The following is a 144,179-nucleotide window of genomic DNA, read 5'->3' on the forward strand; positions in this document are numbered from 1 at the left end:
TGGTATGCAAATGTGCCATGTTGTTTTTTTCCCCCATTAGGATTAATTTCATTAGGATAGATTGAACCTAAAAACCAAACGTGTATTTAGTGGAACCGTGCCCCTGAAACAGATTGTATTCAACATGTGACAGCAACAACAACAACCAGCAGCGACACCGTACGACGGCAGGTGCATTGTGTGTGTGTGTGCGTGTGTGTGTGTACCTGAGGTTTTCTGGGGTGAAGGCTCGGTTCAGATCCGTGTCCACATATCTGGTGCATTTCTCCACAGCTCTCGGGTTGGTGATGAAAGGTTTGGTCTCGACCCCCTTCCTCTGTATCTCGGCGCCGTTCTTCACCCACAGGTTTACGAGCGTCACGCCGGACATCTCGTTCCCGTGAGTCCCTCCGAAAATCGCTACTCTCCTGGCCTCGTTCAAACACACGCTGTTGTTATAAGAGGACATTTCTGGACAGTGACACTGTACAGAGCCTGGATGAAGACACGCTGGTCTCAGCAGCAGAGGAAAAAAAAGTTTACAGCTGGAGCCTCGCAGCCTCACTGTTTAAATGCCCTCTGTGGCTGCGCGCTTACGTAACGTGCCCGCTGCCTTGTCACGATCAGTCATCGTGCGTAAAAAAGGCGCTGAGCCGTGCGCGACATCTCGAGTAGCGGGGGAAACTCCGGTCAACGAGGCTCTTCTTCCCATTGGTTCAATCCAAATGTCCAGACTTCACCGCACTTGCAGACCCGTTTGCGGGCGCGTTCCCGGGAAATCCGTGAGGGGTGAGGGCTGTCTAAACCCCGCACTTCATCAAGTCCACAAGGGCCCTTAAATGGACTTGATGCAGACTTGGAGAGAGTCTGCTCAGGGGTGCACATTTCACCAGATGTTTGTAAAATGACCTATAATCCTGCAGCAGTACAGATTATAAACTGATGATGTAGGATACTAATAACTAGGTGATGATCAATAATTAAAAACAGATAAGCAGCAGCAACAACACTAATAATAGACTGTAAAATGTTTACCTTTGACCTTTTTTCAGTTCTGCCAAGATGTAGTGACATATATTGTACACACAAAATAATAGGCCTATAGACGCCTATAGATTTAATAACTAACTTGTTCATTATAACCAGCTAATCTAGAGAGCAAAGGTTGTTTTTTATCCGTCTACAGTGTGATGGCCCTGAGTTCACACAATGCTGATTGAGCGTATCACCACCTGATAAATCTCCCTGTAATTCACGGTATAGTTTTTAAATCTGATGTTTGAGGCAACTTTCCCGCGCTGGCGCACTGGACGTGCTGGATGTACACATTTCTGTGCATGGGATAACAGAGCACTGCTTGGGATAGGGGCTGTGGAATAGGGGTGAGATGGGGGGTGAGAGTATTTTTGTAATTACTCAAAATTCCAGAAGGGGGAGTCAAAAGTCCCGCACCATAGCATTAATGTGATTATAGTATTTAGAAGTTTTTAGTAGTTCATTTAAAGGAACAATCTCACTGAGCTTTGAGACCAGCAGACCTGAATACATCAGCACTGTTAAGAATGGAGTGTTAACTTTGAAGTCTGTCTCAGAACACACTCCTCTAGCAGGTCAGCCCTTGTACTTGAGGTGATGGTGAACACATGGTAAGTAGGATTGAATTTCGGGAGGGGTCAGTCTGCAAGTCCAGAGGGTGCACATTTGGATTCAGCCTAAATGAATTGTTATGCTATGTTATGTTATCTTCACGTCTTGTTTTGTTGGACCCAAATATGAATAAATCATCACATCACATATTTTTTCAAGCATTAGCTGACATGAGAAGTGATTATTTGATTATCAAAATACTTGTTGATTATTTGGCTGATCATTTAATAGACTCATTATTGCATCTCTAATAGCATTATTGATCCTCCTTATTAAATTGATAGTGTTCATGGTGTTGAAATAGGAGCAGACAAATAAGATGATTTTAAAACTTTGACCCATCTGAATTGTGCAAAACGGAAAACGTCCATAATTGGTTCATCAGCCTGTCGGAAGTGAAGTGTGCCATGAACACACAGACGCATAATGACAAATAAAAATGCTCCTTTCTTGAGAAAATGTTTTACCTACAGCAACAGCACAGCATTACCCATTAACCCTGTGACTGGTTAGAACTTGAGATGCTACAACTCCAAAAATCACTGAGTCACTCAGACAGAGCAGATCATTTGCAGTAGAGGAGCAGAGGGGGCTGACATGGTGGAGCAGTCTCCTCTAAAGTGGAGAGCAGCATGACATTTCCAGCACAGAAACAGACGATTAAACCCTCATCATCATAAACCATTTGAATTTTAAACACCATTAACAGAACAAGCACAAGAGCAGAGTGTATAAAAGCACTATGTCTCATGATAAATGAGGCTCTTACCTTGCACCTTTGCAAACCTTTGAATATATTAAGCATCAAATGGAAGAGCTGCAGTGGAACATGCTCAAAACAATGCCAGGTTCAGGTTTAAACCAGTCAAGTTAAGTTAAATAATATATAAGATCCAAAATAGATTGGAGCATTTTCTAAGAATTTGTTCCACACTTAAAGAGAGCTCACAAACCAATTCAGTCCAACTAGTTGAGGAAGTTTTAATCTTCAAGCCTATGACAAGTTTTCCTTCAAATATTATAAACAAACACAAAGCATCATGGTTTGTTATGGTGTGTTATTTCTCAAAATATAATATCAATACCAAAAATGGTGAGCCATGTTAGAAAAAAACAATGCTTTGATACAAAACAAATTGATTAAAAAGATCATTGTTAATATTTCTCTCTAAAGATAGAGGTCATATTATTTACAGTTGCAGAAGTCTTTGATTCATTCAGGAGCTCCAACTGATCTAAAACTCATCACCATCAGTGACTTTGGATTAATACTATGTGAGGAAGTCCTCGCTTGGATAATAAAGTGTCTTTCTCTTCTTTTTCACCACAACAGCCTCATCGATTTCCAAACACCCGGCATCAGCTGCACTTTCCGCAGGGGTCGCCGACTCGCTTTCTTCTCGCCTCCGTTTCTTTTTCTTCTTCACCGCGACATCAGTAGTTTCGTGCAAATCGCTTTGACGTGTTTCGTTCGGTTCCTCAAAATACCGCTTGCTATCTTTATCCGACGGCGCCTTCTTCTTCTTTTTCTTTTTCCGGACCTCGCCATTAGACTCCGTGACAGACACATTTCCAGCCGTTTCTGCTGATTCTGCCTCGAAATCGCCGGCGCTGACGGCAACAGACTGTGAAGGAGAGCTTTTATCTTGGTGTGTTTGAGCACAGTTTCCCTCTGCATCAGCAGCGAGGAAGGAAGAGGCCTTCTTCTTTTCCTTTTCCCGCACAGACACTGAATCATGACTTTGTGCCTCGGTGTCTTCTGACATATTTCTGCTCAATATTTCACCCGTTCTTTCCTTCTTCTTCTTCTTCTTTTTCTTGCTCACTAGTTCAGCCTCTTTGTCTCCAGTTGTTTCCTCAGGAGACACATCTGTCTCATCACAGATGCTGATTTTTTTCTTTTTCTTCTTTCCTGCTGGAGTTGCAGCATCATTAGACATGTTCACATCTCCACCAACTTCTTCTTCTCCAGCTTCAGTAGCATCAAGACAAGACTGTTTCTTCTTTTTGTGCTTTTTCTTCTTCACAAAACTGGACTCTAATGTTTCTTGAGAAGCTGCGTTACTTTCTAAACAACTCTCAGGTTCTTCTACTTGATCTACAGTGGAATTTAACACTTCTTCTGTATTCACCAAACTCTTTTCTTTTTTCCTTTTCTTCTTTTTCTTCGGTATCTCAGCATCATTTAGAGGTTCGGCAACTGCGCTGGAAGATAGCTGCTCAGCATCCTCCTCACGCTCATCGCTTCCTTTCCTCTTTTTCTTCTTCTTCTTTCCTGCTGGAGTTGCAGGATCATTAGACGTGCTCACATCTCCACCATCATCTTCTTCTCCAGCTTCAGTAGCATCAAGATAAGACTGTTTCTTCTTTTTGGGCTTTTTCTTCTTCACATAACTGGATTCTAATGTTTCTTGAGAAGCTGCGTTACTTTCTAAACAACTCTCATGTTCTTCTACCTGATCTAAAGTGGAATTTGACACTTCTGTATTCACCAAACTCTTTTCTTTTTTCCTTTTCTTCTTTTTCTTCGGTATCTCAGCATCATTTAGAGATTCGGCAACTGCGCTGGAAGATAACTGCACAACATCCTCTTCACGCTCACCGTTTCTCTCCCTCTTTTTCTTCTTCTTTTTCTCCTCCACCCTCACATCGCATTCTAAATGACCAACCTCGTCTTCTTGTTCATTATTTTCTACTGCAAGCTTGTTCTTTTTTCTCTTCTTTTTCTTTTGTTTTAAATGGGGTAATTCTCTCTCAACGTTGCCATCTTCCTCTCTCAGCGTGTCACCGTTGTCATCCTCAGATGTTACGGCCTGCTGAGCTTCAGTCGCTTCATCTTCATCTCTGTGCTTCGCTTTCTTTTTTTTCCTCTTCTTGATGCTGCTTTCATCGCCGTTGGAGTCCCTTATGAGGTGTGGGGGGGATTGCAGGAGATCTTGGCTCTCTCCGGTTCCAGGTTCATCCTCTGGTTGTTCTGTTTCCGACAGATTGAGCGTGTGACAAACATCAGCTGGCACCGTGGTGGATGATACATCTCTGCCCTGCTGTGTATGCTTCACTGAGTTCGTGGCATCGCTGTCGTCATGCAGCTCGTCCTCCATTACTTTTTGGCTATTCGAAGAAGAAGAAGGAGTTTGGTACGCAATGTTTCTGCGACTTTTTAGATGTTTGTTGCTCCTCCTCTTTTCCGCCCGAACTCTACGAGAAGACTCTCCGTCATCCGTGCTCTCCAAATCCGAAGAGGACGATTCCATCCGTTGCCTTCCTTGTGATGTTTCTTGGGTGGCGTTACCAGCTGTCCTCCTCTTCTTCTGTTGCTCCACCTGTTCGTCTCCCTTTTGCGGAGCGTTCCAAATTTGTCGGCGCCTTGCTTTACACGACACCACAAAACAGTTCCTTTCCTGCGAGATAACACACACACATTACACCCAAGTTCACACACACACGCACACACAGAAGCTGCTTCAAGATGCAAGATTCCCCGATTGACTTGCTTACCACCACTTTGATGTCCTCATCATCTGACCTTTCTTCTTCTCTGTAACAGTAAAAACATGATTTATTACACGAGTCGCTTCAAATGAGCACGATTACTCCTTCGAAATAAACTCACTCTGACAATGGAGTTATCTCCTCTCCGTCCACGTCTACTGTTGGTAAAGATGACTCCAGATTGTTTCCTTCTTGATAGCTCTGCCACAGCTCTTTGACGCTATGGAAGAAGCCTCCCATCCCTGCGTACTGGAAACAAAACAGACTTTAGCACATATACAAAACAGCGAAAACATGCACGCTGAAGTAGTGGTTATCCTTACATGGATCTTTATATTATCCTGGACACTCAACTCAGCACTCCTGTCCTTCCCCTTCCTCTCCGTGAGGAAAGGGAAACTGTATATTGGCAGCTTCTGTTTCTTTCTTCTCCTCTTTTTGCCATCCTCTCTGCAGGAAGCGGAGCTGGAATCCTCACTGTCCTCTAACTCTGTGTGAGATGTGGGGTCTTCTGACCTCTGGGTGGAGTGACGCCGCCTTTGTGACCTCACAGCCTCAGGTACGTCCTTTTGAGTTATAAACAGGCTGTTCCCTGAATCACTGCAGAGACACAATGACACATGTACAGAGTTAGACTGGAGCATCCTCAGGCTGCTACAACACAAATCAGGCTGTTAGAGGTGTAGCTGCATCATCAATGTGACATTAGAGCTATTTTGGCTTGTGACACGTTAAAATAAAGCCTACCCAGGATCCCTTGTCACATGTTGCTCTGTCAATTACGTTTGAGATTGTCAGAAAATGGTGAAAAATATCCCAAAGTTCCCCACAGTCCATGCTTGCATCTTCAAATGTCTAGTTTTGTCTGACCATCAATCCACAATCCAAAGATATTCAGTTTATCATCATATTAGACAAAAAACAACAATAAATCAACACATTTTAACATGAAACCAGATTATTTTTTCATTTCTGCTTAAACAATTACTGAAGTAATTATTCAATTATCAGAATATTAGCTGATAGATTGATACACTGACTAACCTTGCAGCTCTAGAGGGACTTTAGTTTGATTTGAATAACTTTAAGAGGCTTGAGGAGGTCAAATACAGAAATCATTGTTAATTTATATAAAAGCATGAACAGGTAGGGATTATTTGCTGCAGGGAAATCTGCTTTGCATCGCTAAAATGGACAATGGAGAGTTTTTAATGATTATGTGGTCTAGTGCTTTTTTTCATATACACTAGTAGAAGACAAGACTACTGTAATGCCTTTTTTTTTTTAAATCTTTGTTTAGTTTTTAAAAAAATAAATCAACCACTGAAAATATATGTTGTGCACTGAATATCTGATCTAAGATTGTTCATTTCAATTTTTAAAATGGCCTTGTCTTCTACTACTACAATTTAGTTTAGTATTTAAGGGTGTGTTTTGTTTCTAGGTAGCCAAACCATACATTTATTCATATCACCTATCTCTGCAGAAGTTGAATATAACTTTCTTGAGATTAGTTCAATTCAGCAAATGTTCCAGCCACAGCACATGACAATTACTTTACTTGCTTTTCCTCAATCTGTTGTACCTTTTTACACGTGTAGCAGTGTTACTGTTGTACTCAATGGCTTCACAATAACTCTCCATTCAAGTGCTTTAATCCAGCGACCTCTTGTGGGAGCCACGACCTTCTTCGTCTTCTATTTAATGGCGGTTGGCAAACAACTAATTGGTGCATTACCGCCACCTACTGGAATGAATAACCATAACATGCTCTACTGTTTCAGGTTGACCACATTTTATCACATTCCCCCGTGTTATGTTTCCCTATTTTAGCTAGTGTACCATTAAGTGCAGTATGCCCAAACCTAAGTCTTGATATTATGGTTTCCTCTCTTCTGTCCCGTCCTACACTTCTCATGTCTCCCACTTTCCTTTGTATTGTGTAGAACCACCGTCCTGTCCTCTCTTCCTCCCATTGCTCCTGAATCTTTGTTTGATTATGTTCTTGATTTCCAACTTACTGAGGCTAACTGCCAAGTCAACAACACTATTCTTTGTTGCCTCCTTCGCAGCCTTATCTGCCGCATCATTCCCTTTCACCCCAATGTGTGCCGGTACCCGTAGAAACACCACTGTAACCCCCATCATTTGAATCCTGTATAGTGTTTGTTGCACCTCAATCAAAATATCTTGTCTGCTGTGTGAGTGACTGTACTGAAGACTCTTTAGTGATGAACTTGAATCAGAACAAATAACTGCTCTGAGGGGCCTTACCTCTTCAACCCACTGCACTGCTATTAGTATTGCCAACATTTCCCCTGTGTACATGTAATGGTATATAATATGTAATATATGGCTTTTAGCGCACTCCTGTCTGCCCCCCAGGCATACCCCACCAAACACCTCATCACATTTAAGACTTTTTTACATTTATCCACCACATTTTGCATATGCACCGCCCATGTGAGTCTCTCATCAAACAATATTTCTAAAAACTTAAACTGTTTCACTCTCTCCAGTTCTTGATTGTACAATCTTAATTTAACTGTGTCACCAATTATTTTCCTTGTAAAAAAACATTATCTTTGTCTTATCAACTGAAAATGTGGATCCCCATTCCTCTATTTTTGTGATTGCACTCTGTACATTTTGTTCATGATAAACTCAAGATTCCTTCCCCTCTTCCAAATTGCCCCATCATCTGCAAAGAGAGACACCCCCATTTCATAAACACATCATTTATCATTATAGAAAAAAATAATGGACTCACTATTCTCCCTTGAGGTGTTCCATTTTCAATACCCATTTTCCCTGAATATTTAGTCCCTATCCTGACTTGTATACATCTTCCAAATAAAAAATCCTTAATCCATCTGAACATACGACCTTTAACACCTAATTTCCAAAGTTTTATCAATAATCCCTCTCCCCACATCATATCATACGCCTTCTCTACATCTAAAAATACTGCCACTATATTTCTCGATTTATCTGTGCCTTTCTCACCTCATGTTCTAGACATACAGCTGGATCCATAGTATTCCTCCCTCTTCTAAATCCACTTTGATATTTAGACACATATCCTTTACGTTCTACATAATAGGTTAACCTGTCATTTACCATTTTCTATTGGAACTACCACTGCCTCCTTCCAACTCTGTGGCAACTTCCCACCCTCCCACACTTTATTATATAACTCCAATAAAATGTCCTTGGCCGATTCATTAAGATGCTTCAACATTATAAACCAAATCTGATCCTTGCCTGGAGCTGACATCTTAGTTTTGTTGAGAGCGCGGTTTAGTTCGGCCTTTGTAAATGCCTTGTTTAATAAATCATTAGCATCTTCCTCAGACTGCACCACTCCCACATTCTCCGCTATTGTAGCTTCCCTTCCTCTTGCCCCTTCCTCAGTGATATTCCCTGAACTGTGCACTTTAACAAAAGCCTTCACCAACATCTCCGCTTTCAACTTTTACAGCTGTCACTTCACCATCCTTTAATACTGGATACCCATAGTCTCTTTTAATACCATTCATTCTCTTTATCATACCCCAAATTTTCCCAATTGCTGTTTCCCTCCCTGTTTGCCTGCATTCTCTTATATTCAATCAGATTCTGAAAACTGTGATTTCTTTTCAACATTTTAAAAGCTTTATTTCGAGATTTAACTGCCTTATCACACTCCTCCGTCCACCATGGAACAATCTTCTTCACGTGTTTACCTCCCTTCTTCTCAATGGCCTTCCTTGCTGCATCTAAAATACCTTCACACACAGACAGATTTAATGTGTCAACATCTGTATTAGTGTCAATTGATTTCATTCCTTTATCACATATACATATATATTTCATCAAACATCTCTATTGTCATCCTATTACCTGGGTTGTAAAAATTAACTATCTTTATATTCCCGACTTTTGTCCAGATTTCAATTATTAAACACTCCAACCCTGTCCCTTTCCCCAAAACTCTATATTGTAACCCTTTCTTCACAAATGTTACACATCCCCCTCCACTCCCCTCTCCTCTATCACTACGGATACTATCATAGCCCGTAATTACAAAATCCAATGACGGCTTGAGCCAGGTTTCTTGAACACACATTACTTCTGGTTTCTTTTCTAAGTCTTTAATGAATCCTTTGAATTCTTGGCCATTTGCTTTGAGACTTCTTGCATTCCATTGTAGAACAATCAGCTTGCTTTATCACTTGAAGTACCTGGTTTCCCATCTATTTCAAGTCTTTTGTTCATTTGTTCCCAACACACACCTGTCATGCCCAAAAACTTCTCAGCTCCCCTCGCAATTATTTTAATCATTTGTAACACCGAAGCGGTGGAGGTACATAAGCTCTAACAGGAAAGCTCATACACCCTATTTTCACTCTTCATGGAAGCAACGAACCCCGAAACTCCAGAAGAACAGACATACTGTCCACTCTCTCCCCATTTGTTGTTTTTTGCAGTCTCTTTGCTCTACTCACTTCACCCCCCACAAAACTCTGTGTGACCCTTTCCCAATCTTCATCTACAGGAATCCCTGTTATTACTCCTCTTGCAATTTCATTCTCTCCTTAACCCTTCTTTCACTTATTGTCTTCTTGCAAATACTTTCCATCAACAAAGCTTTTTTCTTCTGAACCTCCGTTACACATACTATCAACAAGTTGCCATCTCTCTGAGTCTTAGCCGTCTCCACCTCTCCTAGCTTCTTTCTCAGTTCCCTAAACAGCACCACCAGGCTCACACTAATATGCCTATCCTCCTCTCTCAATCTAAGGATTATTTTCAACTCCTCCCCAGAATCTTTTAAGCACTCTTTAAAGCACAAGTGACTGATAAGGTAACTGTGTCTATGATGGAAAAAGCACACTCTAAATATATTAAATGGCCTATCTCCCCTAAGATTAAAGAAACTCATTTTAAGATACTCTATAAAGTTTCCCCGGTTGCTGAATTTTTAAGAAAAATATTTAAATTTGAAGTTGACCTGTGAACCTTTTGTAATGCAGCAGATGAAACATTGGAACATATGTTTTTCTCATGCCCTGTGTCCGAAAAATGTTGGTTAGAAATAAGAAATTGGTTATTACTTAGAATAAATGGCATCCCGGCTTTTGATATTTCTCACATATTCTTTTACATTGATAATTTAAAGTCTAATATCTCTGATATGATAAATATGATTGTTCTAATGGGTAAATATCATATTCATTGTAGTAAGTGGAGAAATAGCAAACCCTCCTTTGACTGGTTTGATTATTTCAAATTGTTTTTCCTGTCCCTTAAAAAAATTGTACTCCAGCAGCAAAATTGCTGGAAAGATCTGTGGAGATATATCTCGTTTCTTGCTTATTTGATTTATGCCTAAGAGTTTGCTCCTCTCTAGGTTCTTTGTTATTTTAATTGTATGCCTGGTGATATACAAAATGACGTTCTACTTGCACCTTATAAAAAACCCCAGTCTTTGTTTTGTATTTTCTTTTATATATCTTTGCAATTTGGCAACATTTCATTGTACGTAATTGTATAGTCCTTACGAGAAGATGTATGTTGTGTTATTGTGAAAAAATTAAACAAATCAAAAAAAACATCTAATAACCCCCACGTTGGGAACCAGAAAGTGTTAAGATTCATACCTGTCTGTGGACTCTGGATCGCATTTGCTGTGTCCAACAGAAGACTCAAGATACCGCGATATTTTCTCCACATAATCAGGAGGTGCTGTTTCCAGCACTAAGTGGCAGGAGTCTGCTGATAGCGCCGCAGAGATCTGAGCCGCTGAGCCGCTCCAGTGTTTCCGATGATGGACCTGGTTCATCATGCAACGTTACTTCAGGAAATGATCCCAGCAGTGGAGATAAGTGATAAATGAGTTGATCAGTTCACTGGATGCCTCCAATGTTAACATGCTCCAGTCCATTATCTCTTGTTAATGATCATCTACAGATACATTATAACTTTACACATTAGAAATACGAACACACAACACACCCCACACAACACATGTGTGGCGCCCTGTAAACGTCATCAACGCGACGAATGATCACCTGACCAATCACCACAGAGGAAGCAGAAGAGGAACGAGACAGTTCACTCTGTGTACTTCCGTGTTCGACTCTTTAAAATGCGACAGAAAGCTTCACAAAAAGCTAGTAAGTGGACCATTGAGTTAAGAGTTAAAAAAACACATGTTGGAACAATTTTTTAACTTTTTTTTTAACCGAAAGTAAAATAATAATAATAATAATAGTAATAATAATAATGATTAGCTTTATTTTTAGAGCACCTTTCATACAATTGATTTGGCTCAAAGTGCTACAGAGAAAAATAAAAATACAATACGATAAAACAGCAGCAAATAAGCAAAAAATAATAATAAAATGATACAATTTGTGAAAATTAGATATTTAGTAAAAATAAGTTAAAATGACACAAATTAAAAGCCAGATTAAATAAGAATGTTTCAGCTGTAATTAACAAATGTTCATAGAGCTCACATCTTTTATAGGTTTAGGTAAACTATTCCATCATTTTGGAGCATAATACATATAGGCTAGTTTAAAGAATAGATGGTTATTGTGGACATGGAAATAATTAGATTGTTTAAATAGGCTGAAAAATATTTGTATTGACTATATAAATCGATATTAATATATAATATTAGGAATGCACAAATCCAACTTTTTCAGTCCCAATACCAATACCTGGGCTTTGGGTATCAGTCAGATACCAGTGTTTAATGAATAAGCTGTATGCCTCACTGTGTGGAAGAGACTGGGGTCATTATTTTATGTGTAAGGCAAAATCAGGTTTGATAAAACATTGCTTTCCTGACTTTGCAAAACAAAATGTAAAAACACATACATATGAATTTACTGAATTATACTTGATCAAAATAATGGTATGTAAATACCAGATCAGCCCACTGTCACCGATACCCAATCCAGCTATTTGAGCCAGTAGATGGACATCGATATATTACTGCTGCATCTCTATATAATATATTGTTTATATTGGTTGTTTAATATGACTATAATTCCTTACAGTCCCAGACTGCTCTACATATTACATACTACATATTTGCATACGTCACGTTTCATTTTTGCTCTTCATATATTTCGTACACTTCAATTCTTTGTCTCTATAAAATATTTCATTTCAAGGTTCATATTACATCCCAAAACTATTACTATTCTGTAAATAGATTTTAAAATTAATTATGTTATTAGTGTCATTACCTTACTCTTGTCTATTTTTATCCTTCTTTTTAAAAAAAAAAAAATCTTTTATCGATTCTTTATTACAATATTATCCGAGAACGAAGAGTTTATTAAATAAATGTAGTTATACGTAAACGTCGTATTAAACTGGCTGATCAGGCGAGGAAACAGTACGTGGGACAGGAACAATCTTGTTACAATTGACTCTTTGGTTGTACTTTACCCATTCAGATGCACTCGCTTTAACAATCGCCTTCCTCTGCACAGCTAGCAGTCTGCTGCTGTACGTTCAGACTCAAACACAATAATGGCTGATGTCAGCAAAACTGAGAAAGTTCAGCTGCACACTCCAGGTCTGGAGGAACTGCGCGGAGGTAAGGACTCCAGCTTTGATATACACACTAAGTGACAATGCTTTTAATGCCAATAATATGTTCATAAAGAGAGAGTAAACACATGATTGCTGGTTGCAGTATTACAAACAGGACTCGAGAAGAACTTTGCAGAAGTTCAGGTTGGTGTTGTTGAGTGTCCAGATCTCACCAAAGATCCCTTCCAGTTTCCTGTCAAAGGTAAGAGCCATCTATACTTCCATGTGTGGATAATCTTCAAATGTTCTAAAACTATGACACAGTATCTAGATGCAAAATCACATGACAGGTGTGAAAATCACATCCCTCTAGTACGCCACCTACTGTATAAATACATTTTAGCCATGGGTCTTGGATCAAAACAATCATTTAGATCTCAAATGCTAGTATTGCATGTGTGCAAGAGTGTAGTTTTGCTTGTAATGTTTTGTCTTAAAGGTCAAGTTCACAATTTTTTCAAGTCTGTCCTAAAACAGCAGTCAGATGTGCATATGAAAAGTAAAGAGGTTTTCCTTTGCTGTAATCATTCATTCTGTTCATACTGACTATTAAATGTGCTTTCAATGGACGTGATGGGGGACAAAATCCATTTAAAAGTTGATGTGAAACCTATATGACTGTCCTCATGCTGCAGGCTTGTGTGGAAATCCTCGCATCACAGATGTCGGTGGTGTACCGTACCTGGTGCCCTTGGTTCACAAGCACAAGGTAGTTCTCTCCACCACTAACAGTGCAGCGTACAGAGACGATGCATGGAGATGATTTGCAATAACTGGTGGCTATTGTCATACTGTCCTCCCCTGTTTATCTTCTTAGGAGTACAACATGAACACTGTATCAAAGGAGGTGGAGTTGCCGGGAGCGTTCATCCTAGGTGCAGCAGGTGCTCCCTCCAGAATCGTTGGGATGAATGCAGAAGTTAGTCATTTTACCACCTATACTTTGTGTGTCAGGCAGCTAAAATACACATGTTGGCATCACACCATCGCATTCTGACTAAAATGTTAGTTAGAGTGAAATAAACTATAACAGTTGGCCAATACGGGAGCCAGATACTGAATTGTGTGCAGTTAGTTTTCACCTTGCTCACTGTTCATTTTATTCTATTTACACTGTATTACACAACAGCTCATGTAAACGGGTAGTCGCCCAAACCGCATGTCCTCTCAATGAGTGAGCCTCTGAATCACTGACCTTCCCTGCAGAGAGTGACAAATAAATCTTTAAATATAATAAAACTTGTAGCACAGAAAGAGGCTGACTGAATAAATGTCTTGGGTCCCAGCTGATGCCTCTGGTTCTGACCGAAGCGGAGGGAAGGCCCGCAGTGAACAGCAGCTACTTCTCCTCCATCAATCCAGCTGACGGCCAGTGTTTACAAGAGAAATACAGCGACAGATTCTCCGACTGCAACTTCGGACTGCTGGGCAATCTGTATGCTTGTGAAGGGAAGCCTGGAAAGGTAATTACACTTGACAGCAAACGGATGGTGATCGGGTTCCTGCAAAAATGCATTGTCATTGTTTGCTTTGGGGTTTGGCAAATAATGAACTTCTCCGGTTATACATGAACCCAAATGCATATTATCTGCCTGTTAGTAACTAAGTTGTTGTGCATGAACTTCAACCTTATGACATGTGTGCTCTCAACGTATTAAAGAATAAACATTAACAAAAGTGACTACACATGCTGAGTTGGCATGTTTTCTGCATTTGTGCCCCCTCAGGTCATAGAGGTGCGAGCCAAGAAGAGAACAGGAGATCACAGTCTCGTGACGGCCTTGAGGAAGACTCTCGAAGATCATTACCCTGATAAAAGCCTGGCTCTGGGAGGCACCTTCATCATCCAGAAAGGCAAAGCTAAAATCCATATCATGGTGAGTATTACCAGCAGCATGGTGCCGAATGAGTGACTCCTGTTGCCTGGGGTTACAGACAATTACTTTTCAGTTGGGATAATTTTTAGATGCCCACTTTCTTGCCTCAGTGTCAAGTTTTCAAACTTTGATTTTTTTTCCCTTGTGTCGGCTTATACGTAGCCAAGAGAGTTCTCAGCCTGCCCCCTCAACTCCAACGATGAGGTCAACAACTGGCTCAAGCACTTTGAGGTCAGCGCCCCACTCATCTGCCAGTCAGTGCTCGTATCCAGAGACCCTGTAAGTAAAGCAAACACACTCATCTCAATGAGACACACACACTTAAAACATGCCTCATATGTGGTTACAACTACATTATAGTGTGTTACAAACAGTTTAAGTGTTAATATACTGTTTAGAAATGTTAAATAAAGAGGGTTGAAAATGTTACTCTGTTGTGTGCTGTGTATCCAGGGTTTAGACCTGCGTGTAGAGCACACTCACTGCTTCAGTCACCATGGAGAAGGTGGCCACTACTACATAGACACCACACCCGACGCTGTGGAGTACCTGGGCTACTTCATGCCTGCAGAGTTTGTCTTCCGCATCGACAGGCCTAAAGAGACCCACACAGTTGGACGAGACTGAAACACAATATGAACAACAGCACAGCAGCAGCTCTTGATAATCTACATTAATCAGGCAGTATTTGATTGATGTCCTATGCCTTATCAAATTTCACAAAAAATTGATTTTTTTTTCATCATTTCATTAATTGTAATAAAGACATTGAATTTCTGTGTTTTGGCTCTTTTTTGTTTGTTCACAGTGAAGTAGTACTATTTATTATTTGGATCCTTGACCTACATATGTGCCTGCCAACTGCACTATGATAAAGTATTGTGCAACACAGCTGTAGTAATGTGAATGTACTGTGTGCAGAGACAGAGAAAACGATCACTTTACACTCCATTGGTCAACATACACAGGGGATTTCTCTTGCTAACCTCATGAAGCCTCTTGAGGACGGGGGGTAGGACAAATACACTTGTCTTACATCTTCCTAACTCCTGCACCTGTTGAGGTGGGACAGCAGAGGTCTAATCAGCCAGAAGTGAAAACACCTGTGCTGCTATTTCAGTAGGCTGGCTATCAAAGGGTATATTTAAATGTAACCCTCATTCTGGTTTTAAATTGATGTATTTGTCCAAATAAAGTTATCCCCAGAGAAAGATTGTCATATCTACACTCATGGAACAATTTGCGAACATCACATTTAAGGATTTAAAAACCCTCTCCTTATTTTTTTTTTTTTTTTTTTTTTTTACCTCTTTGACTTCCCAGTTCACTTTTGTAATGAAGGCAGTATGAACCTTGTCACATTCCCTTTAATCTCAATTCCAATCAGAATGAGTTTGAGGTTTTATTTTTTACTCCCCAAGTCTGTTTCTTCTGCCAACGAAATGCATTTTTAAAACATACCACATTTTTAACAGGTGTCAAGCAATTATAATAGGTAGTAAATAAATGTTGTATTGTCATTATATTAAGTGCAATTGGGAAAGCAGTATCATAATCTGTTATGATGGAAATCTTTGGATTTTACAGTTATGGTTATTGGAAAATGTCCCAAAATGTTAATGTAGGCTTCTCTCCATTGGTTACTCGTGAGTTTTAGAATTGATTTTAAGATTTTTATTAATAACGTTCAAGGCCTTACGAGGTCAGGCTCCTAACTGTATTATAGACTTACTGGTGCCCTGTGAGCCTCAATGCTGCCTGAGGCAGGAGTCTTCTGGTTGTTCCTTCCTACCAAGGGGGACAGGCCTTATCTGTCCAGGCCCCTCAACTATGGAACTCACTCTGTTAGTATCTCAGGCAAGCAGAATCAGTATCATCTTTTAAATCTCTTCTTAAAACTCACTTTTGCAGAAAGGCCTTCTTAAAGTTTTTACTGCTGTATTCCTTTTCCTAATTTTTTATGATTTAATTCTATATTTTAAATATATATTTTATAATATATATATTTTTATTCTCTATTTCATGGTTTTGACTATTGTTGGTTTTACTGTTTTATCATTTGATGTTTTATAATCTTGACCGCCTGTTCTTTTATCAGAACTATCAATTTGGCTCATTCTGTTTTATTTGATTTTATGGAAAGCACTTTGTAACTTTGTTTTGAAAAGTACTATATAAATAAAGTTAGTATTATTGTTATTATTATTATTATTATTATTATTATTATTATTATTATTATTATTATTATTAGTAGTAGTAGTAGTAGTAGTAGTAGTAGTAGTATATGTTAAAAGATCATGATGATCATGATAGAATAATGTTTTTTTTCAACTTGACAAAGAAAATCCCCAATGGCATCATACACATAATAAAGTCCATTTTAATTAACTAAATTATTAAATCATTTTAAATCAAGAAACTGTGTCCATGTATTATTTGGTTTCATTGAAAACTAGACTTTTCTCCTATAAATTTGTGCAGGTGCTATTTTGATACAATAATGACGAACAAGTTGAGCACCTGTTTCCATGGTTATAATAGACTGTGTGTAAACAGCGCCATCTCCTGACCTCAGCAGGTAACACATCATTCCCACAATGCTGCTGCCGCACCAGCCCGGAAGTAAGACGTTTATTGACAACATGGCCGCTGAACTGGGTCTGGATTTGGGGAAAATAGGAATTTGACAGCACTCTACGGGGCTGCAGCATTAACTCGTCTCCCAGCTCGTGCAGTGCGCGGAACAGATGCGTTTGAATGAAGGGAGCCGGGAACCCACGGGATGGTGTCAGTGAGCTGAGGAAACGCTTCAGAGAGTGAAACCCGTCATGTCGTTTTTCAAGAGGAAAGGTGAGGACGTCAAACGACAGCTAGCTGCACAGACACGGAGGAGGAAGAGGAGGAGAGGTTGAGGTTGAGGGTGCTACTCGAAAAAAGATGTGACTAATGAGTTTGAAACTGCGGCTGCTTATTAATTAGCGTAAGCCGAGGACGCAACGGGGTGTGTGGAAATATGCTGCCCCGTTCACCGCAGCAACAGGGCTAGCTTAGCGGTGGCCTCACTGTCCTTATGCCCGCTCCGACGTTAACCAATGCGGCTTAAAAACACACAGCACAGCCTACACATTAATACCTAGAAATGACAACAGTGCTTCTTAATGGTAAAACGTCTCTTGTATTTGATAGCTAACGCTTGACACAAATGTGAAGCAGTGCTACGGCGGCTAGCTTCATCTTAATTAAGGCGTCGTTCATACATTCAGCCTCAATGATATATGAAAAAGATAGTAACAGTGTGAGTCAGAGTGGTTGAATAAAATGTGCGTTGTTAGTCCTCATTAAGAGCAGTTAGCAGAAATGTACAGCATCGTCCTTTAAGAAACATGAGCGGATATGAATTGAACCTGTCTCTTAGCTGGTAGATAGATAGAAACAACATGACCAGGCATTATTTCAGGCTGCCAGGCAATAGACTTAAAAACAGAGTCTTTGAAACTGGAGTATTTGTTTGCCAGTTTACTATCTTTCATGTCCTTAGATGGTCTTTCCTCACCTGCATAAAGCTGCTCAGACTACCTGTATCCTGAGCTGCCCCAGTTACACACATTTACTACATTATCAGGGACAATGATGAATTATTCTACTCTTCATTAAGGTTGTAATGTTTCGTTTTTGTTTAAAGTGTTTTTAAAGAGACTTTATGGTCATTCTGAAGGCTGTAGTTGAATTATACTGTGAGGTTTATCTAATAGTTTTTGCACATGAGTGTAGACTATTAGAAACACCTCTGTTTATTATAAGATAGTTTTAACAAAAACATTACACACTAAATGAAGGAAGTATGTGTTGCAGGCCTGTTGAATTAGGCTGCATTATTTTGAGCTATGGTAGCCTAGGTGTATTAAATAAACTGAAACCTAAGTGTATTTAAAGAGTAAGCAATGCATTTACTTTGTAAACCATCCCAGTTAGATTACAAGAGACATTTTCACTGAGCTGAAGTTTAAAAACATCGCCATGTGAGAGAACAGAAGCAGAGCCAGTGATTGTGAAATAGATTTCAACTGAAGTCTGCTTGTGTTTATTCATTCATTCTTTCAGCACAGTAACTTCACTGTCTTATCTGGCCCGCAGTGGTTCATCTTCAAAAGCGAGATTTTCCCTCGTAGACTAGAGCGATCAAAGCAGCTGACACAGCAGATCTTAAAAAAATTAGGAAATGTTGCAAGAGTGCGTTTACAAAGTGAGTTGACATTGAGGGCTGAAAGGAAGTGAGTGTGTTTTCAGGGATAGGCATCGTTGAAGTGTAGTCAGTTAAATCTGATTGCCACAAGTGGGCATGCTTTCAATATTGCAATGCTTTCAATTTAAATATCTTCAGGTTGTTCATTCAGAGGTCATTGTTGGCGCCTTTTAATGATCTTGATTAGGAAGTGATCCTGGCAGTTGTTCCTTTATCAGTTTTATTCACCTGTCGTTCAGTTAAGCATTTATTTGTTTACAATGGGCCCTCACAACATTGCTTCCCATCTGTTCTTGTACTAATGCGCTGAGATTAAGCCATGAGATTTAAAAAAATTAATTCTCATATCCAAAAGTGAAAGTGTAGTCTAGGCTTCCTCTTATCTTTTTAAGTGCATCTAAAATGCTAATTGCAGGAAGCTATCATGGTTCTATGAGTTCCTATTTAGAGCAAAGAGACCGGTGTTGGAGCTCAGACTTTTTAGAAGTTGCAGCTCTTTTCTGTGACTGCCTGTCAATGCCAACCCAGTCTGGCTTTTGGCTGACACACACATTCACAACCAGCTATGTCCAAAATGTCTCTGAAACAGCATCTTCGGTATCATTTACCCAAGACTTCCAGTCCATTATGTAATGTCCTCACTTGAAACTGATACTTGGCCCGACTGGTCTTTGCCTAATCTGAAGATATGAAAGTTGACTGGTTGCCACCATGTCTGCCATTATGCTCTCATTCTACCGTAGTCTGCGTATTTCCTTTTTTAAATGTGATACAGAGCTTAGGAGTGGCGTCAAATGATTTTTACATGAAGTCACAAAATTCGAGCTCACCCACTTGGTTGGCCAGTTTTCCATTTGAAGTTATGATACCGTGTACTTTCTTTATGGAAAATGATCAACTCTCGTAGGGCTTCAGGTGTGAGCTGTCTCACAGTCTACTCCACTCAGCTGGAGGAAAATCTTTCTTTAAAACTGCTGATGAACCAAGGTCACACATCTTATGAAGGGCTCTTAAAGCTGTCGTCCAGTATGAAAGCACTCTCAGTCCCGCTGGCTATATGGTGAACGGGACTGAGAGTGCTTTCACATATCAGAACACAGCTTCCCTATTTATCTTCTCATTTGTCAGCAATAGCAGCATGGAAGCAGGTCTACAGTAACTGACGTGTTTACACAGCATAGTTATTCAGGGTTGCTTGCACAGTATATCAGTTTCCTGACTGTGACATTATCTAAAAAGATAGTATTTTTCCAGGCTTTCCAGTGACTCCTCAACAACCCTTCCTCCCACCCCCCTCAATGACTCCTGCGTATGATTTTCTTTCATTTTTAAGAACTCGCCAGTCTCACCCTGTATTGTCAATGAAAATGCTGTACGCTTCTCCAGTTTCATCGCTGCTCTCGTCTTTCTCCCCCACAGCCAAAAGCAAAGAACCTGAGAGAGTGACAGATGCTAAAGTCAACAGAGGTGAGTTCATTTTTACCTCCTATGAAGTTATGATAGTGTCAAACAATGTTGTTGAGTTGTGTTTGTTTATTGAATCGTTCAAAATGACATGAAAATACTGTTGAATGTTATCTGTGTGTGTGCTCTTAGAGACTGAGATTAGTAATATTAAGGTGGTGATTCTGGCTTGAATTGGCTTTTGTTGGCTCTGTTTAATCATCGCTGGTTATATTGTCACAAGGACCTTCATTTTGCCCTTTAGCTATTAAATGAAACACACAGAGCACACAGTCAAACACATACCAAGCAGTCTGTCTTCTCAAACATCTCTCGCACCCCTGAGGCATCTGTACACAGACTGTGAGCTCTTTCAAAAACAATTACTTCACATAAAAAAAGACCTTTTCATACAAGTCACACTGATGTCATACATACAAGCCGCTCAGGACTCATGTCATTTCACTCTTTTTTTCTGTCTTCCGTCCTTCGCTCACAGGTCCGGTCAGCCCTCACTCTCCGTCACTAGGACTGAGGAACCACCATGCCATCCAGGAAGCCGCGGGGCCCAGCCATGTGGCCATCAACGCCATTTCGGCCAACATGGACTCCTTCGCTCGCGGCCGCACCGCCATCCTCAAGAAGCAGCCGAGCCACATGGAGGCTGCACACTTCGGCGATCTGGGTACAGAGGCTGCATTCATGTGTCGCATACTGTTTTTAGTGATAACATAAAGAGGCCACACCAAACATGTCACCATGTAAATTTGGGGCGTATTCATAAATGTGACTGAAGAGGTTTTGTTGTAGATGAAAAATCAGCATTTTGGTTTTCTTACACGATTGTAATTAAAAATGCAGGTTGGTGCAAGTATTTAAGAAAACTTAACTAGTTTATACTTATTTGTTGTCTGGTGATGATCAGCTTCAATTTACACATACATTTGTACATTTGCTTAAATTAGTTTAAACTCAAAATAGTTTGTTGCAGCAGCAAATGTAAAGATATATCGCAGAGGGAAAAGAAAAGAGCCAAAGGAGAGTAATATAATTGGAAAGTATAGAAATATTAAAATTACAGCATGTATGAAGGGTCTGCCAAATAATAAAAGCTTAACATTCTGAGTAAAGCTAAATAACAAAAAACATAAAAATCATCAAACATGAACAAAAATCCGCATCCTAACCATGTGGTGATATGTGTGGTTTCTCATCGTAGTACACTGTAGCTACACCATGCTTGAGTTTGGCAGTTACATCACTGAGATGGCTTAAACAGCCTCACTGTATTATGCAAGTGGTACACACTCCCACGTTAACCCTGTAAGTCACTCACATGACTTCATGCATTGCTTTTTACGAGCACTCAGACTTTCACCTCACATCCCTTCTTTTCACATGGTCCCATGGTGAAGACACAGCTCCTCCCTTTTATATTTAAAATTAAAGTGTGTGTTTGAGAGTGCATGATGCGGTGACGGCTATAGAACGGCTGACACGTTGAGTGACGGCAGTGCCAGGAACTGTACGAGCAAGTTGTCCAGAAAATAGCTGAGAGTGAGTCAGACTGAGGTGGAGGAACCTGCACCACAGGCCGGACAACAAACTCATAATGAGACGCATTGGGTGCCAATTCTCCGTGGTCTGCGGATTCAACAGAAGGAAGAGAAAGAAAGAACAACAGTTCAGGATCAGCTTTTAGGCAGTTAATCCTACAGCAGATAGTGAAAGCTGTACAGTCCTCACAGCTAGTGGGACTTAAACATTCGCAGGTTAGTAGTCTGTAGGGATTGAGTGACAGAGTGAACCATAATGTTGAACATGATTCTATAATTTCTCTAGTGTCTTTATATTGCTGTTGATTCAGAAAGAGTATAGAGGAGATCAATTGGGATCAGATTTATTGCCAATTAAATTCACACATACAATCAAAAAATAGAAGGCAAGAGAAAAAATAAAGGATTCATACAAAGTGAGAAAAATACATCTACCACAAACAACAGGTGGTATAAATATATAAATAAAATTGAGCACAGTTGTTGATTAAAAAAAAAAAAATGTGTACAGGATGTTGACTGTGAAAGTATGTTCACAATATAAATAGCACGTGTTATGTGCAAGTGTAAGCATATAAAGATTGTATGTGAAATATAACCTGGAGTCTGTATCAGTGGGGGTCCTGGGCCCTGTTGATGAGGCCAGCTGTAGTCAGGAAGAAGCTGTTCTTGTGGCATGAGGTCTTGGTCAAGATGGACTGCAGTTTTAAAAGGGTGAATGATACACTGCAGTCTGCCCTCGTTCCTTGGCAGTGACAGCAGCGTACCAGATGGCGATGGAGGAAGTGAGGCTGGACACAGTAATGGTGGACTCAGTAATGGTGGTGTAGAAGTGCACGATCATTGTCATTGGCTTTTGCAGGTTGAACTTCTACATCCTCTGCTGTGTTTTTCTTGGTGAAGGAGCAGATGTTTGGCTCCAGGAAGCAGAAGTTATGAAGGGGGCAGAAGGACCTTGGTTCATACTGAAGTCCACAACCATCTCCAACCATCTAGAGTGTTGAGCTCCAAGTTGTTTTGGCCTCGCCAGGACACCAGATGATCAATCTCCCACCTCTAGGCAAACTCATCCCATCCTGAGATGAACCCAGTGACACTGGTGTTGTCTGCAAACTTCAGGAGCTTGACTGATGGACTATGGAGGTGCAGCTGTTTGTATGCAGGGAGAAGAGTAGAGGGGAAAGGACGCAGCCTCGAGGGGAACTGAGAGTCAGCCACGTGTTTCCCAGCTCGTGCTGCTTTCTATCATACAGGAAGTCGGTTATCCACCTGCGGGTGGACTCAGGCAAGTGCAGCTGGAAGAACTTGTCCTGCAGCAGAGCCGGGGAATGATGGTGTGAAAGAAGGATTGACATCCACAAACAGGATACTGTGCTAGGTTTCCTGCAAAATCCAGGTGCTGGAGGATGATAGTGGAGGGTCAAGTCCACACACCTGTTGCCTCTGTAGACAAACTGCAGGGGGTCCAGGAGTGAATGCATGATGGTTTTTAATGTGGGGACAGTACCAGCTGCAGATTCTGAGTGGCTTTGAACAGAAATGCAAATGAGGACTCTGTTTTTGATGATGTGATGCAGACACAGATGTAGTGCTGGTTATGATTTTAACAGCTTTCAATGTTAAGGTGGTCTTGACTGTTATCTTCAGGAATGTGAAGAGGCTCATTGATAAGCACTTCACTGGGAGACACCTCTTGAATCATGTATTCAAAAAGCAAACATAACTTCATAAAGTCTTCACTCATGTTTCACTCTAACTACAGATGATGTGCTCAGATTTCATAATCCAATGTCGGGTTTGTAGTCAATGAGCATGTCTTGTTTAATTTGTTTTCTCTTTGTGTGTGTGTGTGTGTGTGTGTGTGTGTGTGTGTTTGTGTGTTTGGGTTTGTAGTTGCAGCCCCCCAGGATGGCAGATGTTATTCAAACAGACAGTCCCTATTTGAGACACTGCAAAGTCAAATAGGTCTCTACAGGAATCTGATTACAATACATTGCATGTCACCGTCTGAGAGCTCAGACGTAGCTGGAAATTGAGTCTGGTGTGATTTGACTGCCAAAGGTTGTAGGAGTGTCACAGCCATGGCTGACCACTGCATACACGCACGAATGACAGGGGTGGACAAGAGACACAAAGCATGATTCTGAAAAGTTTCTCTGGGTTAACTCATCCGTGAAATTGCATATTCTAAGTCCACCTTTAGACAGAAAATTCACATCTCCAAAACAAATATCCAGGAGTTTAAATTCAGCTCACAGCAGCCTTCAGCCCTGGACCACATTCTCAGTTGAAATGGGAAAGCCGAACACAGAAAATCCACCATTTACCTTTATCAGTGTGTTTCAGCTTCCATCAATAAGTACACATTTATCTTTATTTGTCTTTCTTCGAGCTTGAAAGTTGAAAGCTTTACATTAAAGACAATTCAAAGACAATTCTCTTTCTAATCTGTATCTAAAGGCAGTGTACGTCTTATTCTCTATGAATGGAGGGGGTTTTGGCTTAAGTTTATATACTGTCTGTATGTTTGAGCTGAAGTTGAATTAATAAATAATCTTAGATAACAGTGTTCCTGTTTCTACTTAATGTTACGACAGGCTTCTTTTTCAATCAGAATAAGTGTTTGATAATTAATGGACTCTTTTAAATTGAGATAAATTACATTAAATTGCGCAGCAGCAGGTTTAAAGCATCACATATCAGAATTGTCTTTGAATCCATTATCAACACTGTTGTATTTTGGTTTAGAAAACTGTACTTGAATGAAATAGCTAACAAAGTAAAATTTACTATTAAAGTTCTGCTAAGCTTGTTACTTAATGTGTTTGTGTTGTTCCAGGTCACTCCAGTGTAAACTATCAGCCCCAGGAGACCCGCTCTCGGCTGTCCAAGACAGTTGACCAAGTCCTTCGGGACAACGTGGCGATGCCCCACTACATGCATTACATGGAACTACAGGGAGCCGACCACCTGGTTCGGTTCTGGTCGGAGGCCGAGAGTTTCCGTGCCACTAGCTGGTCGCGCGTCCGAGCGCACAGCCTCAATTCCGTCAAACACAGCTCCTTGGCCGAGCCTGTCCCCGCCTCTGAAGGGGGCTCGGAGCTCCCGGGGCTCGCTCAGCACATGCCCAACGCTCTCAGCCGGGACAGTAGCATTGAAGGCCGCACAGTGCAGTCAGAGCAGCGGGACTCCTGCAGCACAGAGGCAAGCCTGAGACCCGGCACTCCTCGAGCAGGAACCCCCAACAGGCAGCCTCCCTCCAGGACAGGGACTCCCTACAAGGCGCAGTCAAATAGCACCCTGCGAGACCTCTCGGACAAACTCATGAAAAGTGAGTCAGCTTTAGTCTATCTCTATACATTGTTTATAATTTTCACATACTGTACTCAGTGGGCTTCTGCTGCCCAGTTGATTTAGGATGTTTTAAATTCAGAAAGTTGAATTTTAATTACAGTGATCGAATGATTATGGAAAGCAGCTTGTTTGACTTTTGAAGCTGAACTAAGTACTTGAAAGTACAGCTGTCTTTTGCAGCTTTAAAACATGCTTTTATCAACATACACTGGGGGGAGAAAACTGTAGCATGTAGCATCACTGGATCATTTTGTGTTTTTTCAGGTATAGAGAGAGACGCAGTTACCATCTTCACCAAGTACATCTCTCCAGACGCTGTGAGGCCGATCCCCATCACAGAACAGATCAGAAACGATATAGTTGGTAAGACGCATTTCAGGTTGTACACACACACACACACACACACACACACACACACACACACACACACACACACACACACACACACACACACAGACACAGACACAGACACAGACAAACACTAAATCCCAAACTCTTTTTGCATTTTTACCTAAGCTCAACTGATTTAATGCATTTTTTCGTCTGTGCAGCTAAGATATGTGGAGAGGACGGCATGGTGGATCCAAACTGCTTTGTCATTGCACAGGCTGTCGTCCTCACTATCATGGAGCAACAGTGAGTTTCTGTCTATTCATTCTCTAGAGGAGTTAATAGTCACACAGGAAGGTCCCCCCCCCCCGTTGCCATGTTTTGACATTTAAGATTAAAGTGTCTCTGGCGTCCTTTGTCTTTTTTACCACCTTGACATTCACCTCCCACTTGCTCTGTCATTCGCAGGCACTTCACTGAATTCCTGCGGAGCCATCATTTCTGTAAATACCAGATTGAAGTGTTGACTAGTGGCTCCGTGTTCCTGGCTGATATCTTGTTCTGCGACTCAGCTCTCTTCTACTTCTCTGAGGTGAGTGGTTCTGGCGGTTCCCAAAACATTGTTTTACACTGTTGCTGTTAAACTTTTTTTTTTTTTGTTCCTTTCACATACAATCTCTGCCTCCTCTTGACTCCTTAATATACACTTGTCCCCTCTTGCCGCTTCCACAAAAGGTTCTGTAGGAGGTAGCAGTGGCAGTTTGTTTGCTTATTTATCCTAGAGGGAGCTTCCACTGTCACAGCAGCAAATAAACTCAGGACACATAACACAACATTTAAATACTTTATTAACAATCTCCCAGCCTGTTGATGTATTTATATGATACAGAAGTGATAATTAACACCATGTTGATTTGACAGAGTTTGCACACATGCAATCAATCATTAAATAAACTTTGAGTTGAATTATACAGTCTCCTGTATCTCTGTCCCTGCAGTACATGGAAAAGGAGGAGGCGATGAATGTATTGCAATTTTGGCTGGCGGCAGACAACTTCCAGAACCAGCTCGCTGCTAAAAAGGGCCAGTATGATGGTCAGGAGGCCCAAAATGATGCCATGATCCTATATGACAAGTAAGTCTTCACAGTGCTGCTTGGCTGTGCTATTGTGCTCAAAGATACCAGTTTGTTTTTTTGTCAAAGGGATGAGGAGTGACTGGAAACTTTCAGTGATGCTGTTTTCCCTTTTATGCTCTTTTGTACATCATTTCAAGTTAGACATTTTTCAGTAAAACTTTTGAGGCTTCTTCTGAAACCAGAAATTGTATTGTAGGTACTGATTAGAATCTTAATACAGGTGCCCTCATCTGAACTCATTCATTTTTTTCCTTCTTTTCCAGGTATTTCTCACTCCAGGCCACCAACCCTCTGGGCTTTGGCGACTCTGTTCGGATGGAGATAGAGTCGAATATCTGCCGAGAGGGAGGCCCTCTCCCCGACTGTTTCACCACTCCACTCAGACAGGCCTGGACAACCATGGAGAAGGTCAGATTCTCTGATAGCCACCCACTACTCCATCATTTTTAAAATGAGTTTTCTCCTCTGTTCTTTTACTATGTGAGGAAATATTGAACATGCAGCTACATAAATGAAAGCAGCCTAAAAAACTTGCAGAAAATGTTGATATATTAAGATTGTGGTTCAGTGGCATATGGTACACTTTTGTCTGTACTACTTGAACTTCTTTCTTGAATTTAATTGAAATGTTATGTATTGTAAGGCACTGACAAATGTTCCTGTTACACCACTGACAAATGCACCTGCTTTAAGTTAAAAAAAAAGAAGCTGAACACTGTCGTTAGCACATAAAGGTCAGGCACAAACCTTTTTAACTTGTGCCTAGAAATATATATGGGAGCTCATTATTTTCTAAGAGTTCACCCTGTCTTGCATTTGTTCAGGTCTACATGCCGGGCTTCCTGTCTAGTAACCTTTACTACAAATACCTGAGTGACCTCATCAACTCAGTGCGTGCGGATGAGTTTGTAAATGTCAGCACTCCAGGTCAGGGCGGGCCAGCGGACAACGACCGTCCAAGTTCAAATGCCAGCGAGGTCTCTCAAACTCAGGTGATCCAAACCTTAACCTACATCTTCAGCCCCAGAGGGGATATTCCTCTTTCTGCTGACATTTACACCAGTTCAGCCTCATTAAATGAATAATGAGGATATTTTTGTTAATGCCAAAGGGTCGTGATCATCCCTGTCATTTAGTTGTTACTCATAGAAAGAAAGAAAAAGATACGGTTACTTGTAATGCTGCCAAACATTCACTTCATGGTGTCTTCATTACAGCATGGTGTTAAAAAGGCGGCGATAAAGATCCTGAAAAACTTTGACGAGGCGATAACGGTGGACGTCGCCAGTCTGGACCCTGAGTCCTTGTATCAGAGGCCATATGCTGGGTGAGTTTTGTGTATCTATTTTGGCTTTAGTTAAATCTGTATTTTAAATCATTTTTTCACAGACGTTGTCACTTGGACTTGGCAATATATCTATATATCCATATTGTGATATGAGGCTAGTTATCGACTTAGATTTTGGATACGGTAATGACATGATGTGGCATAAGTGTTGCCTTGTCTTGGTTTTAAAGGCTCCCACTTGCCATTATATCCACATTACTGATTATTATTTGTCAAAAATCTCATTGTGCAAATATTTTGTGGAAGCCCAAACAGTCATCCCTACAATATTGTTGCAATATTGATAACAAAGTTTTTGGTCAAAAATATTGTGATGTTTGATTTTGTCCATATTGCCCAGCCCTATTCTGTATTATTTACAGAAGAAGCCATCAAGGAGGCTGAAGGAGCTGAGGGTCGCTTTGGAAATAGGGCTGTGTGATATAATAATATATCGTGTGATAATAGAAAAGTGTCCATGGTTTCATATTAAGCTCTACCGTTTATTTCACAGTGTGTTGCAAATCGCACCCTTGACTGCAGTATTTTTCATCAATTGGAATCTGTCCATCTTTTGCACAGATTAATAAATGATTGTTCTTGGCTTTTTACTCTCATAGCTTTTATTGCACTTACAGTAAGATATCAAATGTAGTTGTGGCCAACAGTAGCGCAACAATTACTGACAACAAAACACAGTAGAGACATGTTAATTTACACTATTCACCCAATTTATGTGCACTCATTTAATTTCAGCACTGTGCGACACTTTCTACTAATACTCTCTACACTCTGTATATATTCATTGAATTTACAATTTACTGTCATCAGGATATGATATTTTGGTAATGTCACACAGCCCTACTGTCACCTAATTTATCTGTTTTTAATTTACCTCTGGTCTTTTTATTTTATGTCGTTCTCCTTTCAAGGTTCTTTAACTGTCATCACTGCCGTTTGTCTGATTTTATGAGCGTACTTTAAGAAACCAAATTCAAGAGAAGAATCATATTGCAAGACAAAGACGGTCAGATTTGTCCTTACATAGAAAATGTGTGTATATCTTTGTGTGTGTGTGCCTGAGGCTCACTTTTGTCCCAATTGCTATGTGTGCTGTGTTCATTGGTCTCCTCTCCTCTGGCTCTTCAGAAGGATGACGTTTGGGAAGGTGAATGAGCTGGGCCAGTTTATCAGGGAGGCAGAGCCAGAGCCGGATGTGAAGAAATCCAAAGGCACGATACACTCCCACTTATTTCTCTCCTCTCTCTGTCTCAATATTCTCATTTAGTCTTTGCCCTCACTCCGTCATATTTTATCTCATTCCTCCTTGCAGTGAAAAACATTTACTCTGCGACAGTGAATATAAACTCAGCTGATTCCATTCTCCCAACAGCTCATAGTCTTCTTAAATATTTAAAAACATTGCCTTTAAAAAAAAAAACAGCATCCACCACTCTTAGATTGTAGGAATGGAAAATGACATAAAATATCTTCATTATAACGTCTGTCTGAGTGTTTTCTCAAGGACGACATCAGAGTCCCAGACATGTCTACTGCAGAATAACTAGTCTGAATGTCGACTATAATAGAAAGAGTCTAACAAATGACTAAATGCTTAAATATGTCTGCATGGTTTCACCTAGAGTTAATTATGAGAGCACTTTTCCAGAGAAAGCCGGATTAGTCTGTAGTTTGTAGCAGTGTGTTCAGTTGAGTTTATAATGTCTGCTTACTGATGTTGCCTCTTTTTGAATCACTCAGTCTTCTCTCTCTTCTCATTTAGGTTCCATGTTTTCTCAAGCCATGAAGAAGTGGGTCCAAGGCAACTCGGACGAGGTGAGACTACAAATTGTTGGAATGCTCATAAATGATTAAGTGGTCAGAGGCTCAGAAAGGCGTGTGCTCAAACTCACTTTGTGGTGTCCATCCATGACATTATTAAAGAATCTTATGAAATCCAGTGACGAATTAAAGTTCTTGTTTGTGCTGTGACTCTTTGTTTTCAAGGCTCAGGAGGAGATGGCGTGGCAGATTGCCAAGATGATCGTCAACGATGTCGTTCACCAGTCAAACCACGACAGCCCTGGCAAGGCCACCAAGGTATAAAACCTCACTCGGCCGTCTGTTTCCTGTGCAGCGATGTGTGAAATGACTACAGTTCTTCTTTAAGTGTTTTCTTTTGTCTGTTTGCAGTTATGACCCCACTGAGGAACCAAAGGAGCGTCACTCCCTGCAGACGCTGGCCAAGCCTGTGACAAACTGTACACAGGGTTCACCCCACAATGAACTGCATTACTCTAAGAACGAACAAGGCATTTTATCACCCCTCCCTCCTCCCAACCATCATGTGTCTCTGTGTGTGTGTGTGTGTGTGTGTGACTGTGAGCCTGGGCGTGTGATTGGTAACGCATGGGCTTATGGAAAACTTGAAGTACATCATTGTTCCAATCTTCCAACTCCATAACACTATAAAGGTACATGTGTTGTCGCCTAAAGTAAAGCAAAATCAAAGCGCTTGAATCATTTTGAAGAAGTCACTCCTGAGAAAGGAAACATCGGACATGACGTTGGCACGAAGAAACAGCATGTCAGTAAAGACCATCGCTGCGCTGCTGTAGCCATACTGTTGAAAAATGTCTTATCCCGGACCTATGGAGGCTGTCACAAAGACTGAATTACCCTCCCCACACATTTTATAACCATTCCTTGTTTTTAGATGAAATTCTCTCTAAAGGGTCAGCCACTTAAGGCATAAGCAGATGAAGATCATTGGTTTGGATTGTCGTACAGTTTTTGCATATGCTTCCCTCATGCCTGGATTTGTTTTGCCTGCTATTCACTGATGTAAGCTGTCCTACTTTGGGCATTTACGTACTGTAAAGCATCTGCAAATGTGACAATGAACCAGAGAAGGATCTGACTCAGTTGTTGGACTGGCTGACCTATAGGAACCTCCTGGCACCTTTTACTGAGCTTAGAAGAAGAAATACTCCCTTATGAACCGAACTGCTCCAATTGTGATGGAAAACTCCAAACTCCATGTTCTATATATATATATATATAGTATATATATGTAGATTTCTGGTTTATCCCCATATATTAATGTTAGTCCTTTTTTAATGGTGTTTTTTTTGTATGCATCACTGAAAAAAAAGTTAGTGATGACTGGACTGTTCAACTGGAAAGTGTGCTCAGTGAATTAAACTTCTTTTTTAATTTCGTTTGAGCCTTACCATGATGTGGAAAAGAACCAGAAAAGAGTCTTGGTACTATGTACCACTAATGTTTTCTGACATGTATGTGTACTTAATCTATAATATATTTAAATTGTGTTTGATTTAAATACATATATTATGAAATGTTTTTGTCTGTGCTCTTTTTTTAAAAAACATTTTAGCAGAAATGTTGGTATGTTACTGCAGGCTGTGGTTATTGAAACAGTTTAATGTATTATGTTTACAGGCAGATTGACTCGAGGTGACCCTGGTACTGACAGTTTTAGGGTGAACAATTATCACCTTTCACCAGGTGGGGGCAGTGTTGGTTGCATTGCTTAGAGCAACAACAAAACAACTCATTGAGAGAGTATATATGTCTTTAAGAATGCTACTTAAATTATATCTAAACATAAGGTGACTCTTGTAGTTGGTCAAGAGGTCCAGAAAATCCACAAATTGTAAAATATAATTCAAGTCAAATGGTTAAAAGTTCACCATATGAATATTTTTAATTGAGTCACTGCAACTACTCACTGTGTTGACAATTAACAGTAAAGCAGCTTTATATCTACTCTATAAATACTCCAGCATAGTTCATAGCAAAATTTGCAGTTAATTGTTTACAGTTGTTTGTTTTTTCACCTGGATAACACTAACCTACTAAAGCTAATCAGAGTATGACGCATAGCTGTGTTGAATTCATTTCACAGTATATTTGCTTCTTGCTGCTTCACCAGCTTGCTGTCATTTCCAGACTGAGGCCACCTGCACATGCACAGGCTGCCCACCTAAATATAAACTGACAGTCCTGGTCCTGAGCTCTGAGTGGCTGAGATGCTGGTGTAGTGACTGACCCACACAGACCTGTAAGTATAACTATTATTGTAGATTTCGATACTATGAAGTGTTTTGTTCTGGCAATTTAATTGAGATTAAAAAGTGTTAAATGAATATTTTAATTCAGTGTTTTTATTACAGTGGTGTCTTTATGAAAGCATTAACAAAAGTGTAGCGTAAATTTGGACAGACACCTGCTCTGTCAAGTGAAAAGTAGTCAATGTTGGAAATGAACAGGAAATTAGTTTTTTTTTACCTTCAGAATACAAGTAATGTTAAACAAGGGGGTCCCAGAGTATTTCCTACCACAGTTAAGACCTCTAACAGAAACATGTACAGTTTCATCGCCTTAATTCTCAAACAAGTCACATTATGAGTTGAAACCACTAAGGCTGATGTGGTTGTGTTTCAAAACCTGTCAGTCTACTTGGACACATTCACTTTTACAAAAGATCAACTTGTTGTAACTTGTTGATACATTTGAATGTAACAGATTAAGACACCACACTAGATCATTTCAGGTGATCCATCAATGCATGATTCATTTTTAACATGTGGGGATTTTCTGCTCTCAAATAAAGCAACATTTTTTCATTAAAAATGTCTTGAATAAACGATCTTATCAGACTCTAAGTTCTGCCAATTCACATTAAAAAACTGAGATGATCCAGTTTGGCATTTAACATACAGTTTGGTCAATTTTATTTCCCCTTAAGTCTCATAAAACAATCTTATTCCACACCAGCTGATTATTTTACACAGTGTATCAGCTTGTTGCAGCTCCTCATTGAAGCTATATTATGATTTCACTGACTTAAATATTAACGCTGAACACTCCACGCTCTTTTATTGCTGTGCAATTACATCAAATGGAAATACATGATGTATTGGTGTCTTTGGAAATGTTGGGATCTATTTATATAGGCTATTATAATAGAATTCATGCATGAGTTCGTAATGACTGCTGCTTATCATGTAGTGACACTGGGGGAAGTTTCCAGATAACCTGCCTGACAGTCCCTGTTGTGACCGACATTTCCCACTTTCTCCTGTCCCAAATACTGCACTGAATGACAGCGATAACTGACTCGACCAATATTTCAGGTAACTGATTCTCAGCCTCCACAGGACCAGATGAGGTCCACGCCAGAAGGCTGGCATGGTGGCCACATTTTGTCCCCATGAGGGCAATTGTTGTTTCTGTTGATAATGTGATAAGACCGTGTCAAACCTGCATGACACATTGCTATAAAAATATTAATTGCTCCTTTATTTTTCAGTTAAGGCTGTCTCAAACCTTAATGCAACGCCTCTCTCTCATGATTTCACTTTGAAAATCACATCCGGAAACGCAGTCTTTTTAACCCCAGTGAGCTTGACGTGGTCCAGACGCAATCTTTTCTGAGACGCAAAGTGCGTCGCTGGCCGTATTGAGGCAGATCAAGTACCTCCAGAGCAGCAGAAGGCAGGCAACGGCACAGAGAGATGTGTCTGTTAGTGTTTCTGCCTCTAAATGAACCCGCTCCTCCACCTGCACCGGCATGTCAACTGCGCAACCAGTTTTAGGGTGTGACAAACATCTTGCGCGCGTGTGTGCCAGATTTGGGCATTTTTCCAGCCTGAGTGGCCGCGCGGATGACTTGACTTTATTGTATCACCATCACTCCTCCTGCTGATGTGTTTTCTTACTGTTTTCTTTTTTTGCTGACCAGATGTTCTGGACACGGGCGCGCGGGGCTGCCTCTGCGGATGTCCAGTGATTTCTTTTTAATTTAAATGTATTTTTATTTTATTTTTTTGCTGATGTAGTGCGGGTCAGGGGCTGAAGTTAAAGTCTGCTCTTGAAGGTGTGAGCTCCAAATGCATTCGCTCCTGGGCCGGGAGAAGAAAGAAGAAGAAGCCGGGTTTGGGATTGATCTGGGTCTGTCTCCGGGCTTTCTGCCCCAAGCTGCCACGATGTTCAGCTGTGTGGGCTGCTTTTGGGTTCTCCTCTCCTCCGCTCTGGTCGCCGTCTGCAGCTTCAGTTTCATATCTCCTGCCTGGATTGTTAAGGACCAACTGAGGAACAACCACCAGCATCACCAGCATCACCACCACCACAACAACAAGGACTCTGTGAGCTTCGGCTTGCTGTGGCACTGCTCGGAGTCTCTGGATCACATGTACCGATGCTACACCTTCGGGGGACTGGGTAAATTTGCGGAGATCCCCTCCAGCTCCTGGCAGGTAAACGTACACACCCATGTCCAACACATGTGGAGGGATGAGAGCGGGTGGGTGGGTGCTGAGGGCTTGGCAGGCTGTGTGTGTGTGTGTGTGTGGCATCAAAAGATAGAGGAAACAACTGAAAACAGGGCATATTTTTTGGGGAGCAAAAATGAACAAATCTGAGCAAAATCACCCAGACTTGAAATTAAACGCAAGCCTAATTACTGCTCTTATGATTTGACTAAATCAAGAAAATTACACCTGATTGAAGAAAATGTGTCTTGGTTTGAGATAATTAATCAAACAAGATGATTTGCATCAATAACAAGTCATTCGTCTTAGAAAAAAACACATTTTCACTCACAATAGTAGTTTAAATGACATGTTATATATAATATGCACATTTCCCTATATCTACTCATCCATCAGCTGTTATTCCATGCATGTTTGTCAGGTTTTTTTTGTAAATTCTGGGCTCAGATTTGAAAAAAAGTGACTCTTCACCTCATGATCAAACTCTGTACTCGTTCACCTGCTGTAAGGCCTACACGCTGCACACACCAGCTGAATGACACTACAACATGACTAATGTGGCTGATGCTCCCTCTGAGTCAGTTTCTGGGAAAAACACACACACACACACACACACAAATTTGAGGTGATGCAGAAGAAATTAGTCAACGATCTGGGGGTGTATCATACAGAGCAGCATCTGCAGCGCAGCGTCGCAGACACACATCAAAGCTGCTAAAGTGGCACTAGGTTGGCAGGCTGCTCACCCTTCAGGGCTCCCTACTAAGCAGAAATTTCACTTTGGTGCCTCCTCGTCAAAACTGAACCTATTTAGCGAATGCATGAGTGGCTGGTTTTCCTACTTACATTTCACTCCTTAGATAGGCTGTAAACAGCTGTGCAGTTAAATCCCAGCAATGAACATCCTCACAAATGTCTGTTGGCCAATCTGTTTGAGACTTTAAAAAAAGTTTGAAAATGACTGCTTTGTTCTCAAAGGTGGTTGTATCCCAGCACCTCAGTTAGAAACACAATAGGCTTTGTTAGAAGATTGTATCTGGGATGCTTACTGTTCATGCAAGTGGTGGAATAACTTAATTCACTATTACAGGAAAGGCTTTTTGGACCCCCCAGCTTGGCAAATCTGAAAAAAACTGCTGCAGAATAGCAGCCACCTCTGGAGTTACTGTATGATTTATGTATGAAGGGGAATTAGCATTTGAAAGGGAGATATTAATAAGTGGCTGCTTGTGGGATTGTAGCAAGTATCTGCAGAGAGGGAAGAATGCAACGCCTGGGATTCTTTTCACAGGGAAAACACAGGTGTTGAAACTGCACCGACAGATAGACAGGCCGGCTCTGTACGTACTTTTAATCTCATTCACTTTGAGACATTAGCTACTGTGTGTCCTTCACTAGATTAAAGTTTTGGTGTGCTGCCTTTAAGGCTCATTTGGCTAAAATCAGCAGTCATTTTTGCCAGTTAGCCAGATGTCAGTAAGTCAATTAGTGGGTCTTCCAATCATGAGCTCTTCTGCCAGTGTGTCAGTGAGCGCCAGGCTGATGGAGCTGCTTTTCTGTGCAGGGCTACATGTGTTATTACGGCGGTGAACCCGAGCGCACGATCCTGCTCCCACAGCCATTAATAAAGGTGAAGGGGCCATTAAGTTTTCATCAGAGCCACTTTATTACTCCACCACTGCACGCTGATGTGCACATCGTTTTGCTGATGCCTTCCATTTTCAACTTGTCAACAACCTGCCTGCGCACAGGAACACAAATCTGTGTGTCTGTATATGCGGTAAACACATGGACACACGCTCCAGAAGCCATTAGTTCCACTCCCGTGTTTGTGTTGGAGTAGACGAAGACAACTATTAACTGTATATCGAGCTCTATCAGAGTGGAAGGGTGTGCTCACTTGCTCGGCTCACTCTGAAAAGTCAATCTGAGCTCTGTGGATCCTGTGTAAGTGAACCAGAGAAGGAGGAGGGCAGGACAGGACAGGACAGAGGAGGATAAAGTAGGCTCCCAGGGAGACTGCCCTACTTGTGCTGGAGTTTCTGTGGGCTTTTCTGTTGTTGCTCCATGTTGTCAAAAGCTTTTGCTTGGACAGCGCTCCTTTCCAGTGCTGCTGGCGCTCAGGAGCCCAGAGCTGTGAGCCGTAGCCAGGCTGGCAGGGACGGTTGAAGTTCAGCTACTGAAAACGTGTTCTTCTACATGGTGGTTTTCCACATAAATTATTCCTCCTAGCGTGTTTACCTCATATCCCACTGCTGGGCCGGGCGATGTAGGGTAGTTGCCACGTGTATCATGTATGTATGTATGTGCGCAGAAGTCAGCAGGAAAGCGGTGTGTGCTGCAGCGGTGCATGCCAGGTTGGACGTGTCGGAGGAGGAGGTGTACTACGAGCTGCTGCTAGGTAAAGTGTGAAGGAGGAGGAGGGCGCCTGCCAGAAAACATTTTCACCTTAACTTGTTAAGAGCTCGTGGGCCTCCAGCTGCTTCACAGCACTAAACACTGGAACTGGATTAGCTCGGCCTCTGTAGTAACCAGCCAACAGCTCAGACACATACAGCTGTGTGTGTGTGTGTGTGTGTGTGTGTGTTTGGGCAGAGAGGTGGTGCGTCTGTGGATTGTTCTGTGTGTGTGTGTGTGTGTGTGTGTGTGTGTGTGTGTGTGTGTTTGGGCTTCTTATACAGCACGTGCCCACTGAATGTCAAGGTCGTCTTGTAGCCTAAATGAGAGGTGGCCGAGCTCCAGGAACACTGATTGGAAAATGTCTGAGTTCCTTCCTCATCTTTTGTCGGTCTGTGCAGAAAATGGCAGCATGTCAAGGCGGAGATTCTGGGCTGTGGAAAAAGGGGATGAGATTGGCTTCCAACGAAATCCTTCGACACGCGAGACACAATCGGCCCGTGTTGTCTTTCCACACATGCCAAGAAGACAAATTATAGGCGTTACTGGAGATGTTTTACCATGCCTAATTGCCATCTACCTATGAAGAACACTTACTGGAGCATAAACCCTGCTCGACGCTCTAAATGTCATTTCACCACTCAGTGAGCCAGAACTAGTTTTAAGTAGATAGATAACTCATCTAATGAAATTCACATGGGATTCCTTTGTCTGGCTGCTAGTCAGCTTTTATCTTTGCCTTCCTTCATTAATGTTAACATCAAGAGAGGGTTCCACTGTGATAATAATTGTTGACAGGAAAAAGGATGCTACTGCTATGTTATCAGTGTATTTGTGTGTGAGGATTAGGTTATTTTATGTGAAAACCAGTTTCAAACAGGAACTAATATTCAAATGATTTTAAAGTTTCCTAAAGCTCAGGATGTTACCTTTACTCATGTTACATTCATTTTATAGCTTTTGTATACTGCTACTTTTTTAAGTATATAATTTCACCTTTAATTAAGTACATTTTTACTGAAGATCAATATATTTGAAAACAGACATATCAAAGAATCCAATGAGTATCAGAAACTAAACAACTGTTTACAGCAATCAGCCAACAAAGAATACAGTTGTAATATGAGTTAATTTTTTTCTTTAACACTGTTATATTATTTTGACAGTATAATATATTTAAGAGGAGGGTTCAGTGAAAACATTTATAATGCTGGCCTCGCTTTTTTACTAAGTGAAAAATAAGGTTCTGACCCACTCACTGCCCCAATAAGTTTTATACAGTTCCATAAAACAAAGTCTTAAAAAGTCTGTCAAAGTTTCTCCTAACCCTTTGAAGTCATGAGGATCATATCCAACAATATTCCAGTAACTCAATAACATGTAGCCTTAGCTTATGTTGAAGAAGGTACATTTGATTTTTGATCTATCAGATTTTTAAGAAGTATGTAGTAGTAGTAGTAATATATGAATACAGATGAGACTGAGATTTGTTCACATTGTTGACTGGAATTCATGAACTCAAAACACAACAATTCTTATTTTCAGGTGATTATACATTAATTAAAACATACTTATGAATATTATATTTCGTTTCTGCCAAGTCCATTCTGCTAGATGTCACTAAATTCTATACACTGCACCTTTAATGAGATAAGATGTACGTCCTTCAGACCAGGGCATGATGCTCATAGTGAAGAGTCAGTTCAGACAGAGATTCATTGGTGTGTGCTGTCTAATATCAGAATGATGGACAAGGTCTGGCCTTTATCTCTCTGAGCAACATGAGAGCGAGTTGGCCTCCACCACGGGGGCCAGGAGGTCCAATGACACACACACACCACACACACACACACACACACACAGACACACATTCCTATTTGACTCAATGTATTCCCTTCCACTTACTGACAAATACACTGGCTCAACAGAAAACCCAGCAGACTAGCAAAGTGCTGTGAAATCTCCGCTGAACAGAAAACCATCATCTCGTCCTTGATGCAGGCTCGAGTTGCTCCTTAGATTTAGTGTAGCAGTAAAGCTCCTCTCTCTCTCCTCTCAGCCTCTTATGGCCTCTCTCCTTTAATGCTAATGGGGAACCTCTGTGGTGAAAGCCATTTGTGTGGAAGTGTGTCTGCCTGTTATAAATGATGTTACGGGGTCTAATGCACATGTTGTATTCCTGTTTCCCCGTGGGGAGTCCACTGCCCGGTTTGCATCAGAGACAAAGACGGACTTGTCTGGCTGCTTTCTCCTGCCGACCTCATTCTGTTCAGAGCTTCACGCGCAGCTCACCACACACACAAGTATGACACGTCAAAGCGATGCGACGCACCCGTACATAAACACACGTATGTTTTTTTACATGTGCAGGTATGCACACAGCGAGATGAAAAGAGAGATGACGCAGACATGTTAACTCTCTGGGAAAAAAATGCTTTCTCACACATCAGCGTGATCAAAAGAGACATTGATGTGATGTACAGTGGCTGGCCATGTCAGCACTGATGCAGTAATTAGGGGTTCAGGGAAAGATGGCCGAGGGACATTAGAAAAGAACAGGAGTGAGTTATTTAAATAAAAATGGTTCTCTTGTGATCCTTCCAAAAAAAATACCAGCTCTAACACATTGTCTATGCTAAAAAAAAAGGCTGTATCCACTCAAAACCGCCCCCATTCACAGCGCAAAAGGAGCCATAGTCCATTTTCACACTCAGTAATAAACCGAACTCCTCTCAGCTGATATCATAAAAAGAGTTCCACCTGTAATGTGTTGGCCACCATCTACAGCTTATTTCCTCTCTGCTTCCTCTGCGACCTTTGGCCCAGCCTCTTGTTCCCACACTTACCTATGAGCTGAAAATAAAAAAGAAGAAGAAGAAGAAGGAGAAGAAAGTAAGTGGTGTGGACGAGAGGAGGGAACGAGCACAGGAGAGACGTGGGGAGGTCAGGAGTCGTGTTTTACTACCGGCTCTTCTGCCCGGTTGTTTTTCAGGAGGCTGGTTAAGAGAGGAGCTACACATCATCTCGCCGCTGGTGGAGGTGTGCTGCCTGGCGGAGCACATAGACCCTGCTTTATGAGACAAACACATCCTTGGCACCCCCCCCCCCCCCCCCCCCACCCCCCCCCCCCCCCCCCCCCCCCCCGCCCTCCCTTATATGAATTAGTGGTGTTTTGTATTTGGGTGTCTGTTCACCTTGACTTATACCAGGTACATAAATAGACTCATTGCGAAAACTACAGTGTAGAGAGCAGAGGAAGGCGCTGGAACTGGAAAGAGAGATAAATGTTTGCTCCTTTGACAGCAAGTCTTGCGTGAAATGTGGTGTGCTGACTTATTATCATACGGCGCATGTTGACTTCAAGGCCACCTCCTGACTGGTGACAAAATGAATGGTAGGCAAGTATGTATACAGAGGAGCTTTTTAAAATGATAGATTTTGGGGCTGAATGGGGCGTTTTGGACGGCAGCCAGATTCTTGCTTCTTTCCCCTCGCTTGCTTTTCTCTTATTTAAACTAAAGACTCCTTTGAACTCTCAGTGTTATTAGCTGCGGAATGCAGTTTGACTATAATGTCTATCAGAATGAGTAAGACACTTTTTCACACAGTTTTCACATTGATTTTCTACTTCTCAAGCAGCTACTTGTTTCATTTTATGTCAGCAAACAATGATAATGAACACCCAGAGACTTAAACGTTGCTTTAAAAGGGTAATCCATCTCTTCACATTACTGGATGAGCCTTTATTTTCAGTAGTTGACCAAATGATGTCATTATTGAATTCCTAAAACAACCAATCACACAATCCCATCTCAAAACATCTATTTTGCACTGTGCTGTTTGTCGTCGGGGTTTAAATGTGTGATATCCAGCATGCGGTAGCTCTTCATGTAATGCTTTTTTGAAATCTCACTCTAAAATTTTGCACGCAGTGTCCTTGAACATCCCGACAAGTAAGCTTGCAATGCCTTACGCATTTCAAGAACAGTTCGAGCCTCTGCAAGTCGAATTCATGTGCCGCTCTGAGAAGAATATAAACCGACTGTTGCCTGGAAGGTAGGAAATCATTTTAAAGCGCTTTAGAAAATGGTTGGCTGTAATGTTGAGAATACTGGATGTGAAGTAAATTCAGTTGGATTAGATTCACTTTAATGACCACAGCATAGCTATGCTGGTATAACTATTTGCACATTTTATAAAATCGCAAATACACACAGCGCAAACTTACAAATGTGAAAAGGAAATATGCAAAATGAACAGTATGAGCCGTTAAATTGAATTGGACTCCTCACAGTTATGCATATATTACAGCATAGGTGATATGAATTGCAATATTTTGGGTTTCAGTACAGAGCGGTTGTGTCACTGGGTTTTAAAATGCATTATACACACACTGGGAGCATTACTTCCAGTGTGGGTCTTGCTCAAGGACAGTTTGACATGTGGAGGTGGAGGTTGACCCACAAATCCTACAATAATGGCTCAGCTGCTCTACCAGCTGAGCTACAACCGCCCACTACACGTTCATCCACATGATTAAAAAACTGAATTCTTTATTAATTTTTTTAAAGACTCACTTCTTTCCTTGATGTAGGATGTGTCTAATCTAAATCCTGTGTCCTGTTGGATTCTGTCAGAAAATTCCTAGATGCAAGATTTTGGCCGTGTTTGTGTGTGTCGGCTGGCTTTTGGGAGAGGGGGGGGGGGGGTCGACAGGCGGAGCGGGGCAAGAGGTCAACGCTGCATACGGGAGAGGAATTGAAAGTGCAGAGGAGCAGCTGTCCAGATGATGGATAGAACAGGTGGCTTCGAAAGAGATGATGAGGAAGAGAGAGAGGGGAACATGTTGATCTGCATTTTATACCCATGGAGGTGAAATAGAGAGGAAAGCAGTCTGACTGAGGAGGAGAAGGATTTATGATCTCATCAGCCTTGATGGATGAATGTTACCTGCTCTGTGGGATCATTTTCTGCTGCTTTTTATATCTGATAACTGATATTCTCAAAGGAGCGGGCACAGCAAAACACTCCCTGTGATGATGTGCACCTCCAAAAGCTACTGATGGTCAAAACTGTGATATATCCCCCCCAGCAGACAGGGATGGTTTATTCAAATACTGGCTGAATTCCCAAACCGTGCGTTTATCTCCGTTATGAATTATACTCTTTGCTTTGGTGATATTTAGGACCCTCTGATCAGCAGTTCCCAGGTAGACACAGGGAGCTGTCTGAATGATAGGAGAGGGGGAGAGATGGGGCAGCGGAGCGCTGTTTCCTTCGCCGGGAAACGTGCTGAGTCAGTGGTCTCCGGGAGGCCGCCGTCCATTTGTTAAGCGGCCTGTCACTTCCACTGCCTCCACTGGGGATCCTGCGGGTAGTTTATGTATTGATTTAACAGCGAGCCTTTCTCCATTTTTTAACATAAATGATGGCTCACTCGGCTCGATGCGTACAGGCCGACTGTAGCCGTGTGAGCCGGCCTCCATCAGTAATCAAAGCACAGGGGTCGCAGGTAAAAGAGCTCAGGGATAACAGGAAAGCAGTTTGCTGCTTTAATACAGTAAGTCCACCTCCACTACATATGTTAAAGCTGCCTGTCTACAGAGCAAAAATATGCTAGTAAGACTTACTTTAAGAGGTGAACATACTAGTTTGATGGAATCAATATATTTAGATTATTTTCTCCTCCGCTGCAGATTCATATAGTTTTACTGCTCCACTTTTTCGTTCCTCTCCAAACCCCGAAACATCAAAACACAAAGCTCCTGGGATCTATCTAAGCTCCCGAACACAACTTCTCTGTTGAATCCCGGAGCGAGTTGTGCAGCTTCAGAGAGGAAAAGTCCCACATGTGTAGACTTATTCTGAGCTATATAAAACCTTTGGAATATCTTACTCGTATAAGCTCATAGACAGTTTAGACATGTCATACATTTTTTTAAAAAGGAAGAAATTAGCCATCGGATCAGACGTAACTTGCAACTATTCCCCTCAAAAGTTAAAGTTTCAGGGTCAGGAAAAGCCTGCTGGTGTGCAGCAGGGAATTGCAGCATCTAATCAGCTTTTCTGATCTTTCTGTGGGGAGTTCTGTGTTACTTGTAGAGGCGAAGAACTGTGTAGATAGAAGCAGCCTTCAGGCTCATGTGGGAAACATTTATGGCAACCCACTCATACAGTCACCGGGGTTAATGTTTTTGTGTATTAACAGTTATGTACTAGATGCATTTTAATTCAGTATTAGCATTTAATTAGCAATCCCTCTTCTTACTTTGAAGTAATGTCAATTTTACTGTGAATCAGTTGCAGGCCAACATCATAACACAATATGCCAAAGCTGTGCATGGTTTCAGTTTTATAAATGGGCAACGACAGGTATCATCTAATGTGAATCGTTTGGATGCTCTTTCTTAGAATAATGCAGATTGTCCCCCAAAAAAAACAGCTGAGGGGGGAAAAACATTTCTCAATAAAAGTTAATTTCCCCGTTCTGCAACAGTGAAGAATTTGATGCTGCGCTAATGTGCAGCTCCAAAGATGAATATGTGAGTACCCAGTAGGATACGGGGGTAAAGTCTGACATTTATAAGAGAATGCAGGCGTATAATAAAGTCATTTGGATGCAAGTCAATTTGTACATCAGCGTAAGAGCAAATTAAAATCTAGATTGTTGCTTTTAAGATTTTAGTTCAAGTGTTGTTAATGCATATAAATATAAACCCTCCGAGGAGAATAAGAATACGATTCCTGCATTTTATCTGTATTCCCCTGCAGTTATTAACCACTTTAATAAAAACTGTAGCTCCTAGCTGATCATCTCAACTCCTAGAAAACTCTCATATACTCTAGTCTAAAACATAGAGAGGTTTGTGCATTTTGGTAAAACACACCACAATAAATGGTTAAAAAAACACCCCGCTGAAATCTCTGATCATTCATCAGTGTTCGCGCAGCAAGGCAGCAAATTACAAATTGAGTTTAATTAGTGACCTACTGTTTAATGATTAACTGTCACCATGTAAGCAGCTCAGCATGTTGTTGTCCAGTTACATCATTCTTACCCCGAGCCTCTGTGGGACTGACTTTGAGCCTCCTTAATATGCACTTTCAGTCAGGAGGATGATACTTTATCAAAGTGATGCAACTGTGATCCAGACCTGGTAACACACTTTATTCATCGAGCCTGTGGTGATCTACTTCTGGTTTGATGTGTGTGGAAAAGACATTTAAAGAGAGGAAGATGACCTCTTTTTTTTCTCTTCTTTTTATGAGCAAGAAAGGTCCAGCACAGGTTACCAATTTGACCCCCAAACTAAAGATGTTAATTAAACTCTTCTAAATATTGCCCTATAGCTACATGTTCATTTTTGGGGTCACTGAGTTTGCTGTAATGCGAGTATAACACGGACCAGTCTGACTTGCTGATGAAATGAAGCAGAGTGGTGGAGGCAGATATAGTAGCATTTCCAGTTGCTACAGTACAGTATGCATGAATTATGAAATGCGCACTTGGGACCAACGGTAGTGCAGATCATGCATAAATGCAAGAGCAAGCTGGGGCTGTGTGAGCTTTTGAGGGGTGTGAGCTGTGTGAGAGGTTTGCTGAAGGACGGCCTCAGCTGAAGCCCACACGCTCTCTTAAACTCCTCTATTACAGGTGGAGGAGGCCGGCCCACGTGGTCGCATTGTCTATACGTTTTTAGAATTTAGACTAATTGTTTGGTTTGGGTTTTTTTATATGGGAGAAGGTCTGTAGTTGTGATCAAGCACAAATCTGCAAGATTCATAAATATTATATCCACAATGTAAAGAAAATATGAGTAAATTACCTCATTTGTCAGCATCCTCACTAGTCATCAGGGAATAGTCAACCAGTTCAAACTGGATGGATGAAAGCAGCTCTTCAGAAGATGCTCTCCTCTACAAATGAGTGATTAAATCATTTTCATACACTGACTTTCCAAATGTATCTGATGATATATTCTATCAATCCTAATATTTCCATATATTGCTATCACACAAATATGGCCTAACTAACAGGCTAAGATGTTGTTATCAGGCTGAAATGATCCTGTTGGTTCTTTCATGAAAGTTATCTTGAAATATTGAAGTGCTCTCTACTCAAATAAAAGCAACATGAGTTGGCAAATGTAATGATTATATGATTACAGTTAGAAGAGGTAGGCGTGTAGGGAAGCCTCCTAGCACACACTGGTACTGACTCATGAACATAGGCTACCAGTCAAATGTTTGGACACATGCTATTTCTGCATTTCCACTATGAATAAATAGTGACTGGTTAGATTGTGTTAGATGATCAGGAGACTGCAATGATAATTATAAGCCAATTATAGACCTGTATACTGTGGAATATTTACATTTAAGGATATCAGCTTACTGCGAAACATATTCTGACTATATAAATGTAACCTTGTTGAAATCTCTTTAAAAGCAGTTTTAATTGCATAGACAATTTTCAGTTCAGCAGTCAATCATTTTATATGTTGTATTGTTCAAATGAGAAATTATAATTCTTAATTGAATGTCACATGTTATGCTCCATTGGTCTTCTATTAGTAAAGAATGTTTAGTCTGGTTCATGCCTCAGGCTAATATTGGACTGGTCTCTTTAAGTGTTCATCATGGTTTGTATTGTTGTATATATTCTCATTATTTATATGTATAACTCCTTGTAATGAAAATGAAATTTTGCCAGTTTAATCACATCAACAGCTGTTGGCTCCTCTACAAACTGCATGTTCTCAACTGAGCTCATACATCAACATTATATTAGATTATAAACAAGTGAGTCATTTGTGTCTGAAAATGAGTTCAGATGGAGTTCATTATCAGTATCACTGTGAATAAGTCTGCGCTTTGGCAGGTTCGGGCTAAAAGACTTGTTGCCCTGACGACAATTTGAGATAAATTTTAATCTAGACTCAAATCATTAACACTTTAATTTGTTCTGCAAGCGTTAATTTGGGAGAAATCCTCGTTCCGTACAAAAGCTGCACTCAGTTTACAGTACAGTAGGCAAATGTTTCCATGTGCTTTTCAACTAAAGTTTTTTACATTTCACCTCAGTTCAGGAAAGTTTGAGTAGGTGAGTCAATGCTTTTTATCATGACGACTTGAATCATACATTTTGTCTACCTGCAAACAGCGCTAAGTGATCTTCAGCCTGATAAACAGCTACTAGATGAATAAGTCATCTATTGTACAGATGGAGCCTTTCAGTATGTGGGCTGTAGTGTTATTATTTCAATGTGAGAGAGTACAGTATTTCTTTTTTCTCTTTGAAAAAGCGCTCCCTCCTCCCTCTCTCACACATCTTCTCCACATTTCTCTCACTCTGCTCTCATCCTCTCATCTAACACTCTCTCTTCCCCCTCAGCTCTCTCTCTCTCCTGCGGTGCCTTCATTTTTGATGAAAAAAAGATCAACTGTAACTTCTGGATCGATCCTCCTTGTGCGCCGGTGACTCTCTGCTGTTTGTTGGGATGCCAAACATACGTTAAATCTAATGAGCGCATGTGACAATGAAGTCATCCTACCGGGTTATTTCGTCGCTTCATTTTAAATTTTAACGGCGTGCTTTTCATCCGTTTTCTTAATAGCATCTGCTTTCAAAGCCAAGAGACAAAACAAGACAGATAACACGACTGGTGTCTTTTGAAGAGACGGAGTGGGGGAAGGAAGAGAGGGGGGAAGGGAGAGGGGGGGAAACGTTGGACACAAAAGTATCATTTGCGCTATAATTCAATTACAGCATCTATTGAAAGAAGAAGAGAAAGGAGAAACTTTGCCCGGGGTTCCTCTCTTTTCAACTACCCATCAGCCCCCCACACCACCACCATCACCACCACCACCACCCCCACCTCACCAACAGCAGCCCATTATAAGAGCAGAACAAACCTCTGGCCCGGCTCCGAGGATGCCATCATTAAACCGGCCTGTGAGGGATCCCATACATTTCAAACTAGTTATTTGATCCTCCTATCTGATCTGATCCGCTTGTGTGATCTATTATGAAGGAGAGCGCGGCGGAGAAGAGAGAGAAGCGAGGTGGTGTTGAGAAAGAAATACCTCAACCTGCATTGCCCACCCCACCCCTCATCCCCCCCCTCCTCTCCTTCTCCAGGATCTCAACTATTGTTTAATTGAGAGCTGAGAGAGAGAGATAAAGAGAAAAGAAGCAGAAGAAAATGGCTTTTTTTTTGTGTGTTGTTGCATGCTGTTTGGATATTTAGCCCTGCGGGTGCAGTTGATGATGACTCTGATCTGAGGCGGCGTAGTTTTGGAAGCAAGAGGGAGGTGTAATGATTTCAATCTCTGCAAGTACTCAGCTTTGGCCTGGGAGGTGCAGCCGTGTGAGTTGTGTGTAAGCCTGCTGCTCTGATCTATGCACTGGAGGGAAGCAGTGGGAATCAGCCATGGAGTGCTGCAGAGTGTGTGTGTGTGTGTGTGTGTGTGTGTGTGTGTGTGTGTGTGTGTGTGTGTGTGTGTGTGTGTGTGTGTGTGTGTGTATGTGTGGGGTGCAGGTGGTGCTCAGCGATGCCAGATAGACACATGATCACTTGTCACACAATTCTTGATTAACCCATAAGGATGAACTCAGCATATAAGCCCTCATCGTCATCATCAGCGATTCATTGAGGGAATTTAGTTGCCTCTTCAACTTTCTTCAGCTTTTGATCTTTATGGCTTGACAGTATTACAGTATGCTGCTATGAATGGGACTGCAGGGCTGCGGTGCTTCGTGTAGTTTAGAAAGAGTGTTCAAGTGTTTTGCACAGAACAATGTGCCTAAAATAGAAGCTTTTCCTCCGCGTCCTATAGCCCTCCATCACAGTCTCTTACATATGAGTCATTGTCTGTGCTTCTCCACCTGAGGGCTTCATAAAGATGATTCTCCTCTGGGACGATACAGACGTGCATCTATTTCCTCTCGCTGCGCCGCGGCTGATGTAAAACTAGAGCTGTGGTTTATCCCTTTCTCCAGCAGCTCTGGGAATGGAGCTTCACTGAAGTTTTCTGGCAGGTTGGCAGGTACCCGAGGCAGCTTATATTTGTACAACTCCTATTCATGGACTGAAATAAATCTTCTTCTTTTTGACAATGAAGAACATGATTGAACATAATGGTTTTTACCACGTAAAGAGCTCCAGTAATCTCTCTCCAGAGTAATCTGATCTCTAATTTTTCTGTTTTGTTGGTGTGGAAACATTTACAGTGCAGTTTTTACCTTTCAACATCACTGATGAGCAGCATGTCACATATAACATTTCACTATGCCCTTCCTAGAAATGTGTTATTATTTTTATTGGCTCTACAGTTAATTTAGTTAAAAGCTGAGAAGCTATAAAATAAACTTTAATGGGCACTAAGGGGATTCAGCAACAGCAAAATCTATGTTGACAGCCACAGTTGGAAACAACCTGAGAGCAGACTGTGAAGTCAGCAGCACAACAATAATGTGGGTTTATTCATCACCTTTCAGCCCAGAGGTGAAGTCCCTTTTGTCTCCAGGTGATGCAGCAGGTGGCAGTTTTTGGTCTGGCATGGAGACAGCCGCCCGCAGCTCTGGACCAATCTCAGAACCCGTCGGCTATCGTCTGACCATGATTTAGCCTTCTGGGGGCAACAACCAATATTTTGGGGGTTCAAGTGTAGTCAGTGGATATCCAGATGACAGATAAGGGATATCCAGGGCCAAGACTTCCTCTTCCGTTTGCAGGTCATTATTTACAGTCCGATTAACTTGACTTGAGATGTGAGAATGGTTTTGGAGTTGAGAGACGACCTCAATGACCAGACTTTTCACAAGTAGTAGTTTGAACTCAGTTAACAGTTTAAAACCAAGCATCAATACTTTCTGTAGGTGTCATTTTGGACAGTTTTCTGCCTTTTTTGCTCCCCACATGAACTGTTTACCTGCATGCAATCAAAGTATGTTCCCGTAGAAATCGCCAGAACGGAAGCTGATCCCAAAATTGTGTCCCAAACCTTCAGATTCTGCATTCATACCCAGATATGTGTTTATAGAGATGAGCTCTGGGCAAACTGGAACCAGACAAGCGACAGTGGATGCCTTGGGCATGTCCAGGGGCGAAAATGTGATGTTTCACTATATCCCCAGACATCCAAACACCAACCAGTACTCTCATACTGGAATAATATTACCTGGCCTCATTTTTGCAGAATAGCAATTATTTTAAAGCTATTTGATTAAACACGGGTCACGTTAGCATTTTATAATGTAAAATTATTAAGGTTTTACAGCTATTTAAACCAAGATTTGATAATAAAGGATCTGTCTCGATAATTTACTTAGTAGTGCAAATTCCCACTGGCTGTGGGTCCAGAAGAGGATGCCTTGAAGATTGTATGTCAGTGTGTTCATAGTTCACATTGGCGTTTCTATATCCAACACACACACACACACACACACACACACACACACACACACACACACACACACACACACACACACACACACACACACACACACACACACACACGCACACACACACACACACGCACTGACAAAAAAGCACTATATTGCTTGATAAATGCAGTCCACTAGACAGAAGTTGGAGTAAGAACAGAAATGACAGGTTGAGGTTGTGTTCTTGAAGACTCTGAAGACTCTGAACCAACTTCCTGGCCTGAGCTGTGATCCAAATCAAACATGCACATGACATACATATTGTACAGTAGATGCTTAGAAATGTGCAGTATAAAGGTGTGTGTGTGTGTGTTCCCTTGCCTCCGGTGTGTTTCCTGGGCTCATATATGGCATTCCTCCCAGTTCATTCAACTATCTGCTTGTGTGTGTGTGTGTGTGTGTGTGTGTGTGTGTGTGAGTGTGTGTGTGAAAGCGACACTCTGACTGTACAAGAGATTCTCGCCATGTTTTCATTTAACATGACACCGAAGACTCAACACCACATTAAAGCATTGCTTTGCAGCAGGGAGCGTCCTGTCTGGGTCCCTGGACGAGAACACTGGATGTCTGAGGACAATAAACAACTTTCTAGTGTTACTGTGTGACTTGGATTAGAGAAGGTGAACACTAATACTATAAAGGAGTAGTGTTAGCAAACATAATTAATGTCACAACTCAAAGGCCCAAAATAGAATTAATTAAAACCACTCTAGCTTGTAATGTGTACCCTTTCTGTGACATTTGGCCGGAACAAGCACCAGGACTTAAGTAACATGAGGCCAAAACTAAATTGGCCCATATGGTGATATTAATGCATAAAGTTGGCTACTTCAGACATTCCAAAAATCAGCTGAAATGCAAAAAGCAGCCCCTTAGAGCCTCATTTTTTAAATTATTGAAGTATTCCATTTTTAAATAATTAATTTTAGTGTCATTACTTTGATCAAAAATTCTTCATTTAAAAGCTGGTGCTCAGCCTTATGTACCTTACCATCATGAAATATAGGAAGGTTTTCCTGTCTCACTCAGAGTTTTGTAATATTGCAGGAGGAAAGGTTCTTTACTTGTAAGATTAAAGAAGTTTGTATAAGATTCTAGTAAACATGAACTTCAGTTTAACTTAACCGGCAAACCAGAGCTAACCTAATGACTCACAACAACATACATGGAACATACACCGGCATCAGATTGCATGGTAATCCATTCAACTGTTGTTTCAGTCTGAACCACAAATGTCTGGTGTTTTTATCAACTCACTAAGCTTCATCCTCTGGGCACCATGGATATCTACTCCAAATGTCCATCATCAGTCTGGACCAAAGTGGATAATCTACCCACTGACCCTTTGACAGACATCTCCTTTACTACAATTAATACCCTGAAAATGAATAGACAACAAATTTAGAAAATGGCAGAGGACATAGAGCTAAAACCATTTGAGGGATTTTCTTTCCAAATTACTGAGACCATACAGATAAAGAAATGATGTGTTACTATTGGTGTTAGTTGGCCCATGTTATGTTGTGAAAGTGTGAAAGTATTTGTGAGGAGTTTCTCTTTATTGCACCAGTGCGAGGATACACAACAGAAGGATAGTGAAAGCACACTATTAACATATCCAGTATGACACCAAAAAGTCTTATTCTTTTGGAAAAAATGATCTCTCTCAGAGTGGATTCTCTTTCTTGAAGAATAAATCACCCAATTTGACTGTTATCAGCCTGGGTGAATAAATTAACAGAGGCAGACTTCAAGCAGAAATTGATATAAGATTTAGGTTAATCTGAAATGTGATGTATTCTGGTACAATTGATACATCCACTTTCATCAAGAATATTTTTTAATGTTAGAAAGTACTGACCAACATTTACTGTTGTCATAGAGGTTTTGTGCAGTTTTTCTAGCAGGTTAAAAACAGAGCATGATGGTAGGAACTGCTCTTTAATTGGGCCCAAAAAAATGAATGAATTTAGAAGCACCTTTTGCATGACCCAACAAGTGTTTTTCTATGTCTAATCTTAATATGGATCATTTTAAGCTTAGCAGCTTATCATACTTGCTGTGGGATTTTATATTATGTCACAGCTTTATACCCTTACAACAAAAACAATGGAATTCCCCTCTGAGCGTACATGAGTTTGTATGCTAACATGGAGTGACTCTGTATGTGAGTCCCTGTGGGCGTGTGCGCTTGAGAGGGAACGGCTAAGTGCTCCTGAATGTCACTTCCTATCTGCAGCCCGTCCCCAAGGCACAAATGGACACTCCATCCACTTGTCAGGTGATTAATCTCCACTCCCCTCCCTCTCTCATCTCCTCTCCATCTCATATTCACTCTCTCCACACGGAGTCGTCAACCATTCAGAGGAGAGGACGGTCACACGCACTTATCTGTACGACACTCCCTCTCCCAGTCTCCTCCCAGTGAAGATCAATGAGGAGATGGTTGTATTATTCAGCACATTCATTTTGAGGTGGAAGGTGCTTTTTGTGCGGGATTGTCAGATTCCCTCTGAAAGATGATGACGTTACACGACAAGCAGAGAGAAAAAGTGAATTGGAAGGGGAGGGAGGGAACGGTTTACAAAAGCCGGACAGGTGAAATCTCAGCTCCTTACGTGTGATGGAGCAGAAATACCTCTGGTGGCTCCAGAGATGTAGAGGGAAGCTGTGTTACAGCACTAATGGGCTTCTAGAGGCTGAACATGTCAAGGCTGATGCTTTAGTGTGACCGTTGGGCTCTCGCACTGCTGAATGCTGATTAGAGATGGGAGAGCTGAGGCAAGCACACACAGAGGATGAGACAACAGGTTGTGTGCAGATGGTATACCTGTACACGTTAACAATATACACCAAAGCACGCACATACACACAAACACACACGCACAAACTTGTCACGTCTGCTTATCGGTGGATCTGCAGCGCTCTCTCCTCACCTCTTGTCCTCCATAAAGGCTGTAAAGATTGCAAAGTGGCGGGGTTATTTCTGTCAAGGGCCGGTGCTGAGTGTTAATGTAACTGTCTCCTCGCCCCGGCACTTCTGAAGAGCAGAAACCTGCGCGGAAACATCGAGCCATTGAGGTCCAGGCTTGGAAAGGCAAAGTGCGTTTAATGAGACATGCCTCGCCATCTCCATCTTGTAACTCCCAACTGAGGAGACAATGAAATTTCATTGTCCCGTACAGTGTAATCCCTGACTTCCTTAATGTAATTGGAAATGAAATAGTCCCCTTCACACTGCCCCTTTATTACTCAAAGCAGCTGGATGGAGGGTTTTTTTTTTGTATATGCACCGTTATTGGGCTCCAACAGGCTCAGGATGTGGACCATTTATTGTGGGAATCCAATAAAGTTTCTTTACGACAGAGACAGGTAGTCTTACAACATGTGTGTCAATGCTGGTGGCCTTTAGTTTAATCAGCATTGTAACACTTGTGTGGTTATATTAGAGGCTTGTTATTATTGAATTAAATGATGCTCGTGGGTCAAGTCCGCCTGTTATTGTCTCTATTAATTAGGGAGGTGATATGAAAGTTGTGTCTTTGTGCCTTATGTCACAATATCCTGAGTGGATTGCTTTTCAAATCAAAGCTGTCATGCCGCAGCGGAGCGAAAGACAAAGCGATTAAGACAAGTCCTTCCTGTCTTCTGCCAAATGAAAACTTGTATTTCTTCTCGCCATAATTCTCCACTCTTTCAACTCCACTCCCTTCCTCATCACTCTCCACTGTGGCTCCAGCTGTTGCAGTGGCTCTACCAGTTATTCCCACATTATTACAATCTATTTAGGAAGCATCACTGAAAGGACCAGTACAGTTAGGAGCTCATTTTCTACTAAATTAACTTGCTCAGAGCAACTAGGGTTTCTTCTAAGTTTTTTTTTCCTTTTTTGTATTGTCTGTGAGTAAAAGTGGTAATGATTATGATTTTGTTTCATCAGAAGCGACTCGCACAGAGACTCAGAGTTGGGAGTTGATTAATTGGGACACCATTAATTGAAATGTTGGTTGTTTTCTATAAAAATAGCTGTGCAGCGCTCTGATAGCCTTTATTAGTCTCCCGGGCTGTGTTTAAATGGCACACAGAAAATGTCATGTGTATAAATCTATTACAGCTTGCAGATAATTGAGTGAAAAATGGACAGAATGCACAAATAGCAGCTGGATTTACAGCTTACATATGGAGATATTTATATTTGCAGCCATTTTCAGAATGATATTTTTCACTTGCCCCCCCCAAACAGTCTTTTATACTTTTTTATACTAATTATCATCATCAAACTTAATTCAGCCGATCACAACGTGTCTCTTATTGTTTAGTTAAAGTGTACCTTATATAACTGAACATGGCTGTCCTCCCCCTCTCTGGCTCCACTCCCCTATATGAGACATGATGCACCTTTAATGTGTCACAGTGAATTAAGAACAGCAGGGTGGGAGGTAGGCTGAATACTGGGAGCCCACGAGGCACGCCAAGATCAAGCAGCGGGGAGAAAGAAGACATTCCTCTGCATACATGAATATCATTCCAGCAAGAAAGGAGGGAGAACAAAGACCACCGAAGTTAATGGCTTTCTGTATCTGTATGAGCTACTGTGTCTTCTCTGTCCTCTTGTAGTCGCTATGCTCAAAACAAGAAAATCAAGTAGCTGTTAGCAGAAGTAGTAGAGATAAGAGTTCTTGTTAGCGTAATGTCCTTTCTTCACTTATCTCGTCCTTTTTCAGTATGAAAGCTACAATCAATATTTTTGTATAATCATTTTGGATCATGTGACTGTGTGTAATGTGCAAGGCAGTGCTCTCAACAATTTGTTCTTGTTTTCAGTAATAAAAAACCACACGCACAAACACAATAAAAGCTTTCTGCCAAGCACCAAACAACAGATAAAGTTAGCAACTAGCTAGGGAAAATAGTTGAGCATTTAGCTACTAATGGGACAGATATTTCACAATTCAATTCAATAGACTACAAAAATATGAACGTAGTCACCGTGGTGTGCCGTTTAGAAAAATTTGAGTTTAGCAAATTAAGTGTCGCCATCTTTGATTTTTGGAGCCAGAAGTGACCATATTTGGACAAGAGGGTGGAGCCGACATTAGCACTAGCTAACTGTGATAATGCGAATGCTAATGCTAATTATTGCTAGTGAAAAACATGCTTATACTCTCATAGATTTCCATACAGTTAGACTTATTTTTGGAGCCAATGGAGACGTCCTGTGCCGGCCTAACTTTTCAAACCAAAAGCCACCCGTTTGTATTTCACTGAGGAGTTGGTGGAGGCCAAAAACAGAGTTAGAAGAATATTGGACTTTTACCAGTTGTTTGCGAACGCGTCCATAGTACTTTAAAAGGTGATAATGTGGCAGACTGGTTGCCACATGCCCCTCGCCACATGTCACATAACCACAACATCCGAGGTTCAAATCTGGCAGCGGACGTTTGTTGCATGTCACCCACAATCTCTCTCTATCTCCCTTTCTTTCCTGTCATTTCTCCACTGTTGCTTTCATAAAGGCATGCAATGTCCCCTAAAGATCTTTCTTTTTTTTTAAACTTAATAATGTGTGAGTGTTGTGTTCACAGCTTGTTTCTTCTGGAAAGAATCACTCTTGTGTTGCTGAATATAATCTCTAATGCTCAGGAGTTATTACAGAATGTGATGATGTATTTATGAATTTCTCACATTTCCTAGAATGCCTTAGACAATAATAACTTTGACTCTATCTGAATTTGTTAGTTTACACAAAGGTGGAAATACATTCTTATAAATACCTTACATTCAACTGTCTCTATATTGTATGCACCACTGTTTTTGACCATATCCAAAACTGTGTTGCATTCTGGTCTGATGCAGCTTTTGGAATATCCACTTCTTTTTTATGATTATATAGATTTCTGCCTTAATGATTGTTTAATGGTGCTATTGTTAATATTGAAAAAAAAAACTTGATTTAAGTGTCTGACAGTATCTGACAAAATGCTCACCGTGAATATTTTCAATTACTAAGACATTTATCATTTCCCCATCACTCAATTATAGCTGCTGGAAATATTTTGATATAAATCATGTCGGCCTTTTTTTCCAGCTGAGAAGAATGTGACTGCTTTACACCAAACATCATTGAGACTTTATTTTATTTGCTGAAACGTATTAATTCTCATCAACATCATCGTATTTTTTTAAAGAATTGTTTCCACCGTATTTTTCAAGATGACAATATTAGGTTAATAGATTGCAAACATTGAGTATCTAAATAAAATGGATACTGGAAGAAATGGAGATGTGGTCAGGTGGTTGTGTGGCTCAGGTGTTGCACTGTACTAACCATGAAAGTGGGAAAACTAAGTGATTGACAAGGATGATAATGTGCAGTAATTTGAGCACAAATGATCTGACAGATTAAATTTATTTGGCAATAATGAACATTGTGTTGTTTGCAGCGAGCTCCCATTGTTGTGCACCTCTGTCTGCTGTCTCCTGGCTCATCTTACAGCGGACCACCCATGTGACAGCCATCACAAAGTTGGGGAAATCAACTGTGCAACTGTGAGAATTAATCATAAATCAAGTCAAATTAAACCTATAATCTTTCACTAAATTATTTGCAATACAATCCTGAAGGAGTTGGTCGCATTCTGCACATGCTTTCCTTTGCTTGATTGCAAGGGTCAAGGTGTCCTTGTGCAAGGCACTTAGCTCCCAGCAGTTCTCAAGAAGCTGATCAGTAATCCAGATGTGAACATGAAGACGAACACACATGTTCAGCGAACCTGGACAAATAAAGGTCAAAAGAATAATCACCATCATTGCCACTAACATCACTGGTCTCGAATATTCTCCTGCTCCCCCTTTCAGCCTCTCTGCCAAACACCCCGAACAAGCTAATTAAAACTTCTGTCAGGCATAGAAATCGCTCTGCTTTCATCCTCCCTCCATTCACGTCAGTCACATCAGGGACATGCATAATGACATGTGTTTTAGGGCTGTAATTCCCTTGTGCATGTTAGACATTTTCTCTCGGATCGCCCCCGCCTGCATGCTAATCACTAATGTGGCGCTGTTTTCTGACTTTGCAGTGTGTGTGTGTGTGTGTGTGTTTGCGTGTTACGCCTGTCCAAGAGGGACACGTTTTGAAAGTGTCGAGAAGGATGTGTGGCAGCTTTATTGAAGCTGGAGAGTCACTTTGAGAGGCTAGGCACATCAAACAGCACCACCAAGACACACAGGTTGTGGGAAACACACTCACACCTACACACACACACACACACACACACACTCCCTCAGGGCTAACCTACTGTACTGCTTTCAGACTTAGCTGCCACTCGTCCAGAAATGCACACTTTCCCAGGAGTCTCAGAGCGAGAGGACAGTTTAGCAGGATTCTGTGTTAAGAACTTAAACTCCTCACAGCAGAAGAATTAAACATGCTGGATGCTTTTTGGAAGTGCTGATGTTCCTTGTCACAGGCATGGCGGGCGTGCTACTACACATTCAAATGTTTGCACACATTTGTACAGCTCATCAGAAAAGGTGTGAATGAATCTGTCGTGTGTGAGCGTGTAGAAGTGCTTCCTTCCTCTGTTTGGCTCCTCTCGCTCCCAGCATGTGTGTGTGATTAAGCGAAGATGTAATGAATAGGGACAGTGCCCTGTTGTTTGGTCGTGGAGTGCTGTTTTTCCAGCTGAGAGAGCCATTAACCTGTTAGGAGGATTGACTGTGAGATTACACAATCTGCCCTGACCAAAACACAGACTTTTTGGCTTTCGGGAGTGTTTTCAAATGTAGCAATGAATCATAACTCTTTGACAGGGAGGCAAACACAGACATTTGTTTGGGGCTACCTAACAGCAGCAACCTCTTTTCTAAAAAGTTGAAGAATTTCCCCCCTCCTGTTTATACTGGATGTGCAACTGAGTTTCTATCCCAGTGATGTCTGGTATACTTTCAGTGAATGCTTGGTTTAATTTATCACAGCCCATGGTAATGTGTTTATATTGCTTGTTTTACTCAACCATGAGTCCAAAAAAATAAAGATAATCAGTTTAAACTCATATGTGATAATAAAAGCAGTAAATCATCACTTTTGAGAAGCTGGAACCATTGAATATTTGGTGTTTGTGCTTGAAAAATTACAAAGATGGTTGCTTAATTATTAAAATTGTTGCGGATGACTAAACTAATCGTTGCAGCTTTAAGTGAATGTAAAATAACAGCGCTCTGTGTGTGTGTGTGTGTTTGTTTCTGTTCTTCAGACCAGTGCGGTGCTGTGTTCAGGAGGCTGCGCTCTGTTGGCCGTCAGCTCCCTGTTAGCCATCATCACCATCTTCCTGCCCAGTGGAGGATGTGAGAGGAGGATCTGCACCCTGGCTGGTTACATGCAGATGGCTTCAGGTCAGTACAGATGTCAATACACACAGCAGCATTCAGATTCTAATCCTGGACACGGACAGATCTTCACACATATAGCTAATAACAACTTATAAACTCTTATAAACTCATCCTCTTAAAATTCATCACTTCAACACCCTGCATTCCTTCTGTGCCTCCTAAGCATGAAGCATTCTGCACTATCTCATATTCCTTCAGTAGAGCCTTTCTGCAACAAGCTCTGATAGTGCTTCCTATTACCAGAACTGTAAAAAAGAAGCTGACTTTGTTGCCCATCAGTCAAAAAACAAAACAAAACAAAAAAAAACCCCACAAAGGAAACAACTCGAGGACAGCTGCTGCTAGGCAACCGGAGTCTGCACGGCACTTGTAGGGGTGAAACCGTCGAAGGCGAGGCGAGGATAGATTTAGTGCCTGCTGTAAAAAGACAATTACGCCTCCTTAACACAGGTCATTGGTTCAGGGCTACATGTGACTTATCAGGCCGCCGCTTTCATTCAAACAGAGAAGTAGTCTCGTAAACAAAGCGTGGTCTTGTCAGCGCTACGCCTTTAAAAACCCATAATACACCAGGGCTCATGTCACTGCTCGGTAGCGGCCTTCACAGTCTTGCCTTGCGCGTCAGACCAATTTAATGGTTGTTGGTACGAATGTGAAGCATTTTTCAGGTTCTTGTTTGCTTTAGTCATTATAGGTGTCGCACCTTCACATGTACCACTGTGATGAAATAGTTTAGCAGCAAGTCAGAAAATGCTGCTTTCCATCTTTTCTAAAGCTGTTCACGCACCTCTGATGCCTTTTTGATTTAGTAAGTCTCAAGTCACTACCTGCTCTGTTTTTCAGGTCGACTGATCCACAAACCCCTCTCCCCCCTCCCCTTTCTCTCTCTAATGCATTTTGCGTCAGCAGCAATTACATAGCCTCTATACTGAGTGGCTAATTTCAATCCCTGCATGTGGCATTTAACTAAGCATAATTAGAGGTTGAATTCATTGGGCAGGTTAAATCTTTATTGACAAAGCTGGAACTTTCACAGAGCATGGTTAATGATGTGTTTTAAACTGCCGCTTATTGCTTACAGCCAGACTCTCATACTCCTCCTGTCTGACTCCACAATCAGATCAGTGTTGCTCCAGGAAGATGAGAGGGAGTCTGCGGCAAAGCAAGAGTGCTGAGCCTCTTGCGAATGTGCATGTGTATGTGTGTGTGTAATCCTGTTCTGTGGCGTAGAGCTACGTGTCTTTCGCGGTGACAAACTTTGCTAAATAACAATGCGAAGCAAGGAGACGGGCCTTTGTTCAGTTTCCAGGTTGACTCTTGTCTAGATCGACTGAGGTTTCACAGAAAGCCCACACAGCCCCGAGGAGGGCAGATCAGAGGAGTGTTTGTTTTCCCAGCAATGCAAGTATGTGTGCGTGTGCTATCAAAGTGGCCTGATAAACTGAAACAAGTAGATTAAGAACAATGGTTTTCTTTAGGGTGTGCATATTATCAATGTTGCTGATGCCTGTTGTTTTTCTACAGTATCTTTGACAAAAGAGGCAATGGAGGCGGGTGATATTGCGTCACTCCACGTACAGTATAACAGTGTAAGTACAATAAGAGTTACTGTATTAGGGCTGAGCAGCGTCACAAAAAATAAAAAAGGGATTCCATATCAGGAAGGGAAGCGGAGGTTTATTTGATGGGCGGAACGAATGGAAGGGAGTGAAATCTCACAGTTTTGTGGATGAAAAGTTTTTTTGCATTTTTAAATTGATAAGATTGACTAATACAAAAATAATTTTAGCTAGAAATGCAAGAAAATCATCATGTGGTATCATGAGATATTATTGAGAGAAATTATTGCATAAAAATAGGCAATAGATGCCTCATTTCATTAGACATTGAGTTTAAATACAGTCAGGTGTGTTGTCAGGATTCATAGCTGTAGACTGTTGCACTCATGTTGACATTGCAGTTGCATATAAAACAGTAACAATTATGTTTTCATAATGTCTGTTTGCTATATTAGTAGTATTATAGTATTATTGTAGTTCACTAGTGGTTCATAAAGTCACTGGGATGCTTTAAGGACAGGCCAAGACCTCAACACCCTAACCCTAATCCTGTCCAAAAGTGGTCAAATCAGAATGTACAGTGGAACCTATTTGGATTAATAGCTACTACAGTATTACATCATTCTTACAGTACAGCTGTAGGAGCTTTAAAAGCAGTCCTATAAGTTGTGGGGCATAGCACAAGGGGGGGGAGGAGTGGGTTACAGCAGACACTGTCTTTGACCTCAGCATCAGCCCTGTGAATGGCATCTGCAACGCTATCATAAAAATTAAGCACACTGAAACAACTGCATCTTATTTTTATGATGTTGATTTTGCAATAAATTCAAGGCAGCAGTGGACAAGGGTAACAAGGCTGTGAGTCTGACATACTGCACCCGCGTTCTCCATGTGGTAAAAACAACAGCACATTGAAAGATGGGTTAAAGGAAGAACCCAACTTTAAGATTTTTAGCCACTTCGATAGTATGCAAGAATATTTCAGATTCATAGTAGCTCAAACAAACTCTATCTGACACTTAGCACTTATTCAATGTACAGGTGACAAAGCCTTCTCCAAAAGTGGTGGCTCCCAATAACCGCAGACTCAGAGCAGGACTTTTCAGAGTGATCAATATGAGCACAAAAGCAGTCCATAATTATAACCAACCAAGTAAAGGCTGAATCTTTTCACCCATAGTGAGTAACACCTGCACTAAACTGTTTTACAGTACAGCTTTAAGGTCAGTCCACCTCTAAAACAGACACTCGCTGCTTTCATTTACAACATGTGCTGTATCACTTTTACTACACAGCTACAACATGGGAGGCAGCCGCAGCGTTTGTACATTCTGTCAGATGTAGAAGCGAGTAACCTTATGTCCTTACGTTCAACAGTTCTGCGCACACACATCCGAGGGCCGGGTCGAACCAGGAAAAGCCTTTTTTCGAGGTAAAACTGCCCGACTCTCTCCTTTCTCAGGCTGGTGGTCCCTTGGGTGAAGTCCAGAATTAGATGTGAACTTGCTAACCCTCCACTGGTTTAGCTCAGCACTATATCAAGCGGTTCAGCTCCTGCACCACGGAGCGCTGCCACCATCAATGTTTTACGCTTCGAGAGAAGGAGGCAGAACATTTCTGTGTGCCCAGGCGGGGAGCTTTTTCTTCTGTCATGCATATTTTATCGTCCTGTTCTTCTTAGCGGTCAGGATCCATAGGATTGGATGGCTCCTTGGTTCGAGCAATGTTTGCAGGTGGAACGAGTGAACAGATATGGAGACGTGCACATACGGATTTACACATTTATCAGGGTTAAGAAATACATGCAACATCATTTTAGGCACGTCATAGACGCTCAAACAGCTACACAAAGACACCCACCCGTTTATTCCATTTATTACTGAATTTATCTAACTTTTTAGCTTTCCACTCCTCATTGACATCAACTCTACCATTCATTCCTGCTGATCCTGCCAGAGATTTCACTTCGGTTTATCCCAATTCATGCGTTGACAGGAGCAGCTGAAGACAACGTCGGGGTTTCGTCGAGCAACAACACTCAGGCGGATTCTCGCAGTGCAGTTATCTGTTCAGGACTGAAGACACGTCACACTCCACTGAGTGTACAAGCACTCACTGAACAGACAAGCGTAATCTCAGCCGCTCTCCTCCAGGGTTAGAGCCACATTAACATATGGAGATCATTTACATTACGCGCTCACACGAAAACGTTTCATTTGCTACATCGATTGCCTGTTGTTTTCTCTTTTTATTGATATGGCTGCCAGTTCGACAACATTTTTTTAGTGTGAAAATGGTTGTTTGGGAGTTGGGCAGGTTGAAGGACTTGAAAGAGATGCACCTGAAGCTGTGTTTTTATCCTCTTGAAAGAAATATGAACCTGTACAATCGAAAGATGTTTGTGTTGCTCGGCGTGGAGCAGCAGCAGCAGCTTGTGGTTTTCTGTTGTTACACGGAGAGATAAAAGGACAGCAATGGCACTCAGTAAGAAATGGGGAACCACAAGTGAAATCTGGCTTTACTTTGAGCAATGAATTTAGCAGCACTGTTTGGTGACGGTTTTTAAAATATGAAACCCAAACTGTCTGCAGGTGTTTTTTCCTGATAACAAAGTATCCTATAATTCAAGAAATATTTCATGAGCCGCAACATGAAGGTTTTCTTGTGTGCCTCCTGAAATGTCAAGATCTTATTGAAATTCTTTTAGCGCAAGACATCACACGTTCAATGGAGAAATCAACAGTGTCCCTAAGTGAAAGCATTCATCTTAGATAGATGTGAAGTCCTGAAGTAATGCACTTTTTAATGCACTGATTCTTCTTGTTGATGTAGAAAAGCCTGGTATGTTATCTGACCATCTTCTATGTTTTTTGCTAACATAATCACTGGTTATAGTATTCTTAAATTGTTTATGTCAATATTTCACAACTCAATTAGCTTTTGACCCTTTTAAACAAAGCTAACTCAACATATTTCTATGAGCTGTGAGCACTTTAAGAGGGAACAGATTTTTTAATGTTTTCATGCTGTTTAATTTGAATAATTTTTAGAGCTTAAAGGGTGCGTATCATGCATGTTTCCACTTGTATATTTATATCCTGGAGCTCCACTGGAATATCTTTGCATGATTTAATCTTATACTGACTCTTTATGCAGCCCCTCAGTTCAGCCTCTATCTGAAATGGGTTGTTTTAGCTCCTAGCTCTTTAATGCCCCCCTCCTGATGAGTCCACTCTGTTCTGATTGGTTACCTTCCAGAAGCTGAGCCTTTGTAGACTTCCTGTTGCGCTGGAGGCTACATCAACAAAACATGAAACTATTCTTTTTTCCTTTTTTTTTAGCCTGAATCAGCTCTGAAATATGTGAGTGGATAGCATGAACAACCCATTGAACAACCGTAGCAACAACCCTAGCAACAAAGACTACAGAAAGGATGGCCGTTTGTGGCCATGGGTGAACCATCTGACATCATCATGAGGAGGAAGTAGAGTTAACTTTGCATGTGGAGCGTTCAGAGCAGGTTGAAGCCCTGATTTTGACTTGCAAACGAACTTTGACCATGTTTAACATAGACATCCATCAATCATCAACAGTCAACAGTCCCCTTTAAATGAAGAGGTAAAACTACTCAGCATTTCACGAAGTCAGTTGTTCTGAAACACATGATTTTATATAGGAGAAATATATATATGTAGTATATATTTACATTTACTCCAGTTCTCTTTCATACATCCATGGCCCCAGACCCTTAAGTGGGGAACCACTGATTTATATCTTCATTTAATGTATGGTTGAGTGTGTGTGTGTGTGTGTGTGTGTGTGTGTGTATGTGTGTATGGAGAAGCAGGTTAAATTGTTCATGGACACTTGGGAAACTGACCTCTTGTTGTATAACAGCTTCAGTCACACCTACATCACTCTTCTGATATCTACAGATATCACAGTACTGAGTACAGCCTCAGGACTGTGTTTAGATCCAAATTGTGACACTTTGGCTGTTCTTGGTCCTGAATGAACAGATTTTGCAGTCACAGCAGAATGAATGAAAATGACTCTGTGAGGGAATGTTATCATTGCCTCAGCGGGCCAACTTTTGGCTCAAAAAGGTTCTAATTTGCAGCTAAACTCCATCCAACCCCAGCTGCACCCGGTGAACATTTCCCTTTGAAGATTCCCCTGTGCGACTTTCTTATCTGCATGGCCATCAGAGAGAGTCCTTCAGTGTTTTTTACCCTGACATTGGCTGCTTGGGAAACGAAAGAAAGTGTGTGTTTCCCTGTGTGTGTGTGTGTGTGTGTGTGTGTGTGTGTGTTCCCTCAAGCACAGAGACTCTTACATCCAGTTTCATTGTGCTGATGCTGAGGAAGCCCGGCCTGCTGTGTCAGCGTTCCCTTGGGCAAAGCTGCTATGCAGATGTCCTCCGAAGCACGGTGATGAAAATAGGAAGTTGCTTTGATCAAAGCACCTGCTGTTTTATTTTAGTGCTGCTGTCGCTGCCGGAGCCCATATGGTACCTGTGCCAGCTGTCAATCATTCCTCTGATACAGATGAATACATTTTCCATATCAGGCTGGATTAAAGCTGCAGAGTCTATTAGCAGAACAGGTCTGTCCAACGATTAAATGAAACTCGACGTGTTTTCCTTTCATCGTTGTGTGAAGGAGGATGTTACCATTAGTATTCTGAGTGGTTTTCCTCCAAAAAGTCTCAGACTGAGTGAGAGAACTTTTCTTAGAGAGCAAACATCATCGAAAGGTTGTTTGATTATCTCTGCCATCTTTGAACTCCTTCCAGTTGCCTCCAGGCACAAAATCTAGCCGGTGCTGTCCAGTTTTCCAAATTTTCTGTGTGATGGGGGGCAACCGCGGGTCAAGCTGCGTGCTCAAGCCGATATTTTGGTGTTTCACTCTTTCATATCTGTTCTGGAGGCCCCTGCTCCGCCTTTCATGCTGTTTCCTTCTCATTTAATATGTGCGAATATGTGTGTGTGTAGTGAATCCATGCTGCTTTTTTCTGACCTGAGATTTCTCTTTCTGCTTTCTTCTTTCAGTCTTTTTCTTTTAAAGGGAAAGTTCACCGCTGTGAATATGATGATTTCTTAAAACTAGGTCACCTACGTAGAAGAAATGTGCAATTATTTTAGAAATCGGTGCCCTATGACTGGAGAATGCGGCGCCTCTATTTCGACTGCGGCTGTAAAGTACCTCCTGTGCTGAATTCCCTCCTCCGCACTCTGTTGTGTCTGATTCCACAGCACTATATTCATCATTTTTAAGTATTTAGCAGTATGATATTTCAGTGTCTGCTTTTCCCTATCGCTAGCGTAAAATGGCAGTGTTTTGGGAGACCCACTTTTTGTCTGTCCTTGAAGGCACAGCTACAGAAAATGAGGAAATGTAGTTTAAATTCCAAGACCTTTTTCCGTTAAAGCATTGGGGAGCTCTGGGTGCAACATGGAGGGAATTTAACATTGTCTTTATAACAGTCGGAGCCACAAACCTCTTTTTGCAAGTTCTCTGTCAAAAGCCGGTATTTCATTCTATTTCATCATGCGTCTGCCCGGCTCGAGGCTCTCACACGCCTCAAAGTGGTTTTTAGAAGGGGGGCTAGAACTTTCTTACCATCAAACTCACAGATCTACCAAAGAAATCAAAGAAGCAGAAAAGTCGATATAGCTTCTACACATGCTATGTTGTATGTGTGTGTGTGTGTGTGTGTGTGTGTTAACTGAATGTGACCAAGTTTAAATGCATTGCGACGCTGACATTGTAACCTCTTCACCTGTGACTCACAGTGTGCAGACAACAGACCTTCAACATGTTTTGTCACAGTGTTCGTACGTTTCAGTGTCACTTTTTCTATAATCAGAGCTGCGTCCTACACACACACACACACACTCTGCAGTCTGAACATTTTCTGTGAGGTTGCGCTCTAGTTTTACAAATCTCATTAATTAAAAAAGGACAGGAGCAGATTTAAACAGAAATCATTAATATTTAACTGGAGAATCACTACACAGCCGCGTCTGCAAACTCGACAAAGCATTTACAAACACGCAACATGTTTGATTCATTTGTCATCTGTGTTACAGCATCTCTCAGCACTGCAAATGGACCCAAATGGATAAACGAGTCCTAATGTCTACTTATGAATCAAAACCTGCGTGCGTGCGTGTTTGTGTATTTGCGTTTCGAGCTCACTCATTGGTCACATCTGAAGTCTACTGTAATTATGAGCACGGCAGCACTTGGCTGTGCTCGCCGACTGATACATTACCCACAAAAACCACAGTAATTGGCCCACCAGTCAATTAGAGCCGGACTGTGATTAAGACCGAACTTTCATGCCGTCCAATTCATCTATTTTCTTTCATTTACTAGAGAGCTCTCTTACAGACGTTGCGTTGAGGCGGCTGTCTCAGATCAACAGTTCTTTTTTAAATCTATCTTTAATGGTGCCTTTTGAAAGCTGCACTTTGATATTTTTTCCTTCACATCAACTCTTGTGAACTCATGTGATGAAGCAAGAATACCGGCGCGTTTGAGAGATTTTGCCTCCGATATTAAAGTTCTTTACAATATTAATTAACCTCCCTTGTTATCTGTATATGCTGGGAATCCTTATTACTATATCCCAGAAACTGAGGCTGTCCCACTGTGTGGTTACGCCTCCTTGAGTTGTATGATTGTAGTAAGCAACAAATGACATGTTGACAGAGGACAGGAGGAAGATGAACAGAGCTTGAAAGGAGAGGAGAGGGAATAGCAGCACTTTTTTTTTTGGGGTTTCTTTTATATAGTGGACCAGCTGAGTCCTCTCCCTTCTGTCAGGCTTAGAAGAATTGTCGCAGGGTCCAAAACATGTTCGGCTTTTTCTTATTCCTCCCTCTTTCTCCCTTCTCTGCCTGTTCCTCCGTCATCCTGCCATGAAAGCCCTGGCAAACACACTCACAGTCACACACACACACAGAGACACTCAAAGAACTAGTGGCTATGCATATTGCATGAGTCCTCCACCTCTGAAGGCCTCTCTGCTTTTTTTTTTTTTTTTTCATTTTGCAACTTACAGCAGAGATGATGAGGTGGAAGTCAGATCCTGCACTTAAGGGCTGCTTCCTTTCTTTTGACTGCAGGAAAAGCAGACCAGAAGCTGCTGTTTATAGGAAACCTGCGACTTAAAGATGCTGTGTGCTGCAGTTTAAGACATCGATATGTAATTTCTGTAATATCTTTATGCAATGACTGTAATCAGTTGACACCAGGAAATTAAGGAAACCCATTAACTATTGATGTGCTTCACTGTAATAAGACCACGTTTCCCGTAAAACCTTATGGATTTATATTACTCACCGCTTACATTATGTTGCTTTGCATGTGTAGCTTTAAGTAAGATTTTAAACATTTAAACTCAATAAAATCACAAACGGGAGGTTAAAATTTGAGTTTGTACCAGATAGTCTGACTGCAAAGGGAACCAAGTTGTTACCTGTGCTAACACTCAGGTGTGTGCTCTGGATGTTTAACTTGTTTTTAAGTTTAAAATTTAAGTAGATCTAGAAGCTTTTTGGTTAGTCCTGCAAGCCGGCAAACTAATAGTCCTAGTAATACAACTCTACACACAAAATGTTTGTATGTGTGTGTGTGTGTGTGTGTGTGTGTGTGTGTGTGTGTGTGTGTGTGTGTGTGTGTGTGTGTGTGTGTGTGTGTGTGTGTGTGTGTGTGTGTGTCTGTACATCTCCCAGGAATTCCCACTAGTGCTTATTTGATATGAACAACAGCCTGTATGACTCATTGTTGTGTCTGTGGTTTTTGGATCGCAGCTGCTTTAGTCCTCCACACTGGGCCCTCAGCCGTATGCACACATACACACACACACACACACACACTTGGATGTTTGTGTGTGTGTGTGTCTGTGTACGTGCGTGATAATGTATGCTTTCCTTTCAGTTTCATTTCTCCGATGTCGTTTTATCCTCTTTCCTCTCGTGTGGTGATTGATCCTCCGCTCAGAGGCTTCTCTTGAGTGCGCGGTGATGAGTGGGAGCCGATGCCGTGTTGTCGTGTTTTTGTTTGTGCCATCTGTGTTGTTGGGAATTAGCTTTTTTGTAGGCAATATGAAGGGTTGAGACCGCTGGTACCTGTCACAAACACAGACACACCTTGATTGATTAGTCAATGCGACCCAGTTGCTATTGCTTTGCTTGTGTTCATGACTTCCTCATTTGCATAAGGTAAATGAATGTGTTTTGCTCTCCTGAGTGAATTAAAAATACCGCATTCGAGGATTGTGTGCAGGTGTATGCATGGAGTATATGCTGACCAACCTATTGATACTGTAGTTTCGGTACAGAACATATGCTGGATGATGGGAAACAATGGTACATGCGATATTTCAGCACGTAGTCTATTTCACAATACTGACAGCTTCATTGAATACATCAATAACTTACAAGTTTGACAGGTTTTGCCCATAAATTATTTTAGCAGTTATGTGATGAGGGAGAAAAAGTCAAAAACTATTCGGTTTAAGGAGTAGTTCAACATTTAGATCAATATCACTTTCAATTGTCAATTAATTATGAAGCTACAGCCAGATGCTGGTTAGCTTAGCTTAGCACAAAGCCTGGAAGCAGGTGAAACGTCTAGCTTGGTTCCATCTGAACCACAAAAGCCAAAAGCCTAAAGTTCAGTCATTTACATGCTATATTATTTCACGCCAAGCTACGTTAAGACATGAGAGTTGTATCCACTTTCTTATCTATTTATCAGCAGGAAAGCAAGTAAGCATATTTTCCAAAATGTCAAGCTACTTCTTTAAATACACTAAAAGGAAACTAAAAGCTGTGCAGCCGAAGGGGAAGCAATCACAACTGAAGTGCAGCAATTTCTGCTAGTGCTGTGTACAACGCTGATAAAAAAACGTACACAAAAAAATACTGAAAAATAGTGTGGTGTTTGAAACTAGCAGGGACTATTTTCTCTGCATGTGCGGTGGCTGATCCTGCAGGTCCGCGCAAGATGAAAAGCGAAGAACAGTAGCGATCCGAGACATGTTTGAGCTTTCAAGTGTCAAGCAGCAAAAGGCAGAGAGAGCTGTAGAGGGAATCAGCTATCAGTAGCAGCAGGGGCGACTTGGGATTGACTGTACATTCAGAGTCAGCTGGATAAGAGACAGATATCAGACAGACTCAGTGAGGATGGTGCAGAGCATGGACTGTATATGAAGAGATAATCATGTATAGTAAGTAGGGCTGTTAATCGATTTTTAGAGAATTAACTGAATAATTGCAAAAAGTATATTAAAATGTGAAATTGCAGAATTAATCTAAAATCAGCACCAAGTAAGTCAATTCAAACACTGTTGTTTTAATAGCATCTTTTCAGCTTTGAACACAGATTCTCTCCTGTGAACTACAGATTTCCAATTAAACCATCAAGGACACTGTCTGTCAGTGTGAAAGGCCAATTTATTATATGCACTAACAGAAATAATAACATAACCCAGGCCTTTAAAGTGTCGGCTGAATTTCAAAACCATCAATGCCATTAAATTTAGACATCAGCTTGGAGGGCAATCATCTCTTATATGCGTAACTATAAATGATAATGAACAACAATAAGTGAGATCCATGTTCGAGTGTCAGATGAATTTCAACAAGGTCCACAATAACCCATCAAAATATATGAAAAGATTCTGAATCACACATGAAAGAAACAGAGAGAAAGAGAGAATTTAAAGTGACCCCTTTTCCCTTGTCAAGATTTAGCCTATTAATTTATTATTTTGAATTATTTTTTTTTATAATTTAGCCCCTTCTTGACAAGCTATTATAACGTTGATACCAATGGATGCCTTAGGTCATCTAGTTTCATATGATACCAGTATCTTCTCTAGCTTTAAAACTCCAAAGCACAGTAATTGCATTAATTATTTTAAAGCGTTAAATATTTCAAATTCATTAAAAAAAAATTAACATTTTAATCTTGACAGCACTTATACTAAGGCAGTGGTAAAGAGCACATTACCCTTTTTTATGAGCAGATTGAAGACATTAGGACTGACCGGAAACATTTAGTCTCAAACACAATTTAAGTTTGTCTCTTGAGGATTGCTATGAATCACTTTGTTCTCCTTTTAAAAGAAATGCTTTTGCACTAAATGGGATGTTTGTTTATTGCTGGTCCAGCCCTGATCCAGCTGATGCACGCATGCAGCAGCTGCACACGATGCATTTGCAGCAACATGATGGTCCTCAAACGCAGAGTCACACTGGAATGTTGTATTTATGCCTCACTTCTTTACCTCTGGAGTTTGAGCCTATAAATACTGTACGTCACATATGATTAATCCACATGTCGCAGTATATAACGTTAGCTCAGACGGTGCAATGAAGTTTGTATTTGCTTGTAATCAGCTGTGAAACAACAATCACTGAGTCATCATTTTGGGTAGTGTTGATTTAACCAATAGTTAGTGGTCATATATGTTAATTACTGGGGATTAGTTCTTCCAAAATAACAATAATAAAAAGTTGCTGCCTGGATTTGTTGAGAGCTCCTCAAAGACTAGAGACATTTCTACTTAATCTCCCAGTAAGACTAAGATCTTTGTTCAAGTTGTGAATAGTTGTCTTGTCATTTCCACACATGTTGCACAGTAACTTTGAGGTGAGACAAGCAAACTTCAACCCGTTAAATCGTATGGAGCTTTTAATGCATCGCTCAGTCTTTGATGTGGAGTCGATGCTACGCCATGACGTGGTGAAAACACAGCTGCTCTCAGTGCTTTCACTTGTTTGCTCAAAAGTGAAAGTGAGACACGCCCATCTGTCCACTCACACTACAGCATTTACATAAGTGAAAATACGGCTGCTGCTTATTGAAATTCTAGATGGAACTGACCCGCAGAGACAGAGAGAGACTGTGTGTGTGTGTGTGTGTGCCTGTGTGACTGTGTGTTTGTGTATGTCCGCATTTGTTACTTCTTGGGGACCGTTTCCAGTACAAACCCTGACCTTGTCCTCATGAGGATTGAAGCCTGGTCCTAATGAGGCAAAATGTCATATCTGAAGTCCTGGTTAAGGTTGAAGGTGTGAATTGAGGTTATGTTAAGGTTACGGTTAGGGTTAGGGCTGCCCATAATGAATGGAAGTCAATACAAAGCCACACAAAAAACCTGTGTGTGTGTGATTGTGTGTGTGTGTGTATGTGTGTGTGTGCATGTGTTGTAACAAATTCTCTCCATCTATGTCAAACAGTGGTACCCACAGGTGCATGTTGCTCTACTTGACACACACACCTGCATAAAAGCCCCACATACAGTCGGACCGGTGCCTCCTTAAATCAAACACACTCTTGGCCCTTTTCCATACACATGCTGACTTGGCATGACTTGACCAGCACGGATGGGATTGTTGTCTTTTGTCAGGTGTGTCTTTAACTGATGACGCGCTTATCATGAGTGGATGACATTTAAAGGCAACACCCTTTTGAGCTGTGTTTACTATTGCACTGTGCAACAGTTGTTGATAACCAGCTACTCATTATCATGGATTTTCAGACTGTTACTATTTTGCTTGGCATCTGACGCTTTTTTGCATGAAAAAGGGAGATGGGATGATGAAATAGACCTAGAAGAAGAAGAAGCTATCATTTAACGTTTGAAGAGAATGAGAGAATGGCAACAGAAAGATGAACCAATATTTTGCTTGCTTACAAGTATAGGCTCCGCTACCAACAGCAACTCAATGTTCAGATGTTACATAAACAAGCTTCTTTATCATCATCGTCAGGATTCTGTTCCTACTTTGTTTTTTCTGTGCAAATCATGTACTGGAAAGATTTGCCTGTATAATCTGTATCTACATACAGCTACCTTACATAAGTTGGCCTCACAGAAACATGCAGGTAGACAAATAGAGGAGTTCACTGTAATACTGTATATATCACAGACACATTCCCACACACACCTTTGTTGTCGGGCCTGAAGATGTGTATCTCTGGCTGTGTGGAAGAAGAGGATATGATATGTGCATCACTCTCTGAGGTTATTTGTAAGCAGCTATCATATCTCAGCGTGAAGGTAGAGCTCAGATCAGTATTCTGGGAGAGACCACAGCACACACACACACACACACACACATACACACACACAATCACGATGGTGTTGTAAAAGCAGACAGTTGTGGACAGTTCTTTCTCCGTCCATCAGGACCTGAGTCACATATTATTCTGGACGCGTCCACGTCTACACACACCGGCAGAATCGATTGATTTCATCGATCATTTTTGTAATGAAATCTGTCCTTATGTTTTCACCTGCTGATCCACTTCTTCCATGCCATCGATCTGGAGCTCAAGGTGTGTGTGTGTGTGTGTGTGTGTGTGTGAGAGATTGTGTAATATCTATAAAAATGACACATGGGTATTTATTTAGTATTTATCTTGAATAAGTAGAAGGAATGTCTTTATTTTCTTAGTGAGAGCTGCACACAGCTGCTTTTTAATAATGTTTCTATTATTTTGTTCAACCCCCTCGCCTGCAGAGGACTTGATAAACTTTCAAGTTAAGTATGATAGAAAAAAAATATGTTTGTTCTTTATCATAGTAGCCTTTTATGAAAGCCAATAAGGTTTGTGTAACAACATAAAACACACACATACACACTCAACACACACAATTCCCTCCTAATTGATATGTCGTGTGTGTGTGTCGGGCTTCTCACGCGTCTCGCGTTGATTGATCTGCTGATGGGATGGATGCTCTCAAGCTTGTGATCTAATCTGTTACAGCGAAGGAGTACACACAGACGATAGAGAGGATGGTACTGTAGTGAGAGAGAGAGAGAAAGAGAGAGAGAGATCTCAGTCTCTCCTCCTCTCTCTCGGTCCCAGCACATCTCTCACCTCGCTCGCCTCCCTCTGATTACAGTTTAAAGAGGGCACCTCACAGGAGCAGACAGACAGGGGAGGAAGACGGATGGAGGGAGCAGCCGGTCTGGGACCAAACAGATTAAAGCGCCGGTCGCCCCACCAGACTCTCATGTTCATTTCACTTCTCTCAGCGTGTGATTGCGGGGGTCAAGATGAGGCTGCCCGGCAGGAAGTGGAAGAATAAGAATAAGATGGGATCTCCCTGACGGCTACATTCCTCAACCACACCCTTTATTGTACATTTAATTATCTTTGTACCTGAGTCTGGCTCAGTTGTCTCTGGGAAGACAAAACATCATCCTGTGTTCAGCAGAAATTTCATGGATATTCCCTCAATCAAGAAACCTCTCGCTACAACCCATCCTGAATGACTCTTAAAGGATAATGCTGATTTATTATAATTTGGGTCTTGGTTTTGTAGTTTTGGCTGTATTTCCTATCAGTAATAAAAAATAATGTACTGTTCAAAGTAATTGGTGAGATCTGGGAACGTGGCCACGTTGCTAAAATGAAGTCAGACGGGGCAAGAAACATGATAATACAGGCTGTAAGCAAAGCCACAGGGTAGCCAAACATATTTGGAAGAAAAAAAGTGAAAGTGGGCAATAAAATGATCCATCCATCAATGAAACAACAGTTCACAGACCAACTTCCTGGTGATAACATGTTCAATAAAACACCAAGTAAAGCCCTTTTATATATTTAAGATGTCCCGTCTACTTCGATTTTTTAAAATTTTAATGAAGTCAATCGCGACTAATTAGTAATTATTTCTACGTGTTTCAGATGAAAGTTTAAAAAATGTGATCCTGCATCTGTCAGTGTTTTTATGTACAGTATGTTGTTTGTTCATTCATACGTATATGTACGCCCCCCACTGAAAACCTGTTTGTTTCCTGCCTTGTCACACTTTGTTGTAGCGACGTCCCAGATCTCAGCAATTACTGTGGTGTTCAACATCCTCATAATTAACAGAGACAATGACCAAAACTAGAAAAATAACAACAAACCAGACTTTTCTTTTAACGAGGTGTAATGATAATATCTGTGAGGATTAGAGGATTAGTTTTTTTTGGTGATGAGGTGTTGGAAGCACCGAACATCCATTAATCACACTTCTTGTTGTCAAAACTGCAAAGCCTAATCACATAATCCGTCCAGCTATTTTCCCCATTATCCCCTCTCACTGACAGGAAGATACAAACAGCCTGAGTCGAGGCTAATACTGTGTCAGCGGGGCTGAATTGTCCATCCAAGGATGAGATACTCGCCATCTGCTGTGTTTAGACTTTCAGACTTTCAGACTGTATTCTTTTGACGGCCTTTGATGCATTAATGATTTCCCTTGTCTCCCGGGTCTCTTGGTTTGGTCTAGCCTTGTTTACTCTAGAGTTAGCTGCACTCTTTCATCGTGGCTGGAATTCCCCTGGTCTTCAACTTCTAACTAAAGCATGTCAGAGAGATTGGGAAGCACAGAGAGAGAGTGAGAGTATATTTTTGGCAGAGTTTGAGAAACGCAGGTTGTCATTCTCCTCTCGTCAGTCTAATGCAGTTGAACAGCACTCATCTTCAGAGCCTTTTTAAGATCGGCTCGGTGGAATTTCTGCTTTCTCGTGGTGGAGCAAAAACAAAATTACTGAGCTGGATTTTTAACCTTTGGAGCATTGTATGCATCTTAACCTGCTGATGCTTCAAGATGCAAAAAGCAGATGATGACTTACTGTACCGCTGTTATCAGAACGGTTGCTGAGTCAGCCGTACAGCAACTGACAGAGGTGGATGAGTTTTTCAGCTCTATACTGTAGCATTTCCTACATTTCAAACAAAATGCACACTTTGTCAAAAAAAAGGCAGTTTATAGCACCTCCTGTTATGAGATATGAAGTGTGGAAACTGTCTGCAAATTGCCCCTCTTTCTCTCTGTCACACAGAAGCAATTTAGCGCCAGGAAGCGAAGCTACTCAAGCAGGAGACATACTGATACAAGTATAGTATACTGTATATACAAGCATAACTGATACGAGCCCTCGCTTGTTAGAAGACAAATGAGAAAGACAATGAAAGGTAAACTAAACCAGATGGAAAGAGAGAAGAGAGAGTGAGCGATACATTTTGGACATCTTCTTTTTTTCTTGTTTTTTATGGGGTGGGGGCAGCAGGGGCCGTATCTGAGACAACACAGTGAACATTCAGCAGGAGCAACAGGAGCAGGAGGCGTCATTGGTCCCCAGAGTTTCCCAGCACCCTCAATCTGTCACCACACACAAACACACACACACACAGAGCGAACACACATCTGTTTGGACACAACTCGCCCCAAATCTATTTTTTATTGTTATTTTTTTACGTTAAGAAAACTATCTGATCAAATTTTTGGCAACATTTTGATTCTCTTTTGATACGTTTCCCCTAATGACGGCCTAAAAATAACACATTTGGATTGAAAATGAGAGATTTTCTTTCATTAATCATGCATTTTTCTCATATGGTGAAATTTCTTCCATTATTTCCTTACAAAAACAGCCATTGTGTCTTATTCCTTATTTAGGATTTTATTCAACTTTGTAAAATGAAAAATGGAATTTAACATAACACTCATATCGCAGAATTATTGCCAACTTTGCCAGATAAAAATAGCTTTAGTGATGCCTGAAGGGGAAGAAGGAAAGAATATAAGGTTGGTGTTTTATTAATATAGGACATTAATAAAACAGTAATACAGGATATAATGCAAACTAGGGCACCAACATTAGAGTCATAAAATATAGCATCATGACATAAAGAGAGAAACCCGTGATGGCTTTTTTTTTGACAGATTTACAGATTTGATGTAAGAATTATATACGGTTTGTGGTCAGTCTGCAAACACAAAGGTCTGATGGAGATAAGAATTTTAATGGGAGGCAGAGGTGACACCGAGGACCTAATCCCTCTATCATCTCTGCTTTGCCTTTTATAGCCAGGCTGTTTAACACAGTCTGGGCACGCAGAGGCCAGAGAAAGTCAACGACCCTCATGAGAGGTCACAAGGACAATCAGCACTTTGTATGACTGAGGAGAAGCACGTTATTCATCTAATCCTGAGAGAAATACCATCTGAAGAAAAAAAACAAAGTACGACTGCTGCTGATCCCGTCGTGTGGCACTTTCAGGTTTTTCTGTCCTAAAACGGAATTACAGCCTGTCAGCAGAACAAACGGCCTCAATGGAGCAAAAGGCCTTCAGCGAGAAGAGAGGGATGTTTTCTCTGTCAGAGGACCCGACCGTGATTTCTGCCCCCCGTCTTTACGACAGCGGGCCTTCTTCTCTATGAGATGGCCACACGTCGACTGCCGTTTCAGAGAAAGACAAGAGCGACCAGAAGCGTTCCCGACAGCAAAGAGCGTGGATGCAATTATCACCACAATACTTTACTTGTGCCTCAAAGAGATCCGCAACAAGAAAATGATACACGCTTGCAATTCTTTTTTTTTCTTTTTTCTCAAGAATATGTTCCCCTCTCGCCCTCTGCGCTTTGGTTTTCTTTCAACTCTTCCTTTTGTTCCTTCCTCTTCTGAATTCACCCCCTCCTCTCTTCCTTCCTCCCCCATTGCCTCTTCATCTTCCCCCCCCCCCCCCCCCCACTCCTCCCTCACCGCCCACCCCTTTGGAGCGCATCGCCTCAGAGAATATTTGAAAATTCTCTGAAATTGAAATGTGCCTGGTGTCCTGCCCCTGCACAGAGGACCCGAGACTAAAAAATAAGTGTGATTATCTTTTCCAAGTTTATTGTTTTCTCTCTGCTCGGGGGTCGATTGATGATCCCTCGCAGTTTACACGTATTTACCTCTGTTTCACAATTCCTCATCCTCGTGCTAAACGTGCTATCAGCTAGTCGTCTTCCCGCGCTCGTCTTCCCCCCCTTGTCATCCCTGTACGGGTTTGCATAATACGAACGGCGCATATGTATGTGCTCTATAAGGAGAGATGCATTAATCACCTCGTCCCGTGAGGACCGTGTTGTTTGTGTGAGTAATGAGCTCAGTACGTCCACGCTGAGTCTCTGTTGTCTTTAATTGGTGCGGCGTGACTCTATTAGAGGGATCTAGCGTAATTAGCGTCTTCTCCAGAATGGTAATCCAACCTTACTGCTTCCTCATCCTGACTTATTTTAGCAGATTGAAGGGCTGATTTGCTCAACAGGCAGCTGATCAGTGATTAAGTTAAAGATTTTTGCACATTTTTATTTTTTGACGACTTTTACCCTCATAATGATGTATGCAAATGTATCTAGATGTGTCTGCTGTGTAGGAATGTACTTGTGTTTGCTCTATGCTCTCTCTCTCTCTCTTTCTCTCTCTGTGTGTGTGTGGACGCCTGCAGCTCTTTCAAACGCATAGCCAGGTGTGTGAGAGAAGCCATACGGAGCTGATAAATAATAATGATACCCCCGTCTGTCCCCCGCCCCCTCCCGCAGCTTTTTAATCAGTATCTCGCACAGCCGCCTCTCAGTTGGACTGACAGCTACAGTGGACCACGATTATTTTAAGCAGTGCAGTTGTTCAGTGCTGGTTGGCAATGAGTACCACCACTCACTAACACTGATAGATGATCTTCATGATATTGCAGTGCACGTATGTGTTGCTCTTTCAAGCTGTGCCAGAGCATCTTTTTTGTAAAAAAACACACCTGTCTTGTTCACAGAAATCATTAATTAGGGCTGCGACAGGGAATAACTTCCATCCCCTTTGACATGCCACACTTACCTGTTTTTCCACCTGAAATTCTGCATTCAATTTAATTTTTAAGGCCTTGAAAACTGATTTATCTCAATCAGCTCCTTATTATGAGTGATGGGACTTTTACAAATACACTATTGTCTGCCAAAGTTAGATTCTTGTGGTTGTTTCACATGAAAGATTTCTATATTTTGTTTTTTTCGGTGTGCTCCTCTTACTGGTTTGAAGCTGACGAGGCTCAGCTAGAAAAAAAGCTGACGTCATTCGACATTGGAATCCAAATCTGATAACAGCCGGTGGGTTGTTTGATCAATCAAATCTGATCAAAACACACACGCAGTCCTGATGAAGCAGATTACCAGAGTTTTAACTTATCATTAGCTTATTTAGTCATGAATGTTTAATGCGATAGAGAAGTACGTGATATATGAAACCAGGTTTTCAGGGCTTTAAGAGCCTGATTTCAAAATTCACTGAACTCTGCAGTTTAAGGCCTCAAAGAAATGGTTTGGATGACAAGCAATCTCTGAAGCATCTTTTGAAGCTGGTACTGTGTTTGTGGTTCCTACTGGTTAAAAGGGGATCCATTTAATCATTTAATGTTGGTCCACACCCTCTGAAGACTCTTTAACCTCTCTCTGATTGTATCATATGACAATGAGCAGAGCATGCGTTATGTGCTGGCCATGTGATTCTACCATCCACTGCAAAAAATAAGTTTAAGTCTTAGAATTAGGTGCTTTACCACTGCTACATTACTGGATAATGAAGATAATGAAGTTTGCAGCTGGAATACAAAATCAAGTGTAAATGTGAATATCATGATTAGAATAAATAGATGAGTCACACATGAAATCCCTGGGTATTATTTTGGAACAGCGTGGTGCTCTGTGTATGTGTGTATATGTGTATGTGTGTGTGTTTAGTATCCACGTGCACTGAGATGAAGTCCTGATATGTGATCTCCCTCCTGATCAATGTGACTTGGATGGGTGGTGGGTTTTGGGTGAGGCTGGGCAAGCTGCCCAGATAAAGATGTCAGGCTAACGCTGGCAGGTTTGGGACTGCTGTGCTCCCTGTGATATCACTGGCTAACACACTCTCCCATGCACATCTCCCATCACACGTACGCAAACACAAACGTAGACGCACACATACGCGCGTACACACCGCTAGTTCAAATAGTCTTAGTCCCTCTGTTTGCATTCCCGTTTGTTTTTGCGTTCGTGTTTGTGCATGGACGATCTATGTGTCACCGCCAGTATCTTTTCATTCTCTCTGTGTCTCTCTATCTGATGATCCGAGGCGCAGTAGGCTTGGCACGGGCCTTCATGTCACTGTCATGCCAGCAATCTGAAATCTGAACCTCCCTGCTGCCCGTATCAGCCCGAGGAGAGAGGAACGGGTAGAAACAGTAGAAAGCGACAAAGAAATTGAGACGTGGAGAGAAATGGAAGCGGGGGACAGGGAGGAGAGGATGGAGAAACAAAAAAGGAAGTAGGGAAGGTACTTTACCTCCTTTATATGATTCCTAGATAGGACTGTGTGCAGATCAGCTCTCCCTTCCTTCCACTCAGATCTCTGTTATTTCTCCAGGTGACGAGGGTTCACTACAGAGGATGAATGGCGAGGGATAATCCCCGAGCTCACAGATAATCAACTTACACACTCACACTGCTTGTCGGCTTGTTCTCCGTGTCCAGCTTCACTCTGACTTATTGATCAAAAAGCTTTATTCTTGTTTATTCTACTTTGGAGCTTCACTCAACCTTGTTTTATTTATTTATTCGGTCGGCAGGATGAGTGTCTTCTCTGCTTGTGAGGGCTTCCATTAAGCGTTGGGTTGTGGTCTAATGTAAATAATAGGACCTGATATAGTTTGTGTGTGTATGTGTGTATGTGTGTTTGTGGTTTCTGTGTGTTTCATATTCATCCTAACGGGGGTAATGGGGTGAGAAGACTTCATCAGTCTGAGTGTGTACGTGTGTCTGGTTGTGTAAGTGCATCCTCAGTCTCTCTCTACCCTTTGCCTCACCTGAAATGTTCACACACACACATTCACACATATTATGAAATGTCAAATTAAAGCTGGTATACAAATATGTCAAATTAAGCTCTAATGTATAAATAGTACATTTATAATAATTAATTCAACACAAACACAAAAACAGCTTGATAACGTCAGCATCACTGGAACAAGCATTAGGAGGAGAGGTGCAACAGGTGCAGTGATTGATGAGGAGGGGGTTTATTGTGAGTTGCTAATGCTAAACCAATACCTACCTGTTATTCTATAGTGAAAGATGCTGATACTACCTGTACAACATCGCTTTGATATCCCCTCTAGACATTTTAATGTGTTCTACTTCACTGGAAAGTCCATTCTTAGTGTTTGTGCACTGGAGGCTTCAGGTTTCCACTTTCAGCAAATCAATGTGAAAACAAACTTATAGTTTCAAACTCTGCACATAAATCATTCTGCACAGTGAAGCTCAAACATCCAACTGTAGGAGCAAGAAGAATTTTTGAGTGGAGGGGGACTTTAAGGATGTTGTGCTACAACCTGAGGTGAAGGATGGTACGCTTCCCTGTAGGACCGGTATGATAGACTACTACTACATTATTTAGAGAAATATTTCACATTGATGTTACATAGAGTGGAAGCTGATCATTTTGCACTGTTGCTTTAGGGACAAAGCTGATTACATATCCCATAAAATAGACCCTGAAAAGAGAAGAGCAGTTAAAAAATAACAGGCAGGGTAAGAGTGAGGAGTGCAATTAAAACATAGTATATGATGGCCGATTTTACAGCAGACAGTTTGACTTGTCAAATCAGGAAAAGCACAGGTGTGAATAATAACATTAACGATGGCTCCATTCCTTTAATTGCCCCAACTAAGCCATATCAGTGAGTAAGCATGCACAATAAAAGTGTGGCAGAATTGGCTCACCAATGCAATGCAACCATCATTAATGGTATTATTCCACCTGTGCTTTTCCTGCTTTGACAAATCAAATCATTAACGATGGCTCTGTCCCAGTAAACCATGACAGTGTGACAGAGAGCCAGCATGCACAACAACTGAACTCAGCCGTCATTATTTTAATTATTTAAACCTGTGCTTTTCCTACTGTGATGTCTCAAAATATCTGTTAACCATGAAAGGGGACGATTGTGCTCTTTGAGCCGCTGAAGCAAGTGTTGAGTTTCACTGACAGGAGCTTGATAGCCATTAAAAACAGCAACCTGCTGATATTAATTAGAGATTGAAAATAATGCTGTGGAAACGCACATTATCATGAATTTTCTAAGACATCATGTAAACATAGAGGAAGCCTTTAGCAAACATAATTGACAGCAGATCACAAAACGGGCTCATTTGACTAAAAAACATCATATACCTATGTAATGGGGTGATTAGCAATAAAGCAATTATCCTGTCTCGTCTATAAACATGTTGCAATTAAAGGTTGTGGTTCTTTCTGCAGTTGCGGTAAATAAATGTCACTGTTTATGCTATGTGTCTCCAGATGAATGAACATACAAGCAAACGCTGTCACCTATGCTTAGTTCTGTACAGCCTCACACACGCAACATGACTCACTCACCCATGGCTGCATGTCACATCCGCTAAAACCTGTCGCTCTTCAGGTACACTTCTCATACACGCACAAACACACGCGTGTCCTATCCCCACCCGGTGACGGCAGTGACGCCAATTCCCTCTGTCATGTACAGTCAAAGCCAATCACACACACTTTCTGTCAAATAGTGCCAAGGCTACGAACCACGTAACAACCGTATTAGTATTCTATGTGTTTGTGTGTGTGTGTGTGTGTGTGTGTGTGTATGTGTGTTTGAATGTGAGTTTTCATTGTGGGCTCATTGTGCAGCGTTTGAGTGTCTATAAAGCCGAGTTGGATAAACAACTCTCCTTTGTTTGGCCCCTAGCGTTGGCTGCACACAATCCATCCAGTAAAAACACATAGTCTGTCAAACACACACACCCACACATACATGTTTATTGTCTATGTTCAGTTATCATCTCTGTGGTGGTCCTATTTTCCCCTCAACTCAGCATGGCCTTCAGTTGGCTTTAAAAACATCCCATTTACCATGTGCCAATTACATAGCTCTCCACCACACACACACACATATTATATACGCACATACACACAATACAGGTGGGTTTGTGTGCACTAGCAAGACAAGAGAAGAGACTCAATGAAAAAGGAGGCTTGACTTTGTGGTGTTGGAGAACAACAGTGTCATTATTGTTGTGATTATTGATATCCTCCATTGTCATTAACATCAGTTCTTTGTTTTACCTTTGACTTTTTATTACACTTGCTCATCTTTTGTACTCATGATTAAGGCATCATGCATATTTTTTATTGAGAGTCAACTCACTAACACTCATTGGGGGTCTTGATTTCATTTATTCATATCATTTTAGTATTATTTTGAACCAGCAACCACTTGTATGCCAAGGACTCTTCATTTATTCAAGCCTGAGATCTGCTCTGATTTTGTTTCAACATGACCAACTCCAACTGGAGGACAGATGGACCAACGACTCGGGTTCAGCATGACTCTGTTGACGATTTGCTGTAACTCATGCTAAAGCTGCTCTTCACACACCATCCTTGGCATCGGTGTGTGTTTGTGTATGCGAGCAAATGTGTGTGCTTACGCGATACAATGTTTTCAAGTTCTTCTAAATCGGCCCCCGCATAAACAAAAAAATAAGTGTTTATTCAGGGATTCTTAATGATCGTTGTCATGGATCTAAACGCAGAGGAGTCTTTGAAAGCTTAAACGTTGTCAGTATGCAAACACACACAAAACAATAAAGCTTCCAGAGCGACACATTGTTGCTCTCAAGACATCAGCTTCATATCACCGCTTCCCAACAAGCGCAGTGATTAACCCTCTCTTCCTCTGTGTCTGTCTGACTAAAACAGACAGGGAGGGTCTGTGGCCTCGATTTCACTGTATTAAGAAAATTACACCCACACACATAAACATGTATGCACACAGACACACTCACACACACACACACACACACACACACACACACACACACACACACACACACACAGAGTATGGTATGTTAATCATGTGTGTTTTCTGCTGATGATCAGAGAACAGACTGAGCCTGCTTCTTGAGATACAGAGCCGTATAAGCTCCAACTGGTAAAAACAGGAACGCATATGCTTCAGAAATACAAATACCCTGAGGGTGTGTGCATGTGTGTATGTGTGTGAGTAAGTATTTATTAGCATCTGTTGAGTTTTGTGTGTGTGTGTGTGTGTATGTGTGTTTCTATTTCAGAATTATGCTTACATGTGTTTATACTGATGTGTCTCCATGCTGTTACAGTCCTACCATAACTTTACATTCATGCCTTTAAGATACAATATAAAATCCAAACGTGAAATAAAGTCAAACAAACAAATTCCAAGATGGATTAATTGCAATAACTTTGGTGATCCCTTAACTTTCCATATATCAGGTTAAAATGTTACTTTGCCTAATATTTTGGTTTTGACCAAATACCTGCAAATGAATGAAATTCCCATCAGCCTCAGCTGTACTTTGTGTGAAGTGCTGGGTGCCAATTGGTATCAGCAACAATACAGTGCATTAACATAGTGAACATGGTAAGCATACCTGCTTAAAATTGGCATGGTAGCAATACATGTGATGTCACAGCATGCACACACTGATGTTAATGAGCTGCTTGTGTGGCTCAACTTAATTTATAAGTCAAACTATTTCATTATGAAACATACCTGTAATGTATACGGTCGAATAATCAATCAATCAATCAATCAATCAATCAATCAATCAATCAATCAATCAATCAATCAATCAATCAAACTTTCTTTATATAGCACCTTTCATACAGTCTAGTGTAGTTCAAAGTGCTTTGCAGTTGATTGTCAAGCTGGTGACAACATAAAGAAAAGGAATAAGATGTGAAAGAAAAAAAAAGAAAGAACAAATTAAAAGAAAAAAATTTAGACCAATGCACACAATAATAAAATAATCTTTAGTAAATTCAAATAAAATAAGTAAAAAAAATAAAATAATTAATTAAATAAATAAGTTAAATGACAGATAAATAATATTAGTCCATAAAGTCCTCATTAATTAACCACATTTTAATTAACCACAAATTAAATCAACTCACATAGTCATGTAAAGTGTTTCTTGTTGCAGCTTTGAATAGCAGTTTAACGTAAAGCTGTCACATTCCTGTCCTTCTGAGAAAAACATCTGGTAAAGGAATTGAACAGGAATTGTTTGGTACTTGAAGGGAGCATGTACAGCAATAGCCACCCTAAGTGAAGAATCATCACAAAATCTAATGAAACATTTTCTCTATGAGGAAAATGGCTCCACTGCTGCATATCTTTACCACTGCTCTCCATCCATAAAGTGGCTATCGTCTCTCTGATCTGTATTCCCAATGGCTGCAATCTATCATTCCCTTTGTGCCCTCTGTCCTTCTCATGCTCACTATCTCCGAAACCCAATTTCCTGTTTTCTTCCTTTCTTACTCCTGTGTCCAGACGCTCCCTCAGTTTGGGGGGGGGGGGATTAGAGGATGTAGGTTAGCACAGCGGTAAAGGCAGGTTCAGAGGTGAAGAAGAGACTTATGATCCCTGTCAACGCTCACTGTCGTCGACTCACACTGAGGGACGGAGCAGGGAAATTGGACTCGGGCCTCCGCGTCTGCCACACGAGATGTCTTACTCTCTGCTTGTTAGTGTTGGTGCCAGTCTCTGCGGTGGGTGAGCGTGTCTGTGTGAGATTGGTGGCGGTGGCGGCGAAGGAGAAGGTGTGTGCATCTGTGGTCGAGTGTGTTTGTGTTTTGTATGTACACAATGGCGCTTTTCCTTTGATAACTGCCCTTAAGTCATTGATGCAATCTCTGCAAGACTCTGTGAAAAGCGAGCGTGGGCCTCTTTCTTCTGATGCACAGCAGATAGTCACAGCTCACAGAGAGCTCGGAGAAGCAAAGGAGAAATAATCAAAACAACAGCACGCTGCACGCCGCATCACATCCTTGACTACTGGAGGCAAGGCGAGTAGATGTAAGCAGGTGTGTGCCCGGCATGTGTGTGTGTTTGATAGAGAGTGTGTGTGTGTGTGTAGTGGGGGGGCGCAGACAAAAGGGCTGTGGAACATCTGGATGCCGGTGATAGCTCTGCTCACATGCGTTACGAGCCAAATTAATCAAACCCGGTGGGGAGACTGTCGAGTGTGTAGGTGTGTGTGTGTGTGTGTGAGACGTGTATTAAGAGTCAATCCACGTCCTGGACAACCTAGTGCCGACATATAGTCATCCAGGGAGGGTGAAGGGATGGAAGGAGGGAGCGGAGACGGAAGGAGGAGTGAAAGTATAAATCGATGGGTTGACGTCCGCGCTCGATACCGGAGTTGGTCCTTGTTAGAAGAGCAGCAGACATATTATGTTGTCGCCTCCTGAAACTCTGTTAGTCCCCTTGGAGAGGAGGTGTTAACCACTACATGCTTCTTTTATGCTCCTCGGGAACACAACACAAACCAAGACAGCATGCCTATTGGTAGACTGATGGCCATGATGTACATAAATATTTAGTCATTACTCCATATTCTTTTAGTGAGATTGACTTTAGAGGTTGATGAATGAGGCATGATGCAGGGATTTGGTAATCATTTTTGGCACTCCTTGATATTCACATTTGGTCCAGACTGAAACATCTCAACCCTAACACTAACTCTAACCCTCTCAACACCTTTTAGATGCATTTGCATGAAATTCTGTCCAGACATTTATGGTGATTACAGGTTGGAGCCTTCCAGCTTTGGTGATCTCCTGACTTTTTCTCTTGTGCCACCATGACGATGACATTTTTGGCTTTTAGTGAAATGTCTCGACAACTATTGGATGGATTGCCATGAAATTTGGTCCAGGTATCCATGGTGCCTAGAGGATGAATCCTGATGGTGCTAGTGATCCCCAGACTGTTTCCTATAGCACCACCAACAAGTTAAAGTTTTTTAAGAAATCAAGTGAAATACATCAAGATCAATGAAGTGGGTTCTGGATGACTGTACATATAGATATTCATTTGCTCAAGATGATGTATCCCTGTGACTTTGGTGATCTCCTGACTTTTCTTCAGTACTACTGTAGCTTTTTAAAAGCCACATTGACAGCATGGCTCTGGGGACAGAATATTCAGTTGGTTTGTCCAAGACTGAGAAATTGAAACAACTATTGGATGGACAAATTTTGGATGAATTATAGTAACGTTGGCATTTCATGTCAAAATGTGTCCAATACTTTAGTTTATAATATATACCTGCAACTAAAGACATTTCCATCAGTCCAACTGCTAACTCGCTAAACGACCGTGATAAACATTACCTGCTCAACATCAACATCATCACTAATACCGTCATTGTTAGTGTGTTAGCATGCTTATGTTAGCTTTTAGCTCAAAGTACTGCTAAGCCAAAGTACAGCCTCACACAGCCACTACTTTGCAAATCACCGGGGTAGAAGAACCATAAATGTATTAAGCCAGAAGTGTTTCTGCCCCCATCCCCACTATCACCCCCCCTCTCTTCTGACTGTGATGATATTGGGAAGGCAGCAAGAGCGACAGAGCAACCGGCACTTATTTCCCGACTTGGCTGGAGGGTCGATAAAAATTAGCATTCCCGCTGCTCCAGTCACCTGTCTCACTCACACATGATTATAAGTTAGGTACTGTATAAAACACAACATTTTAAAAAATCACTTTCTGTTTGATGTGATACAGTTTACTCAATGCAGTTCTTAACAAACAGAAGAAGAACTCCACTCTCCGTCTCTTTCAAACACTGCCTACATGCTAACTACGAAGGAAGGTGATGACATTTTCCGAAGGGGAGGGAAGTTTCCTCTGTGGCCTTGCTCTGTCCCATGTTAATGTGAGTGTATTATATAAGCATTGATTTTCTTCCTTGCATTCCCGCTATCGACACATGAATATATCACCTTAACTGCCAGAGTGCACCGGGTCAGGGGTTTCTGCAGCAGTCAATGCGCATCAGGAGGGAAGATAAAGAAACTGTACTGACTCCTTTCAGGTTCATGCAAAAGGAGTGTTTGGCACAGCTCTCTCTGTGTCGCTCTCTCTCTTTGGAAAGTCTTTTTTTCGGGGGCTAAATGTCTTTCAGTGTTCTTCAGGGTCTTATTTAATCTATTTGTTTGAGGTGAAGTCTGGAAATTAAGTAGGAATTGGCAGGAAATGTGATTTATAGACACTTCAAAACTTTGAATCCAAAGCAAACGAGTTTTTGTCTCACTTTGAGAAAAAAAAAAGATTTTCAGACTCATCACAACGCTAAATTGTCCCGCCGTTAAGTGTTTTTCATGTTGGCAAGTCCCCACAGATGGATAGCGTGTTTATTGTCATTATTTATCTCTCTCTCTTTCAACCATCCCTCCCTCGCATTCTCCTGTTGTCTGCTGATGAGGGCAGGTAGCGCTGATGGCTGTGAAATTGAATTAAGCGTGCCTTCCACCACCCCACCCCCTCCTCTCCTCTTTCTTTCTCCTCCTCAACCCCCTCTGACATGCAAAGGTTTTAATGATCATGAAGCTGGGAAGCATTCCAAATGGCAAATACTTAATTGAGAAAAATGGAAGGGACAGCAGTACAATTCATTTATCTAAATAGAGGAACGAGGGGTGCGCAGGGTCGTCCTGTATTTAATTTCTCTTTTTTTTCTCTGTAGCCCCCCCTTCCTTTCCTTCAGCCACTTGCACAAAAGGGAATATGTGGAAATTTCATTTGTTGAGGTGTGGGACAAATCAACATGACAAATCTCTCCGCTTTCCTTAATTGTGTTTCGCTCAGCAGAAAAGCAGAAGGGGCGCTGCTGGATGTGGTGGATGCTTTCGGAAAGGATGTAGCAAGCTGTAAATTGATTGGATATAATGCATAAGTGTTTATTTGTTGAGAGTTTGAAAAATATACCATAACGTGTGCCTTTTGTCAGGGCTTTCATAGATTATGCATAGCAGAGTGACACGTTAACATGTCCGGGTGCAAAGGGCTGACCTGGTAATGAACCTCTCATTAGTGACATCATTAGCTGCCACCTCCCACGATTTGAATCACACCTCAGGGACTAGCCCGTGAATCCGTTTAAATCACCTCAGAGCTCCGTCCTCCATCCCCTCTCTGACTCTGGCTAAGGCTGTGCAGGGCTCCCTGAGCTGGGCAGGGGTTAATGTGGATGACCCACCCCCCCTCCCCTACCAGCTTGGCTCAGCCCATCACTCCCAGTCAACCTGGCCTAATCTGTGATTATGTGTCAAGCAGGGGGCCATTTATTCCAGATTAATTTATTCATCTTCCTAGTGTGGCTTCCGCTGCGGGGGATTGATGGTGCAATATATCTGAGGAAAAGAGAGCAGGAGAGGACAGAGAGATCATCCATTTCTCTCCTCAGCACTGTGGGAAGGGTGGATATCAGCTTGTTTTACCGCCAGTGTCTCCCCTCCCCTTCATGCTAACCTCCTAGTCAGGCCACGTGTGACAGACAATTAATCAGCCAATTAAAGAAAAAAACTCAGTGAATGTTAGTAAGGTTCATTGACTTACATCTTCATCTGAGTTATAATTGTGCCTTGCAGATGGGTCATAACTTGCTTGAGGAAATTGGAAAGTGTCAGAATCAAAGTCTTAATCTGTGTGAATCCTCAGCTCTTCCACCTCCTCTGTACTCTTATGAAGAAATACCCTGAGGTTTTGGAGAGTCAGCCCTTTGATCAACTTAATGTTGCGCAACGAGAACATTCGGAGCTTCTTCACATCTTCGTTTTAAATGTTCTAGTGCTATGTTGCTCTTGAGATGATGTAAAACTAGCTGGTGTCTTCTGTTGCACTAAAAATACTTGCCACGCTCTGCAGACCCTCAGCCAGATAGTCCTGGTTCAAGCCTCGGTTTTGGCATCAAAACAGACATTTACTCTATGTGTGTGAAGAGAATTTTTTCTCATCCACCTTGTTCAGTCTTAAAAGGAAAACATAGTGAGTGCAGCTGGTGCTGAGGTGAATACTGAGCATTTGTGAGCCCATAAAGAGGTTTATTCATTCATCATGTTGCTGATGAACAGCATCAGGCCATATGTTTTGTTTTGAAGGGTATCTAGAGAGTGTCAGCTATTTATTTTATGGTTTCTCTCTCCTCTCCATAATCTGCAGCTCTCTTCTTTCTTTTTTTTTTCTCTCTCTCTCTCTTTCTCTCTTGCCAATGGCAGATGTTCTGAGCCTCTTGGTGTAAAGGTGAAGTGGATCTCCAAGACTGTGATGGCTCATTACAGAGCTCTTCCAGTCCCATGTCTTAGCTGGCTGATAGGTGGTGGGTTTTCATAGAGGCGCGCGCACACACACACACACACACACACACACACACACACACACACACACACACACACACACACACACACACACACACACACACACACACACACACACACACACACACACACACACACACACACACACACACACACCTTATTCTTTCACCTAGTTGGCTGTTGAAGCCTGTCTGTATGTTTTTACACTCCGAGTAAAATCTAGCAGAGGAGATGTCTATTCCATGACGTTTCACTCTATATCTGTTGCTTGCTCCTGCTTTTGAGGGGCCCTCGATGAAGGCGTTAAGGCTGAGAAGCTGCTAGACAAGCAGCCAACTGTCAGAAAGGTGGGAGGCTGAAGAGACTTTTTAATGTTGCCTCTGGCTGCCTGTTTGATGGAGCTCCCAGGATAGCTCTTGAATAAGGGGGTAGTGGAAGGCCTTACCTTGAAGCTGTAGAGGGAAGGGAAATTGTTTATGAATCTGTTACACCTATTTAATCCTGTCTAAACCTTCACTCTTTTATTTGTAGTCTCAGCTGTAACGAGCCAGTGGTTGCTTTCAAGAACTCCCTCTCCCCACTGAAACATTTATCCGTTTCTTCTTCACAGTCTAATTGCTGTGTGAAAACGTTCACATGTTCTGCTTCGTCTTCTGTTTCTTGCAGAGATGCACCCTGCTGCGTTGTCATAGACATGTTACAGTGTGGTTACATTTATAGGTTCTTATTCTGCCCCACTTAATGTAGCTTGCAATGGGTATGTTCATTTGCGAAATACCTCAATGTCAGGTCAGAGAAGCAAGTCTGTGCCCAGGTGATGGAAGTGTTTCTGAATGAATGAATGTGAGGTGAAGTCAAAGATGAAGAATTTTTAGCAGGTGACACAAGGATGAAAAGATCTTAAAAATCTATTGCTTGAGCCAGGTGTTGGAGCACAAGAGTGACGACATCGAGCGAGGCTGATGGGAGAGACTTATTGAAAGTCAAGTCAAACATACTTCCTCCATCACTTCCTCCTCTCTCTCTTTCCCTCTCTCTCTCTCTCCTGTCTGTCTACTTCCATCCCTTCCTCATCACTCCCTATCGGAGACGTTGTCTCCTCTCTGCTCCGTCCTCCCAGATGTGCCACATTAATTCCACAGCTGCTGTCCCCATTAATGTTCACCGTCACAGCTTGCACACCCTCATTTTCAGCTTTTTCTGCCCCCTCACCCATGTGTGTGTGTGTGTGTGTGTGTGTGTGTGTGTGTGTGTGTGTGTGTGTGTGTGTGTGTGTGTGTGTGTGTGTGTGTGTGTGTGTGTGCATGAGAAAGAGGTGCAGCAGCTGTTAGCCCTCTACTTCCTAGTAAAAATATAGTAGCAGTGGTGTGAGGGGGGGGGGGGGGGGGAGCAGCAGATTTACTCATTCATTGAGGTGTCATCAACAGCAGCGCTCATGCTTGTCCGTGACTTGTGCGCATATACACACACACATACACACACACACACATACTAACACAGCATCAGCATTACTACTCCCTTTCCCATTTAAAGCAGCCCTGTCTGAGAAGATTTCAATAATCCGCTCCACAGTGGGCTGATTTTCCAACACATTGCTCTGGCCATTTGAGCCCGATGGACGATATCTGTTCTTTACCCACAGGCTCCATCTAAGCCCACAATGTCCTCCTTCCTTTAAAAAAAAGTATAGTAGTTGTATATCCCGAAATAAAAATGTACAAATAAATAAAGTTCAAAATACAGCATCCATCGGCAGTGCTTCATTTTTAAAAATTCTCACTGCATACACATTAATAATTAATTTGTTTACATAACAGTTTTGCCTCTCTTGTAATTATGAACTGCTGGTTAATATATAAGTGGTTTTATCTGGGGCTCATTAAAGCCTGCGGTAAGTATTAAGGCACTAAACTGATTTCTGTGTGATTTTTGTTCCTTTTGCATAGTTGCGTCTCTTTGCCTGTTTGTTCTGCGCACGTCTCTTTCTCTCTAACCCTCTGTCTCTTTTGCTAAAGACCGTTAATTTGAATGTGGAGGGGAGTAATTGAAGGTCACACCTTTGTGTTGGCTGCCCGGCTTAATGAAGGCTCACAGGCTTCTAGAGGAATGCAGTTTAGAGGCGGTAAGGATTTGCAGGCACCACACCTGGGATTGATGTGTGTATAATGGAACTTACATCATTTCTTTCTTTCATTTTCATATAAGGGCAAAAGGCACTATAGGGTGCTAATTTTGAAAAGGGGGCACTCCAACGATTTTACACACCGAAATCAGATGCTCTAGAGGAGCTTTAGTACGAATGAGAAATTGAATTGAGAAATCATCAGAGGTTATCTCGGCTTGGGCTTGAAGGGCACAGGAAAGATTACAAACTGGGGGCATGGAGTTTAAATGACACAATCCAATCGCACTAGTGTAAGGAAGTGTGGGATCTAGGATTTGGAGTTTGACCCATAATAAGGGTTAAAAATCCCTGAGTCCACTTAAAATACACCCTGATTGAAATAATCTTCAAATAGCATCGTTTGACAGCCAAAACATTTCAAATGTGGAGTTGGTGGTGAAGTCTTGCATACGCCTTCCTCGAATTGACATCTCATTTTTTCGTGGACTATATGGTCCCCTTATTGCTAATGGCTGTCACATCTCTTCCTTGCTGTTGACAGGATGTTTGCTCTAAAGGATTACTGCGCTGGCCAGGGAATCCTCATATACAGACACAAATTGACACACAGGCAGGCATGTGCACACACACATACACACACACACAAACAAACTGCAGCAGCTGTAAGACTGATGTTGAGTGTTGGACATGGGGAATACAGGAGTAAGGGGACCTATTGTATCTGAAGCTGTGACCCAGCCCTGCCTGCCCCAGATAACAGAATTACTGCAAATTGAACTTTAGGGTTTTTTCTCTCTCTCTCGCTTTGCTTTCGGCTCTCTCCAAATCACTCTATCTTTCCGGCTGCCCGTGTCACCGCCTCTGCTGCTTTCACTGGGATTTACAACTTCTCGGAGAAAAAAAAAAAGGTCCTCTACTGTTCTGCTTGAGAGGAAGAGGAGGCAGAGACAGAGAGGAAGTGGGAGTGAAAGAGAAAGAAATGCAGGCAGGCAGAAAAAAGATAGATGGCTGTTGAGCAGAGTGATAAAGAGCAGGAAGGAGAAACAAGTAGAGAATCAGAGGAGAGAGCAAAGTGAGACTGATGCGTACGGGATGAAACAGAGGATGGAGGTAAAATGTTGGCAACAGGAAGAAATCGAGTGAGGAAAAAGACTCAAGGGAAGGCTCTGCACTCCCCCACACCTTCCTTAATTAGGAAATATAATATTGAGAGGATTGAGGTGGATCAAATGCGGGAGATAATGGTTTTTATCTACGGCCACCACAGAATTATGGATACAACTGCCAAAGACCTTTCCAGGTTGGCTACCCGCCTGGAGTGAGGAGTAGTGCGGAAAAGGAAAGCCTCAGGCTATGATTTGCACAATGGAATTTAACAGAATTGTATGGAATACTCTTGCATTATTAAACTGCCTATTAAAGTCAGAAAAGGAATAGTGTCTATTAACATAAAAGTAGATTTGGAGCCTGAAGGGACGGGCACACACACAATGATAGGGATCCATCAATCTAAATGCTTTATTGTTGAAATGATGTATGTGTGTTTATGCCGGTTTGCATGAATTAGTGAGTGTGAGTGAAATAAAGCAGGGCTGCAACCAAGGACTATTTTCATTATTGATTATTCTTTGTTTATGTGACTAATTGAGTAATCTATTCAATGTCAGAAAGAGAGAAAAGTTGTTTTGTCTGTCTAACAGATGAAAATCCAAAGATATTCAGTTCACATGATGTGAAAAAAAGACAATCTGAGATGCTGGAGCTAGCAGATGTCAAGCATGTTTGCTTGATTAATGACATACAATTAACGGATTGTTAAAATTAAGTGTGGCGATGGATTATAGGATTGATCTGCTACTTGTTTCAGCAGTTAAATAAAGTGGTATTCTCAGGCCTGCTTCCCACGAGCCGGTCACACCCATATGACCCTCGGCTTCTTCGGGGGGGTCAAAGATCATGATTGCTGCCCAGTTAAGACACCGTGTGCACCTGCTGATAGGACTGAGAAGACTCTAACGTTGGATCTTGATTCTCCATTCCAGAAAAATATCTTTCACGACAGCTTTAAGTGTGCCCTGCGGAGCCTCCGTGGTCTCCTCCAGTTTATTCTCCTCTCTGATTGAATTCTAAATAGATTCCTCACCCATAAACCCTCAACATTCACAATCACCTTGAGTGTTACAGCGGTGTGTGCGTCATTCTTATACATACATGTCGCTCTCCATCCTTGCAAGACACCATGAAATACAGCAGCGAGCATTATGACAGCCTGGTGTTATGATAGAATTCCTCTTGTGGACTTGAAGGAGGACTTGAGTGGAATGTGAGTTTTGAAATTGCACACAACATAGAGAGAAATCACAGAAAAACATTGTCTGTTTTTCCCAGAATTCTGTGAGGGGAGTTGACCGGAATGGCATACGCTCACCACCTTGGGTTCATTTTGAGGGTTTAAGCTGCTATTTTTATTCTCCCCCACACTCTCAACTGCTTTGCTTGGTCTTGGTCGCTTTTAAGTCCGCTCCATTTCCATCCGTTTTTCTGTCCTCTGCCAAGTGGGAAGCTGTTGTCATCGTAACCGCAAGTGTCTCTGACTTTCTCTCTCTCTCTCTCCCTCTCCCTCTGTGTCCCTGCTCTCCTGTTTTACTGTTTTTCTCTTCTTGCATCTCTGTCTGTCTTTCTCTCTCCCTCCCTGTGATGTGATAAATATTTATTTCCACGCCACTCGAGGAAGTAGGGTGGGAGGTAGGGTGAGGAGGGCTTGAGTGCTTTTTAAGGAGCTAACGGAATTGGAATTGGTGACTGGTGCCCTGGTATGAGGATGGAGCACACACAAACACACACACACAGAAAACAGACACGCATGGGTTGAATGGAAGAGAATTGATTGTGGCGGTAGCCCCATGCTTTTTTTTTTTTTTTTTTTTTTAAACCTGTCTCATTCACTGAGGGAGGCGTCTAGCTGCTTGGCCCTCCCAAGGGGGTCTTCAATATCTGTTATGGGTGGGTGTGGAGGCCTGCGCCATGTGCCAGTCAATTTTAATCATATAAAGCTGTCTCGGCCCCTCAGTGTAGGAATGCCGGCTTTATATTTCACTCCTCCTCGCTCTGCTGTTGAGCCTGAAATCGCGTTTTGAATCATGTGTAGAAGTTTTATGAGAACAAAGGGCAGATAGAAACTTTAAACTCCATCAGATATATGCAGAAGGATGATACATGCTGAAGCATTTCCATTTATTGCACAGTGTTGGAGCATCCTTTCACTCTGCAGTTTTTCTGCAGTAATTGTCGATGGGTATTTGCATTCTTGGGAGACATCTTCGTGAAAACAAAGTTTGGCAGAGCTTTCCTGAGTTATATACCATGAATTCTTGTTTTTCTTCTGCTTTCTATTTTAAACTAAGTGCCACAAACTCCTAAGCCCTCCCATACTGCTCTCTCCAACCTTGTCTTTTCCCACTGTTTCCCCCAGTGGGCCACAATTACAAATCTTCCTCCCACCATATGGGCCAAATCCTATAATAGCCTGAGCTGAAAGAGGTGTGTTTGCTCACAGTCTCCGTTCCTCATTCGCACAAAAATTACACGCATTAGTAGCTGTGGGACAAAGCAGGGCTAAAGATGGAGGAGGGGGGCTCTTTTAGGGTGGGATGTGAGATGGTGCAGGGCCGGAGAAGAAGGCGCTGCTTTGCATTGCAATAGGCTGATAGTGTGTATGGATGAAGTCATGGGGCTGGCTTGCCATCAAACAGAGCTTGAATGTGAAGGAGGCTGGGCCCCGGACGCTCCATGGCTAATTGTGTTACCCAGAGAAAGCCTGGGCCGGCCTGTTCTCAGCTATTGAGTGGAGGCGCTGGTTTGAAGCCTTTCAGGAAAAGGTAGAATGGTCCCCGGGTTACTGAATGGACCCTTCCAGAAACTGAGAATGGCTGAAAGACAAAACGAGAGGAGGAATGTGATTATTGGATCGGACTTCTTTCACAGAGAGTAAACGGTGTTGGCAAACACAGTTGAAAGAGTTCACTGGTGCTTTTGAGAAACTGATACTGTCACTGCTGAATGTGTGTTGGTGCAACAATGAAGCTAAACCATTGGCAAAAGAGTGAAAGTGTTCATCACTCCACAGTGCTAACAATTCTTGTCTATGGTCACGATCAGCATTTGATTACCTTCTATTGATCCTGGATAGAAATCTGTGTTTACCACTGTGCTTTCTTGCTCTCAGCCACCTGGAGCCAGACTCACCAAAGGGGACTTTAGTTAATGATGTATCGAATTACCTCTTTTTATACAACTGTTGAAAACAAATCTCCGGACTGCTATCAATCTGTCATCTTTTCCTCTCTGACTTTTTGTCCTTTTCCTTCACGTTTTCCTCTTTGCGGCAATAATTTACAATGACCATGAAAATACTGGAAAACGGAGGATTTACATCCGCCATATAAGAGTCTGTGTCTCTCGGACAGTTTGGCGTCGTCGCAGGATGAAGCACCAATAACTTGCTTGGCTCCCTGTATCTTCTCCTCCACCGCGACATTGCTGACCTTGGATGCTGGGATATTTAACCACAGATATCCTTGAGTCCTGCTATTTTTATGTCTTTCCTAACCTTTTAAAAAATGTTCTGCTCGGCCAATGCCTCAGTTTATAATCTCCATCCATCTCTGTCAGCCTACGAATGCACCTTCCAAACACATAATCGGATTTCGATGGCATTAAACAGCAAATAGCTGCGGTCATTGGACAGCCTGCTAGTAACAAGTTTAGAGGGTAGCACCACATTTGTCAAGTGTCAGAGTTGAGGCCTAAACAGCAGATATGGACATGTTCTGTACACTTGCTCTTCAGTCTCGAAGGAATTCACACAAGCTGTTTAGGGTTAGGGGGGCGGAAGCTGTCTCATTTCATTCACTGTTAAGCTGTACGTACGAGTTAATAGGGTTCCTTAAGCCGAAATGAAGATTTTAAATGTAAACTCGCTGAGGGCCAGGACCTCTTGCCAAAGGTTCACCAGTATTTATTGACAACTAAGGAATCAAGAGTGTTTCCTCATGTACAAATTGTCTATTTCCTCCTGCCTGCCTAGTGAGTTGTGTTGCCTGTGTTCCCTCAGCTGGCGATATTCATTTCAGATGTCTGTATTGTTTGTTCTGGAAATGAGAAATATGTATCAGGCACGGGGCGATGTCTCATTCATCACCGGCTCCCACTGTCCGACTATCTCTCCACCGAAGACAGATAGATATGGCAGAGTATTGTCTGTGGCTGACACCGTTGTCAGAAACGGTCATTGTGGATGTGAATGCGTCTCATTCCCGGGATAGATAAAGCAGAGCCCTCTTTCTTTCCTCTGTAATTGTATTCCGTCTCCATGCACTGCTTGAGATGTAAGTACTAGATGATATGAGTAATGAAGGTCCTGAAATGAGATGCTTTCCTTTTTCAAGTGTCATGTGCAAACTTGTTTGTAGCCGGTTGAGAGGGTGGATGGATTTGTGTGTTTGTGTGTGTGTGTGTGTGTGTGTGTGTGTGTGTGTGTGTGTGTGTGTGTGTGTGTGTGTGTGTGTGTGTTTGTGTGTGTTTAAGGAGGGGGAAACAGTGATCGGTAATCATTTGGAAGGGGGAAATGAGGCGCCTCATCAATCACAAGGTGTTCGTTAAAGGTTACGTCGCCACATCTGAGGGAACGTATTCGGCCTTAGCGAGGGAATAAAAAAGTAATTATCCTTTATCATCAGCCAGAGGAGACTTGACATAATTAGGTTTTTTGTGTTTGAAGTTGATTTGGGTTTCCTGTCCTTGGGGATTAAATATATCAGACAATCATTGGAATGTTCAGCAGCCATCAGGCCGTACAGTCACTCGTCTCCTAACAAAACGTGAGACAGGAAGTTGTCCGCAGCTCTGTCTTTCTTTCAGGCCCGTCTATCGATCGGTTGTGACAATCTGCGTTCCACCTGCGCTCCTGCAATTTATCCTTCGGTCCGACTGACTGCTGCTGGTTGTCATTTGTACTCTGTCTGAATGTGTTGCGTCTTCATGACCTGACATACAATGCTTCCATAGCTACAATAATATGATGCGAGGGGAGGGTAGTGGGGGGGGGGGGTTTGGGATATGGCAAAGAAAAAGAATTTCCCTTCAGGCATCAATAACGTATCACACTGTACATTAATAAAGCTGTGTTATTATTGGCAGGGCCACATTACTCAGACCTCATTTTCACAATAGCTCCATCTTTGTAATTGAATAGTACACATCAATTTTGAAATGGACATGCAGCGTGCTCTGATGGTGGAAATGCTGCTGTTTTTACAAAGGTTCAAGATTGCTTACAGCTTCAAAAGCTCGTCCTACATCATTTTTCTGGCCCTGCAACAACCTGAACATGTTAAAAGTATTACATTGTATTCAATGCAGTTATTCAATGCTTTAAAAACAATAGTTTGTTTCGCTCTTTTGTTATTTTGATCCAGAAAATTGTTAGTAGGTAGTGTTGCTAATTAATTTCATTGTGTATTTTTGTTATTTTTCTGTCCATAATCCATATTTCACTTGCTGTCATTCTTCATTAACCCTTAAACAATGTTAATCTGACCCTTGTGAATTAGACTCGTATATATAGGGTTACGGTTAAGGTTAAGGTTGACAAGGCATTATTTTTGAAAATGACTACAAGAAAGGAAAAGATGAGTCTCAACTATGATACAGACACAGAATATTTCATTAAATGACAAAATAATCAGTGTAATTAAATGTGTTTAACAGTTTTATATTTAGTTTTTTATTGCAATTAAATGCTTTATTGAGTGTTTGATTTGCCACTGTTGCCACCTCGATGAATTCCCAATGTTAATACAGTTAAGACTGATAGATTCATATGGCGCACCATCTGTCCACAAGTCTATTTTAAAAGTACCAGGCAAATTTGTTTTAACCGACAACTACCAGCAGCACAAAAAGCAGTCCTCAGACATCCTGGCTACAGAACCAGCTGTAATGATATTGAATTAGAGTGGGACAAGGTGGCTCCTCTTCAAACTATCATGAAGTTTCTAAATACCTGCCGTCTCCCTTTGTCTCATGGACTTCATGCTGGGTTGGAAAGGCAGCAAGAAAGAGATGGAGGACAGGAAGAGTTATGGGAAAGGGGGTAGAATGAAGGAAAGGGGTTGAGAGACTGTAAGAGAAAGAAAGAGTGAAAGCCAAGTGAAAATCCATATACATGATTTATACCAGTGCGACTGTGCGCGGTAGGCAGGAGTTATCTTTTATTTATGAGGGCATCAGCGGCAAAGCGCCCAGATGTTAAGCTGTGTGGGGATCTCATCTAGCCAGAGTCGCTCTCTGGAAATAAAGCTAGAAGGTAGGCTGTTTGGAGCTGGGGATGGCTGATATGTGTGGAAGAGATAGACAAAGCGTTGTCCTCTTTGACAGAAAGCTTTAGTCTAGATGGTTGTGGTGGTAAGCAGGAGCCTTAGAACTTCAGTTGGATTTGTTACAATTTGTTAAACTCGAAACTCAAAACAGAAAAAAAAAACCCTGAGTACTAATGGAGTCATTTACTGGACTGGCTCATTTTCCACTGCTCCATTATTTATCTATGGAAGACAAGACGTGTTGTTTTCTCCTCTGTCAACAGCTCATCAAAGAGACACTGAGGATTCATTATGAAAATGAAGCCCTCATTGTCAACCTCTGCAAATCAGATGCAAGATCTCCACGCCGAGCATCATCATCATCATCAATCTAACCTCACATTAACACGGCCTCGATATGAAAAACACGCCTCGCATCCTAATAGCACTAATAAAGATGGTTGCTAATGTTGCACTGCAGCCGCCTGTGGGTGGAGGTTTCAGACTGGATGGCTCACACTTTTACGTGTTGGTAAAGTCTCTAAAGCTGGTGTTTTCGTAACATGGCAGTGTGGGTGACAAATGCCTCACAGCCCCGGGGCTGAGTGCAGAGAGATTTGTGAACTGTAACAGAAAGGGAAAGGTTACGCTCTGACCGGGTCACCCAAACCCTCCAGCACATCACAGCGGGTCCAGCAGTTGTGTTAGTTTAACTGTGGCTTCTTTAAAGCTCCAGTAGCCTCGGTTGGCTGTAACCACATTTCAAGCATCATATAACCCAAGTGTGTGCGTTTTCCTAAGGACGTTCAAGTACAATAAGCCCTCACGCTGCCTTCGGGTTTCTCTGCAGTATGCATGGCTCTGGATTCTGCCTTCCTCCTTATACTGGAGGCTGTGATTATATTTTCCAAACCGGTCTGGCCCCGCAATGTCAATGAAGATCTCATCTATCGGCTATGAAATAAAAAAATAATAAGATGACCTTGAGGACTAAATAAATGCCGGTATGACTGAAAATGTTTAGTGTCAGCTTAGAAAAACAAGTTTGGCGTCTTCGCTGGGAGACCACGAGGCGCTTTGGTGGATGTTAACTTGCCCCTCCACCTCTGCTCCATTATCTCAATTGAAGCAGTTAGTTACAGTAAATGGACAGTATTAACGTGGCACTTCTTGGCTCCTGAAGCAGGTGCTTACGTTATATAAAACGCTTTCAATTCCAGTGCTGAGCTGCAGCTTCTTAATAGCTCAGTCCCTATTAGCAATTACTGAAAATGAAGAAGGTTTTGCCAAAGTGTTCTCTACTGCCAGTTTTGGATTTGAGAGTATCTTAATCTACCTTAAAGAGATCAAAAGGGGAATGAAGGGATCCCCAAACATTTCCAGTTTTCCAGATGAGTAACCAGGAGCATCCAAACCGTTACATGCTAGATAACAGAAATCCATATAGCTTTCACATCAGCTTTCTGCTGCTGCTGATGAAAGGTATAATCTCAGTTCCTGACAAATAGGGACTGTCGTCTCTCTGCTAGAGGAGCGTTTCTGTCTGTGTGTGTGCGTGTGTGTGCGTGTGTTTGTGTGTGTGTAACACAGCAGGCTGAATGCAGGCAGACAAAGAGCCACTCCCTACTGGATGTAGAAGGCTGTTGTGTAGATGCACATCATGCTGAAAAACTGAGGAAGGGCTGTGCCTCCTTAAATAAAGTAATATTCTACAGCACAGGGGATGTAGAGTAATATATGACATTTTATTGTTTATCTTCTATCGTGAGACTCTTTTTAATATCAGGAACTGTGATGCACAATATCCTCGTCTAAATTAAAATGGACAGATCTCTCCCAGAATGATTGATAGTGGAGGTTCCTGTTTGACTTCTCATTACTGCACATGTGAACATCAATTAATGAATTAGAAATTATTTTTCCTACCTAAATAGAGTTACATACATCAATATCAGAAGAGTGTCTAGCAGTTCATTATTTTCCCATATTGTCCAGTCACACCCAGTATTTTGCCTTTAAAGCGCACTTATTAGCATGTTATACCAGTTTTTCTAATCTAAAACTGTAAAATTGATAACCTGTAGTTTTAAGGGAGGTTATGTTCTTATCCAGGAGCAGTTACTTCCTGGATGGTGACAAGACTCCAGGACAAAATTTGAATAGAGAAAGTGAATTATGAATATTTAATTGAATGGTAATGGCATTCAATTTCACCTGTCAAATAAAATTTTAATTCATTTATTCAGCAATTTATTTGACATAAATCAGCAGTTCAATATGAGCTTGACAAGTTCAAATATATGTAAATACAATCTGATATTAATCTCCGTCCACCACCCAATTCCGACGCCCACCTGCCCCCTGTTACTTCACTTCACACACACACTACCAAGAAGTAATCTGTGGGAAAGACAAACCATAAGGAGAAAATATGCAGCAGTGAACATTAAATCAAGTACGAATGGAGGAAATGTTTCGATCAAGATGCAGCGAGCCTAACCTATAGCCAGGCTGCTGTTATTATATCACCACTCACCAGACAGCACATCAGCCAGTAGTGCATTTACTCCCCATGGAACCCCCATTATCATAATGTTCCTGGATTTAGCCCCCCCATCCCAAAGGCCAATGGGGTCTCCATCTCATTGCTCTAATAATGGAAAGTGCCTTAAAGCCCCACAAGACCTCCAGGTCCAGCCTGCTTATTATTGGATCATTAGGAATACTGTGATACATGTGGTCATCTATGTTTTTAGTGTGTGTGTATGTGTACACAATATAAAAACAGGGACAGATGTAAGGTGGGAATAATTCATTGGCAGCAAATGGGATTTCAGTAGGAGCCTGTGTTGTTGACAGTTTACCGTAGCCGCCTACCACGGTGTGAATTATTAAACGGCTTTGAATTCCTATTAGTGGTTGTGACAGTGGAGCAGGCCACACAAAGAGCTGGACTCACACACACACAGCATCCACAGGCACGCGCACACACACACACATGCACAAACACACACACACCAAACAGAAAAACAGAGAAACGGCTAGGGGGTTACTGAACTCTTTCTCATAATCACACAAAACTGGGCAACCCCCCCTCCCACACACACACTAACTCCAAAACATTTTTGGAAATTCGTTTCGAGCAAATTCAATTAGTATTCATGCGTTTAAAGTAAAACAGAATTTAAATGGTGCTCGACATCGACTCCTCACGGCCTGGCTACACACACACATACACACACACAGAAAAGAAATGCACACATATTACCAACAAGACTGAGAAAACAGCACTTTGCAAGTCACAGCAAGCCTTAATTTAATTTCTCAATGTTTGCTTTGACATGAGACAAGGTCATTTGCATTTCAGCTCCGAGTATTTCTTAAGCTGCTATTCAGCCCACCAGTAGAACACACACACACACACACACACACACACACACACACACACACACACACACACACACACACACACACACACACACACACACAGAGACAGGACAAGGGAGCGGCACAAATAGGTTTACTTTTCTTTTTTTTTTTTTAAAGCATTGTGTGCCTCTGTGAACGTGTGTTGCAACTTTCTGGAGGTTGTCTTTGTCGACGTCTCTGTCTGTCTCATTATACAGATACACAAGGTTACAGCGGCTGCCTGCTGGGTGTCAGTGCATGTTTGTTGCAGTGTTTTACTATCTGTTCTCCGCTAGCCACATGAACATGGGCATCACGGACAGGACTATTAAAAGCCAAGGTGTGCTCTCGACCGAGCTGCCTGTCAGTGTGATTGGTTGGCTGTTTGTAATCGATGGAGTTTGGCCCACAGGCCAGCTACCCTAAATCCATACAGACGGTTGGGAAGGATGAGATGGCAGTAGGAACATGGGCTGCAGGAAAAATGTCACACACACACACACACACACACACACACACACACACACACAAACACACACACACACACACACACACACACACACACACACACACACACACACACACACACACACACACTCATGCAAACACACACCTCCCACTCCTTGTTTAAATGGCTCCCCACTGTTTAAGACCCCATCGATCAGTTAGTGAGCGTGTGGCATTTTGACTTAAACCGTGCATGGATAATGGGCCTGGCAGGCATCATACAGATAGTGGGACAGCAGCCCAAGGAATTGGCAGAAGGGGGGCTCATTAATCTAGAGGCGTGCCGTCATGCTGTGACATTGCCAACAGGCTGCAGCTGGATTCAGAAGCATCTGGATCACCCCCCTCCCATCACTGGTCCACCCCTCCTTTGGAGCAGTGGTCTTGCCTGGTCTGGTGCAGTTCACTGCCAAGGCAGATGGTACATTGGGGGATACAGGCTGGGCATGAGATGTGCATGGGCAGTGATGTGGGTGATGGAAGCACACAGACATGCTTTGGCTTGCACTGGGTATGCTGGTCATATTTACCTAGTAAAGGAGTGTAATGTGGGATTCATGGTTGTCCATTTTGGGTGCCTTTATGGGACTGGACATGGGGAAAATTTGGGGATTGATAGCCTAGAGAGATTTTATGTATAAAGCTGGGATCAGACTACCCAATGTCCTGAAAATGACCCCATCCAACAGATGGACAGCCCTGTGCATGACAGTTTGTCCTTTTATCCTGTGTAGTGTGTTACAGGCAGCTGAGGATGCATCTCATGGCTGATGGACTGTCAGAATTTCTTTGCACACGAACGCATGGTTTGACAACTTCTACGAGCTCAGTGATTCTTTGGATGCCCTGGTTGCTGATATTCCCGATCAAATCACGGCAGGACCATGATCACCTAATCTGATATAGTGGCCATCTTGAAACACATAAATGTCTAGCAGCCTGATGATATCATAAGTTACATGCAACCTTAAAGCATGTCTGCAACAATAAAAGCAAACTGGTAGGTGCTGTTGGGAAGAATCCAGCCAGGCAATTATTGGCAAGTTGGCTTTACAGATGGTTTTATGGTGATATTTAATCCACACATTCATCACACTCTGCTGTCCAGATCTCTGAATGCAGGTCTGCATGTTCAGTTTGTCTTGTCTGTTCAATCAATGACGGCCCTGACGGGGTCTTTCGCCTCTGTCTGGTTCTGCTCCTAAAAAATCACACCGTCATTACAGACTAAACACACACTCAGTGCTTCCCAAACTCAGACATCGATAATCTAATCACACACACAGTACAAGCCAAACGCAGCGTCAATGCGCCACAATTGCAAATGTCAAGCCTAATGAATGTAAATGTATTCGGTGTAAACCTACACACACCAGTTGAACTGTTGGAGGGCAGAAAGGTGGAACAGTGAGTAGAGAGATGCACTGTCCCTCAACCAGATAGCTCGCGTTCAGTTTCACAATCATCCTAGCTGCTGATGTGTCCTTAAGCAAGACTCCTGGCTCTCTGCCAGCTCCGTTGTGCTTTCCTGCAGCTCAACCTGACCCTTGACCTTCCTGTGGAGGCTAATACATTCAGATAATAGCGTCTGACACAATAGTATGTTTTTGTTGTCTTTTCTAATTATAAGGATTCTTTTCTGTGCATACAGAGTCTCAGCACATCACCTCTCATTAGCCAAGATGGGCACCAAATTGAGCTGCATAATTATCCCAAAACAGAGCGAGAGGAAAATTGCTAATGACAGGGAGCACAATCCAGATTAAAACAGAACATGCACACAAGCTCTGTGTTGTTTTTTGTTGTTGTTGTTGTTGTTGAACACATTACTGTATATCTGTGTCTGTTTAGTTAGCTGATTCTTTCAAATACAAAGTGTTGATGAGGATAATCTGGACTACATATGGCTGCATTCTTGTAAACAGCAGACAGTTGCATCTTAATCAACCCGCAAAATTAGAAGAACAGGAGGCTGCAATTTGTGTGGGCGTGCTGGACCAGTGCTATGAAAGAGAACCCTTATTGCCGTTTCATTGCTGGGACCCGAACTCTGGAAGGAGACATTTGATAGGCTGATTGTTCTCAGCGATCCACAGTGAGGATCCCACAAGCCTGTGCTGTATTGTGTAAGCTCAGTAGGGGGATTGTGACGGGGAGACAGTGATGGTCTCATAGCTGCTTTTTAGCGCATGCTAATGGTTAATTAGGCATTTCATGACTAAAGCTGCATGGTTATACTCATTACATGCTACTCAGTACTCCCAGAGTGCCAGTGAGCATTACGCTGTGGATGGGGAGAAGTCCCCAGCATGGTTTTTAGTAACTCCCTGGAAAATGTTTTTTTGTGTGTTTCTTTAACCTCAACCATAACTATATTAGCTAGATATTCATAACTGCTGGATTTAATGATATGATAATAAGAACACCCCCATCTTACTTTCCATTGATTTCTATTTGACTGTTCAAAGTCTCTCTCTCTGTGACATGATAGAGGCCCCATAGATGCTTCTGCCAGCTTAAGTCCTCACCCAGGCTCTGGGTCATTAAAATGCTGTCTGTCAAACACCCTCCAAATTAGACACTGCGCCATTACACTTAAAGAGATAGTGTGTGTGTGTTTGTGTGTGTCCCTTGGAGGTTGTGTTTGTTTGAGAGAGAGAGAGATGGGGGGGGGGGGGGGGGGGGGGTTCTGCTGTTGCTGTTGCTTAGTGATAAAGCTGCAAATAGAGTAGCCACTGAAGATGTTAACCAGTCTTTGTGCTGTGTGATGAACGCCCCAGTTATCATGATAATATGACACAAGGGAACCCAGCACAGTGTTTATGTGAGTTTGTGCTCATTGTGTGTGTGTGTGTGTGTGTGTGTGTGTGTGTGTGTGTGTGTGTGTGTGTGTGTGTGTGTGTGTGTGTGTGTGTGTGTATGTGTGTGTGTGTGTGTGCAGGCGCAGGGTCACAGGAGCCTGTAATAATAGAGTTCTTGAATGTTTGTCTTGGTTTCGGTTTGCTGTGTCACTGTCCTTAAACACAGGGGCTTTCCAGACCTTCATGACATGCTTTTGGGATGAGGGAATTTTTGTCCACAGTAAAGGGGTTAGGTGCTGATTTAGGACTTTAATAATGAAGGCTATGCCTTGTTATTAAAGCATGACCAGTCAGCTTTGCACCTGGCTTTGTCTCCCACCTATTCATCCTCCCACAGGCAGCCTGACAAGCAAGTGGCCCTACTACTTCCTTTGGTTGAGCTGCAGCTCTAAAAAGAGAGCACACTATTTAAAATGTTTTCTTTATATTGAGTTTTTCTCCCCTTGAGCTACAAGTGCCAAGAGGCCCAAGAGACTGTTTGAGTGGAGATAAAGCTGTGTATGAATTTGTATTTCTCCAGTGAAATCTTAGATAAATGCTTTTGTAAATTATTTGTATCATAACTTGAATTGAATTACTGCGTGGGCACATTTTAAAATTTATGCCAGAGTTTATACAGGTGTGTTTGTATGTAGCTTGCATACAATTAATAAAAAAATATTGGGAACAGAGTATTATGCAGTGTGTGCCCATTCATAAAAACACTTCTGGAGGGAGATAACAGCTCTATTTATGCCGTTCTGCTTTCCTCACCATTCTCTTATAACTGCTCGCTAGTGTGTGTGATCACCTCGCCATGTCAGCTGAGGGTCCAGTCCCAGCGGCGACCAGTGGACAGAGATCTGCACTCAAGCACAAAAACACCAAACCAACCGTTCGATTTTGGCCAATTGAAGCCATACCCGAACTCGGAAGATAAGTAGGATTCAGGGTGTTGACATGTTAAGCGTTGGAGGTGGAGGGCTACACATATGTTGCAGCCAGTTCTGATGGGTTTTATCCCCCAGTGTTACACCCAGCGACCTCCCCGCCAGGCCCCCACCCAACCGGTTTACCTCTCTGACCTTACATCCCAGGGTGATGATGATGAGTTCCTCTCCTCCTCTTGACAATTTGCTCAGCGGGTTGGCCTGAACAAGAGGTGTGAACCGGCAGAAATTGCATCCCTCTCCACACCAAAATATGCTTGCGAGTGTATTACAGCTTGTGTTTTATGGTGGATAATGAGGTATATTCAGATTTTTTTTTATAGTCAGGTGGAAAGATCTACAACATTAAGATTAGAAGAATGAAAATAGAGACAAATTGATTCAGCAGATCAGGATTCCTAGTATTTCCATTATACTCTTTTTACTTATTTTTCTCTTCAATCAGGACACCTATAGCCTTTTGTAACGATTACCCAACCATTACACTCACACTAGCATCCTCTCACAGTGAGTCCACTCCACCTATCAGCATGTTGTGATTGCTGTGATTGAAGGACAATCAACATGTCTACGTGTGTGTGTTTGTAGGGGAGGCGTTGGCTAAATTGAGTTTTGAAACCATGCGGGGCAAACCGGAGGGGTGCAACCAATCATAGAACAGTGGTGTTTGCAATTATGGGCACACCTTGTATGTGTGTGTTGACATACAATGCTATAAATGATTCATGATGCCATTAAGTTTTGTGAAACACTCGAAAAGGATAAGCAAGCTGTCAGCAAAACAAAGGATAGAGTCTGTAAAAGGCTTTTTCAATTTTCATAATTAAGAAAAAAATTTCAACTATGTAGCCTACAAATAGTGATAGAGAGAGTTGACTTCCATGACCTTGTGAGTCTTTGTTGTCTTTAAGTTTTGCTATCTGTCTAGTTTTTTCCACTACAAAAGAACCAAAGCGTATGTTTTAAACACACTCTAGCAGTAATAAATAATAACTCATTCTTCTACTTCAGAGTCAGCGTTGCCTGAGTTACCACCATCTCATGTCTGACAGGCTGTCAGTTTTGGCATGACATGTAGATGCTCAGAGAGAAAAACAATAAGCATGTGTTATTAGGTCCTAGAGTCACGCCTGAGTGAACAGAGGTCACCCTTTGACCCTCACCACTGACACCCTGTGTGTGTGTGTGTGTGTGTGTGTGTGTGTGTGTGTGTGTGTGTGTGTGTGTGTGTGTGTGTGTGTGTGTGTGTGTGTGTGTGTGTGATAGCAAGAAAGACAGACAGAGGACGAAGCATTAAATAAAGGAGAGTGAGGCAGACCGTTGTTCCCCTTAAGGGCCAAATGTCACACAGGCCAGTATGTGTGTGTGTGTGTGTTTGTGTGTATGTGAGGCGCTCAATCACCACTGCTCTGACTGCTTTCATCAAGGCTGCTGAAACCAAGGAAATGCTTTCACCGCATTAGGTCTCCTCTCCCTCATGTCTCGGTGGTCTTCTTGATTACCTCTCTGGCCACCCTCGTTACCTAAGCCTTCATTTACAGATCTGAAAGCATGTGATCGATTGAAGGAGAGACGGAGGCCATTTAAACAGCATAGAAAGGCAGGCTGACGGTGGGTTTGTGATTGGCTGTTTAGATTAATAAAGAGATGTGAGTGATTAAAGAGCAGGATGAATGTTCTTGCTTTGAGCAAGAAACTTCAGAAGAAGAGAAGACACAGGATGAGATTGAGGGGAACTGCTAAAGTCCCTTTCTTACTCTATTAGCAGGAGCAGCGCTTCAAGAGATGTCATTAAAATGTGTGTGTATGTGTGTGTACTTGTATGTGGGTGTGCACCTGTGTGTCATAGTTGGCAGAGGGAGGAAGGGAGAAGCTCATTAAAGATGTAAGAGATGCAAGATCAAAGAATTTTAAGAGAATACACAGAGTGTAGGAGAGACCCACAAAAACCAAAATCATTTTAGGTGATGCTAGTAGATCATTTCAGTTCATATTAACAGTTGACTGACACTAATAACTACCAATAAATCATAGGTCACAAATCTCCACGCAGTATTTAACTTCACACCACCTGAATTTACATGTGATTACAAGCAGCAAACACATTAGGTCTCAGTCCCACTCAGTATTAAGGCTATTGATTATCTGAAGTGGGTTGGAATAAGAAAGTGGTACAAACAAAACAATTAACAGAAAAAGGAAGGTAAAAGTCAGGTAGCCCACCCTCACAAGATGCACTCTTTTAATAAACCTCATAAACCAGTGATCAGACCTGGGGCATGTACTATGAAGTAAGTTCAACATACCCAGGATGTGCCTTTGTGATCTGGCTTCACTGAGCCTAATGTGGGCCGTCAGATAACCAGTACTATGAAGCTTGATATAAACCAGCACAGTCAACTCCGAGTTTTGTTAATTGCCTGTAATTATAGAACAGATTAAGAAGATATAGTAACACTATAAATAAATTCCACATATTAAAAGTGGGCTAAAGCTTAAAATACATGTAGATATTATTATATATGACCAAAATATAAAGTGAGTGTTTTTTCTATGTTGTAGGATGATTAAGAAACCATCTGCATGTGTCACATAAAAAACGTAAAAGTAATTCCAGACTGCTACTGAAGCAAAGAGTGGAAAAGTAGCTGATGACTGATGAGGTCTTTCTCACCTAAATGTCACATTTATAAACATAAGAGCCATTTAATAATGTGTGTAATATTTTTCTAATTTAACATGATGCTGCACAAATGTAATACAGGTTTTAGTTGAGTAGTTTGTGTTTCACAATGTAATATTCATTTGGAGGGCTCCAGTCCTGTTATGTGCTGGTCGGGCAGGTTGTCTGCTTAATCAGTGACAGTGGCAACAGGTGTGCATCATTAGCTGCACTAATCAGTGAGTCACTGGGCTCTTTCAAGATGAGGAAGGATTAAAACTTCAGTAGTAAATGATATTCTGTGTAATTTCATGCACTCGTGGATGTGTGTATGTGTGTATGTGTGTGTGTGTGTGTGTGTGTGTGTGTGTGTGTGTGTGTGTGACCATAGTAAATTGTGATTGTCAGCAGTAAATATTCTACATTAATGTTGTTGCTTTCTAACAGTCCAGCTCACCCTGTGGTTACCAGAGTAGACAATACGCCCCAGTCAGTAAAAGGCATCTCTGCTCAATGAAAGGGAGTTGGGAAGAGAGTAGGTGGCAGCCTGCTGTGAGGCTGCAGATTAGATTTGTTTGTTATTTGCTCAGTTTAAGTTATTTTTGCTGAATTTCTTTCTTACCTTGTTCACATACTCTGGTTACTGAGCTGTTTTTTTGTAACATCCCTTTAAAGGTTTCCATTGCCAAGTACAATCGTCTGCCTTTATATGGGGTGGCATCACAACAAACTAACTATTAATTAAAATGACATGTGGAACCAAGACTACACACAGTTAGCTCCTCGTGTATTAGAAATGAAGTGTGTGTACCTAACCAAGCAAACCAGGGCAGAAGGAAAGAAGCCCATCTTTATCTGAAGAGTTCATCTGAGGCAGGTTGCGGTGGTGCTCCATCTCTTGTAATGAGCTTGATCCCAAAGATCTGCTGATCAAATGATCTCCAGCCAGGGGCACTCCAATTTGAGAGGCCAGCCAACAGTGCAGGACGCAGCCCACGAAACATCATTTGTGGAGACTTAAGACAAAAGCCTCCCTCTTTGTTCTCCTTCCGTTGGGGTGCCGTGGATTTCGACACTTCTGAACAATGGCTTCTAGATGCAACTGAGAAACGTGATAAAGTGGAAATCACGTGCACGCACACACACACACACATGCACAGAGAGAGAAATAGCTGAGGAGTGTGGTCTGTTTACTCTGTTGGAAATCTACAACAAACAAAGACGCTCTCCTCCTAATAAGATGCATTCAACCAAGGCTGAGCTTAGTGGGGAGTACTGACACACACACACACACACACACACACACACACACACACACACACACACACACACACACACACACACACACACACACAACACAAACACAAACACAAACACACACACACACACACACACACAAAGCTGTTAAGATCCCTGGGCAGTGTTACAGACATCTGCTGGAATGTGACTGAGAGGAAACATCCAATCTTCTTTAAACCGCATCCTTAAACCTACATCTACTGTGTGTGTGTGTGTGTGTGTGTGTGTGTGTGTGTGTGTGTGTGTGTGTGTGTGTGTGTGTGTGTGTGTGTGTGTGTGTGTGTGTGTGTGTGTGTGTGTGTGTGTTTGTGTCAGAAATTAAGTATGTCTTGGATAAAGATGCTGGGATGCTTATGAAGATACATTATTTTCTTGGTCATATTTGCCCTGCGACAGACTACAGCTGTCACTGTAGTGACAGACATATTCTTCATATACATTAGGATTCCTGTCTGGTCTGGATCCCCTGCTGTGCCCCATGTCTACCTCAACCGGATTTCTGTTTCCATTCTGAACACACACGCACGCACAAACACACACACTTTAACTTTAAGTCAAATCTTCACCTTAAAATGATTGATTTGCCTCAAGGGGACTTGAGGCAAGTCCTCACAACATGACTGCGTAACCAGATTAAATGTCCCCACAACATGAGGAATAACTGGTCCATGCATACAGCATATACACACACACACACACACACACACACACACACACACACACACACACACACACACACACACACACACACACACACACACACACACACACACACCTATGTCTGCTCTACATCTTCCACTTTGTAGGCAGCAGAGGTGAAGGCTGAAGGTAATGGTTTCCATTTTTTTCTTAATGCCAGTGGGTCATAGAGCGATGGCAAGGCAGAGCTTCATTACAGTAGCCCAGCAGGCCACTGTGTCTCCTGTAAGAATTCATTATGTTGCTGCACCCCTCCCTCACCCCACACACCGGCTACATCCTGCAATCTTCATAAAGGTTTCTATATGTTGTCAGATAAGATCCTCTAGGTTTATACCAAAGTAGGATTTCTCTGTGCTTTCTCACTCTTTTTGGTAAAAAAAAAAAAAAGGGATGGGAAAATGCAGCCAAAAGCATTGGCTGCATTTTCATACCATTTTTGTTTCAGTGATATGTTGCATTTGCTTTTACTATTAGCAAAATCAACAAGAAAACAAGACTAAACACATGGTATTTTAGAAAAATTTTTGCACACTGCCATGCAGCAGGAACCTGTGCCTAAAAATTTTGGTAAACAAGTTTGTGCGCACAGCTGAGTCCAAAGCCAATATCGAACTGTGCTTTTTCTCTGTAAAAACGGACAGTTTATTTCCACAGGCAGTTATACAACCTGTGATAGAAAAGGTTTTCTCTATCACATGTTACATGTTACATGTTTTTAAACTGTAAAAGCCCCTTAATATTGCACAACATTACCAAAATCAGCAGTATTGAAAACCTTTTTCCCAGCAGGCACCTTTTGTTTTGTCTTCCAGATTATGGATTTTGAAGTTTAATTCTAACAAATCAAACATTTTTTTGGAATCAATATGAATATCAACTACCACACAAACCACAAAAGATCTCTTTTTTCCCCTAGTGTGTAGGTCCACCCTTTCATCCTCACAATAACACTACTGCCAGAAAAATACAAACTACAGAAACACAAAGACAGAGATCAAGATTCATATACACAAGGACATTTGTACATTATTTTCAGATGTTCCATGTTCAGACTGCACAAGCGACACAAAGAGGCACATTTTTAGCACACACACATAGTTGCTGTGCTCAGGTGCCGGGCTCCTGATCTTCTTTTGTCTATAGCAGCCTTGTGCACATCGCATTCATTAAGATCCACTTTCTCTCTTTCACTCCTTCATAAACAAACCTCTGCCATGGCAACACTGTTTAAAACCTGTCTGCGGATGCAAAATTAATTTACACGACGAAGGTGAATTCCTCTTGCCGGACTTTTCACATTTTCTCACTTGAATTACCAGGTTGTGTGTGTGTGCTGAGTGAGCTTTTTAACTCTGAGATGTAGGAAACTCATTCAAAATACATTCTGCAATTTGAAAAATGTGTGGCTGTCAATTGGAAAATAAGTACCCTGTTCTTAGCCTACCTCATGAATTCATGCATTTTGCACTTTTCATTATACCAGCAGTGTTCTACAGTATAGTCTATCAAATAGCTGGAGTGGTTGTATAAATGTTTATTCAATAAGATCCACTACATCTTTTGTGCTGTTTTCATGCATGTGATTAGAAACATATATGTTTTTTTTTAATGAAAATAACCTTAAGGGAACAAAAGAAAAGTTGAACCAGTTCCTCATTTTGTAGCCTCATCTGTTTTGGATAATAGGTACAAGACATGAAATCAAGGTATAGCAATTTCTGCTCTATGGCACACAGGTTTGAACTCTGTTGCCAAAGCACACCTGGATCTACAACGCACCGAGCGAGTCACCAGGTTATTCTGACTTTTACGGCTGACATTCCCCGTTGGACCTGAGGCAGCTACTGAACCCAGTAGACGTCTGGCTTAAGGGGCTAAGCCTTGGGGCCAAAGGCTGTCAATACAATCATGGGGTTAATGTCAGATGCACGGCCGTACACAAACATACACAAACACACACATACACACATCACCTTTGGGAGCCGTCCACATGCAGCACGAAGGCAGACTTTCAGGTTTCATCAGATAAACCATTGTTTCCTAGCGATGCGGTGGAAGCTGCCTCTTCACAGTTGATTGATGTCTTCAATCTAATCGGCACTTTCTCTCCAGTAGTATTATTATTATTTATATTCCCATCCATGCATGTGAAGTACCTTGTCTCCCATGCTAATTCAATCTGCACGGTGGGTTTGGATGGATTGAGCGACAGATTAGGTTTGGTTAGGTTGTACACTGACACAACCCCGTGTTTGCTGTGGGCTGCCTCATAAGGGATAAGGAAGTCAAGGACAAGCAATTTGTCTGAGGTGTAAATTAATTTGCAACATTAAAAAAAAAAAAAAAATAGATGGCGATATGGAAATGGAAGTAATTAAGATGATAGATTGGATGCAGCATGCGAGATTCATGTGTCATCGCTACAGTGCTCCCAGGATGGAGATTCACAGTCATAATCGTGAGTTTAGATGTCTCAGCATGCGCATGCCAAGTGATCTCTGGAAGCTGTGAAAATGATGTCCATCTATTTGTATTTCTTTCATTCTTTTGTAGTTTGTTACATTGCTTTCTTTTCCTGATCTTATCTTTTGGCCATAATCAACAATTGGTATTTATAACATCATCTTGTTAAAAAATTGAGCTGCAATATCCCCTTATCCCTGCTGCTCAGGATAATCCACACTCTTCACTGTCAAACTTTTTCTCTGCGGCTACTTTTAAGTCAAAAGTGGCTCTGAGGAAAATTGTTTATTTGTAATGTGGACGAACCTTTTTTAAAGGAATAGATTTTGTGAAATACGCTTATTCGCTTTAGTTAGATGAGAAGATCGATAACGCTCTCATCTAACAGAAGTGGTATCAATCTTCTTATCCAATTCTCAGCAATAAATCAAATAAATTCCCAAAATAATGCATTATTTTTTAAATGAATCTGCGACCTGTTTCAACGCCATCTATATTCCTTTATCTGTGGAGAGTATTCTCATACTGTAACTGTTGTGTTATCTTTACTTCTCTGTATCTTATCTGAGTCATTGTCTTTGTTGTTGCAGTGCCACACGCAGAATCATTACAGCGTCACTTCATCAGCTAATATAATCTCCACAATGCAAAAAGCTTGTACAAGTCAAAATCAATTAAGAGTCTATGAGACTAAACACAACATCTGCACGCCCAAATGCATTCTGCACTGGGGGATTTAAGTACCTATGCAGTCCTGTGTGTGTGTGTGTGTGTGTGTGTGCGTGTGTGTGTGTGTGTGTGTGTGTGTGTGTGTGTGTGTGTGTGTGTGGAGAGCAGTCTGAACGACTCAGTGATAAACAGACCTATTACTGAGCTCTGATTGACCAGTCCACAGGCAGGCCTGCTCGTTCTAAAGATAGCAGAAGCTATTTTATTGCCCCTCTAATCTCTCCCAACTCCCTGTATTTTATTTCCTCGTCGTCTTTCTCTTTGCCTCCCTTTCTTTGCTCTCTCACACTTTTATTTTTTTTTTTCGTGCACGGCTCAAGGTCAAACAGTTTTCTTTTCTTATATCGACATCAGTGGACCATTTCCACTGTAAAATGGTTTGATTTTCTGTTTAAAAAGTCGCTTTCACGTAGACTAAAACAAGCACTAAGACAGTTTTTCTCTTCTGTGTGGTAATTAAACACACAAGCTGGACTATACAAATTGAATTTCTTTGTCCAGTTTTGTCATTTTTGTGACACATAACAACTATTGTTTATCACAATAGCTGTTATTATTTCCTCATCGTTGACTTTAGCTTTCACTTTTAACAGCTTCAGAATTTTCCACTTAGTAAAACTCCATGCCTGGAGGATGTGTCCTTTCCAGTTGGACCAGACCAGCTCAGTAAACTCTCATTTCCTCCCTTTCAGCTGTTTTCTTCTTGTAAACCTCAGTGTGGCCTCATTTCTCCACAAAAGGGAATTTCCCATCCTAAGGATGACAGAGAATATCATCCCTCTTTTCCATAACGATCTTTGAAGAAAATGAAGACGAAAACACACGAACACCACATGAGCAGATGCATTTACCAAAACACTTAATTAAACGTTTAAAAACTTCCTCCCACTTCTTCCTCTCCTTCATATTTTCCAGAAACATTTATTAGAAAGACGTGTTTTAGTTGCTGCTTCGTACGTGATCACCTTAAGCCCAACCTTTCTAGAAATGTACCGGGTAGTTGGAGGATCGTCATTAGAATAATTTCCCAGAGGCGCACTGAGCTTAATTATCAACATGGCTGTGTGCAGACTAGAGCACAGCTCATCACATTAGGATGGAGTCCCTGCTGTTTGTGCCCACGCACCACCAGGTCCCAGCTGACTACCTGGAGATTCATTGCTGGCGCAGCTCAACTCTCAACTATGAAACTTTCATCTTCCACAGTACAATTCCTCACCTTGAGCACATGAGGGGTTGAAATAATGGAGCAGACCCCACGCACATTTAGATACACATCTATGAAGTCTCTGGTGCACCATCTGTCGCAGTCTGTGTACACTGCTTTATGTTATTTCAACTCATTTCCTTGTAAAGGGGTTTTCAGATGGAGCGGCTCCTCTGTTGTTCCTTTATCTGTGGTTTCTCCTTAATGCACGGTGCATCTGTGTTTTGGCCGTGCCTCTGTTTCCTTCTCAACGCTGCCAGACTGCAGATTGAAGAAAAAATGTGTACTCTCCATGTGAGAGAGAAACAGAAATTATCCCTCTCCATCTCCACTCACCTGTAGATAAAGGAGGAAATGGAAACACTCATAGTGTGCAGCCTGAAAAGGCTTTTTTTCTGCAAACATACCACTGTTATGCACTGCCCTTTATGTTTTCATCATGGGACACCCACCCACACAGAGTCATATTTCCAGCAAATGCACACTGTGATTAAATTACACAGTTTAGACCTTAATCTTTCAGATTTATTTCTTAAACCACTCACTGTTGAGCCAAACATTGGCCTCAGACTGTTGTTACAAGGGCCACACATGGACAACCACTTACAGTATTGTATGTGTATATGTATGTATGTGTGTGTGTGTGTGTGTGTGTGTGTGTATCTGTATATGTATTCTTGTATGTTTGATTGTGTGTGCCATGTATATACCATACAACAGTGTGTGTATGTGGGTCACACTATGTGTTTACTGCCCTGGGCTGTTTCTGTAAAGCACCTCATCTACATCAGCATGCCTGATCACATCTGGGTTATTATTATCTACATGGGACTAGACGGAGAGCAGCTCACCTGCTCTATTCATGGAAAATACTTGCTTGTGGGGGGGAAAAAGGGGGGGGGGGGGGGGTGATATAGGGGAGAAAGACACTGTAGAAAAACAGTAGTTCTGATGTATAGCTTTGGGCCTGCATCTGTAATTAAGCAATACTTCTCAGCATATGTTTGCTGTCACTGTGTTTCATCACTGCCAAAACATGGCTGGCAACAAACAAATGAGTGTTGTGTCAGCAAATCAAGATTTATTAGACGCATTTTGTTGTTGTTAGTTTGCATTCGCCCACAACTTTACCTGGAAGAAGTCAGGCGCTTGCTTTGGCAGAGAAGAAAAATGTGTGTTTTTTCCCCCCCTCTAGTTGGTGCATTGATGTCTTAGGTATGCGGAGTAATGTGACATCAAACAGGTCTGTGGTTGTGTAAAGCCACAGTCTAATGTGTGTGCTCTTTCATGGGTCTTTGAAGTGAATAGTAGCAGCAGATAATGTCCTGTTTGGGTCGCGGCCAGATAAGAAGTTTTTTTGGAGGAGTGAGAGTAGAGGGACACAGAGGATGCAACACCTGAAGGTCCGGTTTTCGCTTCTTCTTTGAATGTCTTTGTATTTACATGTCTGACCGCTCTCATCCCAGTGGAGTTGGTGGTCTCCACCACACTGTCTGCCATGTAGGTCAGAGAAGATTAGCAGGGCATTAGTGTGCTCTAATATAATCTAGTCTGCTCTTGCTGGCTGCAAGGTTTCAATATATTGTATAACTTCTCCTGTCTAATTTCTTTTATTTCATTGTCTTCCTCTTGCTGATGTCTCATTATGAAGTGCCCGTCCTCTATAAAAGAACACACACGCAAGGCAGGAAGTTAGTGAATGAAGCTGCTGCCCGACTGAATCTGGGCCCTGACCCTTAGAAAGGTTTAACAATACTATATTGTTCCGAATGTGAATCAATCTCCCTCATTACAAGGCTACTGTACACCAGGTTTTTACCGCATGCTAGTTGTCTAGACAGGCGCCTCTCTGTCTGGGCCTGGGTGACAATAATCTGAGCGCTTAATATACTTTATATTAGGGTTTGCCACAGGGAGCAACCAGACAGATGACACTATGGCAAAACTGGACTTGGGTAGTGCTGTGTCTACAGTAGGGGAGCCACCCATTTCCAATGAGTTTAATTCAACTCTTCATATTGCTAACCTAATTATAAGAGTCAGCACAGGCTGGCAATAGAGTTTGATCCAAAGCAGAGGGCTTGGCATTGTAATAAAAAGAGCCATGAAGCTCACATAATGGAAATTTGTATTAGTAATATCTTGGGAGGAATAAAATTGAGGAATACTACATAGATACAAGGTCTGTGAATGTCTAAAGTTACAGTTTATTGGATTTCTGGCTTTTTTTTTGGACAAGAGTAGATTCCAGGGTGACCACTGCTGACCTCAGACGTTCACATTGAAATATGACACACGAGTAATCTCATGATCTGTGTTTTTCAAGGTTTCTGTGAGAACCTAAGCCAGTTCTGTGCAAAAGGTCTGTGATGAAATTGATTCAGCGTCACACTTGGACGCCGGGTTATCACACACCTTCCTGCTCCACAAACCCATTCAATCTCAGTCTCTCATTCTCGCCACTGTGAACCTGTTTCAGCAGCTTTCCATTTCTCGCTACACCACGGAGAAAGAGATTCAAGGTTAATTTAGTTCATTTAGTTGGTAAAAGCTGCACTGAGCCTTTGTATGGCAGTACAATGCTTTCTCCTCTTGTTTTATTTAATTTCTGCTTCTCTCCCCACTTCCTTTGCCGTACACACACACACACACAAAAAAACCTCACAGAAAAATTGAGAAGCAGACACACAAAGGTCTTTACTATTCATTATCGTACACAAAAGCCTCCACAAACCCGCAGCTACCTGTGAAAAACAGGCCGAATCTCATGAACAATGAAATCTAGTGCTCTTGGACGCCTCTGGGTGTTTTGCCTCTTCAAATCAATATCTTGCTCTAAGTCTGAGTGTGTCTCAAAGCTGCTGAAGTTTGCATCCAAACAAGTCGTCAGTCATAAGAAATACAGTTAGCTTTCCAAGGATGTTGTTTTCAAGATTGCAAGTATATTAAATGGCTATATTATGAATGAAAAAGTAATAAAGAATGCAGAACAGCTGCAGCACTGGTCAGAACTGCCATTTCTGCTTATAGCCACATGTTCAGATTCACGCCTTTGTTAGATTGAAATATGACTATGGATGAATGAATTTAAACAAAACCATTGTTGAGGGAATTGAAATATCTGAGAAGCATTTATTTTGTCATCATTTAAGTGAATAAACGAACACCTTGAAAGATGATAACCACCCCTTCTTTCGCCCTCGGAGGAAAGTTTGCAGTGAAAGTGGGACACATTAGTGCCCGGCTAACTCCATTACTCACCGTCTCATCATCCCTGAGCCATTATGATAGCTTCATGGACTCAGCGGCACTCAGCAGTCTCATCTGATTGGGGCTGACTCACTCACTCCACACCTCATCACTTTTATTCTCCTGTTTGGAGAAAGGTCCGGCAAAGCTAGACTCGCATCCTTGTCTGAGTTCTTACAAATGGAGAGTGTTGATTGGGAGGTTTGGAAGGTTAGTAAACTGTCCGCTATTTGGGTCTATTAGGAGGTAAAAGATTGAAGAGCTCATAGGGTTTTACTGCCTGGTGGCTACTGTGCGGACAGCTCTTGAAAATCCAACTAATTCAAGTCTATTCCAGTTAAGTCAGAGGGATTTTAACAGGTATTTGTTTTCTTTTTTTTCAAGTTTGAGGTGACTCGGGTATTTTTTGTAGTTCTTGGCTAAATGTTTTCTGCTTTCATGTGATCTCAGCAGCTGCTATCCTGGTTACACAAGTAAAGAACACTTTCAGGCTTCAGTCTCCCTGCATGGCATTGTGATATCATGTCAGCCTCTTTCATCACACTGTTCATTCCTCATTGGATTAGACCGCCAGGCCATGTAAGAGCCGGTTCAAATGAAGCTTGTCCATCACGCTGGGAAGCTAGAATGCAGTTTCACCTTTTCTCTCGCCTAAATTTTTCTGCGAAACATAGAGCTCATTCTTCTGTGTATGCATCCTGTGCAGTGTGCAATGCAGCAGTCAGACGGTCATTAATATAAAATGCTTCTCAAGGATACATTTATCAATTTTGAGTTCTTCCATGATGTGAGGTTGATTTTCCAGCTTTAGACTCTTCTCTCATTAAAGGCTTGCAGGGATCTAGCCAGCCCGAGCTGCGGCTTATCTGATCCAGACAACCGCCCCTCATCCTGCTTACCTGACACTTGTTAGAAACTACAATTCCTGTATTGATTGTTTGGGAGTAATGCTGTTGTTGTTCAACATTTAACAATTAGAGGTTTGGGCCCGAGTTTGCTTTATATATATATATATATCATCATTTCAGTGTACAGTAGGAGGGAAGTGGCCTTGGGTTGCAATCCTGTGCCTGCGTCTTTGTGTTTCATCCACAAAATCCAATGATAGTTTGATAAAGAAGGTCATTAAAGTGTCATTAGGCAGGGAGCTTTGAGGCACCAGGCCCCTGCAGATAAAACATGGAGCCATTCTGAGAGCTGGGAGGGTTGAACACAGGGTTAGGTCTGCTGAGAATTTCACCCTCAATGAACTCCACAGAGACACTACAGAAGGCTAGACTAACCACGCTCAAGAGACACCACTCCTTCGCCCATTCATAGCTCTTTGTCTCTTTCTTCCTCATCATTCTGCTTTCCTCTGCCTCGCAGTCAATCCCCAAAGTCCCCAATGTGCAACAAGAACATCAGCGAAAGCTTCCTACCTCCATCCTTGTTCTATGAGCACAATTGTTCCCTGCCCACACAAAACATCGATCTTCATACAGCTATTGCACTGAGGTGCTTGCATGACGCATTGTTTTCCACTGGCCATGAACCGGCTGCCCTTGAAAGTAGGAAAACCATCATCTCCCAAAATCAATATGGCGTAATAAAAGATATGTTTGTTGTGTTTTCTAGAGAGCTACCCACTATCACAAGTACAAGCTTTTCCAGTAACCCCACAGCCCTCCAAAGCTAAAACAACTATGACACCTGGCATTGTAATGGAAATCCAGCCGGCACTCAGAATGACTAAGAGTAGCAATGATAGCCTGTAGCGTAGTCGATAACTGCTTGGCAGCATGGGCTGGGAGACTTGACTCAATTTGTAAAAGTGAGCTGCTCCCTGGCTGCATGGGCGCTGAGGAAAGCATCTGAGAAAGCTGATCACCCCAAAGTGCAGAGTTTCTTCTTTTCTTTTCTTTTTTTACAGAGACCTCGAGTTTTACGTTGATGATTTGAAGAGACATGAATCATTTTGCATTTGAAGGTTTTGTCAACTACAGGTCATCACTGCTTTTGGTGTTCAATGTATTGGAACTGTTGTTCTGCCACTGTTGGAGTTAATGAAACTAGCTAAGCTATGATTTATTTCCGTATATGTAACACGAGGCAATAAATCATAAGTAGGTCTCAGTGCAAATGGGGATACTGAAACACTGGGGAAGCATCTAAATTACACCTTTGACTCTTGATCAGACTGTCAAGTCTTTTCTGCAAAACCTCTACTGCCACCAAGTGGCTCTATGTTGGTATGTCAGCTAGCAACAAGCCATAAGGGTTGGCTCAGTCATATTGAATTAAAGAAATTACATTAAAAAACCAACAAACAAACAACTTTTATATACAGACTAAAGAGGACACTTTTTTTAAATGCAGTGAGCACCTCATATGAAATTCTATTCACTTCCATTGTGCTCAGGAGAAGGCAAAAACAGATAACTCAAAATTTGAACATGAAACCAAAACTATCTGCAGGACTACATACCACTACAAAAACTGAGAAAATGTGCTGGTTTACCCATATAACCTTTTAAAAGTTTGATGTTTATATTAATATGTGATTGTGATTTAGTGTTAAATCTCTCAGTATTGTACACTATCTAACGCACTCTGTGTTGTATTTTCTTTACAGTGTTCATCATGGCTGCCGGACTGCTGGTCTACCCCTTTGGCCTGAACTCATCACTGGTCAGGTCCTTCTGTGGAGACTCTGACATCTACTACGCTGGCGAGTGCCAAATCGGCTGGGGCTACATGCTGGCTATTGTTGGAGTTATGCTCACTGTCTTCTTGCCCTTTTTTGCCAAATATGCACCGAAGGAGCAGCTATCCCCCACCCCTTTGCCAACTCTGTTATAGTGCATTGAAATGATGTCTATGTTTTTCCCCCTCCTGACCACTCTCTCTAATCTGGGCTTGATATCATGGAGAGACACCTGCATCCCGTTTTTAAAAAAAGGTGATGCTGCTTGAGGAAGCCTCACTCAGTGAAAACTGACGCTGACACTTAACAACAAACACTGTCTTCCTGCATCTTTTATGTAATTAATTCAAATTCGGTTAATTTAAAAGAAATGTTTCATGTTAGAATAATACTGTATGGTTATATTTTTAACCCTCAAACCTATCATCATGCCATCATGAGTTTTCCAATGTTTGAGTTATCTGTTTTCTTCATGTCAGTTCTGGAGATGCAGTCAGAAGATGAGAGGACATTTCGCACGATTCAAGAAAATTACCGTAAATGTAACAAGTACTTGCTAAGAATTTAAGTGTATTCTTTCCTTTCTTTTCTTTTGTGGGTAACAAGTCAACATATGTAACATTCCAAAAAAGACTGGACGTCGTCTGCATTAAGAGAGAAGAAGGAAGCATGATGTTGTGTGGCAGTATGACTCGACCAATCAAATAATGTTTGACTAAGAGATTGAACATTAGATACAAGGGGAGAGCGTGGTCGAAGACTGAGGATTTTAATGGATGTGGATTAATGGAGCTCTGACACAGTTGCATCTTGTGACAACGTATTGTGCTGAGGCATTTAGACTGTACAGACGATTTAGACTTAACAGAGCGGAGGTTTGACGTTTCAAAACAATACAAGTGAAACGAGAACTTTGATGCTTTGAAGGATTTTTGCCATTTAGACTTTTCCGCCTTTCAGTCGTGTGACCAGGCAGTGAACCAGCAGGAGTCAAGATGACGTTTTAGCTTTTAAAGACAGCGCTTTAAGTCACTGTCATGAAGAAAAGGACCCCTAGACACAGCAACTGACCTGCCGAGAGGACAAATGGAAAATCTTTCTCTCCTCTAGACAAGGACATGAATCATAACAATAAGTGGTGGTTTCAGAGCAGTGTTGTCAAAAATGTAATGTTGGGATACTTCACCCTTTTGTCAACCTTTTCCCCGGAATTCTCTCTGTAATGTAACTCGCTTGTTAAACATAAGCAATTATTTCTCTCTATGACACACAATACTAAACACTCAATTCAGGACATAAATGATTGCAAAAGGCAGGGAGATGTAGGAATTTAGTCAAAAATGCATGATGAGATGGACTTTGTTAATGGTAGAACAATTGATGTAAATTTTAATGTGATCTGACCAACTTGTGCCTTTTAACATAACTAAGACAACTGTTTAATACGATTATCAAGTTATCATCTTTTTCTGCTGGAAAACTGTGGATCCTATTGTATGAAGTGTTTTTTTAAATTATATTTTGTCCTCTCAGTGGTAAAGTGTTTCTCCTGTACTTGATGCAGTATGATCTCATTAACTTGAGTAAATGTTCTGGAGGAAAAAAAAAAGATGATGTCTTGTAATCCTTGGAGGCAATGGCAGACAGAAGGGAAAAAAAGAAAAGCAATGTACTTGTGTTCAATTATGCCCTGAGACATTTTCGCCAATTATCTACAAGAGGTAAATCACTTGAATTGCTATCAAAAGGTTGTGACATGCAGCTAACAGATTAATTCCTGGCATCCTCGTCTTATGTGATTTTTGAATTTGAGTGGTGGAGGAGGGAGCTGTACAAATTGAACTTTGCCTTTTAGTTATCTCTGCTGAGCTGACACATTATTCACATCATGTGTAAAATGTGGCTTCAAATAATTAGCTCCTCAAATAAGCTCATGTGTTGAGTGTGTGTGTGTTTTGTCACCCCACTTTTCCTTTTTAAAGCGCTGGCACTGTCCCTGCCGTGTTCCAAGGACAAAATGTCTACTTCTCCACTTACTGTTCCTGTACACTGCCAATTTCATCAAGCTAGACTCCCTTTTCTAGTGGGTGTTTCTGTGCGTATTAGTGTTTAATGGGTTGGATTCTGCTAATGGATTACATTTTAAATACTTCCCAAATTTGGGTTCCCGTAATGACATATCCTGACATTAAAGGTATACTATGCAGGGTGTTCCTCTCAATCATCATCACTTATGACCCATTAGAAGTGTGTGGCGGTGTATGCATCAACAGAGACTCTGCCCTCTGCCTGTATTTTATTATATCCTTATTATTTTGCTGTGTTCAGGACACTTTTGAGGACGCTTCTTCAAAATCTACACCTTCCTGCAAGGCTATGCAGATGCGTGAGTGGGCTTATTTGTGCTTTAGAACATAACCAGCGGGAATCAGAAAATTAAATTAAATTAATCTGATTCACGGCTTTGTTCTCACCAGCGCTGTTCGCTCTCTTTACTCACTCTCTAGCTTGTTCTACCACTGCTGCTGTATCTCTCTCGCAACTCAAGTCGAGGAAAAGGGGCCAACTTCGAATGCCGTGTTTACAAATGACAACTGACAAATCTTGCATAGTATACCTTTAAGAAAATGAATGTGATTATGTTGCCATTTTTTTGGAGGGTCAGGTAAGAAATGTTGGTATTGTGTTGGACCTCATACTGTGCTTGACTGTGGGAATGACTGGCGTGATTGCACTGGACTTATTCCCCTATTTGTTGAACCATTGTGTGTAAAGTCTCAGCACTGGTGAACCTGTTTTGGTAGAGTAGAATTATTGTTTTTTCCATTGTGATGTTTGACTGTAAATAAACTAACTGTACTTGATATCACATGTTATTCTTAACTGCCCCGTTTTTCAAAAGATATATTTTGAGATATTACCTCATCGTGTTTTGCTTTACCTGAACTAACCTCTAAACAATGTTTGCTGTTCTGTGAATTTTTCTTTGTAATAAAAATATTTCATTAAATCCAAAAAGAGGGGCTTTAATTTTGGTTAGAGTTTCGGTTAAATCAAACAATTATTTTATTATTTTATATTTGTTTTTCACAAATAAATACAACATCAACACCACAACATGCAAGAGAATTAAACAAAATAAATTCAAACTGATGGCAGGTTACAGGTCAAAAACTATACTAATACCTTGAAAATGCTTTTTAAAACTACAAGTCCTTCTACCCATAACAAGAATGATCTTTTACTGTACAGTCCTTGACTTGGCACCCATGAACCCTAATAGAACCCTCATCAAATACTGTTTTACATTCTTCCTGTCAGTCTCACACTGCTCAAGATACCAACTCATGCTCAGACTTCACTGAGTGATTTGACCAGCACCCTCATTTCTGCATCGCAGGCTTTGACAGCCTCCTGGGCGTTCCTGAGCTCTGAGGGCAGGCCGGGTCTGACGGAGACACACATCAGGATATCTCTGCTACGGTCATAGTTACCCACAAAGCGATGAACTTGACCACGGATGAGACGGGGGAGTTCCTGCTCCTGTTGGACAAGAGGCAGAAATTAAGATTCCAGTGCTATTTTTTGTAATGCCAATACTTTGACTATTTCCTCAGCAGTATTCAGTAATTCATCGAGATTTTGACTTTTGAATTTGATAAATTCAAACCAAGGATATTTATGATAGTGATGCCATGTTCATACTTACTTGCAAACATACATACTAATAGGTTTACTTATGGTGACTTAACAAAAAAGTACATTATAATCATCATACCAAACATGAATAATACTTTAATAAAAAAAGACTTTATTTTATCTGACTAAAGCTGAACAAACTCAAAGCAAGTTAATGTGAGTAAACTGACTCAAGAAACATTCATTTGAATTTACTTCTTAAGAGAAAAGCATTTATTCCCAACTCACAGTTTCATAGAAGACACACTGCATAACCTCCTTCCCATCTCTCATGAGGAAGTTCTTAGCTCCGTGGTGGCCCAGTGTGACTGCAGAGTCTAGAGTAGCTGGGGAAAGAGCACAGACTGCCAGATTAATGGTGTTTAAAGACACTTAAGAGTGCATAACAAAGACAGGAGAAACTCCAAATCAGCTGACCAAATATCTCAAATAAGCATGGGACTTTGTCTTTAAACTGGCTCCAGTGTCTCATGCCGTCAATAACTGCAGTCAGGATCCTCAGTGAGTTCTCAGTTGCCGGCTTCATTGGAGATGTTACCTGCTGAATACAAAAAAAATTCAAGTGCTGCACTGATCACTAAGGCTACAGTTAAAAATGATTGAGAGATTTCTGTATATTGTTATTCTATATATTTTTCTACCTGAGTTTGAGTGTGTTGTGCAGTCTGAGGTTGATTTGTGCTCTTTTTTCCTTCAAAAGTGGTACTTTGTGGCCCAAAGCTGTTAGTAAACTTCCAGGATTTGTTTGGTGGTTGCCCTGCATGAGCAGAGGGCCTGCTGGGTGCTGGGACAGGAGAGGGCAGAGGTCTAGACTGTTGGGAATACTGATGCGGGAGATTGGGCGGTTTGTAAGATGACTGTTGACCCATCTGAGAGAACCCAGTGTGGTGTGTTTGCTTGCTTTGTGCACTCTCACTGCTGCAAGGCACTTGATATTTGTTCTGTCTGAAATTAACACTGGAGCTGGAGTCCTGTTGTCTTCCTGGGTTGCTGGGCTGTCCCATCTTTGAACTGAAAATGAAAATAAACCTCCTACTTTCAATCGAAATATTAAAAAACAGTCCAACTAAAGAAGCCTGTGGATCTTATTTTGTTATAAGCGTTTCAGATTGTTAAGCATTTTTTGTTTTTTAATTATTCCTGCCAATCACACTAATGGTCAGAAGGTCAATAAAGAATACCTTGTCCCTCCAACTTTATACGGATGTGGTATGGGTGCACAGGCTCTCATTGCAGGGGCAGGTCCAGGAATAGGTCTACTGCCGTACTGTTGGGGCTGAGTAGCTTGTGGGATAACCTGTCTGTTCCACTGAAGACTTTGGGGAGCACCAGTGGAGGGACCTGAGGCCTGGTAACATCCATAGGGACCTGAGGAAAGGTACATTCTCAGAGGAAAATTTCCATAGAAATAGCAGCCTCCTCTATCTTACTTCACTGGGAGACTGTTTACATGGTGTGCTTTATTTTAAGTAAAATGTTCTCAAATGTGTGATTCAACACGAGATTGTGATTTTGAGCAATCAGATATTAAACAACATTCAAAAGCAAGGTTTCGATTTGTATCCTACATTTAAAAACCCGACTTAAACCACACAGTTGAGAGTCAAACAATACTTAATGTTTAAAATCAGTTGTTATTTAAACTACATTTAATTTTTATTTGGGTGTACTGACACCTAGTGACTGAAATGTAGCAGAAAGTAAAAGAGCCTGACTGCATGCTTCACCTGATGTGGCGTGAGATGTAGCCGAGCTGGTGCTTGCCGTGTATTCAGCGTGAGAAAAGAATTCATTTTCAGAGGGAGCCGATGTCAAAGGAACTCTGTTTCTTTTCTTCTGGTTAAACAGCGGCACAGAGAGGCAGCCTGACGAAGAGCAAACATACCAAAACATATCAGATCACTAAGTATAGTATGTAAGGCAATAAAATACTTGACTACCACTTTATGATTTTATAAATGTACCAATATATTTAAAGCATTATCAAACATATTAAAACTGACTTCACTTATAATACTTACATTTTATATTTAAAAATGAAACTAGAAGAAGCACTGCCACATTTTAAACATTTCTATCAAAATGCCATTATGATCAGGATTTGGCAGAAATCAAAGCTAATTTGACTTCTGATGTCCGCCAAGCTGATACTACTCACCAAAATAAGTAGTATTTAATTTTCAAACTGATTAAAATGAGAAAACTATATTACTACATACATACATTACTATGTGCATAGTGAAAGAAATAGTTTTTACAAACCTGCTGTTGGCCTGGCTGGCTGGTTTTCCTGTCTCCTCATTGTGGTTGCTCAGAAAAAAACAGCTCTTCCAATAAGTGGTGGTTTTTAGCTATGTGAAGAAAGTCGCCAAATAAAATATGGAAAAGACCTTATAACCAATGTCCTGGTTAGTGTTGCTCACTTACTTGGGTCTAAAAAAAATGGTTTAAAAGGTTGTAGGTTAACTCAGTTGGACAGACTTGATGGGTTAAATACCTAAGGTTAAATATTTAGACAGCTAATCTAGCTAGCAGCTAACCTACTATTACAGCTGTAATTTACAGCTAAAGTTAATAATAGTTTTTTTACAATCAACGAACAATTTTGCAAATATGTAGTAAGACCATTTATATTGTATGAGTATAGTACATTAGTTACTAACCATTTTATCTGGCAAAAGTGAACAAAAGTTACTACAATCGCACCTCAAATATCCTTCCCACTGAAGCACCTTGGAAACCGACTCGCGCCAAATGTCACTGCGGATTTATGTTGCCTTCATGTTCCCCTTTTAAGCTCGGAGGTCCTAACAACGATATAAATGGGATTTGATTTCGGTGGAAAATAATGACACATATTTTGTTTTTTTCAACAGCCCACAGCCTTTGTTTGTGGTGCAGCTGTGAAAAGGAGGGGAAAGTATGCTAGACACATGTCATCAATACTGATATACAGTGCCTGACACATCTTTTATTTTTATTAACTGGATTTTATGCAGTCTCGTCTGCGTGCAAAGAAAAAAAGAAAAGAAAGGAAAAAAATATGTTATTGTACGCATCAAACCATGTACCATGCTATGCCTCCATCTTTGCTGACAGAACTACAACATTATTTCCTAAAACTCTATTTTTCTTGCATGCACACAGAAAAAAAAATCAAAGGTACATCTGAGTAGCTTCTTGCATGTCTTCTGTACTGATTGTACATCTCAGTAATTTTGTAATTCGGGTGATGCCACCCCTCCACTCAAAAATATGTTTTCATTCTTCTTCCTACAGTTGGATGTCTGAGCTTCACAGTGCAGAATGATGTATGTGCACAGTTATATAATGAAAGGATGCTTTCACATTCATCTGGTGAAAGTGAAGTTTCTTTTAGCACATTTAAAATCAATTTTAAGGGGTGGGCCTATGAGCACGATTTGTGACATCACATACACAAATTATTATTCACAAAGTATTTTATATACATCTTAAAACATGTCTGGAGGGGATCTTCAAGTTTCTAGGATGGGCAGAGGAGGACATAGAGCGCCCATCAGTGCCTTAATCCTTACCAAATACCTGTACTGTATTAATGATCAATATCTTTAGAGGACCGAATATATTTTTCAAAGTTTCATCTTATTCATTACAGATCAGTCATGGTTGTAATGCTCTGCTCATCTGTGGATTTCTGATTCCTCATTTTGTTTCAGGGGATGAACGATAGAAAACAGATAAACTTCTTGTTCAAGGGTCTACACAAAAACACAAGGGCAAAGGCTACAGAGCTACCAGTGCTGTCCTTCCTTTTGCACAGAGCCTCAGGTTTGCTGAGAGTCCAGAGGCCACCCTTTGTCATGACACATTGCCTCTCTGTCTTGTGTTTCCTCAGACTAGGACTCCATGGCAACAGCAGCGTGAATGGTCTATTCAGGATGGCCTCCACTACATCCTTTGCCTCTGAGAAACTATTGATCAGCAAACAACTTGTGTAGTTATTTGACTTCATTTTAGGTGAGAAAAATCACCTTTTCAGTCACTCCTTGCTATTATGAGATCTCTTTCATCTCGCATGTGGATTCTAAAACCAATTATTCAGTTACTTACTCAGGATTGCTTTGCCACCACTTATGTCCTAAAGTCACACTTATAAGCCATAAAGAGGTCATGCTATTGCTGCCACAATGAAGTTGTCTGAATTGGTAGAATCCTGTAGTTTTAAATCAACTTGGATAAGATTCAGTGGTAGTACCGCACCTCAAAAGGCAGTGCAGTGCAATGTGGCTGACAAAAGCCTATGTAAAAAAAAATATGGGTAATTGAAACCTGTTTATGCTTTATAGCTACACATAATCTGATGCTACTTTGTCTCAGTATGCATAATAAGAATAAGACCATTGTCTACATTGGGTTCAAATTTTCTGTTTGACAGTGGATTTACACCTCATTTGGCAAAAGAGACCTTTTTAAACATCATATGATGAAAATGTAATACTATAACATTATGACATAGCCTATGAATAATTAATATTTATTAGAGGCATAATGATACATTACAGTTTAATATATTTCCATAAAACCACATACACTGCAAAAAACATATATCGTAATGGATATATTATATTGAGTTAACATCCTGCCAAGAAATGACTGGCTCAAGCGTGTCTTAAAACAACAGTTAGGTGCCTATAAGAACAATGGAAAAGGTTTTCCCTTCCGCAATCATTCCTCCTCTTCTATTATTTAAATATCCCTTTCAAATGTGTGCGCAGTGTAAGTGATGGGGGCCAAAATCCACAGTGTGTCCACATAGTCATTTAAATGTTAATGTGAAGCTTATGAGGCTTCAGCAGTTTGAGTAAGTCTTATCAAGTGGATATCTGCCACAATTACAGTCTTTTTAGCATCAAATTCCCTCTTTGTGTTTCCTTTGACACTGTTTCTCTGTTGAGCTGTGGTGGAAGTATAGTAACAAAAATAGGGACTTTGGCACTAAAAATACTTTAATGTTGAAAGATATCTTCTTGATGTGACTCATTAGAATGGCTGAAGCTTTATATTAGCTTCAGATGAACTTATTAAAAAATTCAGAGTGTGGATTTTGGCCCCCATCACTTCCAGTTTAAGTGCATTATGAAGGGATCCTCCAAGGCCAGTATAATCAGAAGGAATAATTACAGCAAAAAAACAAACAAAAAAACAAAACAACAGACAAACTTTTAAGATATTAATTTGAGCACCTGACTATATATTTTTTAAAGACAGACTTGAAAAATGTCACATCTAACTCATCCACGGATTTTTCTATCATTGTCTGGAAGTTTCTGGCAGTCTATAAATGCCTTGATGGGTGAAAGCATAAATGTGATATTTGATTACGGGTTTTCTTCAAGCTGAACTGGCAACCCGCATGTTGTTCAGGGGGAGGCGCTCGTCTATAGTAGCTTCTGGAAGGAACCTCATGCTTGCACCATGGAGAAAGTGAGTATCCTGCAACTGTATTTTTAACATAATTTTCAACGTACAGTTTAAAGAAATATCGGCGTATGTCCCTGAGTTACTTTAAACTTAAGTGTCTTCATCATAATAAATTGGAGAATAATGTAGCTAAACGCCTCTTCACTGTTTGCTAATATGAGATAGCTAAGCTAGCTTGTAAGGTTAGCGTAAGTCCGGTAGCAATGTGTGGTAGCTTGGGTTTAAATTGTGTTTCTCAAAACTACACATTTATCCAATTATAGTTTAAAGTGTAGCTAAACTTTTAATTTTAACAAGGGCGAGCTTAACGGAGTTAGCTTTCAGTTATTTTGTGTGCTGCGGTGGCTAATTATGATTGTACACGACAAGGTTAGCTAGCGTTACATTTTAAGCTAACCTAAGTTAGCTATATGACTTCAGTTTGATGCTGCATCATTGAAAATACCACCGTACGGTTTGCCTGCCACATTAGCCGCTGCATGTACATCGCTAATCACCCACAAATCACCGGTAAGATAGCAAGGAACGGTCAGCAAATGGCCGTGTAATATAGCTAATATTAGTTATCAATATTAAGGCAACGGGCTAATGGAAGGTGGAATTGCGTCCTTTTGTTAAAATGTAGTGTTAGAAAATCGACTGCTTAAACTGCGGAAGTCGGCGTAAGTTCTAGCACATGCTGCAGGAGTATTTTTGGATCAGACCGGAGGATCGTTCTCGTTGCACACGGTGCCGCTGTCATGGCTACAGCCGCACTTCGTCATCGGCGTGCACCGTGCAGGTCAAAAGAGGGTGCTACATGGTTATTAGTGTGCTGCTGCTGTGAGCCATATCCATAGTTTTTCTTATAAACTATTCAACAAAGCAAATCCACTCTCGCAAGGCATTTCTTATCGTTTGCTTAAGTGCATCTATGTGGGTACCTCAATGTTATGCCATTTTTTAACTATCAGATGCTGGTCACTTAAATTATTAAATTTTACATGATCAAAGTAGAGTAAGACTGCTTGCACAACCACAGTGTCTCTCTCCATCACAGACACTTCGGTGACATACATTGTCCCATCAAATCTGTAGTGTAACAACCCCAGTACTATAGCTTATAGGCCCTGTTTTCTAGATGTGGATCTACTAGTTTGTGACTATGAGTTATGTATGCATTTCTAATGCCAAAATACAGATAATATCCTGAAGAGAGCTTCGTCATCAACAACTAGGCCTCAAGTCTGGTTTTCCAAGTAGGCAGCTGCCCACACAGCTTAGGATCAGGGATACTACTTCTGACTAATTTAATATATTTACAATTTGTTAGACCTGCAGCTGTTTGGTTAAAACAATAATATACAAGATCTGCATAAACAATGTTTTTTTGCAAGTCTTTCTTTCCACTAATACAAGCACAAGTCAAAACAATTGACTGGTTATGTATTTCCTACAAACATACCATATTCTGATCATTGTTTATCATAATTACAGCCTACATACAGCAAGTTTTTTGCTAGTAAAAAGTCATCATTATTTTGCTTTTTCTGGTGGAGAAAAAGAGAGGTCATGCTCCAGGCCATGCCTGTAAACATTCCTTGTTCTTGGCCAAGTATTGCATTAATGTACAATAACTGAATCCTTAAGGGAAGCAGAGCATTATTAGAACAGAGTGCTTATTTCTGGTCAGTGTGTAATTGATCCTGTCTAAGTTGCATACAAACATAGCAGGTACTAAAGTGACAAAACAAATCTTTGAAAACAATCTGTATCCTCAATTACTTTTTCATTTTAGGTCGCAACTCATCTTTCTCCTCTCTCTTGTAGCATCATTAGTGTCCTTTGCCTCTGTGCGTATGATCAGGGTGAAGGACTTTAGCTATCAGGCTTTTAAACCAATTTGACTTGCATAAACAGTTGTTGTCTCTCAGAGTAAACATCTCAATATGCTAAATAACTGTTTTAGTCTGAATAAAACACATTTTCTGAAACTGACACTTAAGACAGTGTAATTGTCTTCAGCAGATTTTAATCTTCTTGCTGCGTGGGTGTAAGCTAAACACTGAGCTGCCATTCCACCCAGAGTTATTTTATATTATTTGTAATAGAGTAGCTGAATAGATTCCACCTGGAGGCCAGTGACTGTGCATTAACAAAATAATGGCATTTAATCTTACTGTGTGACTGCAGCACTTGTCTGACATGAACAGCTGATATGTTGTCCATTGCTTTTTCAGTCATGCCAGTGGCCGCTGTGCAAGATGTCTGCTCTAGAGTCAAATCTATATGGAGGAAAGTGTACATGTTTTGTGTAAGAGCAGGAGAGCTGGAGTATTCTGCACATGTCTCTTAAGGCTTCATTTAATAGTTTTTGTTCTTGCTCATAGGTTTCAGCACTAAAAGACCAGGGCAACAAGGCGCTGAGTGCAGGAAATATTGATGAGGCTGTACGTTGCTACACTGAAGCGTTGGCCCTCGACCCTTCAAATCATGTCCTGTTCAGTAACCGCTCAGCTGCCTATGCCAAAAAAGGCAACTATGAGAATGCTCTCCAGGATGCCTGTCAGACCATCAAGATCAAGCCTGACTGGGGCAAGGTGAGATGTTCTTGTTGTCTCATTATTCTGTTGACAAGATATTTTCTATAGTAATCAAAACTTACATGGCAGTAATCTTTAAATTTTGGTCATCCAGGGCTACTCCCGTAAAGCTGCAGCGTTGGAATTTCTCGGCCGATTGGAGGATGCGAAAGGAACTTACCAAGAGGGAATCCGGCAAGAGCCAAATAATCAGCAACTAAAGGAGGGTTTACAGAACATTGAGGCCCGGCTTGCAGGTAGAATCTTGTTGTACATGAAGGGGCATTGTGATGTGAAAAGTGTGTGACTCATTTTTCCTCCTACATGAGTAGAGGATTTAAAGGTGGTTGTTCACAGAATCACTAAAGCAAAATCACATTTTGAGTGCTCATGTTTTCAGAAAGGGAGTGGGCAGTCCACTTGAATTTTTAGTGTTGCTATACATCAAGACAATGAGTAAGTAGGGGGAAGAAGGTACAGCAGAGAAAGCCCTGATGGATGCATGTGTGACTATTAAATGACATATACTGTAGATTCCACTAATGGACATCAATTTCTACTCCACCAGAGAAATCAATGATGAACCCCTTTGCCATGCCCAACTTGTATCAGAAGCTTGAGAATGATGCTCGGACTCGGGAGCTCTTGTCAGATCCGAGCTACAGAGAACTGCTGGAGCAGCTCAGGAACAAACCATCGGAGCTTGGCACGTATGTGTAATCTCAATAATCAGTCCGTTTGAACAAAAAATATTTTTTTGATAGACTTGTGTTTTGATGCTAGAATGAGAAACAAAAGGGAGTATGTCAGGGGGGTCGTTACTTAAAGTAGGCTGAAAATTGTACAGAAACTCTGTAAAAGTATTTATAAATAATTTTCTGGATTGAAAACATGTATCAGCCCTGAATACTGTGGTTTAGAAACACATTTGTTTCTCTGGCTGTTCTACAGGAAGCTGCAGGATCCCAGAGTTATGACCACACTCTCTGTGCTGCTGGGGCTGAACCTCTCTGAGATGGAGGAGGAAGAGGAGCCCACACCCCCTCCTCCCCCCAAACCCAAAGAGACACAGCCTCCTCCTCCCAAAGAGGAAGATCTTCCTGAGAACAAGAGAAAGGTAAATCAGTTCAGCATAGTTTCACATTAAATGAGTCACTTCTGATGAATGCATATTTAATCCTGTAATTTACATTTTTAACAGGCCTTGAAGGAAAAAGAACTTGGGAATGCTGCATATAAGAATAAGGACTTTGAAAAAGCGCTGAAACATTATGAAGAAGCAATCAAGCATGACCCATCCAACATGACCTATATTTCTAATCAAGCAGGTACATATTCTCATATTCTCATTCACATGTTGGAGAGTGAATACCAGCCTCACACATTTGATCTGACTGACCCTCAAAATACCTAATATGTTAATCTTAAATTTCTCGTATATAGTTTTTTTGTATGTATTTCATTCTTTTAAAGGTGTGTGTGAAAATTTATTTGAGAGTACGGACTGAATTAAGTCTCTCACTTTCTGTTAATATAAGATCACTCACACATACCAAGTACACTGTAATATTGACTTTACAATCACACTTTTTTTATTGACATCAGTTTGGCCCACTTCAACCAGAATTAAAAACTGATGTGACACGTAAATTATAATTTAAAACTTAAATGTTAATTGTGTATTTCTTTTTCGTAATCTCTCTTAAGCTGTGTACTTTGAGAAGGGAGATTTTGAGAAATGCCGGGAGCTATGTGAAAAGGCCATTGACGTTGGCAGAGAGAACCGAGAAGACTACAGACAAATTGCAAAGTGAGTTCTTTATTTTTTTAAATTATTCTTGCTGGAGTGAACCTACACACACACACACTGCCTCTCAAGCTAGATGGCCAGATTAGGTTTTTTTGCATATTGCAGGATTTGATGAGGCTACAGAACCTATTTACTGTAAACTGGATTGGTATCCACATGCTGCTGAGCATTTGACAAGAACTTAGTTGTGTTACACAAGAACCATTGGGTGGCAGTGTTGCTCTGTCGCTTCCCATTACAAACTGGCAAAAGATGTGGTGATGTTACTGTGTATTATGTACTAATTATTTGTCTATCAAAGTTTACTAAACTACCCTTTTTCCTTTTAGTGAACAACTTTCCTGAATTCTTGAGTGTTTTTAGGGAGCAAGCAAAAACGATTTCAGATCATTGTATTTTGATATAACATTTTCATCATTATCTGTCCTCTTCATTTCACAGGGCCTTGGCCAGGATTGGCAACTCGTACTTCAAGGAGGAAAAATACAAAGAAGCAGTTCAGTATTTCAACAAGAGCTTGACAGAACATCGCACTCCAGATGTCTTGAAGAAGTGTCAGCAGGTGCAGTATTCAGACGGAATTCATTCATTCAAACTGACAAAGTTTGTTTTAAGTTGCATTAGACCTACATGTGTCAATGTGAGTGTTGATGTTGGATTCTGCACTGGTTAGTGGTGTGGTCAGTATGAAAACACATTTACTGTAGATTATAGTTCATAAAAACATATTTGGATGTTAAATTTGTTTCAGGATTTTTAGAAAAGATTTCAGACCTGAAGTTCTGTTTTATTTCCTACAATCAGACCTCAGAAAGTCAAAAATGTTGGCTTCTGGTAGTGAATGAATCAGCTTAATTTACTTTACTTTAGATGATTAATGTAAATCAATGTGTTAACTGCTATTTGGCTACATGATCATAATGCCTCATCAGTTGACTCATAGCATGATGCTCTTTGGTTCTACAGGCTGAGAAGATAGTGAAGGAGCAGGAGAAAATAGCCTACATCGACCCCAAATTAGCCCTGGAAGAGAAGACCAAGGGAAACGACGCCTTCCAGAAAGGTGTGTGGAATAGTTAAATATACTCTTAGGTTAGGATTTTGATTTGATTCATAATTTTTGAACTTGTACGCATTTTTTTCTTCCTACAGGAGACTACCCCTTAGCCATGAAACATTATGGTGAGGCCATCAAGAGAAACCCTAATGATGCCAAACTCTTCAGTAACAGAGCTGCCTGCTACACAAAGCTGTTGGAGTTTCAACTTGCCCTGAAGGTACAGTGCATCTTTACCAAACACCTTCATGAGTTTCTAGCCTGACAAAATAGTGTCTCTGAATTTTATTGTACTTACATGAAAATAATTTGATATCTTTTATTTTTCAGGATTGTGAAGTGTGCATCAAACTTGAGCCCACCTTCAGTAAGTAGTAATTCTTATTATTAATTGAGATTTGCTTGAGTAACTTGAATATTTTATACTAAATCTCTTTTTAAGTGTAGATTCAGCCAAATCGTTCTGAATTTACATTTAATTTAAGTCATCTGTCCACAGTCAAAGGCTACACACGTAAAGGAGCTGCTTTGGAGGCCATGAAAGATTTTACAAAAGCTATAGATGCGTACCAGAAGGCTTTGGAGCTCGACTCTTCCTCAAAGGTATTTTACAGGTTTCTACATAGTTGATAAAGTTTGCAAACTAATAGAGGATATCTAAAACTTTCCAGACCTCAAAAGTTTAAATATGACAAGAATGTGTGTTAATATTTTATTATATTTTCCACTTCCAGTAATTAAAACTTTAATTCAACCTTTATGAACCACTAAACATTTAAAGCGATTCTTCTCATCTCTTACTGACTTTCACTCATGTTGGAAATATCAACATTAAGACTAGAGCACACATGGACAAGCCTAATGTGATAATGTTTCACTAATACAAGTTGACAGTTTTTTCCTTTTACAGTATTTATTGAAATGAACAACACAAATGACGTGCAATTGTTTTTAAAAATTTAACACACAAAGTAGTAAAAACTTATGTGAACTAATTACTATTTCTTTGAAAAAAAAAATTTTTCAGCAAAAAAACCCTCACTGCACATCTTACACATAACATTTTTGATTACATGTTATCAATATGTGAAACATTTGTTTACTATTGTTACATGCATAAGTATTAGTTGTGTTGTTTGGGGTAAGATGGCCACTGGTGTCAAATCTGAGCACCAAATTCTATAAATCAAGTAAAGATCAGTTTGAAATACTTAAACAGTGTATTAAATTGTATTCGTGTTTGCAGTGTCTGTTAATAATTTTTCCTCTCCCGCCTTGTCTTCATTTAGGAAGCCACAGAAGGCATGCAGCGCTGTATGGTCAGTCAGACCACGAGGAACGACACCCCTGAGGAAGTGAAGCAAAGGGCCATGGCTGATCCCGAAGTGCAGCAGATCATGTCTGACCCAGCCATGCGCATGATCCTGGAGCAAATGCAGAAGGACCCTCAGGCGCTCAGCGAGTACGTTTCTGTCATACTCTCTGCATTTTAGAGTACTGTGCAATATTTTTATTAATCCGCAGAAATTAATGAAAAGTTTAACATGGTGTTCTTGTTTCCTGTTTAATCCCCAGCCACTTAAAGAATCCAGTTATTGCTCAGAAGATTCAGAAACTCATTGATGTTGGACTGATAGCCATTCGCTGATGAGAGACAAGAGCCAGATGTGTGAAGAAACTCCCAAGACTAAAGTGGAACAAAATGCAAATCCCTCCAATATAATACATCCTCTCTTTACATGCCTTCAAAATTCAAAACAAAATGTCCATAGTCTCACAAAGACTTTGTGTGTATGTTTTTTTTGTTTTTATTTTTAAATCAGTTTCACTACTTTTACATTGTATTTAAGAAGGCATCTTGTATGTTATCTAGACGACTCCAGAACTCCCAACTTCTTGTGGAAAAAAAAATCCAATTTTTAGAGATGCTTAAAATACATCTTAAAATAAACATCACAATACCAGACACCAGCACGATCAGTGTTTAAAGAGGAAATCCACCCTAAATTACTTCACATATTCCTATTAGTTCATGGAAGTGTTTGAAGGAAATACAACAAAGTAGAATTTCTACACACAACATAAAATTGAAATGTAGATCACAAATTGAAGTTGCCAGCATTGGTCCTTTTGTAGTCCTCTTAAAGGCTTGACTAAACATGAGGCTGTGAAGTTGAGGTGTCTACTTTGTTTCGCCTCTGTGCACCTTTGAGTCATCTCCCACACCTCAGGTGCAACGCTGAATCTGTCCCATCTACTGGCCACTTAGATGCAGGGTCCTGAATCTTGTAAGCAGGTTGGATATTATTTTTGTACATATCCAAAATATTTGATGTTAGTTTTCAAGCATTGCTGTCTGGCTTAATGATGGTTTTGTTCTGTGTTACTGCTTATATCAGGAAAGGGATGCACACCTTTCTTGAGCTTTTCCTCTGACAGTTGATTGTGTTGGGTAGAAGATGGAGTTTGACAGATGGTAACAGGGACTCGGAAAATACTCATTGCCTTGGAATCAAGGGCTACTTTTGCCATGATAAGACATTTAAAGAGTGATCCTTAATGATTTATTAAATAAGTTCATGTATCAATTCAAGCAGCCATGTTATTGTTTCTATGTTTGTCAAATATGAAAAAATTGGAGGTAAAGCACTGTGCCAGTTGAAGTATTAGTGAGACTGCCCAATTTCTCACAGGGATACTGTGGGAAATGTGCTGCTCTGTGAGCAAAAGCATGAGTTCACACAGGCATCAGGAGGTGTGATGATAATTCAAGGGGATGGAGATACTTTTGGCTGGCCTGAAATATCCTAAGCCTGAAACTAGAGGGCTTCCTAACAAAACATGGCGACTTGCCTGGCGTGAATATTTCGAAATAATGTGAAAGTTAAAGGGTGGATTTACCTTTTTTTAAGACAGAAACCATTGGTTGAGTCAATGGGGATAATCTCACTTCACATGCATCTTTCATGTTTGTCAGTTAAAGTCCAAGTGTTACCTTGTCACTAATGTGTATTTCACATTGTGCCACCCTTTTCCAATTGAAACTGTTTGTTGGCTTCACACACGCTGGTGGTATTTGTTCTCCAATAGCAGCAGACTGCTCAGCTTCCATTTCCATAGAGGAAATACATATAAGCGTTAATATTGCTATCGACCATTATGCCACATGTGGCTTCAGATACCTCAAAGTCACAACATTGTCATATCTCTGCAATGATTTCCAAGAGGGACTAAGATATGTTACAGAAGAACTGTAACACCTTTATTTCCATATTTCCACAGTAGAATTGCTCCATTGAGAATTCTCTATTACCTGTGGCGCACAGCACAACAGAAATGTCCCATTGTAATCACAAACTACATACAACAAATGTGGATCGCTCACATGATGTAAAAGAAGCTGTTCCAAGAAGTGTATTGTACTAATTGAAATCAGTTTTACTGTGGAATATAAGATCTGAATGTATTTGAAGGTCAGTGGTGGCTTCTTTATTATCCTCTGAGACCAACAATGTTGACATTCCACTCAGTGCAGTAGTAGACCTAATTTTGTAGTCCGATCATAGATGATGTAATCCCAACACCTCTCTACGCACACCAGTTATAAGTACAATAGAGAGATTCTGAAGCATGGCTTTCATACAAGCCAAAGCTTTTATTATAGTTATGCTTGGAATTGTTGCAATGTTTATACACTTGATGAAGGAAGCAAAAAAACAAAAACAAAGATATTGATAGCATGTTTTGGCAACAATCCAGGGTGTAGCCATGTAAAAGATAAGAATATGCTGTGTCTCTACAACTCAAAACAAACCATACAACTCAAAACAAAAGCACAATGTCCTTGTTTAAAATAACCACAATTCAACAAATCCGCTTTATAATTATTCAAAATGTCCTATTTTGACCAGAATTTATACAATCTATTTTTCTATTCTATCTTGTGTTTATTATAATTATAATTTTTTTCTCCTTTCGGAACAACACTTAAGTATGAATACTTTTAATGAGTTCCCTCATAACTTACCTATTCCAAAGTGGATGACAGACTCACCTGTAATATACATTCTGTGAACATCCTTATAGAAATCAATCATATCTCCCCTATGTCTCCTTTCTGCTATGATTAGTGAGTGCAGTTTTTGCAACCTCTTCTCATATATCTCTTTCAGATCAAGAATTCATATCGCAAGCATATTTTATTTTATTCATATGGTGTATAAATGTACATCTAATAATTGATTATAACGCTACTGAAACAGGATCGGCAACGTGGCCCCTCCCACACTGACGTGTCACGTGACTGACCGTCGCCCAGGTTGTGTCGAAAGCATCCTGGTGTTAGCAGCTAGCAGCTAGCAGCTGACAAAACAATAAGTGAGCTGTAAATATCTAACATGGGCGAATCATGAACTTGACCCTAGTGGAGACAAAGAAGATAAGGAGCTACCCAAACTGGAATTTAACCAACATGGTGTGATAGCTGATAAACGAAGAGGCCATTTAACACCGCTAACTAAAACATTAGCGTTAACGACAGCTAATGTTCAAAGTTTGACGGGCAACAGGAGCGTATTCGTTAGCTAACTGCTAGTTTGTCTGTCTGTTAGTAACAACACCAGCTGGATAGGTATTATGTCTTGTTATTGTAGCAGTTATATTGACTAACTCGCTGTGTGCGCACTCACTAAATAACGCGTCGTGCCTGTAAAATTAGCGTTAACGTTAAATCTGAGTAACGTTAGGTGAGTTACTGAATGAGTACTGATGCTAACGTTAGCCACCTAAACTTCAGTGTAACACATATGTGACATTATTACTCAAAATCAGTATTGAATGTCTTTCATAGACAGTTGTTGAATAATAGCTGAAGTCAGTGAGCAGCTGGTATCTGATAGCTACAAGTCTGTTTTTCGGATTGATTTCGGCCAATCACATGAGATAAATAATGCGAAAAACCAGGATGTCAATCGTATGGGGATTAATGTCAGGGCAGCGGTATTGTGTAGGAAACACATCTGTCCGGTCATTCCGATAATCCCTGTTTTCCGTAATGCAGTCACTGTAGATTTTTGTTTTTAATAGCTCAGAGTGTCAGTGTAACATATTTATAAATACCAAAACATTTGGAAACTCAGTTCATCTTCGACAGTCCACTTTTCTGTAAGTTATGCCTGGGGACGCATCTGATAGTAGTGATGACTCCGATGCGAAAACCAATGAAACAGCTTGTACCGTCAAGCATCAAATCACCAATGGTAAGTCAAATATACTCTCTGTAAATCAAGCTGTCTAATCAGAATAATAGGTATACTTTTTAAATGTTGAACCTGTGTCAGATATGGACTGATTGGCTATTTTTTGAGGGTGGAGTTTACGGTAGTGTTTGTTTTATATTGTAATGTGTTTTTATCACCACACTGACTCACCACTCTGTTTGCCTCTTCATATACAGCGGGTGGAAAACATATTAGAAACACATTTCAGTCTGATGCAATGCAGTATAATAAACCCCAAGTTGTTCCATAAAATTGAGTCAATGCACAAAGTAGTGTTCTCAATTAAAGTAGACTGTGATTGTGTTGTGTTGTATTACATGATACAGGTGTCAGGGTTAGGGTATGTGGACCATGTTGATCACAGACTGCATGGCCTTCAGCATACATTAAGCTCAGGTACTTAGTCCGACATGAGCTTACTCCAGCCAAGTGCGTAGCTTTAAGAGCATCTGTGTCAAACCTAATGATACAGGTGTCAGGCTTAGGGAATATGGACCATGTAGATCACGCACTGCATGGCCTTCAGCATACATTAAGCTCATGTACTTAGTCCAATATGAGCTTACTCCAGTCAAGTGCCAAGCTTTCAGAGCATCTGTGGCAAACCTGCACAGTTTGTGAACAGAAGATGGCTGTGCTGCCTTCAGAAAAGGATGTGGACTCAGTTTGTGGTGTTTCAGCCCGAATACAAAATTGATCGAAACTTATAATGTCAATCTACTCAGGAAACCCACTCTGAATCTCGTGAAGCAGATAACTGCTGCTGCATCTTCTCTCAATTGGTAGAAAATGTAAAGTAAGTTGCAGGTCTGGCTGCGTGTGGTGTCACAGCATGTTTGTTATCAGCTGTCACAGGAGTAATGTATTACTGTGCTTCCTGTTAGACCATCAGTGGGGACGTAGATATTGATTGAAGTGTAACACCCATCAACACTTTAATCTATAGAGAGCATATTGTCATAAGTGTTGTGCTTAAAGCCCGGCCAATATATCACTCATATTGGGCTATCACTAATATATCGCTACCAGCATACATGTTGTCCGATATGGTGCCTATATAACTTGTATATATAGTTATTTATAATTATAATAATTCCTAGTGGAGTTTACTTTTCAGTGGGCTGACATTATATACTGTAAAATATAAAGCCTTCATTACATGTCTTTGTCACAAGTGTTTGATAACCACATTTGAGGGATGATTGCAAAACGTGCTTTATATATATATATTCTGAATATATATGATTCTTGGCTGATTTATCAACATTTAATCAACATAATTGAATTGGCCCCAAAAATACAGTATCGGCCGGGCCCTAGTTGTAATACTTGCAAATAGTGAGTCTTCAAAAATATGTAATATATGAAAATATATTTATGAGTTTTTCACTTTTATTATAACTTGGTCAAGTTTCTTGTGTAGACTGATGATACAAAAGAAACACAAACGTGGTATCTCTTAAAAGTTAGTTATTTTAAGAGATGTTAATGCTTTTTTGAAATGTGTCTGCCTGGCCTTTTTGAATAAAAAATGTCTTTGTTTGCAGTGTACTGAAAAAAAAATAGCATATTTACTGTATGTTTTATTGATGTTTTCTACGTTCTGCCACCAGCTAACCTCACAGGACACACTGAGAGGGTTGGCATGGAGAACTTTGAGCTGCTCAAAGTCTTGGGCACTGGAGGTAAGTGTCACATGAAACATGAAATAAGTGAAATGCAGCTATAGGTGTTGTCAAACCTTCAGATAAACATGAGTGAATTGTCAGTACGGAAAATACTCAAAGCAGACAGGTTAAATACAGTTAAACATCTTGGGGAAAGTCTTTGTAATTGATATTCATAGCCTGAATACAGAAAGCATCCCTGAGGACTTCAGTGCTGTGGCAGAACACGTATTTACGTTCATATCCTGATTTGGGAGTTGCAAATCATCAAGACAGCATGTGTAGTATGTGAATGTTTAGAAGGCAAACCAGATGCTGTCGATGTCTCTGTTATTAGAGCTCATCCATACTAAATACCTGAGGGAGATCTGAGAAGCTGCCTCTATCAACAGAACAACACCTCATTACGTTTAGTGCTCAGAAATGCTTTTGCATACATTTCATTTAGTGAAATCATTTCTGCGCCTGTTCACCCTGTGCTCATGTTTTAGCAGCAGCTCCACACCTAATTAAGGCACAATCTGATGCTGTTTCTTTGTCTTCTGCTACTTGTATGGCTCTCTTACAAGAAGTGATTGAATGACTGGAGGAAATATTTGTTTGTCTTTGTCCAGCTTATGGAAAAGTGTTTCTGGTCAGGAAGAACAGCGGCCACGATGCAGGCCAGCTATATGCTATGAAGGTGAGTCTGTCATATTGAACTACTTACAAATCTACAACTACAAAGAAGCAACTACAAAACTGCTTCTTTGCTCAAAAAATGAATCACTGGTCTACACTTTAAATTCAAGAAAGGAAAGCTTTAGAAATATTTTATGTTAATTGATTTTGCTTTTATTCAAATTATTTTAATACTTGCTTTGTGGGTTTTTTTTTGCCACGCTACAGTATTTTGATTTATCTTAGAATTAAATCAATTAAAGATGTGTAGGTTATCCTGAGGTCGACTTAATATACTGATGTGGTGTATTTTAATGACTACTCCAGGTGCTGAAGAAAGCAGCTATCGTTCAAAAGGCAAAGACAACAGAGCACACTCGCACGGAGAGGCAGGTGCTGGAGCACATCCGCCAGTCTCCCTTCCTGGTCACGCTCCATTACGCCTTTCAGACGCAGAGCAAGCTGCATCTCATCCTGGGTGAGTGGTGGGACACCGGGAACCAATTATGGAGAACCTCCTCATCTCTTCGGTCTTTGATGTTCTGAATAGATGTTTTCTTTATGTTTCTGTTATTTACCGTTTGCGTGTCCGTTGGCCTTTTGTGCATAATCTGTGTTTGTGTACATTTTTGTATATGTCTATTCAAGCTCCCTGTGTATTTGTCTGTGTGTGTGAGTGCAGACTATGTGAGCGGCGGGGAGATGTTCACTCATTTGTACCAGCGGGATCACTTTCCAGAGGAGGCTGTGCGGATTTATATCGGGGAAATAATCCTGGCCCTGGAGCACCTGCACAAGGTGGGCGTTTCTCCTTCCAGCGCTATAACTTCCATACTTCATTTATTGATTTTTGGACAATTGAAGGCAGAAGAAAGACAATGTGATCTTACAGAGACAGTGCAGTGACATATCGCCTTTATAGTATTGTTTTGTCTGATGTGTTGGAAAGCAGGTTCCTATTTAAAAAAATTACAAATTACACACAGCAACATTATCATTCCATTGGAGTCGTGTTTCTTACCTCCTGACTAATGGAAGCCCCATGTTTGGTGACCTTTTAGCTCTGGTTTAGTCACCACCAACTCCTTAATAAAGGAGTAAACAGTAGTAAACTGTTAAACTTCCTTCACCAAATAGTTGCTAATTTTGACAGGGGTTTGGTGCTGGGTAGGAAGTCAGTTCTGTGCTCTTCCACTGAAGCTGTAAATTTAGTTCTATCCTCAGGCGAGCAACTGTGCCATTAAAAGATCTTTATGTTCTCTTCCAGAATATGCACAAAGCACTGTATGCAAGGAAGATAGAGTGTGAGCATTTTCGAGAATGTTATAAGAATTTTTTCAGTGAACTCCTGTTTTTATGCATTAGCAGCAGTATGTAACTAAGTAATGACATTTTTCTGGTCAGACTAGATTCACAGTAAAGCATTTAAATAGTTAATATAGTCTGAAAACCATAATGTCGGAAGTAAATCAAGTTAAATCTTAACAACAGCACCACTGGTTTGCGGTGTTCTCATTTCCTGAGATAATGTCGCAATTAAGGGTTGCACTTCTGTTTATGTAGATATTTAGGCAGTTTAGGGGTGAGACTTTCAGAAGATTACACTACTGAATTGGTTGGAAAAATCTGACAACAATCTATTGATAATAGGTCATTTTTT

The 144,179-nt window shown here is 41.1% G+C and overlaps 7 protein-coding genes across 8 annotated transcripts in view; 5 read left to right on the forward strand and 2 right to left on the reverse strand.

Moving 5' to 3' along the window:
• The window catches only part of aspa (aspartoacylase), a 7,588-nt gene extending 7,140 nt beyond the window's left edge, over positions 1–448 (reverse strand). The window contains exon 1 of the mRNA XM_062433473.1: positions 207–448. Within this exon, the coding sequence (XP_062289457.1) occupies positions 207–448 (242 nt within the window). The remainder of the gene's footprint in view (positions 1–206) is intronic.
• Positions 449–12,587: 12,139 nt separating this feature from the next.
• c14h11orf54 (chromosome 14 C11orf54 homolog) lies at positions 12,588–15,372 on the forward strand. The gene is made up of 8 exons (XM_062432947.1): positions 12,588–12,718; positions 12,818–12,916; positions 13,350–13,423; positions 13,532–13,633; positions 14,001–14,177; positions 14,442–14,591; positions 14,754–14,870; positions 15,045–15,372. The coding sequence occupies exons 1-8, from the start codon at positions 12,652–12,654 to the stop codon at positions 15,216–15,218; spliced, it is 960 nt and encodes a 319-aa protein (XP_062288931.1). The 5' UTR covers positions 12,588–12,651; the 3' UTR covers positions 15,219–15,372.
• A 1,874-nt stretch (positions 15,373–17,246) lies between these two features.
• akap10 (A kinase (PRKA) anchor protein 10) lies at positions 17,247–31,344 on the forward strand. Of its 2 annotated transcripts, XM_062432939.1 has the most exons (15): positions 17,247–17,441; positions 20,254–20,301; positions 20,777–20,962; positions 24,673–25,164; positions 25,452–25,550; positions 25,739–25,823; positions 25,986–26,109; positions 26,516–26,652; positions 26,919–27,063; positions 27,480–27,647; positions 27,873–27,982; positions 29,132–29,214; positions 29,766–29,818; positions 29,990–30,082; positions 30,176–31,344. In XM_062432939.1, the coding sequence occupies exons 1-15, from the start codon at positions 17,420–17,422 to the stop codon at positions 30,179–30,181; spliced, it is 1,851 nt and encodes a 616-aa protein (XP_062288923.1). In that variant the 5' UTR covers positions 17,247–17,419; the 3' UTR covers positions 30,182–31,344. The 2 variants fall into 2 exon arrangements, with proteins under 2 accessions (XP_062288923.1, XP_062288924.1); XM_062432940.1 differs by lacking the exon at positions 30,176–31,344 and having other exon boundaries at positions 29,990–30,088.
• Positions 31,345–33,897: 2,553 nt separating this feature from the next.
• On the forward strand, positions 33,898–120,478 carry LOC133994583 (LHFPL tetraspan subfamily member 7 protein). Its single transcript, XM_062433909.1, has 3 exons — positions 33,898–34,263; positions 57,379–57,517; positions 120,252–120,478. The coding sequence occupies exons 1-3, from the start codon at positions 33,898–33,900 to the stop codon at positions 120,476–120,478; spliced, it is 732 nt and encodes a 243-aa protein (XP_062289893.1).
• Positions 120,479–123,674: 3,196 nt separating this feature from the next.
• Positions 123,675–126,324, reverse strand: LOC133994491 (spermatogenesis-associated protein 22). Its single transcript, XM_062433754.1, has 7 exons — positions 126,285–126,324; positions 125,750–125,887; positions 125,204–125,390; positions 124,664–125,033; positions 124,440–124,563; positions 124,251–124,348; positions 123,675–123,866 (listed from the first exon to the last, which is right to left on the reverse strand). The coding sequence occupies exons 1-7, from the start codon at positions 126,322–126,324 to the stop codon at positions 123,675–123,677; spliced, it is 1,149 nt and encodes a 382-aa protein (XP_062289738.1).
• Positions 126,325–129,438: 3,114 nt separating this feature from the next.
• stip1 (stress-induced phosphoprotein 1) lies at positions 129,439–137,501 on the forward strand. Its single transcript, XM_062432482.1, has 14 exons — positions 129,439–129,488; positions 131,855–132,064; positions 132,162–132,303; positions 132,615–132,756; positions 132,998–133,163; positions 133,248–133,374; positions 133,754–133,856; positions 134,298–134,418; positions 134,823–134,919; positions 135,009–135,133; positions 135,244–135,280; positions 135,413–135,516; positions 136,203–136,375; positions 136,489–137,501. Exons 1-14 carry the CDS (start codon positions 129,480–129,482, stop codon positions 136,559–136,561), a joined length of 1,629 nt encoding a protein of 542 aa, XP_062288466.1. The 5' UTR covers positions 129,439–129,479; the 3' UTR covers positions 136,562–137,501.
• Positions 137,502–139,237: 1,736 nt separating this feature from the next.
• Positions 139,238–144,179, forward strand: part of rps6ka4 (ribosomal protein S6 kinase, polypeptide 4) — a 13,529-nt gene continuing 8,587 nt past the window's right edge. The window contains 5 exon segments of the mRNA XM_062432481.1: positions 139,238–140,171; positions 141,806–141,877; positions 142,474–142,541; positions 142,847–142,997; positions 143,202–143,317. Coding sequence (XP_062288465.1) covers positions 140,084–140,171; positions 141,806–141,877; positions 142,474–142,541; positions 142,847–142,997; positions 143,202–143,317 — 495 coding nt within the window. The 5' untranslated portion in view covers positions 139,238–140,083.

This window comes from Scomber scombrus, chromosome 14, assembly GCF_963691925.1.
Source record: "Scomber scombrus chromosome 14, fScoSco1.1, whole genome shotgun sequence".
Taxonomy (NCBI): Eukaryota; Metazoa; Chordata; class Actinopteri; order Scombriformes; family Scombridae; genus Scomber; species Scomber scombrus.

Bases quoted from the DNA above. Each gene is read 5' to 3' on its own strand.
- c14h11orf54 (XM_062432947.1), top strand. From the start codon at position 12,652: ATGGCTGATGTCAGCAAAACTGAGAAAGTTCAGCTGCACACTCCAGGT. The intron at 14,178-14,441 runs GTAATTACACTT...GTGCCCCCTCAG, and splicing joins GTGAAGGGAAGCCTGGAAAG to GTCATAGAGGTGCGAGCCAA. The intron at 14,871-15,044 runs GTAAGTAAAGCA...CTGTGTATCCAG, and splicing joins TGCTCGTATCCAGAGACCCT to GGTTTAGACCTGCGTGTAGA.
- akap10 (XM_062432939.1), top strand. From the start codon at position 17,420: ATGTCGTTTTTCAAGAGGAAAG. The intron at 20,963-24,672 runs GTACAGAGGCTG...GTGTTGTTCCAG, and splicing joins TGCACACTTCGGCGATCTGG to GTCACTCCAGTGTAAACTAT. The intron at 25,824-25,985 runs GTGAGTTTCTGT...TGTCATTCGCAG, and splicing joins CTCACTATCATGGAGCAACA to GCACTTCACTGAATTCCTGC.
- LOC133994583 (XM_062433909.1), top strand. From the start codon at position 33,898: ATGCATTCGCTCCTGGGCCGGGAGAAGAAAGAAGAAGAAGCCGGGTTT. The intron at 34,264-57,378 runs GTAAACGTACAC...TCTGTTCTTCAG, and splicing joins TCCCCTCCAGCTCCTGGCAG to ACCAGTGCGGTGCTGTGTTC. The intron at 57,518-120,251 runs GTCAGTACAGAT...TTTTCTTTACAG, and splicing joins TTACATGCAGATGGCTTCAG to TGTTCATCATGGCTGCCGGA.
- LOC133994491 (XM_062433754.1), bottom strand. From the start codon at position 126,324: ATGAGGAGACAGGAAAACCAGCCAGCCAGGCCAACAGCAG. The intron at 125,391-125,749 runs GTGAAGCATGCA...ACCTTTCCTCAG, and splicing joins TACATCTCACGCCACATCAG to GTCCCTATGGATGTTACCAG. The intron at 123,867-124,250 runs GTGAGTTGGGAA...CTTGTCCAACAG, and splicing joins AGTGTGTCTTCTATGAAACT to GAGCAGGAACTCCCCCGTCT.
- stip1 (XM_062432482.1), top strand. The intron at 132,757-132,997 runs GTATGTGTAATC...GCTGTTCTACAG, and splicing joins AAACCATCGGAGCTTGGCAC to GAAGCTGCAGGATCCCAGAG. The intron at 134,419-134,822 runs GTGCAGTATTCA...TTGGTTCTACAG, and splicing joins TCTTGAAGAAGTGTCAGCAG to GCTGAGAAGATAGTGAAGGA.